The sequence below is a fragment of the Patagioenas fasciata genome, chromosome 2, assembly GCF_037038585.1.
Source record: "Patagioenas fasciata isolate bPatFas1 chromosome 2, bPatFas1.hap1, whole genome shotgun sequence".
NCBI classification, from domain to species: domain Eukaryota; kingdom Metazoa; phylum Chordata; class Aves; order Columbiformes; family Columbidae; genus Patagioenas; species Patagioenas fasciata.
This window is the reverse complement of record NC_092521.1, coordinates 50,270,898-50,380,706: the sequence shown is the minus strand read 5'-3', so window position 1 is coordinate 50,380,706 and position 109,809 is coordinate 50,270,898. Positions and strand designations below refer to the sequence as shown.

The following is a 109,809-nucleotide window of genomic DNA, read 5'->3' as shown; positions in this document are numbered from 1 at the left end:
CACAGTACTGTTTTCCAGGTAAACATTACATAAACAATTGAGGTGTAACAGGTGCCAGATAATGTATGAAGTATTTAATTTTGTATTTGTAGTGAGTCATGGGATGAGGATCAAATTAATTTGTTCACTTATATTTTTTCCCCCTTCCCTTGCTTACTTCCTTAGATAAAAGCAAACATTGCCTCTGAATAAACATTTTATTCTAGTCAGCAAGAGATGCAGTGGCAACACAATAATCAGGATAATTAGAATAACGCTCTAAAATAAGCTCATGTAACCTTATAAGAGCTTGTCTTCTACCGATTCTCGTGGAAGGATTATGAAATGAAGTACCGAAAATACCTCAAGAAGTAATTTAATAAACTCAGTACGGCAAACTCTGATTGAAAGAATTTTGACAGTCACCTACTAACGGGTGGAAAGAAAAGGTCAGTTTGCCAGTGCCAGTACCCTGTGGAGAGAGGGGCAAAGCCTTCCTGGAGAGCTTGCATACAAGTGGACACACAGTCCGTGTAAAACTCGCCAAAAAAGAGTCGGTTTGTCGGTGTCAGTGATGTCATCACGGTGGTTTTTCTGTCAGCACAGCTCCCCGGCGGCCCGGCTGCCCCCGCCCGGGCACCTGGCGCTGCCCCCAGCTGCCGGCCCCCCCACCCCGCCGCCTCAGCCCCCGGGCGGCCCCGAGGCGCTCCGGACTCCACCAGGGACCCCACGGCCGCTCCGGTGACATCACCGGAAAGGCGGGCGAAGCCCCGAGCCGGTCGGCCAATGAGGAGCCTGACGGCAAGTGACGGTAAAAGAGAGAAGAGGGGAGAACCCGGAAGGTTTCGCATTCCGAGCGTCGCTGCCCTGAGCGAAGTCCCTGCTGTCGCCGCGCTGACCGCCCGCCCGCCCTTGCATGCACAGATGGATTCGGTAGAAGTCGCCGCCGCTCCCGACGCCGGGCCGGGCGCCGCCTGGCAGAGCAAGGTGAGCGCGGCCCGGGCGCGGCGGCGGCTGGGCGCTGCCAGGCCGCAGCCGCGGCCCGCGGGGCTGTGCCCGGCTGCCCACGGCTCCCCATGGTACTTCCACCCTCCGGGGCCGTGGAGGCGCGGCCGGTGCTGGCCTGGCTCCTTGGGGTTGGGGGATAACGGGGCTGCCGGGGCTCGGGCGCCGCCTCTGGCCCAGCTCCGCTCGGGGCAGGGGGCAGGCCGGGAGGTAGCGCCGCTAGGCGCCTGCTCTACTCCCGCTCCCGGGAGGCTGGGGCTTCCAGAGGCCGCGGTGAAGTTGTGTCAGCTCAGCGAGGGGTCACGCTGATTTGGCAAACCGAGCACTTGGCTCCGCTGCTGAAGTGGGCAGCGAGCTGTGCCGGGACGGTGGGATTCGCTGCTGCTCGCAGTTATCTTGGTGGAGAGCTGCTGTCAGACACCGATAAAGGAGCCGCTTGTCTCCAGGCTCAGTGGGTGAGCAGGGAATTGGATCCAAGTCAGTGTGGTTATCAAGGCAGTAGGCAGTGAGTCACAACTGGGTTGGATTCATCATTCCCCAACCCCCACCTTTCCACACAAAGTGTGTGTGTGTGTGTGTCCTGTGTTTTTGAAGGGGTGTTTATGACGGCTGTCCTTTCAGGGCTCTAAAAGTGGGGGAGAAAGCTGTGCCTAAGCCATTAGTGTTGTGTTGTACTGAGAAGTATTACACAGATTCTGCATAAACTTGTGAGTGAGTTTACTGGGAAGGCTTTGCCCCTCTCTTCAGAGGGTACTGGCACTGATAAAGTGACTCTTTTTCTCCCCAGTAGTAAGTAACCATCAACATCCTTTCAATCACAGGTCTCTTATTGAGTTTATGAAACTACTCCTTGAGGTATTTTGAGTACTTTAGTTCATCATCTTTCCCTAAGTATCTGTAGAAAACAAGCTCTTGTAAGATTACATGAGCTTATTTTAGAGCCAATTATCCTAATTATCCTGATTATTGTGTTGTTACTGCATTTCTTGCTGACTTGAATGAAACATTTATTTACAGTGTCCATGGGGAGCCCATAACGCAACATCAATGTCATGTTCCCTTGCTGATGTGATGAGCGAACAGCTGGCAAAAGAGCTACAGCTAGAAGAAGAAAATGCTGCTTTTCCTGAAGTGGTTGCGTAAGTTTAAATCCTGGATTAGTGATCTTCATAGATATGAAGCCATCTTTTGTGTATTTTCTTACAGTGTACTTAATGCGTAGTCACGTAGTAAATGCTTTGCCTATTTTCTCCTGACTCTTCTTCTTCAGGTCTTTTTCAGTGAAGATGGCTTTGCCAGTTAAAACTCTTCCTTAGTAAGGGTGACAGAGAAGATAGTCTTCTTTCTTGATATTTTCTGCATATTGTTTTGGGTGCTTTAAGCAAGTCAGTAGACGATCTTTTGAGAAACATCACAAATATGTTTTTTCTTCCCTTTTAGAGATTCTTGTTAGCAGTGTAAAATGTTGTTTTGAGAACTGTCACGTGTGTCAGCCATATCCTCCTAACACTTGGAAGCTCTAAACATAGGCCAAGAGCTCACTAGTTCAAAACTCATACAAATTTTGCTTGTTGTCTTCTCTATTCACTGTTTTTGATTTTATTGTTATTTCTTTTTTAAAAAAAATTGGTTTTATTTAGTTATAAAAAGATATAAACATAAATATACATACTTTTAAGATACTCTTTCGTGAAGAGTATCTTAAAAATAGAGCCTAATGCCTCTTACAGAATAGTAAACAAGTAAAAGTTTAAGTAATATTTGCATTGCAAAGAACTGGCAAAGAGAAATAAAGTCATGCTCTATTAATATTTAGTGTTGGCTTGGAGGGGGGTCAGACAGTTGAGATCCATTAGTTTCTATGCTGCTCTGCATGATGTCTTTTGTATAGAGTGAAATGTTTAATTTTTTAAATTTCTGGTTTCATTTTACATAGTGTTGCTGAAGGACCATTTATTACAGGAGAAAATGTTGACACTTCTAGTGACCTAATGCTAGCTCAGATGCTGCAGATGGAATTTGACAGGGAGTATGATGCACAGCTTCGGCGTGAAGAGAAGAAGATCAATGGAGATAGCAAAGGTACCCTCATCAGAAGAGATATTTTTGCTTTGGAGATATCCTTGGCACTCTGTTTAAGTTGAGAGAGTTGTGCGGAGGTAGCAAATCCCTGGTAATCAGACATGCTTGTTTGTTTTGTTTCTCAAGTCTCCATATCCTTTGAAAATTATCGGAAGGTACATCCCTATGACAGTGACAGCTCAGAGGATGAGGTTGATTGGCAGGATACCCGTCATGATCCTTATAGAGCAGGTATGTGGCTGTTTTAAACAATACAATTTCTTCAGATGATAGACCTAAGAATGACATTAGTTTTTCTTAAACGTAAGGAGACCTACCGGTTGTATGTAAAATCAGGTCACGTAATTGGGAGGTGTTATGAAGGAAGTTGGGCGGGTAACTTCAGGTTTCTGTCTGTCGGTGTATTTGCCTCAGTGGCTTAATCTGGTAAAATAACTACTGTACATTGAAAGTATTGTGGGATATGCCTGTCTGTCATGCTAGGAGCATCTGCATGTTACATTGAATATTTCTGTTTTTAAAATGTCAGAAGTGTGTCTGACACATCAGAGAAGACAAAGAATTAAGTCATAACATAGCAAAAGAAGTTGTCATGTTTAGGATAAAAGAAGACTGCACCATACAATTGAAGTGTTTTGTTTTGTTTAATAAGTGAAATTATGTTTGTGGGCATTGTGGAACCTTTATGAGCATTACTTAGGTTTGTTTAGATGTGAAGTTGATTTATTTTTCTCACTGTTGGCAGATAAACCTACTACTACACCAAGAAAGGGCTTCATAGGAAAAGGAAAAGACATCACTACTAAACATGATGAAGTGGTATGTGGAAGAAAGAACACTGCTCGCATGGAAAATGTAAGTGAAAACTTGTTTTGTGTGTAAAACTGAAATGCTGTAACTCAACCAAAGAAATAATGTTTGTCCATCTGTGCTGTGGTATCTAGTGCAGATTTTTTTTCAGTTGGATGAAAGCAACGCAGTGTCTGGATTAGTTACTCAAATTGGCTGTTTGAGTTGTGCAGGTTTTTTGTTTAATAATAGTTCGTTAATGGCTGTGATTCAAGAATTTGCACAGAGCTGTTTTGGCAAAACAAAGCTATCAGCAAGTTTGGTACACAGGCAAATGAAAAAAACAAGGCTATTTTTGAAAAGCATAACTGTCATGTAACCTACTTTTTTAAATTAATTTTGCCTGATGAGCCAAGTAACTTATTTTCAGTCAATTGTTTGACTTTCTGCTTTTCAGTCTATTTATCCATACTACATACCTACTGCTTACTTTAATGTAATGGGTGCAACTTCTGCAAATAAGGAAATACTGCAAGCGCTATTTTACAGGATATTAGGTAATCTCAGATCAATTTGGGCAGAACTTAGAGTTCTCAGCTTAGAGCAATATGTTTTTTAACGTAATAGCAACATTACACAAAGTGAGTTTCACATAGGTCCTGCTCTACACTAGGTTTTTACAAATCAGAAAGAGAAATTTCTGTTTGTGCCAACTTTTGGTGTCTGCTAGTAACAATGCTTAAACTTCTGTTATTTCTACTTGTAGTTTGCACCTGAATTCCAAGTTGGGGATGGAATTGGAATGGACTTAAAGCTGTCAAATCAAGTCTTCAATGCCTTAAAGCAGCATGCATACTCTGAGGAACGTCGAAGTGCAAGGCTTCATGAAAAGAAGGAGCACTCCACTGCTGTATGTTTTTAATAGAGTCTCTCTATATACTTTTTATCTTGTGTAACAGCTGAACAGTGTTTTGGTAATTCCTTGAAACATTTGATCCTTAGTAAAACAGTTAAATGACATTATGTTCATGTTGCTGAAGGAGATGGTACCAGCCAACTCCTACGAGAAAAAGGCAGTCTTTATTTGAGCTGCATTATTGTGAGTGCTATATAAAAATCAGAGCAAGCAGCTTCAATTTTTTTCTCTTTGTCTTTCTAAACTTCTCTTAATCAGCTACAATGAATAAACTACGCAGAAGTTACTTATTAGAAACAATCCAGAGGACTAATCCTCTGCAGCTGAATCATGTGACTGCAAATATCTGTCTTCATAGCAAGTTTCAGGAAGGTTATGTGACCAAGTAAACCTCTGACTAATAGTTTAGGAAGTCAGTTGATATGCTTTGTGGGTGAGTTTAGAGCAGGGCCTCTGGTAATTCCTGCTATGGACTTCTACAAATTTGGGTGTTCCATTTTTTTTATTTTACTGTTACTGATATAAAAGAGATGTAATATTTGGGATATTTTTATTCAAGATTTGCAAAGACTTCTTGAAGACACTATAGGAAGTACTCTTGTACTTCATGCGGAACTGGTAAAATATTATGTCTGCTACATAGCTGATAAGGTACTTGAGAGTATGAAATCTTAAGACGGTAGCACGGGAGTAGTTTGGCTTTGCTTCATTTGTTTGTTTTTCTGTTTTGTTTTTTCTCTACCAGTTGAGAGAATGATCTTCATACATGAGTCTTTCCACTTAAGTGAACACTTACAGTATATAAATACTCTAAATTCACTGTAAATCAAAGAATTATTTTAATGAATTGAGTGTTCATTTCTTGCTTGTAGGAGAAAGCAGTGGATCCTAAAACACGTTTACTTATGTACAAAATGGTCAATTCTGGGATGCTGGAGACCATCACAGGCTGTATCAGCACAGGAAAAGAATCTGTTGTTTTTCATGCATATGGGGGAAAGTAAGTATATTGTTTGTTACTGACAGTAGCTTTAAGTATTATACCAGACATAGTTTAAAAAGCAGAAACCACAGAAATATTTAAACTAGATGGTACCAACCGTCAAGTTAAAAATTCCCCACTTTCCTCCTTGGAGACGGTTTAATGAACAGGGACAAATCCACTGTAGCTTTCTGTGGAAAAGCGTATTCCTTTTACAAAAAAAAAAAAAAGAAGACTTGAGATTTTGAGGAGCTCTTTCCACTGACCTGTCTTACGCTGCAGATCTGTCATGGTTACCTTAGGCTACCTGAAAATTGTCTTTCCATACATATCACTGTATTATTGGCTCCATCTGTGCAGCTCCGTGGAGGTGCTGTTAATTTTGGGTTACCCTGACAATAGTGTAGCAACGCTGTTCACTTTGCAAGTCTTGCAAGAGTCCAATTTTAAACACTCTCACGCTAGAAGGATTGTACTGTTAGTAGTGATTGTAGTGCATTGAAACACCACTAGTTTAAAGCAAGTTAAGAAAGAACTAATAAAATCCAAATCCAGATAATCTATTTAGAGATGTCAAGAGGGACCTCCCTAAGTTGTTGGGGTTTTTTGTTTTAAATCTTTGCTTGAATGATGTTCAGGAGTGTTCTTTTGCTTAGTATTGTTCAGTGGGCAGTATTTTTGTGGTGCTTAACAAAACATGAAACTACCATTATTCTAATGTAAGCCCTTTTTTCAGTTGTAATTTCTTAAACCAAGTACCAACTGTTAGCTATGATATTTAAGTAAAACATTAACAAACTGGGAGATGGAACCTATTTGAGAAGCAACATATAATCAAAAGGCCAAAATCCAATCACTCATATATAAGCTTAATCATTGACCTTGTATAAATTTAACTTGAATTGGCTTCCAAATTTGATAGAAAATCAGATCTTCTCTTATAGAAACAAATCACTATATCTTGCAATATTTTAAAAGAAATTAAAAACCAAGCCCATGCTTTTGCTTGTAAATATGTGAATAGTTAACTTTGTTATGCATTTGATTTTTTTCCACAATAAGTGCAACCGAAGATAAAGTTATACCTCCAGAATGTGCCATCAAAGTGTTTAAAACAACTCTTAATGAATTCAAGAACCGTGACAAATACATTAAGGATGACTACAGATTTAAAGACCGCTTCAGTAAATTGAATCCACGAAAGATTATTCGTATGTGGGCTGAGAAAGAAATGCATAACTTAACAAGGTAAAGACAAAAATACCTGCTGTTCTTACCAAATGCCTGTTGGTTTCCTATTCTTCATTTAAGGAAGATACACTACTTCTGCATAGAAGTTTAGATTTGGTTTTTAAGCTAAGTAATATACAGCCAGGCAGAGATTGAATAAGCGTCTGGTTTTGTACAGGTTAGTGAGTTGTCTGCATCTTCAGTGATGTAGCAGCAGAATTTATAAGCCCATTAAGTTAACAGGCTTTAGCTGTAAAAGTGTTCAGTTTTTAGTGAGCATTTTTAGACCCACGTCTGACTTTAAGATCTGAATTTTCCAACGTGAAATACTGTGAAATATGTATATTCAGTTTTCAATTTGGTCTATTTAAAAAACTTTTTGATTCAGGATCAAGTTTCTCACACACAGACTGGAAATGAGCAAGAAGGAACTAGAACTGTAGGGTTTGGGGGATTTTGTTCTGTTTTTCTTAATCAGTATCTGTTTTTTGATCCACAGAATGCAAAATGCAGGAATACCTTGTCCTCAAGTGGTTATCCTTAAGAAACATGTCTTGGTTATGTCTTTCATTGGCCAGGATCAGGTCCCAGCTCCTAAACTAAAGGATGTAACGCTTAGTAGTGAAGATATGAAAAAGGCTTACTATCAGGTTCTTAATGTAAGACAACGCTGATTTCTCTTCCAGTTCTGGGTTGTGTTTTCTTTTAGGGGAATACCTTAAAGGAAAAATCAGCATTTATTTACTTGTCAGGATGCTTGCGTCACTTTTGAGATATGGAGTCCAAAGGCTTCTTTTCCTGCTGTTTAATGTGTGACTTAGAATAAATAAGAAATTATGCACAAAAAAAAATCAAATCTTAATCTGAGCGGAAGACATGCTGGAACTTCATGACAAACAGCAAATTAGCAGCTGTTTGTCATGAAGGAGTTATGAGCATGCAGTTGCCCTTTTATAGAAGCATATGTCCTTTAGAAAGTTCTCTGAAGTCTTCTGTGCTTCCTGAATAATTAATTTACAATGTTGAAGCAGTCTCCAGTGCATGACCCCCTCCTCAGCCCCCTCTCTTTTTACCCTATTTAGAAATCAGAGAATGAATTAGAATATTGCATGGTGGATACATTACTTCCCTATTATCTGCCGTAATTGGTTCAAATGTGTACCTGTTGTCTACTGACTGTGACGTTATAGACATTAAAACCAACCAACCCAGCAGCTTGATAATATGAATTGTCTGTGCCTCAAATCTTGAGACCAGTGGAGCGACACAAGTGTGTTTTAAGTGAACTTGCATACTAGTTGGGGTTCAGTACCTAAAACTGTGCAACTTCTGTCCTATGTGACAGGGATGAGAATGACAAGTATATTTAGAGAACGTGTTTATCTGTCTCCTGCACTTGGACTGGTTGGCAGAGCTGGCATGAGTTTGCGTGACTGATTCTTCTGACTTGCCAAAGCTAAGCTCAGTGATAAAATCGTAGTTTGCTGACAGTTTACCAGAAGTGTGATTCCCTGTATTAAACTTTATTGAAGACTTGGGAAAAAATGGTGTAAATTGGTTGGGTGATTGGGAAAAGGCTTTGTTTTGTTATAGTCATGGAAACAATATTTATTTGGAGTATAGCAGACTTCATTGATTCATTCATCTGGTTCCTTGCAGATGATGCAGCAGTTGTATAAGGAGTGCAACCTGGTCCATGCAGATCTGAGTGAATACAACATGCTTTGGCATGATGGGAAGGTGAGCATGTTCTTAATGTGGAAAGGAAAGGCTTCATCTAATGTGAAACATTAAAACAAAGTAAATCGTCATCTCTGTGACTACAGGTTTGGCTTATTGATGTCAGTCAGTCTGTGGAGCCAACCCATCCTCATGGACTTGAGTTTTTGTTCAGAGACTGTAGGAATGTTGCACAGGTAAGACCTCTTCATCTGACAGTCTTTTGTTATACTGAGGGTTCTCAAAAATAAAATTAAGAGCTAACTAAAAATCAACCAATACAACTCCGTAACAAAACCATCACCACCACATGTATATATGTATATGATTACTCTTGCATATTGTCTCTACTGATGGTGTTCTCCAAAAGCAAAAAAAAATGTGGAAGAATGAAACAGTACCACAGAAACTTAAATCTTCTTTCAGTTATTTTTATCTGTAGGTCAACAAAAGCAAAAAATTTCATTTTAACTAAATATTGTAATTGTAATTTGGGGAAGGAAACAGAATATTTTGGTTTGTGTAGTAGTGTTTAATGTGTACTTTTTATATTGACTAGTTCTTCCAGAAGGCGGGTGTGGCAGAAGCACTTAATGAGCGTGAACTCTTCAATGCTGTCTCAGGTTTAAATATTACAGCTGACAATGAAGTAGACTTCCAAGCAGAGGTATATCTTTGTGTCTAACATTTTAATTTGGTTAGCTGTTTTTAATTTAGTAGCTGTTGTAATACCTTAACTGTGCATGTGTAGCTTGTACAATTAGTGTGTGTGTTTCAGCAATCATTCTGCATGTCTCTTTCAAAGCTTGATTATTTCAACCTAGTAAAAACATCTTCAAAAAGTCGGATTGACAGACCTCTCCACCACCTTTCCTGCTCCCAAGTATAAAAGGCTTCATGTTGCATGTAATTGCTTCTTTCACCCTTAAGGAAAGTTTAGTGATCTGTTTTAGTTTAAAAGCTAATCTTTGTCGTCTTTCCTTACATATGTTAAAAGGTTGTGCAGGGAAAGGAAAGCTAGGTTAAAAATTGTTCTACAGCTTATTTTTCATGTTTTAGATTTTAAGGTTCTTGAACTGAAAGTTTTAGCTCGCATTTTCAATTCTCAAGCCTAAAATCATGCTAGTGTAAATATGGACTAGGAATCTTTGGTCACCTTTGACTTTTAATTTTCAAATTTTGGCTATAACTCCTCAAGGCATACATCCTGATATCAGATATATATAATCCATATTTACTAATTAAAGTAAGGGCAACATGGCAATTCTAGCTACTCAGTTCCTAATGACAGTGTAGGTTTATGCTTGTCCAGCATGTAGCTTGTGGGAGCTTGAAACTAGTTACCTCTCGATGTAGGTCCTCAAAGTGAGGAAGAGATAAAAGGGAACACAATGTCACTGTTCCATGATCCTTATGTATCAGTTAATCAAGCAAAAAACAATTCCCTCACTGACTGTGTTGTGAGTGTTCAGGTAGGGAGTGGAGGGTTCTGTTTTACATCGTCCTTTGTGCTTATAAGTTTTATGGGAAAGACTTGCACTGCTGTTTACATTGAAGTGAATTTGAGCAGCCCATCCTTAAACTTTGGGCTTTGACTTTAGTTGCTAGTAACTAAAATTATCTCCCCGGAGTACCAGAGGAAGTAATCTAAACGTAACAATCTGAAGATCAAAATAAGCTACTGTACTGTGTTCTTTTGATTGCACAAAACACTGAAGTATAACTGTCTTCAACTTTCACCATTAAAAATGGTTGCATTGGGTTTGTGGTTTTAATATTACTTGGAATTTCTCCAATGCTGATGGATTGGCTGAGTTACAGTAGCGGTGTTCAGAGTTGGAGAGATATCTCTGTACTTTGGAGAATACAGCTGAAGTCTTAAGGATCATCCAGTCCTGCCTGCAAGTTGTGCATTTCTGTTATGTAGCATGAAACTATAAATGAGCGCTTCTCATTCTACTAATTTGCTGAGATGTTTCAAGCTGTACTTCCAAAGTGTATTGCCCCATACATGTGACTGAATCACTGAAATATTGATATTGTATATACCTATCAGTCATCTGTAGCTACCTCTTAACACCATGTAGAAACATTCTGGTGCCAGTGTGGTTTTATGATTTCAGCATGGATTTATTTTTGGCTCTCTAGATTGAAGCTTTGGAGAAGATGAATGAAGATCACGTGCAGAATCATGGAAAGAAACTGTCAGTGTTTTCAGGTGATGGAGACCCACCTATATATGATGAATAGCACTGAATGTATAGCTGCTAACAAAATGAAACACAGATTTACTGCTTCTAACTATGTTGGTGCAGTGGTAAATGTCAACTGCCAATATCAAGAGAAAGTGGTTGGCTGCGAACATCAAAATGGAAAACACAGTGAGCATACGGTGATGCCTCAGTGTTTTGTTTTATTTTTTTTAAACTTAGCCCACATGTCAGGCTGGCACTGTGAGAATGGACTGTCACTACCTCTTTGGATGGTCTGACAACTTCACCAATTGCCCAGTTACATTAGACTAATGTAGCTGAGACGGTCATATTTTGCATGATTCAGAGCTTTTATGTTTTAGTTTAAAAAACCAAAAAATTATCTAGATCATCTGAAGTATTTAGTGGGAAACCATACTAGGAGAGTCTCCTTTTTGTTTTTTTTCCCCCCTATTGCTTCTTGAAAAAAACAATTAAAAATTGTGTATAGACACAATGTCAGTGAACCTTTCGTCCTTCTCCACCAAGAGCAAAATGAAAAGCCAAACTATGTGCTGCAGTCATATGAAACTGTAAACAAACCAATGTCTTTATATATGCAAAAGTCTGGACCTTTTCATTTCAAGCACATGGAATGTGGCTTTAACTATCTCTGTAAATACAGTTGGATATTACATGAGAAACAGATTTGAATCCAACCAGCAGAGGACTTCTTGGTGACATGCCAGGAATTTCTGAGAGCTGCATCCAGGCTGCATAACAAAGAGTAAGTTCAGTTAGCTTCATGCTTAATAAACAAGTGGTTCTAAGAACTAGGTGCTAACAAACAAAAAATTATAATAACTGAAATTCTGAGTAAAGCATGGAACATTAGTACTCTGAAGATAATCACAGACCATGAAAACTAATTATTGATCATCATTACTTTTAAATTAAGCTTTTGCTTGCAAGAGCAAAAAGAATACTCAAATTTTTGGGTTTTTTCCTCATGCTTTTATTCTTAATGTTAGTCTTTTTATTTTAGGAAGTTCTAAAAATCCAGCAGTGTTTCTCTCCAAAACAACACATTAAAAGGTGCACTGATGTAGTGGGATGGTTTGGAATTCAGAAATTCTGATCAGCTTATTTTTAACTGATTGCTGTTTCTGATGCTGCTCTTTATCAAGCAGAATATAGTGTTGCTACATGTGACATTCTCACAGTGTGCTGTGAAAGTGATTGCTTTTTTTTTTTAATTGGAAAACTGGTGGTGAAGTAAATGCTTAAGAGCTGGTGGGATTCTTGTGTGGTTCTTTGCTTTGTACTGGCCTTCATCAATTCTCAGTAGTGCACTAAGGCAGTGTTAAGGTAGGACTACCCTAGTTCACTGTAACAATAAAAAAATTACTATTTTGGTGGGTACTATGTAAACAGTAAACAAACTCGATGTTTTTGCCAGTTTTATTCCAGTATTTGGATCCTCTTCCATTTTCTAAATGGGACAATTATCTTGCATTTACATCTTGCTTTTGAAATAAAGGAACTGACATCTTTTGGATACTTAAGTCTATTCCTAATTGCTTGGTGAAACAGTTGTCCAAAATAATGATATTGGGGAAAGCACAGACTTAGGTACTGAGAGGGAGGTGCTACAGTTATCTAACCCCTTCAGGAAGAGTGAAAGCAAATACAACTCTATCTTCGTCGAAGTGTTTAGAGGAGAAGGCTTTTAAAAAGAAAAACATAGTCCTATTCCAGACTTTTTACAAGTTTTGATACTTTACCATTTCTTAGAGGAAAAATCTCAAAGCAGTTGCTAATGCCTCACAATGTGCTTGTCTAGGAAAGATGTTGATTGTTAAAGATATTTGCATCAAGTGAGGGGAAGAGAGAGGAGAAAGAAGGGGAAGTGGGGGTGGGTTTTGAGCCATCCTCTGAAACAGAGGAGCCTGTTTTTGTCATTGTGCTTGAATGGAAGCTTGAGTTGTTACTGTTATTTGTAATTTCTTTCTAAAATATGCCTAGCACAGATTTAAAAAACACACAAAAACCCCCAACAACCAATGGGCCTCAGGTCTGTGATATAAAGCTACTGGGCCTGATTATATTGCCTAAACATTTTTCCACTTCCAGCAGTAAAACTGGCTCAGGAATTTGTTTTGAGATTTTAAAACATCTAGGAACTTCATCAAGTAGTTGAAAACATGGAAAAAGTTGCTAATGTTAGTGTGTTCTTGGACTTTGAAATAAAAGGTTCTAGGATTACTATTAACCAAATAGAATGATTGAAAGTAAATACAGTTTTTTCATTGTTAACTAAGCCATTAACTTTTCTGACATTATGGTTATTCTAATGGCCAATTCTAAAACTATCACAATAGCAAAATATATGAAGACACAGCTTGAAACTGATTCCCCGACCCCCTCCCCTCATACCTTCGTTTTCTACTATCTCAATATTCCTTTTGCAATTACAAAAAGTACTTGCTGTCCTGTAGGGAAGTCATAGAAGGTTAAACATAACATCAGTAGAATTTCTTAAATTTTTACCTTGGATTAATTAAACTTTTGGCTAACATACCATTAACTTTTTATTTTGTAAAAAATTACAAACTTTAAGGTACTCTAATCGCTCTGGAAACACTTGCTCTTTCTAGCTAACATAGAATTGTTTGGTCACACAGGGGGGTCAGTTCTGCAGAACAAATAGCTTGCTGCAGTTCCTAGTTGTGACTTGAGTTTCTCTAGTCTGATGTGAAATTATTATAGTTGGACTGAGTCACAAGTCAGCAAGCAGATGTTTGTGTGATACCATGTTAGTACCTAGTAATTAAATTTGTCTTTCTCCTGTACTAAGTTGTGCCACTCTGGTCTAATCTGAAGACTTGTAATTTGGTATCACTTCCCCCTTCCTTCCCGCTCCCATATTTTTTTTATTTCTTCTATTTCCCTTTCTGAACCTGATAGCAAATAAGCAAATACGTAATTGATCATGTTCTCACACAATTTCCAAATTATACTGTAGGTTTTGCAACTAGTGAACTCAGGCGTTAGCCAGTGCATCATCAACAAAAAAACCCCATAACTTTGCTAGTTTATTGCTTGAACTAAAACACAAATCAGAAGCATAAGCTGAGAAGCAACCCAGACTTTAACTTCAATAATGCTTTATTAATATTGTTACTGAAATAAGGACTATTTGCAGAGTATGAGTTTAATTTCCCTTTCCAATCTATTTTATAACCACAGCCACTAAAAAGCAGCTTCATGCATAAAACCAGTATCAGTAATCAATAGCAGCTGCCTTTCAGTCCTGATGCAGCAAAGAGCAAGTTAAGGCAGAGCAGTGAAACAGTTGCTTTCTCCACCCACTTAAAATTTTTTGCGTGTTTTTGGTTTTTTATTGAGAAAACACTATAAAAGGTTGGGCCAAGCGTATTTACCTCCTGTATGGCATGTCCCACTGTAAGTATTTTCTGTTCTACCAAATCCACCGGCTGTCCCTGAGGCCCTTCCGAGGTACGGGGAGGGATTTCAGCGTGGCATTGCGCTGCAGGGCGGTATCGAACCCGTGGCTCCAGACTGCGACTGGAAGCAGCGCCGCCCTGCGGGCAAGGGCCGGGCGGCTGCACAGGCCCCGCGCTGCCGTCCCGGCCTCATTAAGAACTTCCTTCTCCCTCCGGGCGAGATCTGGCTCCCGACACCGGCCCGCAACAAGCCCGATGCCGCAGCCCGACACACCGGGCAGCCGCAGGACGCGGAAGTAGCGCTTCCCACGCAGGCGGACCTGAGCCTCTAAGACACCGGCGGAGTGGGCGGGGCCCCGGAGTGCCCCGCCTCCGCGCGCCCGAGGGCGGGGCGGGGCTCCGTCAGCCCTGAGCCGCCGGCCGCCGATTGCCGGCCGCCGCTCTCCCCCTGCGCGCTCCCTGCAGCCGGTGCCGCCGCGTCCTGCGCCTTTAAGGCAGGGCTGGCCCCGCGTCACGCGCGGGGGGAGTGTAAACAGGAAGCGGCCGGTCGGCGAGGAGGCTTCGGTGGGGACCGTTTAGCGCCGGGTGACTCGAGCCGCCGCCATGAGCCGCGAGCCGCCGGCGGGGGAGGAAGAAGCGGCGGGAGGAGCAGAAGGAGGAGACGGGCGGGCGAGACCCGCGGAGGGCGGCTGCTACCTGGCGCTGTGCTCGCGGCCCGTGCACTTCGAGAAGGCCAACGCCGTCAACTGCGTCTTCTTCGACGAGGCCAATAAGCAGGTGGGCGCGGAGGCGGCAGCGGGCGCTCCCCGCGTGGGAGGCGGGAGGCCGCGCTACCCGTTCTGACAGGCTGCCCGGGGGGTGCTCGTCGACACACGGGGTTGTCACAGAATGTCAGGGATTGGAAGGGACCTCAGAAGATCATCTAGTCCAATCCCCCCCGCCGGAGCAGGAACACCTAGATGAGGTTACACAGGAAGGCGTCCAGGCGGGTTTTGAGTAGCTCCAGAGAAGGAGACTCCACAACCCCCCTGGGCAGCCTGTTCCAGTGCTCTGTCACCCTCACTGAGAAGAAATTTCTTTCTTCACCTCCTGTATTCCAGTTTATACCCATTGCCCCTTGTCCTATCATTGGTTGTCACCGAGAAGAGCCTGACTCCATCCTCGTGACACTCACCCTTTATATATTTATAAACATTCATGAGGTCACCCCTCATTCTCGCCAAGCTAAAGAGACCCAGCTCCCTCAGCCGCCGCCTCCCCATCTCGAGTCCCCACCCTCCCCCCTGCTCTCTCTACCGGGGCCGGGTGAGGACAGAGCGCTGCCCTGTGCCGGTGCCGAGCCCCCAGCCGGCCGGGATGAAGGAGCGGCCGGCGGCTCCTGGGCACCCCCTCCGGGCTGGAGTGGCGGCTTCGGGCCTGTTGCCTCAGCCCTTTCCGGCTGCTGCTCGGCTCACTCTCCGAGCAGAGGGGCCTGGAGATTCTCATGCCGGGGGCTGGTTTCCTCCCCTTTCCTCGGCTGCTGAGATGAGGCTGGTTCCACTTCTGTGGAACTGCTGTGGTGCGAGGTCGTGCTGCTGGTTGCTGGCTCAGAACCTGTCATCTTGCTAGAGACGGTGGTAACTTTTTTTTTCTTAAATACATCAACATAGATTTATTAGGTTGAATTTCACTAGCCTTTATTTTCACTGCTGTCTTTCTGTAACTCTACAGAGTCAGCACTCTTTCTTTCTGTTCCAAATGTCCCAACATTACTGACAGACTATGTCACTATAGTGTGTCACTTCATTTCTCTGATTTTTTTCCTTTTTAAATTCTTAAAGTTCAGTATATTCATAAAAATTAATACTTGAAGCTTTACTTGTGGCTCAGACCTGAGTTGATGCTTTGCTTTTTGTTTCTTGGCTTTAGTTCTTTTAAATGTGTTTCACCTTAAATATCTCTGTGGGCTTCTGAGTATTCAACTCAGTATAATTTGAAGATCCACAGTCTCTCATGAGGCTTGTGTAGATGTGGATGCGTTCCGCTGTCTGATTTCTGTAACCATTCTCTGATCTCAGCATTCACAGAATTGAAAAATTCAAGCTTTATTACCCATATAAATGTCATGATTTGCCATGTGAAGTGTGGACATGATCAGGGGTCTATTTGGAGGTGGCCAAGTATTTCTGGGATGTGTTTCTTGCTGTTGCACTCTGTTCAGAATTAGTGGTGTCCTTTCTCTTTATAAATCATAATCCTTTACTTAGGTTTTGAGGGCAAGTTGAAATAAGATTACTTAAACATGCCTGTCAGGAGACACTATATCATAGTGTGAATGTGACATAACTACACAGAAACTAGTGGTTAAGAGTTCACTTGAAATAAACTTATTTTCAACTAAAGTTGACATTTAATTCTTTGTGGTTTTTTGCTACTCTAAAATTGTTCCATTTCTGGTGCGTCTCTAAACCATTTTGAACCAGTATTTCAATGACAGTTTCCCAGATGAACATCCTTCTGAGAGATCTGTCCTTGGTGTCTTCTCACCTTGCAGAGATTAAGACAGTTTTGCCTTCATTTTCTATCTACATCAATATTAGAAGTAGTTAAATTAAGTATTTGTCATTCTAGTAAGGCTGTGGACTTGTTTGCATTTTATAGTCTTGACACCTGTATTTCTGCATGAGCATGCTGCACCAATAGCATACCTAATGTAATAAAACCATATATCTGTTATTCTGGGAGCAGATCTGTGTGTCTAGTGCTTCTACACGTACAACGAGTATAAATAAGGCATCTGCCTGACTTTCTTTTTCTAAGCCAGTTAAAGTTTGTAAGAGCATAACTTTTTTTTTAATGTTACCTTATTCCAGCTCAACAAGCCATATAGCTCTCACAGGTTTTATACATATGTGTGTGCAGTTGTGCTAAAGGAATTCTTTAAGTTGTTAGTGCAAGTTGGCTGAAACTTCTCAGGTACAGATAAAACTGCAGATTATTATTAAACTATTCCTACCTAAGAACATGTTCTGACAAGATAAAGCTTCTGGATCACTGAGTTATGCTGCTTCCCAGTCCACGAGCTGATTTTGTTTTAAACAATGCCCGTTTGTCTCAGATACTTGTGCCAGTACCTGACTTAGGAAAATAAGAATCTATTAAAAAAAAAAAAAAAAAGGAAAGCTTATACAGACTTTCTTTTTTAACTTGCCCAGTAGTTCAGAATATGCCTACAAGACTGCAGTACCATTGTAAACCTATGAACTCCAAACTCCAATTAAACTTGGAGCTCCAGAGAAAGGGATTGGTTACTTACTGAATGTCATTATGAACGGGCATATCTGTACAAGAGCAAAAATGGTGTCTAGTAAAAAAATTAAAGGCGTGGCTTATAGAAAAGAAAGCATTTTAAGGGGTTATGATTTTTAATAAGCTACAGATGTGTTCAAAACACCTTTTTTTTTTTTTTTAAATAGGTTTTTGCTGTTCGATCTGGAGGAGCTACGGGAGTTGTTGTTAAAGGTCTGGAGGATAAAAATCCCATTTCCTTCAGGTAAGGCACTGTCATCTTTGTCTTGGGCTGGAATTCTGCAGTCTTAAAATTATGTGGTACTTAATACTGATATACTACAGTTCATGCATAAAACTTACAAGAAGTTGTGATAATATTTTGATTTTTTTTCTTAGACAGAATCTTGTAATTAAGATGGCATGCTTTGCCCTCATGAATTTATAATCTTCCGGGGGAAGAAGTTATTAGGCTGTGGCCTTTTTTTTTTTTTTTTTTTTTGTCTTGATTAACAGCAATGCTTTATTAAAACATGCTATGTATGTAGTAGAGTGTGGAGATTCAACCTGGTGATTCCTACAACAGCAATAACTTTTTCAAGGATGCTATTTAGCAAGTTAAACAAAATGAAGTAAACTTAAATTTATAGAGAACTGTAATTTCTGAATTTTATGCCTATGATTCAAACACAATGTTTCCTACATTTCTTGCATGATTTCTTGTTTAATCTAAATTGTCTTTTATATCGTCCATTTTTTTTGTTGAAATGTGGGGGTTTTTTTGCAGAATCGGACAACAGTAATTCCAATGAAACTTTGTCTTTAGAAAACTATTTTATATATGTTTCTGTAAAGAGCAATGGCTCTTTGTACTCTGCTGTCCATATATAAGGAAATATTCTTTTGCTCGAAGGTGGCTTCAATCCACATATGGATAAAGCAATTTGCAGTCAAAGTGTGTTTACTGTGATCTGTCAGGTATTACATAGGGTCTATCCTGAAAGTTGCTGGTTTTATTTGACTTTTTTATTGGACTACCCTTGTCACAAATCCTGAGAGAACACTCAGTGAACTTCAGCAGGTTCCACAATTTTTCTGCCTATCTATTTCTCTCTTTGTCTGGACTTAATAATGCATACTGGAAGTAGTTCTACTTTATTCATGCCAATTGTACTGATGCTTGCTTGGTAAGAATACATTTCTTATTCTTTCAAATGGTGTGAAAATAGCCTCGCTCCTCCTTTGACATCAGAAATTCTTCTAAAGTATGTCTCCTAATGGAGAGGTGAGTGGGCTTGTGTCAATTAGCAGTAGTTCTGGAAGTAAAGGAGCTGATTGCAGGATGTTGGTGAGTGTCACAGAGCTTCAGGCTCACTGAGACAGAACGGAGAACACAGGTTTGAATAGTCCCAGTCTTCCAATTCCACATCACAGGCCAGCAGAGCTGAGCATTTGTAATAACTTCAGGTGCTAATTTGTGCAGCCTTAGCTGTGTTTCTGTAACAGATGTGTGCAGGACTTCTGAAGAATGAACTGCCTTTATTTTCCAGTCTGAATTTTGAATCCTGTAATTGGCCAGCAACACTTGTGTTATATTCAAAAGCATTTGCATTATGCTTTCAATTCCGTCATTCTCTTTTTGAGGGTGTATTAGAGTTCTGGAGGAAACTATTTTAGATGATACTTCCATAACTCCTTTTTCTTTCTGTATAGGATGGAAGACAAAGGAGAAGTGAAGTGCATCAAGTTTTCCTTGGGGAACAAGATACTGGCTGTACAGAGAACTTTGAAGAGTGTGGTAAGAAACCTATACCCTGCAGATAAGACAGGGAACTGGAGCTGGAAATCTTATAAATACTGACAGTACCAGAGTAAAAGCCTGAGACAAATGTTCAAGAGGACTGATGGCTAACAGCTGTAGTGAAAATTCCACTATCATGCTGAGAGGCTGAACAGGCAACATTGTTGTTTTGCTAGTGTCATCATTTAAGAAAAAGTGGGGGGGAGCCAACTCCTGTAAAGAATTCCCTGGCAGGGGTGAAGTGGAATATAGTAAGTTTTTCTTCTATATATTTCAACCAAAACAACTTGATAAACTAATATCTATTCTCTCGTGTCTCTGTATGTATCTTGTTTGTGCTTCATAATTGCTGACATACTCCATGGGCATTTTTGCAGGATTTTTTGAATTTTATTCCGGATAGCCCTCAGCTAGAGTATACACAGGAATGTAAGGTAAGTTAAATGTCCAAAGCTTGTATGCTTAGTGAAACTAATGTTAGTTACACTGGTGGCCTCTACTCTACAAGAGAACTCATTGAGATACCTTGCGAAACACTAACATGAAGGAAATGAGATATGTAATTACTACTATCTATCTGAATTGAGGTAAACAAACAAGTACGAACAATACCATTAAAAACTTCCTGGTCCAGTCACTTTAAGTCTTTCCTAGAAAGGACTGGAAATGCTGTGGAGGCAACAAAAGTCAAGGTTGTAGAAGGAGAGGAGAGACTAAGTACTGATGATACAAAAACAGTGGCAGTAATGATACACATGTTAATGTGGAGGTTTTACCTTAATTTCACTGATCAGTGATAGTAAGATATTACTAGTTTGCAGACTATGTTTGGTATTTTTAAACAACCCTTCTGGTTTTTTGACAATTTTTTTAATGAGAAACAAGTACCATTATTACTGTTTGGTATTTTCCAACTAAGATAAATTATATTTTGGGGTAATAGAATGCTGAAGTAAATTGTTAAAAATCTGATTTGCACAGATTCTTTTATTCCTGTAGACTTGAAAGCTGAAGCACTCTCTGCTTTGTTATTCAGGATTGTGTGTTTGAGTAAACCATTCTAGCAAAGCATTAATGGTAGTGTTCTGAGTGAAGTCACTGTAAATACGTCCGCTTAGTTCTTGATTTCTGTCCACAGAAGGAACCATCTTTTCATGTCAGGAATGGGTTGAATTGGCAGCATGATTTGGACCAGAAGAACTTGGCTGTATAAATAAAATCTGACTGTGTAATTAACTTGTAAATCTTACACGCTGCCCAAAATCCTACAGTAGTTGTATTAGTACATAGTTTTGTGAGTCTTAACAAAAGTAGCTGATGCATGCTGGGTGGCCAAAAGCGTTAACTCCAGTGTTTGGATAACTGAATTGCCCTTGATCCCACGTTCTTCATTTAGTAATATTAGCTTATCTGAATAGTTCATTTTTTCCAAGTAAAAGAGTGTTTGTTTACTTGTTTGTTAAAAGACAAAGAATGCCAATATTTTAGGATTCTGCTGGACAAGCTCTACAGAAATTGTCTTCATCACAGATCAAGGAATTGAATTATACCAGGTAAGACAAATTACTCCTGTAGAACATATTTAGAGATTTGAAAATGTAAATTTGTGACAGTATTTTTGAATTCCTTTCTTCTAACTGTCCAATTGAGAAAGTGCACTGCTAAAACCAGAAAGATAAATTCTGCTGTTTTGTTTGTAGATTACGGTTATTTTCTTTGAGATAAATACATTTTTGGGCAGAGGGAATTCATCATTAACAGGTTATTTATCACAGCTAACAAAGACCCTGTGTAAAGGAGTACTGAATTAAGGCTCGATAACTCTAGATTAGTAAATGCTTTTGGCTTGTATGGAAATGAGTATCTAAATCTAATGTGAAATATCACTTAATGCAAAACAAATTGGCATTGAGGAGGATATGCGCATGCTTAAAATGCAGCAAAGAACAAAGAATTTACTAGATAGTGACATCCTTCTGCAAATTGGCAGCTTGCTCTTGTGTTAGTCTCATTGTCTGAGTTCCTCTGTGTTTGTCTAATTACTTTAGCACATGCTTTTAAGAAATCTCGTGAATAAATAGCCCTTTCTGACATTCATGATGAGGGATATTATGAACTTCCTCCAAAGTTGTGCACTTCCCAATAGTTCTGGTCCTGGAGCTAAGACATGGTGTTTCACGTAATTACTCTTACTGATAACTATTACTAAAGGAAGTAACTGAAAAAGCAGCATTATTTCCTGCTATTTGAGGGGAAAAATACGTTTGGCACCTAAAAGGATCATGAATGTCAACCCTGCAGGTAAAAGGATCAAATCAAATAAGTATATTTTTGAAGAGAATTATTTAAGCCCTCTAAATGAAGATAATCAATTTATGTACTATCTTAGTTCTTAAAAGAAAATATTAAGGAAGCTGGGGAGTGAAGGCAGCAAAGATCTTGCAATAACTTTCATAAAAATTTGACTAGTTGCGTAAAGCTAGTTGTTTTCTTTGTTATGGACAGAACTTATACCCAGACCTGAATGAGGGGCAAGGCGCAGCACCTTTCTGCTCATTAGCATTTGAGGACAATTCGATGCACATGTCCTTGGCTACAGTAAATTAGGACCTAAGCTGTAATTGTCACGTTTCTGATTTTTAATTCTCACGCTGCAAATGCGCTGACAGTTAACTGTTTCTCACTTAACAGTCCTAGCTACTGTGTAGAACTGTTGATGCTGTGGAATCCTAATGGCACTATAATGCTAATATCCCTCGTTTCCAGGTATTACCAGAGAAACGAAGTTTAAAACTTCTGAAGAATCAGAGTATTAATGTCAACTGGTACATGTATTGTCCAGAGAGCTCTGTTATTCTTCTGTCGACCACTGTTCTTGGTAATGTCCTGCAGCCTTTCTATTTCAAGGTAAAGAGATGTGTCCCACACTTGTCGTTTTGTGTGCTTCTGGGTTTTTAGGCTGCTTCTTTGTTCAAATATTCTGTTGCTTTTCCTGGATTTCTTCCAAGAGGTGCATGTGTTCACATCCTTATACAGCAATAAGCAAAGCACAAAGCAAAAATATATAACACAGTTCCTAGGTGATGGCTTAAAATTAAGTAATTTGCTCTTTCTTATGTCTTCTTTGGAAAGAGGTGTGTCCAGTTGGACAGTTGACTTTGAGAAAGGAGAAAAAAATTAGTGACACAGTATTTGACAGCTTAAATATCTTTCAAGAGATCTTTTTTTTTTTTTCTTTCCCTTAAAGAAGTATATATTATTTAATTTTACTATGGGCATTTGCACTCTGTAGCATGGCAATAAAGAAAAATTAAGGGCCTTTTACTTGTGGTTATAACAACCACCTTCCAAATGTGAGTGGATGAATTTGAAAGAAAGAAAAAACGTAGTGCTTAAACAGCTGTTGTCCCAAGCATGAGAGGACTTTTTTGTAGTATTTATTTCTCATAATGTTCTTCCCTGTGGATAACACTTAAGGTTACTGGGAAATGATGTTCTCTTAGGTGGCGAGGTGGGACTTACTAGACTCTCACAGCTTTATTTTTAAGGACCTAGGTCATGCTTCCCTCTCCTTAATGTTTTGTGTCAAGTTGTAGCTTGAAGCTAAGTATTTTTTATTTTGTGTTCAGAAAGTAATCTTTAAAGATTTAATGAAAAGGGTACTGTACTAAAATAATCTTTGAAAACAGAGCTCTAGCAAAGGACAGACTTCTGTAGTGTTTACACTTCACACTCAAGAATGAGTTAATGAGAATGGGAAGTGAATTGCAGAAGTTTTGGAAACTCTGAAAACTTGCTTAAATGTAAATTCTTTAGGAAAAGAGGAAGAGGAGAGAGGAAACCTTGGGTGGGAGCAGGAATATGCTGAGTGTAATGCAGATTCTGGAGTTAGCAGGAACAACAGGAGACACTGACTGGCAGGAGGTACTGATGTTTTCCCCTTGCCAGTAAGCACTTATTTAAAAATTGGAGCATATGTTTTGATAAAGGAAGTTAAGAGAACTGCAGTTTGAGATCAACTGTAAATGGGATCTGCATACAAATTTATCTTGACTTAATTAAAATGGAAATGTTTTGCTAGCTGAAGCTGATGTTATAAAATCAAGATGATAAAGCTGCTAAAATTAGAATACTGGAAGGATGTATTTAGCATCACGGTAGGATAAAAGTGTCAAACCCTTTTTTTCTTTTCAGCTATCATCACCATCCTTCACCTCATGGGGGTGCTATTGATGGAGCCTTTGGTTAAAGGTTACTTGAGAGCTTTCTGTTTCAAGTCTTAACAATTAATTTCTTTCGATTTTTTTTCTGTTTAACAGAGTGGAACAATGTCAAAACTATCAAAATTTGAAATTGAGTTACCAGCAGCACCGAAATCCTCCAAGCTCAGCCTTTCTGAAAGAGACATTGCGGTGGCTACAATGTATGTATCTAACCAGTCAAGCCTTTCATGGAGCAGTGTGACAGTTTTGGGGATACTGAGAAAAGACAAGAACATTACCATGGTTGCACTTGCTTCTTGTGTTAGCTGTACTACTGTTTTAAAGTGTTTCAGTTACTGCCTTGAACAAAACAACTCTCTTGGGGCAAGGTGGGGAGGGGAAGCTAGCTGAGAAGTCTCACATGAAATTGTTCTTGATTAGTACAGAAGTTTTGAGAATGCTTCATTTTTGAACTGAAGCATTGGTAGAGTTCTTAGAAGTCTAACTTGCATGAGTAGGCATTGTGATGTATCAAGTGCTGGTTTAGTCTTTCACCTTTAATTAATTGATCACTTGACTTAGGTAATTCCACATCTGTTCTTTTAGGATTGAATGTATAGCTCTAACAGACTGGTAGAGCTCTTACTTGAAACTAATGCTTTAATCCTGTTGTCTCATTAGATATGGGCAGCTTTATGTTCTCTATTTGAGGCATCACTCAAGGACTTCCAATAGTACAGGAGCAGAAGTGGTCCTCTATCACTTACCAAGGTAAGAGCAAAATGAAGAAGATTAGTGGCAATTCACAGGTGTGTAAGAGACATCTGCTTTTCTAGTTTAAACAGGCTTACTGACCTGTTCTTCTCATCTCTGTTTCCATAGAGAGGGCTCTTGTAGGAAGACACATATTTTAAAGCTGAACAGAACTGGAAAGTTTGCACTGAATGTTGTGGATAACTTGGTGGTAGTCCATCATCAGGACACTGAGGTGTGGTTTATTTATATTATGTTGTATTTTAACTTCTAAAAGCTATGGGCAGATTTTAATAATGATGGCTGTTAGCTTTAGAAAGTATTTTTGCATGTGCTTAGCTTTTCCAAAAGCCAGAGTATTTGCAGGAATAAATCCATGAAGGCATAAGAGATACAGACTTATCCTTTTACCTTGTTGGGCTAACATTTTAGCAGGGTTTTTGCCACTGCCTGCTTTTTCATGCACTTCTTTTTTCTTGTTAGTTTCCTATGATACTCTGATGCTGCACTGTGTAGACTTTTAAGACATTATATGAAGAGGTAGAATTAAATCAGATACTAAATTGTTGAAGGCCCAGTTCTGCAAGAACTTCTATGAATACAAATGATCTTATGCATGCAGTAGCACAGGTAAAACTTGCTAGCTCACTACTCAATAGCAAAGCCTGATCAGTGGTAAGGCTCAAATGGTACTTTTCTCTTAACTTGTGGAAAAGCTTTGGCTTCTTTTATTTTCTCTTGGACAACTTCAAGAACCAGAGCACATTATCTCATTTGGGTGGTTAGTTGATGTTTCAGCTATAATTCATGTTAATTCTACACTCAAGCATTTAACCCAGAGCACATATTCTCCAGCATTTTGGTCAAGCTATAAACATGACTGTGTGAATACAGAAAACAAAATCAGACCAAATAAGGTAATGATTGAATAATTGAAGTCATGTTTCACTAGCGTTAGAAGTGAAACTGATTTCCACTGTGCAAGGATGAGAACATTGTCCATACTGGGTAGAAGCATTAGTGACCCAAGTTGAACAAGAGTGAATGGTAGAGTGAAAAGTAGTCTGAATGCATGTAAATGTGTGGTAATTCACATCTGTGAATCCTAATTTCCTCTTCTGAATTGCAGACTTCAGTTATATTTGATATCAAGCTAAAAGGAGAATTTGATGGGTCTACTACAATCCATCAGTTTGTACTTCCACCTCGATCAATACAACCCTATCAAATACCTGTAGCAGGTAAAACTACTATATAATAAATATCCTAACACTGTTACCAAGATTATCTAAATATAGCAGCTGGCATACAAGAGTGTTTCAATTTTTAAGGTGCTGGTTACTAACATTTCTATTATACATACTTAGGAGAGGGTGAGAAAGAAGGTAATAAGGTATTGAGTGTAAATTTGTGTTCCAAACAGAATAATAAGAGTTGCTATTTAAGACACATACTTCCCCAGTGCTTTGCCTTTATACTTCAAAGTTGTTTGGTTGGTTTGTGGTATGTGTGTTGGTTTGGTGTGTGGTGTTTGTTTTTTTTTTTTTTTCCCCACCTATAAAAGCGTGTGTGTGTACTCAAAAGCACTCCATACTTTTCTGGCTTAAATCATGGCTACATAGCCATTCCTAAATAACAGAAAGAGGCTGGAAGATAATCTAAGCTAGAATCAAGTTTAGAAGCAACTCTCAAATCAATATTAGGACTTAACCACTTAGATTCTTCATGGATTATCTTTCTGTTTTCATGTCCTAGAAGTGTAGCAGATAATTACCCTCAAGCTGGAAGTAGCTAGAAATAGTCTGAGTGTAGTTCCAGTAACATAGGGCAAAGCCATGTGGTTCTCTTTACAGAAGAGAAAGATGCTTCTATAGGAACAATTGCACCATAAAACCTCTCTAACATCTGAATTGTGAAGTCACTAACAGCAAGTATGACTGAAATCTGCAGGTGGAAGTTTGTATTAAACAAAGAAAGTACAAACCAGTCTTGCTTTTTTTTTAAAACTAATGTGAGTACATATAAATACTATAATTCTACATAGATTCCATTTGCTGTACTAGAAATGGAATACTTCTGCACCCATGGTTTAGCTTAGCTAAAAAACAAGAGTCAGGTGTTGAAGAATTTGTTTGTCTTCCCAGTGTCAGATTTTTTCTGTAGATTATCTGTCTCCACAAATGGATATATCTTTTTTGCCTGTGTGTTTTAACATGACTGTTAGACATTACAATCTATACTTGCCTTTTCAGTGTAAGATTGTAGTTTGTATTTTGTTCACGTAGGAGAACTGCAAGACTAGTACTGTTCTTCACATGATGTTAATTTTTCTGCAGGTCCAGCCTCTGTGACAAGTCCATCTCCTGTTCCATGTAAACTCTGTATCCTTTCAATACTTCAAAAGTGTAAGAGTCTTGGTAAAGCCTCATTCTATGTACCAAGCATAGAAGTAGCTGGCATTTCTTACCTTGACCAATTAAGTCCAGCTTTAGCTGATTATGCATATTTACTTTAAGACAAAAGAACATGCTTCCCAAAAGACCGTAATGCTTTCATTGAGTTGTAAATATGGAAATCTAATATAATGCAATACCATGTTTCTTGGTCATTTGAGATGCACATATGAAAGGACTGAATAGGTACACTATGGAATTGAAGTTCTATTTCCAAGAATATTGTTCAAGACCTTTTACAAGAAAAGGTGACAGTAAAGTTAAGTGACACTAATGGGATCTGCTTCAGTACAGAAATGAGAATTTAGTAACAGTTTAGAATCAATGTTAACTATGGATGTTAGAACTTTAACATTTAGATTCTTCTTCTTGGATTGTCTTTCAACCTGATATAATCATCAGTGCAAGTGAAGGTAAGCGGCAACCTTTTCTACGAATGAAGCAGAAAAGTTCAAAGGTTCACAGCTTGCAGAAGTTCTGCTGAGCAAATTTACTTATGCTGAGTAAACTCTATATAAGCCATTTCTAAACAACTTCTCTAGGAGGCAATATACCAAATAATTCAGTAAGCTAAGGCAAGTCTACTCCCTAACAATACTTAGTGTCAAAAAGAGGCTAGTTTATACCCACAGTGCACAAACCAGCTTAAAATCAATGACTAAGCAGATGTACCTAGTAAGATGACTACTCTCAGTAGTGATAACTGAGGATGACCATATTTTTACTACAACTTTTCTGGGGTAATGCTGCTCTAAAACATAGGTGAAGGCAAATAAATCATGATTGAGATGTAAAATGGAAAAGTATAGCCTAGGCATCCAACTGTGTAAGGAAATTCACTTCTGTTTTATTCTTTCAAATCAAGGTTACCTCTGGAGTCTTCAAGTGAAACTTGAACCTGTAGTTAACCTCTTGCTAGATAAAGGAAAACTAATGGATTTCCTTCTCCAAAGGAAAGAATGCAAAATGGTTATCCTATCTGTATGTTCTCAAAGTAAGTTCAGATGTTTTATCTGTATCTTGAAAGTACAACACTGCTTTTTCATAAGCGCTCACACAAGTTAGCCAGGTATGTTCTTAGATTTGAGATCACCTCTGAAACCACCTTGGTCCTGTAAGATGTCATTTACCTAGACTACCCTCAGTCACCATTCTTAAAGGAATTATGTAACCACATGAAAGAATTAAATCCCTTCTCCCCCACTCCTTTGGTTAAGTAAATCTGACCTGATTGAAAGTGTTTATTTAGAATAAACCTTAAAGATCACCTTTTGAAAAAGGCAACATTAAGCTCCTGGTTGTTTTTCCTCATAGCTATTTTTTTCTTTTTATCTTTTCAGTGCTTAGTGAGCCAGAAAGGGGATCACTGTCTGTGATTGCAACTGTTTTTGACAAACTGAATAATGAATATAAGAAGTACTTGGAAGCTGAGCAAAGCTATACAATGGTAAACGATGTTAGATACAGCAGCTTACAAAGACAGGCCAATGCTATTTGCATTTCAGGTTGCATCACAGTGAAGGCAAAATATCTGCTCTTCCCTGTCTGCCTCAGTCTCGCAGCAGAAGGTCCACTATGCAAGATGCACCAAGACCCCCACTCAGTGCTCTGCTGTGGCAGATGCTGCATAGCTCATCTCCAGCATGACAAGTAACATATTGCAGTGCTTGAAAGCAGGAAGAGGGTAGAAGCTTAAAAAGCAACTTGGAACCCGTAACTATCAAAATTTCCAAACCACTGATTTCATGGCACACTGTACCACTGCACAATAGATGAAGCCCTTAATTCTGCTAAAACTCTCATAGTGCAGCCACATGCTAAAAATCCTTCTAAAGCAGCATGCCTGTGTCAACATAGTAAGATTGATTCACCTCCTGGCTTTAAGACTTATAATAGGAGCTTCATTTTATATAACTTGTAAAAGCAGTTCTAATGTGAAAGCCCACACTGAATAGAATGCATCTAGTATTACCTGACCACAGATGTGAATCTGCTCAGTAACAAAACATGTTTATAATTATGTTCCCCATGGAAAAAAAACAGTCTGAGACTAAAACTGTACTACACCACTAGTTTTCTTTTAAAAAGGCTTTTTTCTTCTAGGTGGTAGAAGCAGGCCTGAGTAGAAGTAATCCACTCCTGAAACGTCCAGTCCGCACTCAAGCGGTCATTGATCAGTCTGACATGTACACACATGTTTTATCTGTATTTACAGAGAAGAAGGTAAGTTAACTTTAAGTGCTAGCAAACTTGACTGCTTGAAATAGCCTGGGGAAGGGTTTATTATCAGGATTAGGGTATTTTGATGCCCATTCTCATGGGGTTGTCAATAACAAGGGGAGCTGTGCAAGTTCCACGTAACACTTGTTTCTTGTCCAGGAAGCACCTCATAAGTTCACTATAGCAGTCTTGATGGAGTACATTCGCTCTCTTAACCAGTTCCAGATTGCAGTTCAGGTAAAGGACTTTCATACATGAAATACCAAGTACATCACCTCCATGAAATTACACAGAGTTTCAAACCAGTCTCAGTCATGTGTTTAAGTCCTATACAACACTACCTTCTAGACTGTAAAGACTGGTATTGAGACCTACCTTTGATGGTCTTCTTCCTGCATTCACAGCACTACTTGTATGAGCTGGTCATCAAAACCCTAGTTCAACACAACTTGTTCTACATGCTCCATCAGTTTCTGCAGTACCATGTGCTCAGTGACTCCAAGCCTTTGGTATGTAAGACAAGGTGCTTCAATAAGCTAGTGGTGGAGGTGGGAAGTCTTCAGAAGTTCAAGGTTATTTCTTTCTTTTGCCCTAGGCTTGTCTGTTACTGTCCCTGGAAAGCATTTACCCTCCCGCACATCAGCTCTCTCTGGACATGCTAAAAGTAAGCATTTCAGACTATAGTAACTCCATGTCACATGTGGGTTAGACTTGTCAAACAGCTTACCTGACCAAGCTTGAAGTGACTAACTAGCATCTCAATCATTTGTTAGAAGTCTTACAGCTGTAATTGACTTCACAGAGACTTTCTACAGCAAATGATGAAATAGTGGAAGTTCTGTTGTCCAAACATCAAGTTTTGGCTGCCTTGAGATTCATCAGGGGCATTGGAGGACATGACAGCATTTCAGCCCGCAAATTCCTTGATGCAGCAAAACAAGCAGAAGATGACATGCTTTTCTATACAATATTCAGATTCTTTGAACAAAGGAATCAGCGGTTACGAGGAAACCCTAGTTTCACACCAGGTAAGCAACAAGCAGACCGAGATACTCATAGTGCAAGCAGAACTAAGACTTGTTTCAATTCTGCTCCAGCTGAGTCCGTATTACAAGATAAAATCCTTGGTGCATTTTAGTCTGTATTTTAGGCTTAGTTTTAGGCATAGTTCCAAATTTGTCTTACTCCTTTGTATACTGCACCCAGGAGTGAAGAGGCTGAGCCAAAGAAGAACTTGCAGAATAAGCTAACCTGTTTGGCTTGCAGTTGCTTGCACTGCTTAGTTTAGCAAAGCCATTATCTCTAATTAGTGCTTTCTCCTAAAGCCAGGAACTGGATCAAGAAACCTTTTAGTTCAGTTGTCTTTCCACAGATTACAAAAATTCAAGGCCTGTTTTATACAAGAGTTCCTTTCATTCTAAAAAAAAAAAAAATTAAACTGCTAGTACCAACAGCATGTTCTTAGTCACCAGATAGCCTATAGGCACAGAATGCCACTCCAACATCTCGCATCTTGACAGTAAAGAACTCTCATGGATATAAATCCACTGGTTAGATACAGGAACTATATCAGACATCTGCTCCATTACAAGAATACTTGTTAAAGGACTAGAGACACTCCAGTATTCCCTTGCTTTAAAATTGTTCAACTCCTTTACTCAAAAGCATTAAGTAATTAGTACTTTAAACTGAGGTTAAGCAAAACTACAGCGTTGCTTCTCAGTTTGAGTTTTGAAGTTAACTTATTTTCCACCCTCCCCTTTAGGTGAGCACTGTGAAGAACATGTCACTTTCTTCAAACAAGTTTTTGGAGAAGAAGCTCTTATGAAGCCCACAACATTCTGAAAGACACTTCAACTGATATGTATAAACTTAATTTATTGCATTTAAGTAGATTTTTGAACTACAAAATTGCTATTTTATAATAAAGTATATACAAGACATTTTGGCAAAGAGTACTAAAAATATTACAACTTGTGTTGGCTTCCCCCTAAAAATAGAGACAAAAATTGCATTGACTTGCATTTAAAATTAGTGTCAGTGGTTTAGCAGTCCATTCTCCTACACTTCACCTCAGTTTCATTGACAAGAACAGCTATTCAACTTGCAATACAGCTGGTTTAGGTTTCTAGAAGAAAAAAACACAACCTCTTGAAAACAGAAGTGTTTCAGTAATCTTGTTAACACACCTAAGTTTTAGTAATACTGTTATGTGAGCCACACCTAGCATTTCCTGAGTTTAAAGCTACGTCCAAAGCTGCAGCTGGTATCTTCTAGTTGAATCTGTGCATGAGTCAAGTCAGTGATGGTTACAGTGTGATGTCATAAAACATTGCTGCACTTTGGTTCTTAAGAGAGTTGGGCCTAAGCCAGAGTTCATTGAGTCCACTGAACACTGTTAAAAACTAGAAGAGGAGTCGCTCCTGTTCTGTACCTCTGGTCCTCTCTTGTGTAGCACGAGTTTTAGCTTTATTTACTGATGGGCCTGAGTGAGAGAAAACAGTTACAGCAAAGTCTCAACATTACAGCATATCAGTCAGTCATCAAGCAGCACACACAAGGCTAGGTCCAGCTTTATGTTAATGCTACTTCAGAAACATGCTTCTGCTCAGCTGTTAATAGCTGTCAGCAGCAGCAGGTGAATCCACAGTCTTAACCTCCTTAAGTAAGGCTTAAAGTCTGCTTTTAAGAACTACACCATAGGCATGAATTCCCAAATTCAAGAGGACAGTGTTTGGACCATCCTTACTAAAAAGTGAGATCACTCCTGCAAATGCAGGAACACTGTCCAACAGCAGGTTTGTTGCTTCCACCCACCATCCTGTCCCCAGGTTAAGAGACATTACCATGCTGCTGTCAGTTGGGCCACAGCAGCAGCTTCATTGCAGAACAGCACAGTGCAATCACACAAGGCCAGCGGTGGTTGCTTCAGTTCAGTGAGCTTCCACTGCCACCAGTCAACCCTTGCTTTCCAACAGACCCGCTACTTGACCAAAGGCACATTTAAGTGCTGCTTTTTATCTCTGTTATCTTATCCATTTAATGGAGAGAAAGTGTCCTCAGGTAGCTAGCTATTGCCATTTGAAGTGTTTTAGAGCAGATTGCCACATCTTACCTATGTAACTAAGCAGAACTGGAAGAAATATTAGTCCATGTGTTGCTCCCAGCAGAACCATAGCTAGATACATCCTGAAGTAGAATATCTTGAAGATCTGAGATTTGGAAAAAGCCAGTACTACAATTCCTCCAAATTTGGTCAGTGTGATACCACTGAAAACCTGTCAATTAAAAAGAAGTATTTTAAAGTTATAAGTAGGGCTTTATGTAATCCATTTGCTTTAAGTATTTAACATTTGCTAAAATTCTTACATAATTTGAGGCTCCTATGTGCAGCATACTTCCTTGACTGTTAGTCCTTTGAATCAGATCAAAGGACTACTTGGGAGAAGAGTTCAACTTCTTTTCCCCACTAGAACCTGACACCACAGGACAGGCTCAGTATGATTAAAAAGTCACTCTAATCTGTACAGCCACTTAACGTTTACTTCAGGCAGATAAAAACTACTACTGAAGTAACTCATATTGCAATGAAGTGCCTTACCTGGGTGCAGTACATGCACCACCAGAACAGTCTATTCCAACCCCATCCAGGTCACTTATCTTAGTCTAAGTGACATGAGAGTACCACCTAAACACTGCACCCTGCTTGCATTCCCAAAGTTCCAATTGCATACCTTTTTCAGAAGAATCTTTCCTAGTCACCTCTGAGTATGTGCAAGAGAGAAGCACTTCAACAGGACAATTCAAAATTAATCAAAACTACTAGTTCAGCTAAGGCTTTTAGCTCTGTTCTCTAGAATTAGGTAGTAGTATTATCAGACTAAAAACTGAGTCTTGAGCATCTCTATTACTGGTAGGAGCCTAGGTTGACCTTTAAGAGTTTTAATCAAATATTCTGAAAAGAAAATGCAAGGCCATCCTTACAACTTCAGGATATCACCATAGTCTAAAGTTGTAACTTAGCTACTCATTCCCACCCTCCCCTCAATACAGTGGATACTTACTGAACTGCCCATGTGAGACAGAGCTGCTTCTGCACGCTCTACTCTACTGCCCTTAGTACTAACAGTGAACGCTCTTGTCACATGACTGCAGAATTCCACAGCAATACCACAACTCTAGAGTGAAAAGAAACATATGTGAAAATACCATTTAAATGAGCACTTTGATGGTAAGGTCTCAGACCTCTAGATAAGCAAGAAAGGCTCTAGCAGGGTTAGAATGTCATTGGAAGTTACAGTATTACTTGGTTATTAGAGGCTGTTGTATGGCATATTACCACCAGTTATTACTAATGAACAACTAATCTGATTAAACAGGAATCAGAGCATGAAATCATTTTGGAGAACAAAAGTTTGTTGGTGTTGAAAAAAGCCGGCTTCGATACAGTGCCTGCAGTGAACACTGAGCACTAAGATCAGTTTACAGATATTAGCTGCAATAACATTGCTTTAGGATAACACTGAATATACATGCTGATTTGATACCATAAGAGTTCAGCTATTTAAATAGCCATTTAGAACACTAAATTAACAGTTGGCAAATCTCATCTTATCTAGACTTACCTAGCAGGTGACTTACATGAACGTATGTCTGGTTGTAATACAGGGCAATAGTTTACTCTCTCATAACTGTGTCAGATCTGCTAGAAATATCTCCAGAGAAAGGTAAACCAGAGCTCCAGCACTCAGCAATTAGTTACCAAGTTCTGGAGCATTTCACTAAGGCACTCTCTGCCCAAGTGGTTTCACCCATTTATGCAAGAACCAGGCTGATGCTAGCACACAGATCTGCTCTGTAGAATGTGAACACAGCAGAAGCCTTAACACTAACCTATGTATTCTTACCTTAAGTATCAACAACCTCTGATGTGCAACAGCACCTGGCCTATACAGTAGCAATACAACTGGTGCTGCAGAACAGAAGAGACCACCACTAGATACAGCAACTGAACTGTCAGCTATGCACCATCTTATCAGTACTAGGACTAGTCATCAGAATAAACCTGTTTTCTACCCACCATCTAGATGTATTAAGATAGTTCCACTACTGTTCAAATGCCTGTCAAAGCTTAGTGCAAAATACTATTCAGCATCAGGAATATAAATATGTAAGACACAGAACTGCTCAAGACTTGGAAACAGAAACAGAGGGATGCCTTGTTAACTTACCATGACAAGATTCACTAATGAAACCGCATTCAAGCTGATGCCCCAGAGCCACATCACTCCAAACATGTTGACAATTATCATAGCAATAGTTATTGAAACTACAACAGCAGCCCATACTTCAAAACCAAGCAGCACCGTTGTCACCAAAAATATCGATCCCAAGGAGATGCAGAGGTTAAAGATGGTATCATGCACAATTGTCAAGTATTGTTCATAGAAAACATAAAACACACTGTGGAAAGAAGAGAAGTTGCAGTTAGTCATCTTCCTATTATATGCCAAAATCAGATTAGCTTCTGTGCCAAGGATAAAGTAGTTCCCTCCTTACAGAAGTCAGCAACAGGAACTGGCTTCCTACCATCAGTGGAACAGCTCCTACAGGACACTGGCTGTTATACAACCTTTATTTGAGGAGTTAATGAAGAGCTGGTGTATCTGGAAGCCAGGGTAACTCCCACAGTTCTATACATGCAGCTACAGTAGTTCCCAGAGTGTAGTTCCTCAGATCACTTGTGGTACCTGTAGGAACTACTGCAGAGGGTCTGAACTGATTCCTTATGCAGTGAGACCATAAGGATGGATAGAATTCTTTGAAGCTAAGAAATCAGTATTTCAGCTGTACAGATATCAATTCCAACTCAATTTCATTGTGGTACTCTTATAGAGTCTTCAGTATGTTAATCATGCAACCATTAGACAGGTACTACCCACCACTGCTGCCTTCACTTTAGGTTTAAACTTAAAGTCAATACATTCACATTATAGCTTGCAACAATCCAGGTCAACATACCTGCTTAAGCTACAACTATTAAACCCTACTATGAAAGCTAGGAAGTGCCTAAGCTGAAGCCTTTGTATTGAAAGACAGGTTTCTTGATTTTAGCTAGCTAACAACCACAATAAAGAGAATTTAGTGCTACGGATATAAGTTGTGCTTTTGTGGTTTTACTAGAAATTCTAGAGTTGCTATATTATATCATGTTAGACAAAACTCAAGTCTCTACATCTTATTAACCAGTACGTTTTCTCAGTTCCTCAAGCTGAATATTTGTCACTAAGGCAAGAAACATCTAAGCATACCTGTAAGGAAACACTCTGTAGTTCTTCTCTTTGATGCCCATGGTTTCTGTAATGTTATCTGCTATGGCCCGAGCTTTCTTCATGGCATCAATAAAATCAGATGATGTTTTCAGTACAGTATGGTAAGTCATAAAATAAGTAGCTCCAACATCAGATTTGTTGTTTATAAAGTCGACAGCAGAGTAATATGCAGCATGACCTCTATATGAACATAACATTTTTATGTCAATATCAGCACCATTCAAATTTATTAGCTTTTATAACTCCATCTTGTTTCTAACAGTTTCCAAAACTGCTAAAAGCTTCAGAGCTCAACACATTTCAAGATTTCACAAGATATACTGGGACAGACTGACTATTAAAGTTGTTTCTCTTTGTACAGAGGAAAGCTGCTGTTCCATTTGGTTGATGATGCATTTGTTTTCCAAGTTTTGTTTCAGAAAATACTATAGAACAGGTGCCATGTCAGTGTTTGTATTACTTGTAGAAGGACATTAGATTTCCAGCACTGCAAACATAAACAAGTCATGCTTCCAGAGCAAGACATGCTGGTCTAAACAAGATGTACAGAATATGGCTCTTACCCTTTGCCACATTTAGGATTAGGGTTGTCTGACAGGAACATTGGCAAAAATGTCATGAAGTCTTTGCCCTGGGGTCTCTGCTTGCCTTCTTGAGTCAGTGGTCGACAACGAGTGCAGGATGGATCAGTGACTAAAAACATACAGGAGGAAGGTCAGTTAGAGGACCAAGTATTCTTTGTTGTAACACTAGTAACTTCTGACTTGCAACACTACAGGATATAATTCCATAAAAAGCATTTTCACTGATGAAATAACTGATCAGCTCTGAAATTCATATAAAATTTGTAGTCCTTTTATTTATTACTACTAAGGCAAGGGCTACCAGAGAACTCAGTTACTTGGGTACTATCTACATTTGACCAGATAGGAACTATACCAAACTGAAGGATCTGAACAAAAAAAAAAAAACCAACTAATTTCATGTGCTCTAATGAAACCAGCAGAAGGATCAACATTTTTATAATATGTTATTTTTGTAATAGTCATGAGACTGGCTGTCTAGGTTGACCATCTTTAACCTGCAGCATTCCAGTAGAATGTTTAAGTTCAAACAGCAACTCAAATAATCAGAGGGCAACTCAAGAGGTGCCAGCTCACTCTAAGGAAAGCTGTTCGCCTGACTCATACCATGATAAATTGTTTTGTCTGCGCAACTCAAACCAAGATAGTTCCCTAGCAACAAGATGGGTGTCAATACCTGATGCATTGCAAAACTGTCCAGTGGTATTGTAGACTCTGCAACAGGACGACTGTGGCTTCACCCAGTCAAAGTAGTCATCAATCCAGGATGATGGGGCATAGCCTATCCTTGTGCTAATAAAATAACACAACCATCATCAATAAATTTTGTGTTTTGTTCCAGAACACATTCCTTCATCTGTCCAGTTCTGACTTACTCCACAGCCACTCATTCTGGTCGAAGCTAGTTAGCTCTCCTGATAGTCCCCCTGCCCCAGTACACCAGCCAAAAACCAGTCTTGCTTGTAACACCACAGCCAGAGAACAGCAGGAGCTTCTCCCCTGCCAAGCTCAGTTTTCCATCCCCTGTCCACTCTATGCCCCATCCTGTTCCACATATTGTTGCCTCAGTTAATAAGCAAGGTACCTCCTTCACTTAGGCTGAAATAAAAACACTGAACTGCACTCAAAGGAATGGGGAAGATACTTCCTTCAGTTGTTAGCTACTGAACTCCAGATACAATTCCTGCTTAGCCTTGCTAGGCTAGTTTATCCATCAAGCTTAGAAGCTGAGCATGCAAGTCATTTTCCAGAAGAGCTTAACCATACTGAAAGGTCTTCACAAGTTTTTCTTCCTACCATTCCCAGATTCCTTGAATGATCAAGCCCCTTTTCCAAACTCAAATACATCAATATATCCCAACAGTCCATATGGTTTTATCCTCATTCTAGCAAACTGCCACAGCTTCTTCCGTTCCCCTTCCCTCCCCAAATCACAGTATAAAGCAAATACAAAGTGTCAGTTGTACAATCAACAGCTGAGCCTGAACTAAATTAAAAGGACACACTGGCCAACTACATCTTTTCCATGTGACTATGCAGAGAAAAGCATGAAAGACTTACTAGCTACCAATTTCTGCAGCATTGAAGACTTGCTGGACAAGTGAATCATTATTACATCCCATTCCACCACACACCATGTTCTGTCCTTCCAAAGAGGTGTAGTTGTGCCCTTCTTCTAGGACAAAGTAGACAGGAGGACCTGCATGCAGGTACCTGCTGAGCTGGCTCAAGTAATCCATTACATAGGAGTCCTTAAAGGGAAAAGTTTTTAGTTACTATGACATAATGTTGAAGTAGCACAATAAGATATCAAATCTCTTTAGCCACAAATTGCTGATATTAAGACTTACATCTGGCATTGAGAGAGACTGATCCAGTCCAATCTCTACATTGTGTAGAACTGCTGTACTGAATGACAGAACACCCACAAACACTGCTATCTGCAAAAAAGCAAATTCACAGAAGTGAAAACTGCATGGAAACAAGAAGCAATAATTTATTAAGCTAATAGCAACCAAGCAAAGAATTATGCTACCCCAAATTAGTAAACTAGTTGCAGTAAAACCTAGGTACTCAGAGTTCGCTTGAGAGCCATAAAGGAAAATTTATACTTGAAAGGCAGGAGTGAAAGATATGCCAAACACCTTCTGTAAATAAGCACAGTAACATCAAACTGAATCACAGATTCAGCAACAACACTCTAGATTAATGCAGTGTAGGAGCCAACATGTGGTGATTTTTGGCATATGCCTGAATTGATTTGACTGTCAGTAATGCAGTTCTTAAATCTGGGCCTTGGACAATCCAAGGTCAAGCCTCTTGTTTACTAGAAATACTCTTGCAGCTACAAAAGTTTATTCCAATACTAAGGCTGAAAGCAAAAAAATCCCAGAAGCTTCATTTGTTTCGTAGTGCTGAAGATTCTTCTTCAGTATGTGACCTTCAGGCTCACTACACTTTCGCTCAAGTTTAGATGACTGTTTACTGTAAACAGAGTGTACATACTACTATTGGTCTCATCCAGTCCTTCAGAAGATATGGAGAATAAAGATTTTTGAAGAACAGAAATAAGATGCTCTCAGAATGCTGGACTCCACTCATTTCTTCATTGCTTTTGATGCAACACAGAATATCCAGTCTATTACTCTGAAAATTAAGTGCCAGATTTAGTACAGTTCTGCAGAAGATACCATCTGTATTACACTGCAGTTACGGGTGCATTTATACTCACCTCTTGACGCTTGATATCCAAGCCCAGGAGACTTACAAAGCAAGTGACTTGAAGAATAAAGTCTATGAGCACAGCCATTCCAGCAAAAAGGGAGAATGTGCGAACCGCTGGCATCGTAGACAGTGTCCCTGAAGGAAGCAACTCAGTTTGTTAAACAAGCAAGTTCCCTGCTCTCAGAAACACATGAGCATTTTCTAGACAGATATCCAAAATAAACATCAGCAGGACAAAGCCATTCTCTTCAGAGTAAAAAGAGCTGATATGAGCCTGGCTGCAGCTGCTGTTTTTGACCTGTTTGACAGCATTTAAACTGTGCAAAGAGGTGAGCAGCTTTGAGACATTTCTGAGTTCAAGTCACTAGTCTTAGTACAGGTTGCGTAAGAGGGTAGTTAAGGAGTGCTGTCAAGCAAGATCTTGCCTCAACACTGAGCCACTCAATGCAAATCGAACAAATGGTAAATTATAGTCTAAATAAAAAAGTTCATCATGAAAGAAGGCAAATTTATACCTGAAGGGTACCAACAAAAGATATACTTCTGACATATACTGTAAGAGTGAATCTCAAACAATCTGTCATGAGACACCTTTCTAAGCAGTAGCCAGATGACCAAACAATGTAGGAGCTAGTACACCCTGATATTTGATGTATTACTAAGGTCAAACTTAGATTTGTCAGTCACTACAAATTAGTAAAAGGCTCTTGCCTTTCAAGCTGAAGAGCTTGACAGATGTAGAATTACATCTTCTTAACTGTACCAGTCTCATAAAGTACCACAATGCCTATTCTCAGAGGCCAAGTTGAACTTGATTACAGCAATGAACAACTAAGCTAAACTTCCTCTAAAAAAAAAATCTTGTTTAGTTTTTATTTTTAGTTTTGCATTTTTTCCTGCAACATATAAACACTTATCTTCAAATATTAAAGAAGTCTTACCAAGAAAGAATGCCACAGTCTCCGAAAAAGATGAGAGAAACATACTGGGTGCCACATCTCCCAAGACTCTGCCAATCTGTTTATCCAGAGTTTCACCCTGAAGGCGCTCATCTCTCTATTTTAAGGCAATTTATTATAATTAGGAATCACACAATTTAGAAAGTGCTTTCATAGGAAATAAAATCCACACACTTTCAAACACCCAAACTATCTCTTATCATTAAGTTTGTTAATGTGAGATCAACAAACAGAGGTTCTCCAATACAAAAGCAGCATGAATATCACTGTTGCCTTGCTTCAAACTTCACCTAATACAGTAGTAAAGGCCAGTACTTCAGACAAAACCACACACTTGCCAGAGGCATTGTCAGTTTTAGTGGGTTATTGTGCCTGTCAAATTAGAAAGCTGATTGCCCACTAAAATTGTGTCAGAAGTCTCTGATCTGGAGCATGTAGTTTAGTCAATGATTACTGCTCACAATACACTAAAGTTACAAGCTATCAAAATAGTAGTTGAGTTATACAACTACCAGAGAAGGATGTTAGAAATAATATTCATTTGTACATCATTAGAATGTGGATCAGAAATTATGTTAAATGAGATTAATATCAACCAGCAGTAAGCAAGAATGTACATATAATCTTGTCTCTCTCTTTCCAAGACCAGTAGATATTCTGTGAGGGTCCAGAGCTGCTCTGACTGGACTGCACACTGGAATGCAGAAGACTTTCTGCTCCAAGTTAACAGCCTTCCAATACAGGCGTATTGAGAACAGTCTCTATGAACATACACATACCTGAAGTGCCTGGACTATAATGAAAATGTTGTCCACCCCAATAGCCAAGACCAAGAAGGGAATTACTTCTATCACAATCAGTGTCAGTGGAACTCCAAAGTAGCTGAAAATGCCTATAGAACATGCCACCGAGCTCAGTACAATCAGGATGCCTGCAATGCCCAGGGAGATCTTTGAATCCATCTAAAAAAAAATTCATGACTGTCAACCAAACAAGCATCAAACAGAACAGATTACAGCAAAGGTAAAAACCATGTTCTTACATATTTAGTGTAGTTAGTAGAATACTTTTCTAATTCTTTTGAAGATATGGATATTTTAAAAATAAACTGGATGCCTCAAGTGAAAACAGACTTTGTTGAAGCTATGAAGCAGGCAAATTGTCAAGTATGACAAGGACAGTGCTCCCCATAGTTCCTGCCCAAGGAGTACTCAATGCTTTGATTTTATTAAAAGACTGAATATGAGCAGTTTGCAAAAATATTTCAGTCACTTAAAGCTAAGAAAAACTAATCGGCAAGTTGTAGCTTCAGTGTTTATAGCTATGAGAAGTATACACATACCAGTACTCTTCTACAGCTCTGGATATGTCCCAAAGCTATGGAGATGTACACAAACATTACAATATAGCTTATCACCACAGTGCTAATATCACTGTTGCTTTCACGATCTATTTCATCTTCAATACTCCGTTCCGCAGAAAATGATATGGTCAAGTTTGGATTATCATAGTTCTTCAAAAACTTAATAAACCTAAAAGGAAAAAAAGAAAAAGATCAGTCACACTTTAAAGGATAAAGTATTTTGTATTGAAAATATTTGGAAGTCAGCTGAAGGCAAATTTAAATAATCTGTGTGGTACAAGAGTCCACTGTGGCCAGAAACTACTTTGAAGGACATTGCTCATTTTTAAAAGAGGGCCGCTTGCTACACATCCCTAGAACTCTACTTCAAGCACTAGAAATACACTATGCTGAAATATCTTCCATGTTCTCTCCAGAATTTGAGGACAACCAGATATCTTGCATAAGCATAAATCATTTCAAAGCAAAAATGCAGTTTTCCTCAAAGCTAGACATGTGAAATGACTGCAGCTTGCTTACAGTACTTGAGCAATTTATTATCCTTTATTTCAGTTCCCTAATGGAAGAGAGGTGCTTGTGACGCAGGTAGACTCTAGTTATACTTTTAATAAGTCTCAGACTTTCTAGTGCAGTAGCTTTCATCTGGACCATTAGCCAGAACAGTTGGCCGGTGTAAGCCAACATCAGGTCTTCAAGATGGTGAAGGGAATGAAAGCTTTATAACCTCATCTGGAAGACTTTTGTAAAAATGACAGTTTAAGAATTACAGGATAATGCTGGACCTTTCCACTAGCGATAACGGTCCAGTAAACTGGAGAGTCTACCTGTGTAAGTCCAGCTGAAGTGAAATATATGAAATCCTTTCTAAAGTTACTTATCAGCAAGTACTACTGGACTAGTTTGTCACTAACAAGACTAGAACTTATCTCCTCAAAGCAAACAAAGTATGTTAGATAAAGTAAAAGTCTTATGACCAGCACATTCTGTCCTTGATGGGTTTCGCTGCTTCTCAAAACACCCCTGTAGTTACACTGAGAAACTGTTAATGCAGTACAGGTGTTTTTCATGTATCTACATTTAAAAGTTGCTCTAAGTAATTTATGCATTTCACAATACAGGAAGCCTACTTACTCTTTTTCCCATGCCAAAGCTTTCATTAGCTTTCTTGAGTCATTGTAGTAGTTGTTGACAGGAAAAGTAATAACAAGAGCTGTAGCATTATTATAGTTCTCCTCTATAGAATAGGAAAGAAAAATTATCAGGCATTAGAAAATGCAGCCTACATTCCAGTACAGGCAGCTACAATCAAGTTTAAAATTAGTATTGTCCAAAGCAATTCCATTCCCACAGCTCCATTAAATGCAATCTATTTAACAACATCAAGTCCTCAAAACCACTACTGAAATAAGAATAGAAATTACTGCAGTGAGAATGGAGGTTAATAAGCATTACAGACTGCATTCAAAAGTAATCATTCATTGTTTACCATGTTCATGGCACCCCAACATTAAGTCATTGCCTTGTTAGACAAGGGGCTACTATATAACCAGTGCTTATGAGTTTCTATCTTGTGAGATAACAGGATTTGGTTTCTTAAACATGATGCCTCTTGCATACTTGGGTTTTATTCAAAGGAAGTACAAAAGCCTACAGTTTAATCAAGTGCTTGGCTTCAAAGGCTGTTTTAGGACATTTGTGTTTGATACATCTATCAAGTTAGGTTTAATTGGATATATTGCTTTAAGAAAATTCTCGTTTCAGAATAATTATGAAATGGTTTCCTTTGTGAACATCTTAACCTATTCTTAACTGCTTTGTCAGATCAGTAACAAAACTTCACTTTACTCAGAAGCAAAATAGACACATCCCAGCATTTCAACTTGAGACACTTCATATCTTTATCTAGTCTCTAAAAACTGAAGATCCTTTAGTAGGCCCAAAGTATACTAAACACTTGCTTGTCAACAAGACAAGTATGTTCTAGTAAAGACTACTCTAGAAATGCCTAGTCTGCCTCCAATCTCAGCACTGATCCACTGAAAATTTAAAATATTCTTACTTAAAGCTGAACAAAACTCCAGTTTCTCTGGAGTGCATTTAAGCGTCTGTTGAACAAGAATGCACCTTTAGTGCCAAATGCAGCATACAAGACTTTCAAGACAAACTGCAACACTGTTCTGCCACTTACCATCATATCCTCCCAACACCAGCCATGGAAATACAGGTCCACCAAATGTTCCCAAGCAGGGATCGTGAAGCAAGCTTGTGTCATTCAGTGATGCTGGAGCCCTAGAGAGATCAGCAGCAACAAGTGTTGGCTTCTGCTCAACAACTAAGGCACAGCACCACAGAACAAAAAACTAAAAAGCTGTTGTGTTATAACTGACTTTCAAGAGAAATGAGATAAAGACTCCTTGTAATACAGTGTCCTTGTGCTATGTTTGCTTTGAATTTAAATACAGTTTTAAAGGTGTCTTCCTTATAGTTTGTAGGAAAAGGAGTGGCTTCTGCCTGCTGAACTGTGAACAGAAGTGAAAGCTTAGAAACTGTCTTCTATATCAGAATTCTACTTCTCAGAAGTATATGAAACACGTTTAAGGTAAAACAGAGCCACTGTCTGCACCAAACCAAGTGTAACCTGAAACCTGATTAAAACACAACTCCTATTAAAGTACTAAGAAAGAGAAGCAATCTATACTAACCTGCTGTTCCACACTGTATTGTGAGTTTAAAAAGAGGTGAGAAATGGTTCAAGGGAGCAGCAAGAATGAGCTAGTTTTGTTTGCCAGCAAGACAAATACCTAGCTAGCCTACAGTTCAGAAAAAGCACATCATCCTGCTTACCGAACACAGTATAGAAAGTGAGTGTGGTAGTCAGCATAGACAAAGAACTCATCTCCAACAGAGTGATCTAGTACGGAATGACTGTTCTGAAAGTAGTTGAGTACACTCAGTATAGTGCAGTTGTTGTTGTAGGGAGCAAGAGGAGCCAAGCAAATGTCTTTCAGCATTACAGTTTCATTGTCAAAAGAAGCAGCTATGTTGACAATAGCATCCTGCAAATCCAGTACCTTGGAAAAAAACAAACACAAAACCACACACGTCACAGTTTTAAGAACAGCACAAGAAAGCATTTCCCTTGCAAGACAAGACTTCAGCGCATGCTGCATTCCTCTAAGTTTCCAAAGGCGGTGGTACACACCAAGAGAAGCACACGACTAAGTCTCATTATTTCTGTGTTCACAGCAAGAGTACTTACTGGCACTTAGCTTGCAGGTCTACCTCCAATACAAGAGGTCAGAAAACAAGGTTTTCAGCAAAAAGCTTTTATAGTAATACTTGGATTTTTAATATGACTATCTAGTGATTGTTTTGATGGACACATGGCACCATAGACAGAAGCCAACTCCATATGGTTATATCTGTTAGGTATGTTTAGGTCTTTGCTCGTGGGAAGTCCCAGTTACCTGGTGGAGAATCTCTTTGGTAAGTGGAGGCCCGAAAGGTACATCTGCTCCTGATGGGTAAGGTGAATAGGTGTCTGGATGGCTGTTTGGTGCTTGAATAATAAGTTGTTCAGTACGAAAGAAAGGCCCGAAGTGTGTGTCAAAGTACTCCTTCTCCTTGCGAGCTTGGCTGTTTGGGGCTGACCAGAGATCTACAGGGTTTGTGGTTGCTTTAATATATACAAAGCCTGAGCAGCACATTACAATGAAGACCACAGAGAAGAGGATAACAGGACGTGGATTTCTGACGCAGAAAGCCCCCCATGATGTGAATGTCATCCTTAGGCCATTCTCAAACCTTTCACCAAGCCTTTCACCACAGGTAATTTTCCCTGTAAGAGCAAGTAGTAAACAGTAAATGTTTGTGAAGTCCATTAAGCAGCACTTTCTTGAAGTCCACTAGGAAAGATGAAATTTTATTTTAGTTCTGCTTGTAGTAAGCACCAGAAGCTATGTCTACATTGACAGTCAGACCCAGCAACCAATCCTTGAATAAGGTCAAGAGGGCAGAAACCAGCCTGTATCTGACACTGCCCCTTTTAATACAAAATTGTCTTTTACAGCAATAAGTACAGCAAATAAAAGCAAGAAGCAGCTAGAAGATACATATGCATTAAAGTGAGCTACCACAGCTGCTACACAAATTAAACTACATTAAACTGCAGTTCTTTCATGGCATGCTTTGAATAGATGCGTGGATAGGTCAGAACATGATCAAAATGATTTTAACATCACGCTGTCCCTTTCACTGCCAGCTACAAAGCACTCCAGAAATTCCTATTAGAATAGCTAGACCCATAAACTGCAACCAGGGCTTCCAGCATCCAACAAAACAGGGTTAAGTACCACTTTAAAAGAGAGGTATTGGCCAAAAGACTGAAATAAAGCCCTCTAAGAATGAAATATGGCCTAACAGAGCTAAAATTCCAGAGCCCATCCACAGAAAGAAGAAGCACTTAAGATGAGTTTCTAATAAATATATTACCCTTATCCAAGACATACCATTGTCAAGATGGGAATTCACAGAAAAGGCTACATTGCTGTCAATTGGTGTGTATTCTGAGACAAAGTGCCGCCTCCTGCAAGACAAAAAGCTATGTTACCCTGCTTCCTCAAAAGGTGTCTTTTGGAGTTTCTACAGTAATATAGTCCAATGCCAGTAATAAAATTGATATTTGACTCCTCTCATCTTAATAAGCTTCTCAAGCTTGGATCAAGTACACATTCTTTATGTCTACTTAGAAGATCAGCAGCATTAAGAGCACAGGGAATCTCTTTAGATTGATCGTAACTTAGTGATAACACATGGAAAAGTTTTCTACATTAGAAATATTTGACCTCATTAGTCAAACTGCTCAAGTTACACCTACTTAGCCTGAAGAAACGGGGAAGTGAGGAAATAGCAAAGTAAGGTACTTTCTTCCTGTCCTGAAGACAGGCAAGTTATACCCCAGAACACTTATGCTAGACCTGTATTGCTTATACCTATTCCTGATACCCAGAGCAGGAGATAAGTTCAATAGCCTCCTCAGGGTAAGCTGTAATAATCAGACCTCCAGTTATGGTAGGATGGTTTGGGCTATGAACCAGACATCTCAGACACCCTTACCACTTCCTGTAGTTACTACATATTGCCCAGTAAGATAAGGCTGCTGAGCACATCATAAGCTTGTTGTACCCACTGCCCCTCTCCACATAGATGCAACTCTCATTATACAGCAATTTCAGATTCCTGGTCATAACTGAACAATATTAAAGCTGCACTAAAAAGTACTACCATACTTAAAGATATTAGATAATGGAAGCCTCCAGAAAATGCTATTACAAAATATTAACAGGATGTCACTGCTCTGAATTGTTAGCACACCCACACCAAAGCATTTACATTTATGTGTACACTTCACTACTGAGTATCACATAGTACAGAGAAGCTGGCTTGCTGGCCCTTACTTCACACAATGCTATGATTACTGGAGGATCAGCTTTTGTTTAGTTTTTTCAGAACAGGAGACTAAGAAAAAGTATAAATGACTTAATTTGCAATAGGGTAGTGATAGTTTTCCTGCAAACTAATGCTTGTAACAAAACAATGTTATGATTGCATGTGGCTGCCCATAATAGATCTTGCTCTCTCCCACTGATCCCAAATTGAGTTCTTACAATCCCATTATCCTGAAGTCAAACTTTCAGTGATTCTTCCCATATCAGCCACATCTACTGACAAAGTATGGTACATTAAACACTTTGTTGCACATGTAACAACAGCCAGAAGTAATAGCGGCTTTAATGAAACACTGCATGTGGTAAACAGGCCTTTCCATCACTGGAGTTTCAGTTCATTCCAACTACAACTTACAGAACAAGTTATTTGAGGAAGAAAACAGAACCACATTTTTACTTAGTCACATGTTTTCTCCAAGCTATTAGTTTATTAGTGTACTGACCTAGTCTTAAGCTCTCAGAGAAGTCTGACATTTGAGCACAAAGGCAGTTCTCTGCTCCTGAAAGGTGGTGCTCTGGTATCTTATCTTATCTTATCCACACAAGGACACAGTCAAACTGAGACTTTACTCTTTATCATAAAGGTTTAATGTAAATCTGACAAAGTAGATATGTGCATTTCCCCAGACTTTTACATACTTTCAAGTTCCTGCTTATGAAAGTTGTAGATTGGCATATTTGATCCTGTAGCTACAGATGCTAGAAGAGTTGCACATCAACTAAACCAACTTCTGCACTCACTTTCTACCATGTGTTTTTAGGTACTAGAACACTCCCCGTAAGTATAAGCATCTGTCACAGAACATGACTTTTGCCTAGGTGAAAGAAGTAAGGACATAAGCATTCTGTCCTGGGCAAATGAAGCTTTCAGAAAAAAAAGGCAAGTGACTTTCAGAGCCGAGCAGTTTGAATACTTTACCTGTAACACCAGATTCCAAAAACCAGTGCAAAAAAGACAAGCAGAAATCCCATGTAGGAGATCCACATGATGACACACACAGCATCCAAACCAAACAAAAGCCACGGAGCAGGCAATGGAGGGGGTTGAGGTTTTGGACCACAAACAATTGAACAGTCCTGACAGCTGCATGGTCCTGTCGAATCATCCAGAGACTCATTACAACCTTTGGTAGCATTGTTCATAGGATTCATTCCATGGACAGGAACATCTATGACAAGTCACAAGTTACAGAACCAGATTACTACCAGGTAAAAATTCAGACCTTCAACACAAGCTTCCCAGTTAATTGAGTTAACCCTTTACAGACGAGGCCCTATCCTCTATAGAGTAGCTTCCTTGGTCTTCCAGCTGACAAAGCCACTGCCTTTTCCACAGCAGGTACCAACTGTTCACAGTTGGCTACTAACTAAATGACTGGTCATGTTTTAGAACAACTCAGTTTGTAAAGCAGTAAGCACATACTTCTATCATTCCAGCAATGATTTGTCACCCCCATAATCTGTCCAGATTGTGCAATGTGTTAGTTTCCTTGCAAAGAAATCCTAAAGGATCAGGGTACTGCCCTAGTTTCCCAAGGAATACCAGTGATCCAGTTGCCTAAGCCCAGCCCATCCCTTAATGAGTTTTAGGTATCTACACAACAGGAAGCTGCATACAAAGCAAGTGCAAAGTATGACTTCCCCGTAGAAATCAAGAGATAATCAGCTTATCTTGCATTGCTTTGAAAGCCTCTGACTGCAGACATTCATCATTGGGCAGCTGTTTAACAAATCAGTAAACTAGCTGCAGCACATAGCCTTTGACAGCAGCTTCAAAGGCAAGGAATACTCAGCTTCTTACCTGAAAAGATAGGAATAATGCTGAAAGGAGTTTGTCCATTGTCCTTACTAAACATGTACTCAATCCAGTTCGTGGCATTGCAGTCCTTGGCATCCTTCCCACACAGTAGCCCCAGTGCTTTAACATTACTTGACGGAGCCTCCACATCTTTGCAGGCATTATACATGGCTAGGAAGAGTGCATTAAGACAGAAGAGTCATTAAACCAATGTTATTATTTGAGTGAGCATTCCAAGTATTTCCAATAATTAGACTCACCAAGTTCAAGAACATGCTTATAGCTTTCAAGATGAAATATCTTAAGATAGTGAAATAATGCTTCCAGTTGTGTTTACAGTATTCAAGGTTGCAACTCGTTATGGCTGTCTCACTCTGAGTATGCCACATGAATCTGCATTGCACTAGAACATACTTTAGTGTTTGAGAAGGAACAGCACTTAATATAAAGTTAATTTCAGGGAAAATTATGACAACTATTTAAGGTATTTTTGATCTGTAGGCCTTATACAACTTTCAAGTGTCTCATAATTTGATTAAAGGTTATCGCACAAAGTATATGACTGAACTGATTCTTCAAGCTTGCTATAAAACCAAAATACAACCCAAACTTTTTTTTTTTTCAAAGAACAAAAATCTGGATTTGGCAAAGGATTAGAACAGTCCATTTCAACAGGAGTGAATGCCTCTTAGAGAACCACTGCAGTACACTGTGTACAAACGTTACTCTCACACTTGCCAGACAGTTTCAATGTCAGCTTGGCTTTGGACATTTAGTATTTGGCAACAACATTGTTTTTTTCCGAAGTTAAAGTCATCAGGGTTATCAGCTATTAACCATTTTGTCAAGCAACGGAACAGGCTGCCGAGGGAAGTGGTGGAGTCACCATCCCTGGAGGGGTTTAAAAGGTGTTTAGACAAGGTTCTTAGGAACATAGTTTAGTGCCAGTTAGGTTAATGGTTGGACTTGATCTTGAGGGTCTCTTCCAACCAAATGATCCTTTGATTTGTACAGATGTTCAGTCTCAGTTGAGTCTTCAAAAATATTTATTAACAGAGTCAGCGTAATGTCTCCTACCCAGGCACAAGTGAGTGTTCCAGAAGTTTCAAGGAGAACCTACTAGTATCTTTTTGATGCCACGAACTTCAAAAGACAAGGAGGTATTTCCTCCTCACAGTTCCTTCTGAGAAGGCATTGGTCTTATTACCTTGAAAAAGCCTAGGTAGATTAACACACTGTTTACTCACCATTCGAAAATTGTTCTCCAATAAAGTACTGCAGCTCTGTAATGCTACTTTTGTTCTCTTTTAAAATTGGATCATAATAAGGTATGGTGCTTGTAACATTCAAAAAGTCAGACTGATTTGGACTGCAAGTCAGTTCACAGAAGAGGTTTATCAAGTTGTAAAAACACGACGGACATCTGGGTAGGAAAGTTAATGAAAAGCAATCAGATTAAGAGGTAAAAGTGCAGGGCATATCTGATTCGACCTACATATCAAGTGTAAACATTCTGCTCAGAGCATCAGAACAAAGTATTTAAATTCTGCAAGTTTTTAATTAGCAATGCAACATTAGCTGGTGCTTAAAAAAAAAAAACATTCCTCACCAGTAGCATCAACAACATTCACTAACAAAACTGCCTACCTCAAATAGCAGATACAAGCAGAATTTGAAGGCAAACTTAACTGCTGCTAGCAGGAAGACTTCTGGTAGAAGACTGAACAGTACTTTGTCACCCTCTTCTGAAGCCTTCATTACAAATACAGTAGCTTGAGACAAACTAAGGTAAGATTTATTCTATCATCTACCTCAATGCAGACTGCAAGTAGCTGTTTCATGAAATTAAAGCTTCCTGATATGAAGGAGCCTTTCCCAAATCTTGCTCCAATAAGCCTTTAAATGGAATTGACACCTTTTCTACAGTCTACATGAACAGAAGAGTCTTAATGTGTTCATTATGTTACAAATATCTAGCTGCTTTGCTGTTCATTAGCATACCTGGAAAGAAACTGCAGAGGCAGCTGCAAGTTGTTTTTCAAAGTCTGAAGCTGACGAACATCACAGCAAGTGCTAACATTGCCAAAGAATAAGCCTGGACAGAGTTCCTTAAATAAAAACAGTATTGAGGTCAGAGGGAAGGAAGGAAGGAAGGAAAAGCATGTTTAAGGCTTCAGAACTCATTAGAGTTAGGGGTTCTGCTTCAGCATATTTCAGAAGACAGTAGCTGTTGCTGTAGTAGATGCATAGAAAAAAAATATCAATCTAATCAATCAGACTCTTTGGGGAGAAGAATCACTTCTTTTATTCAAGGCATCACTTCCTCTGAAAAAAACCCTTCACATGATCTTTAGTCACCAGGGTCTATATATAGAAGGATAATGGTATTTGAGAGTCTATTAGTAAGAGGACAACACACATTTATCCAAGTTGAAAGTATTCTTGCAGCTTATCCTCTACTATACCTTCTGGATAACATTAGATTCTAAAGTCTCAAAAGGCAAGCCACTAACCACAAAAACAGTGGTTACCTGGAAAAGCTATTTCTTGTTCAGTTTATAGAAGAGACAAATGCATTTAATACAAGTATAAATAGTAGTAACATACAAGAACTGTATATTAAATCTTCAGAAACAGTACAACACAGTAGTTAGCTCACCTACATATTTAAGTCACTCCTGCCACCAGTCAAACCATTGTTTAACTCCGTAGCTATTTCACACTTCAAAGCTTTGCACTACCATCTGCCAAGAAGGCAAGCCTGGCAGTATCATTCTATATTTTACATCAAATCCACAAACTCTATTTTGACTTTTGTTTTGTTCACTTTGACAGCTAAAGCCCAGATAAGGAAATACGGTCTCACATTAGCCACAGCTAAGGAGACTAAATGTCCAAGTTTGCTCCCTTCAACTGAGTGTCAGATGTCCTACGTAAGGAAGAGATCAACAACGATAATTTGATGGAAAGCAGTCTAGTCTTGTCCTTTAGAGATCAGAAGGGCATAATCACAGAATTATAGTTTTGAAGAGTCCTAAAAACATCAGTCTGACTAAAGACTGCTCAAACCAGTGAGGAAAATATGCAGAAAAGCAAACCAATCCTATATTTAAGGTTATGTTTGTAAAAGCCTGCAATGACATGTCTCAGAGACTTCTCATACTTCTGAGGTATATAACCTTCACACAGTCAGGGCTACAATCTATACCTGAGAAATCAGAGATAACCTGTTCACTCTCTCAACAAATTAGGATGAGAAAGCCAATGTCATCGTGCAGGTCCAAAAGAATCCAATACAGAACTCTACAGTGTAGAAGAATTATTTTTTAGCAGCAGACCTCCAAAAGAAGCTCACCTGCATTAAGTCATAGCCATCTTCTGGTAGTGCTATTGGTGGTCCATCATATGCACAGTTGTATCTCTTGTCTCCAGAAGCAACTCCACATTCTCCATACCAGACACAGAACTGTGAAAGTACCTAATCAACATGAGATAACTGGTTAACTGCTAGAAATAGTTGCCAAATGTCTCGGCTGCTATAGAGTTTGGGTGCCACCATTCCAAAAGTCCTTTACAATCCAGATTAGACAACTTCTTGCTAAACATCACCACGTCCTACATAAAGCAGCCATTAGCAACAGCGCCTGTTTTTGACAGGGTGCACATCACCACTGATCTGCAGCTCAGCTCCCCATCCTTCCTTACCAAGTCTAGAAACAGGAAGCACACTGTCTATAGTTAAGACTAAGTGCAAGTTACTTAAGAAAAAAATACTTAAAAAGCATTTCCAAATATAAGGTAATGTAGCAAATAATTTGTTAACACAAAATAATGCACATGATTAGTGGGTTAAACCTGTCACTTTAGAGCACATGATTCAGTGTACATGGAGAGAAGTGTACTGTTTATATGCAATATTTCAGTTCCTTCTACCACCTTTTAATCTTTCTTGCAAACTCAGTCACTTATAGCAACAGATTGAGGAAGTAGCAGGATAAAGCAGATTCTGAAACAGAACTTTACAGCTCTGCACTCACCAAAGAATGCCATGTACTGCCACAACCTCAAAGGATGCTCTCCATCACCCCTTTTAAGCCTAAGCATGTAACATTTAAAAGGGTTTACAGTGCAAAGTAAAAAAAAAAAAAGCTTCAAGGCTCATTTTAAAGATGTTTCAATTAGAAGGACTACTGAAAAATTCAGAAATTGGCTCTTCACTATGTGCATAAAGGAAATTGAAAAGGGGACAGCACTACCTTGCAAACCTGTTGTTTTTTTTTTTTTTTGTTCAGCGGTACTAACAGGAGACATTGACATGCTAAAGCAAAATATTCTGAAAATTAAAACATTTAATGCAATAACAAGTTATTTACAGAAAAAGCTCCAATGCCTGTGCACCTGGGCTGAAAGCAGAAAGCAGGCTGCACAAACATTTACTGCATTTCTGTCGGCTCTTGGTCAGAAGTTTGCAGGCTACAGTTTGAGAGACAACTGACCTATTTTTATCTCCTGAACAACCTTGACCTAGCATTTGCAGAAACACCATATGCTTATGCTGCAAGGACAGACTGCTGTGCTTTGTGCTTGACCATGAATAATATTGTTTACTGACCAGAGAGGCCCCTGAAAGGCTGCATTCATAACACCCAAGAGCTACCCAGAATTACAAGGCCTCCAAAACATCAATTTTTGTGCTAAGCAACACTGACGGTCCTTCAAAGAGTAAATAAATAATTGTATATTTTTTTTTTAATTGGGGACAATAATCATCACAAATTTACCTGACCCTGTTAGAGTTGTTTTCCCTTCAACTCAAACTATGCAACATGGCCCAATTCAAAGTCACTCACTATAAGTCAAGTCCAAAAGTCAATTTAAGTACCACTCATCCAGATCACTATTTCATTTGTCTACTCTAGCATTTCTTCTAAACATGTAATCAGCTGCTCGGCATCACCATATTCCTACACTGCAGCTGGAAAGAACCCCTTTAAAATTGCACTTGTAAACACTGAATGTTTAACACCAGCATAAGCCATAAAGTTAAATTCCCATAACTTGGAGATTATTTACAGAAACTACATTGTAAATCTGTTAATGCATCAAATTAATCCAAGAAGTCAACACTTCTTTGATGCAAATTTAGAAGTCACTATCTTCACCTGTTTCCTCACACCTATGCACCCAAGTTTTAAGAGCAAACAATCTAGAAGCAGGGAAAGAAGATGGTTTAGTGTTTGTATGCATCAGTGTCAGTAGTGAATTAATCATCTATTCAGGAGGAAGCACAGATTCACTGCTATTCTTGCAAAAGGACAATGAAATGTGAGATGCTTAGTACTGCCCATGAGAACAGGCTGGGTTAAATGTTTAGTCTAGAATGGTTCATAATCGTACTTTTTAAGAAACTGTTCATAGAAAAAATACCACAACACTTTCTCTGATTCATTAAATCTTGTTATCTAACACTTCTTGATTTTTAAAACCCACAAAATTATCAACCTACTCTTTTCAGAAAGATTTAACTTCTTACAGAGTGGAAAGTGTGGTAAAACTGGTAGTGCAGTCACCAGTTACCAAAAAATCCTCAAACTTCTCAGGGCACTTCTTACACAGAAAAACTTGGAGGTAAATTTCAGCTCCCACACCAGGCTGACTGATAATTCTACTGCTTTTAAAATGTTATCTGTATTTCAAGGTTCCTTGGTTATTACTACACAAATAAAATAAAATACAAGCTGTATTATGTCTACAAATTTACCTACAAGGCTTTTAGCCATCATTTTCAGGACACAACATAAAGCAACTCACTTGCACATGACACTTGGTCATGCACCATAAAGTATTCAGCTAAACACACAAGAAGAAAAAAAAGGGTATTCTGGCCTAGTGTTTACACTTGTAATTGGAATACAGAATTTAAAACCATAATACTTAAGTTCCACATCGATAAAACTTACAATGGAAAAACCAACATATTCATCACTCAAACTTTCAGCCTGTTTGAAAAAGCTGAACAGACTGGTTACTTTTAATGACTGAAGAGCTGCAAGTTTGCATACTCTATTTCAGTATTAACACCAAGAATTCAATTTCAGAGACAACCCAAGATCAGATATTTATGCCATGACCTAGCAGGATCTCACTAATAAAAGTCTGAATTTGTTCCCTGAACCAGTAAACTTCGGTGATCCTTGATTTACAGTGGTTGAACCAAGTCAGTAAGTCTACAAAAACCCACATAATCAAAGTCAGCAGCCTAAAGCCATCACCAGAGCTCTCCAACATCAACAAGTCAATAGCAGACTCATCACTGAGTCAGCCACAAAATATGAGAAAGGGCTGGTCTCTCCTGGTTCAGACAGTATTCAGGGTTACTATAAGTAACTAAGTAACTACATCATTACCACTGATAAGATATAGCTGGAAGTTCTTCCCTCTCAAAAACCCTCTAGTAAAAGCCAGATTAAGTTACAGAATAAGACAGGTACTTTGCTTTTGCCATTCTTTCAGAAGAACATTCCTACACTGGTGGGAAGACACAGGGATGAGTAAGCGTGGTTGAAAATAAGCCATGGTTACAGGTACTGCTTGCAAAGTCAGATGTCCAAGTCACTTAAGATGTGGGTGAACAATCAACTTCCTTAAATCGGAGAAAACCCTCTCAACTCCAAAATTAACAGAGAAATGCTGTGTTGAGCCAAACTGCCTTCTAAACAATGCGAGATACTCCATAAAACTAAATAAGGTTGGGATTTTGGATGGTTGTGGGGATTTTGTATGGTGTTTTTTTGTGTGTGTGGTGGGTTTGTTGTTGTTGTTTTATTTTAAAACAGATCACATTACTAAGTGTTCTATATTTAAAGTAAGACTTTCCTAGTTACTTTAGGAAGCAATAGCAACATAACCTTCTGCCATCTGGCAATATGCTAACACTAGTCTTCAGTACGTTCTCAGAGTTCAGAAAGTGTATTTCTACTTCTAGAAGATGTATTCTCTGAAAAAATTCACCTCAAGTCAGAGCTCCAGGAGCCCTAATAAAGAACTTGCACATGAACAAGCATGGGCATTTAATGACTATTAATATTCTACAAAGGTTCTGTTACAGTTTTCTTGTTTCAGGCATTATCATTGGTTTGTAATAAAACTAGTGTTTCAACAGATCATAAACACATTTACTTCAGTCCAAATTGCTTCAACTGCATGTTGAAACAAACCAATAATCTTCAATGCTTCCAGCAACATTGGCCATAACCAACAATGAATATGTAGCTGTTAAGCAGACAAAGAACAATGATGATTTTGTATACCAAAACAGCAACTACTTGTTGTCTTGCAAATACCAGATGACAAGTGAACATTGTTTGGCTCTCCAAATTGAGATTACTAATGTATGGAAAAGGCAACAGCATCAGATACAGCTGTTTCCCCTTCCTTCTTCTAGGATGGTACATCTGGGATCTTGCAAAGCAAGAAGAAAGATCCCAGGACTTGCAGGGCAAGAGGAAAGATTCTAGGAAACAGCATACTCTTCCCCGCTCACTCCCTCAATATCTAGCCCACATCACACTTAGTAGTTGACATTGCCCACTAGGTTGAGAAATTGAGTTCTAGGGAAACACAATATCACATTACCCTTAATAAATGGCAAGACTAGTTTCTGGAAACAAGTGGTCAGGTCTGCCCCAGAAGTTGCACATTACCTCACAGCTCTCCCCACAAGAGGCAGGAGGTCCATGGACTAAAGTAAACTTTACAGGTTTAACTCTGACTTTGTCTCTTTCAGTAACAGAGCCAATTCAGAGACAACCTTAATCTGCCAAGCTTTTCTTGTTCCCTTCGCCCAGAGGTAAAGGACTGCTCACTTTTAGACAGAAAAATCATCAGCTACACCTGGTCAGGCAAAACAAGCCCCAGTTCTGGAGTTATCCAAGCACACTTCACATGTCAGAAAAAATTCAGGGTCAAGTAGAAAGAGAAAGTTGCAATAAGGGTAATAGTTTGGTATCTGTCAGAGTAACCTGGTGTTAACTGACAATGATTAGGAAAATACACACTTACTGCATGCATGACCAGAAAGTACAGGTCCCCTAACTAGCAGTGGTCTGCAACTAAGGACATCTGTCCCACAACACACTCTGATGCCCTCCAGGGGTATAGTAATACTGCACCACAAAGTACTGTCTACCACCCAGCAAAGCATGACTCAGTTCTACCAGTCATTCCCTTCAGTGATCTCTCCCCTTCTAAGAAGGCTTCCTCACTTTCCATCCAGAAAGACTACAAACAAGTCACTCCTGATTTTCCAGGGAGTAATTTAAGTGATTACTTTCTTGTTGTGAAGCTGCATTGCCATCCCTGCCAAACAAGCTGCTCCACACAGGCATTCTGGAACCTCATGCGCAGGGTCACGTAACACTGCACTGTGGGCCACTTGGTAAGTTTGAGGCAGAACAGCACCTTCCATTAACATCATCCCACAGGATTTCAGAAACTCAAACCCTACAGGTTGGGATCCCAGTTGCTGATCGAAAATCTGTGTCCAACCTTGTGTAGCCACTAATTCGACAGCTGTTGTTTTAGCATAATTATATGAATATCAACTGAAACAGCTGCCATTAAGCACACAAGATATCATCTAGCACATTAAGATGTCCAAAAGAAAACAATAACAGTTTCAAGACATCACCCTCCTGTAAATCCACATTCAGAAAAGAAACTAAGGGAGCCAAGATTTTCATTGCAGTTCTTAGACGGACAGTTAACTACCAACTAGTATCAGGTTAGCTGGCACAAGTCTTGAACCATGCACTGCTCAGAGTGAAAGATACATCCTACACATGCTGAAGACTTCAAGTTCATTGTGAAAGTGTACCTAACAGAAGGACCACAAACTGAAATGCCATTCTAATTCACTGACTTCTTTAAAAATAAGAAACATAACATATGACATTTTAGTTTATAGACACCACAACCAAAAACATGAAAACATGACACTTCCAGTATACTTGAAGGAGAGAACAGGTTTACTTGCACAATACTCCCCTTCTGCAAGAATCTAACACAATATAGGCTCAGTCTACCTGAAAGACAAGCTTCTGTTTGAAATGTACCAAGGTGCACTTTGTGGATTGTTAGGCTGGAAATAACAGTTAGTGGCAAAAAAAAAAAAAAAAAAAAAAATTACATTCTTACATTACAAAACTGAAATCTGCTCCCCTAAGTCTTGTTGTTCCAAGCTTCCCTAGTTCAGTACCCATCTGCCACCTAAAGGAAAGCATCTTGTCATTCCCTTACCAGCCCAGGAAAATTACTCATTTCCACAAGATGGTATCTCCCTTCAAAGACATTAAATAAAATAGTGTCAGTAAGGTGCGAGTCCATTACCTACCCACCTGGAGATCATTAGTCACTACTAAACAATCAGCTTCTCCAGTGGTAACAGAAGAATTAATTCCTAGTTTTATGTTTAAACTCTTTAAAAGTTGTTTGAAGAGGATACAACAACAGGAGAACCTCAGCGCACACACAGGATGTCAAACTTGTGAGTTTATAAAGTGTTAAGCACAAAACTTGACCTAGAAAGTATGTTTCCAAGTTGCTTAGTGAGAAAAAAAAAATAACACTGCACTAAGGCTTACAAGACACTCCTTGTTCCTCCAGAGGAATGTGGGGTATCTCACTCCTATCTTGGAGTACTGCATAAACAAAACATGACTGAGAGGAGTGAATGTTCTCCAGTGTTTTTCCTAAAGTATCAATAAGTCAAACTTATTCCAGTCCTAAATTTTATGGAAACATGCAGTCTTAATACTACCACATTAACACATAGCAGACTACTACTTCCCCGAAGCTGTCACCTAGCATAAGACACACTCCGTACAAACCGAACCGGACACCGAGGACAAGTCTCCGCACAGACATGTGACCGCACGGCCACTCACATGCGGAGGGCATTGCATAACCGGGGCTCACACGGTACGGCTGCAGCCGGGGGCTGGGTGCAGCCCCAGGGTGCTCGGACCGGGCAGACGCTGAAGTGTGCGAAGCCCGAGCACACCGCCCGCTCTCCCGCCAACAGGTGCTCCCGGGCCGGCCTGCTGTGTCACCGGGCTGCCCCGCACTCCCGCCTCACTCTGGCACCGAGTCCTGGAGGGAGGGAAAGGGGAGAGAGAGCCCCAACGGGGACAAAGAAGGGATCCCCCCCCCGCTTCGCTTCGCCCCGATCCCAAGCGGCCTCACCACACCTGGCGGCTGACGGCTCAGCCGGCTCTCCCACCCAGCTTCCCCCTGGGGAGACCCCCACTAACGGGAAGCCCCCACGGCTCCCCCCGCCTTGAAGCAACACCCAGGGGTATCCCGCTCCCCAGGGAGGGCACCGCCGCCCTCTCTGCTCCCGACGGTATCAGGAGGCCCGATCCCCCTGCCGCAGGCACGGCTGCCCCGCCGCGCTCTCCCCGGGAGGGACTTACCCGCGCGGGCGACAGAAGCAGGAGGAGGATGAGGAGGCCAAGGCCACCCCGCCCGGGGCTGCTTTGCAGGCTCCCCATAGCAGCGCAGGCAGGGGCGCAGTGGGCTGGCAGGACTCTCCGCCGCAACACCGGGAGGCGGCGGGAGTAGGAGGAGGAAGGTGGGCCGTCAGGCAGCCGCGCCCGCGCAGGTCCGGAAGGGCCGCTCTCGCCAGCCCGGGCGGTGCTCCAGGCCCCGCCGCCAGCCCCTTCGAGAAGCAGAAGCGGGGGGACCCTTCCCGCGCGCCACCGCCAACGGCCGCCGCCGCCCCACCCCCGGGCCCCGCCCCTCCGGCAGCGGGCGGGGCCGCGCCTCACGCCACGGGCGGGACGCGCAGCGGGGGCTGGGGCGGGGCGGGGCGGGGCGGAGCGGGGCTGTTCCGCTCCGCCACGGTGCGGTGGGGAGCTCGGCCGGTTTCAGCGGGAAGCTGCGCCGCGCCGGAACGGAAAATCGCGCCTTGGCTGCGGCAGCAGCCGGTCAGTGGCTTCGTGAGGGCGCAGAAGTGTTATTTCAGCTTGGAGGAGGCTCCGGGGAGACCTTGTTGCGGCCTTTCTGTACTTAAAAGGGGCCGATAAGAAAGATGGGGACGGACGCTTAGCAATAGGACAAGGGGTGATGTTTTTAAGCTAAAGGACGGGAGATTCGGGCCAGACATGAGGGTGGTGAAACACTGGCACAGGTTGCCCAGAGAGGTGGTAGATGCCCTACAGAATCACAGAATGTTGGGGATTGGAAGGAACCTTGAAAGATCATCTAGTCCAATCCACCTGCTGGAGCAGGAACATCTGGATGAGGTTACACAGGAATGTGTCCAAGTGGGTTTTGAATGTCTCCAGAGAAGAACCCACAACCCCCCTGGGCAGCCTGTTCCAGTGTTCTGTCACCCTCAATGTGAAGAAGTTTCTTCTCAAGTTTAAGTGGAACCACCTGTGTCCCAGTTTGCACTCACTGCCCCTTGTCCTATCATTGGTTGTCACTGAGAAGAGCCTGGCTCCATCCTCATGACACTCACCCTTTACATATTTATAAACATTCATGAGGTCGCCCCTCAGTCTCCTCTTCTTCGAGCTAGAGAGACCCAGCGCCCTCAGCCTTTCCTCATAAGGGAGATGCTCCACTCCCTGGAAACATTCCAGGCCAGGCTGAACGGGGCTCTGAGCAACCTCATCTGGTTGAAGATGTCCCTGCCCATTGCAGGGAGTTGGACTAGACGGCTTTCGAAGGTCCCTCCCAACCCAAACTATCCTATGATTCTATAATCATGTGGTCTACAAATATCAAAGTCACTTTAAAAATCCTGGGTTTGTCAAAAGCATCATCACTGGTTCATTATTTCCAAGCATTAGCCTCACTATCCCGTGTACTATTACTCTGCAGCTTCAATAAATATAACTCCCAAGCAAACCACTTTCCTGGAGCTTGTTTGACTGGGGGTGAATCTAGCTGTCATAGCTGCGTGTGCTTCACATGACCGGCTGTGAGCCGGGGGCATGACTGATGCCACAGTCAGCAGTTTTTGGAGTGCTGATTGCACTCCGCCCCTCTGGGATCTGTTTGTTTGGGGTCAGTTTGGGATCTGTCTGGGAGGAGGCTCACTAAAAGCAGGGTGCGGTGCATTCCCATGCGGCCTCTCTGTGGTTTCTCCACCGCTTTATTGCCTTCACTGCTCAGCAGCACACATTGCGCTGCTGGAATAAAATACGTAATTTAGCAGATATTGCCATCTGCTGACAAAAATGCAGATTAGCCTTGGTGTCATAGCTTCACGGTGTAACATGTTTTCCTGGGACCTCTAGAGGGTCATGTACTCCAACTTTCTACTGAAAGCACACTCCAGTTAGGTCAGGTGGCTCAGGGACTTGTCCAGTTGTCCAGAGGCAGAGATTTCACAGCCTCCTTGGACAAACTGTTCCACTCTTCAACCACACTTTGGGGCTGTTGTTCAGGTTTTTTGTTGTTGTTCATTCGTTTGTTTGTTTCCCATATCTAAAGAGATTTTCCTATGTTCCAGCTTGAGCATGTTGCCTCTTGCACTGTCACTGTGTCTGCCTGAGAAGAACCTGGTTCCCCCTTGTCTGCATCCTCCCCTTTGGTAGCTGTGGAGCACAGGAAGATGTCCCCAGAGCCAGCTGTCTGCTTAGAGCTGAGCAAACACAGCTCATGTGCTCCAGCAGCCACAGCTATCATGGTGGTAGTACCCTGGACTTGCTCCAGTATGTCCGTGTCTTTTTTTTTAATTCTGGGGAGCTAGAGACTGGACACAGTACTCCAGATGTGCTCTTACAAGTTTCAGAGAGAGAGGAATAACCCAAACACTTGACCTACTGGCTACCCCTTTGCTGATACAGCCTGCTGACTCATGTTCACCCTGTTCCTTTCTGCAAAATTGGTTCCGTCCACCCAGCTTGTACTTTTCCAGGGAGTTATGCCATCCCAGGTGTGGGACTTGGCATCTGGCAACTGCTAAATAAAACTAGAGTAGCTACAGTTATATCGGGTTTTAATTTTGATGTCATAAATTAAAAAAATTCAACTCTATGCAGTGTGATCCTAAAAGCAAGGAACTAAGTTGACACATTTTCTGGGCACTGGACATAAGCAGAGGATGCAGTGGGCATAGCTTACATAGGTGAAGGATGGCAAAACTGACTAAACAGAAAGGGCATTTCCTTTCTGAATGAATTACACTGAGTGATTTAAGAATCATAGGTGGGAGAGAACCAATTTTTAAGGTTGCAAAACAAGATATAGGGAGTGACAACTTCCACCATAAACTAAGTGTGTAATATCACGTCTGTCACCTAGAGTGTAAACAGGGAGAAGAGATAGTATTTCAATATTTATCTAAATATTTCTCTAAATCTCTGATGCATGTCTTTATTTAGATGGCTGTCTAAATTCACACTGTTATTCCAGTGCAGTCCCTTAGGAAGTGCTGCCTTTTTGCACTCAGAAGCTACAGTGAAATGTTGATGTTGAAGACTGATGAACAAATACTAATCAGACTAAGCCTGTCTTTGCTCATGGAGACTTCTGAAATCTTGCGTAAAGTCAGGTACAGAAGCCCAAACATATCATAGTCTGTTTTGATGTCGCCTCTGTACGCTGGCAGCCAGCAAACCAGGGCTGGGTCCAGATTCCATCAGTCCCGCTGCAGCCTTCAGCCTTCATTGCAGCTGTGAGCCATATTCAGGGGGTGAGGATGCAGAGGTCCCAGGCATTTACGTGTAGTTGCATGAGTGTTATTGATGATAAAGTTGGCACCGTTGATTGTGTCACCTGAAAGTTCTCTCTTTCCTTCTAGGAAGGGAAAAAGTAGCCCTGAAGGGTTAACCTGGATCAATGCTGCCAACATTGCCTGTGCCTGTGGTACACAAGGCTCAAGGGAGACCATCCCCACTCCCGGCTGCTCTTGTTGAAGGACATTTGTCAAGTTTTGTCTCATAAGGTTCCTTTTTAAAGCCAGGATTTTGCATAGTTATTAGGGACTGTCCTCTTGGAAGGCTAACGGGGAATACTTGTTCTGCTTGTCAGCAGCATAAACAAAACTAAATTTTTCTGCCCGGAAGAAGAGGCCAATATTAATTTATTGTGTAGTGTGTCACTTGGTGCCTCCATCGCACCAAACAAGTCTTTAATTTTTCATTCTTTCCCTCACTGGGTACCCTGAATGGTGGAAAGGTGTGTGCTGGGAAGCTTGTGTAAAACAGCTGCCTGCTTTGTTCTCTTCTATGTCTTTGCTGGAAAGCCCTGAGCATTGCCTTCATAGATGTAGACCTTACTGTGTATCCATTGCTTTACTCAATGCAGAAGTGAAAACCATGTTGCCACTTTGAGTAGAAACTCAAGCACCTAGTGGTAATGACCTTCCGATTTTTAGATGGCAATCTGTCTGAAGAATTACTCACGCATGCAAATGGAAACACAATACGTGATCGCTTTGCAGCAAAATCAATTAAAACGTCCATTGCTGTTTATTCTCCATAATTTATTACGAGCCTTTATTATTTCTATTGCGCTAATACCCAGAGGCACTTTCAAGAAGTGGGAGCTACGTTAAGCAATACGCTGCACAAGCACATGGGAGAGCACAATATTCTCCTTGGACATCTTGCAAGCTGTGTGAAGACAAGCTGCAACAGGTGGGTGAGAAGTTTCACCCAGTTTCTCACTCTTCCACTTTTTTGTCGAGCCAGTCCGAACCACAGTAGCTTGTTCCGAGATGGTTTTTCCAGCTAAACCGGAATAAGACTTGTACTAAACAAAGATGGTGTTTCTTATTTGGTCTTGTAGAGCAAATCATATTCTTTTAATCAGCTCTCATTTGTCAGCCCTCCTTACCTGTGGAGGCCTAATCACCTTTTAATTATAACCACCTCAATGTACCTGTTACTTTGGTCAGGTACTCTGTGCTTCAAAATTCCCATGTGGAATCAAATCAGACGGAGGGGGCTGATACTCATTTAAATATACTCGCTTAAATATACATGTAGTGTGTCAGGTGATGCTGAATCGTGTCTTTTTATCTTTTCATCTTTGTTTCTGCCTTGATGTCCTTTTGATGGCTGCTCTACCAACCTGCACTAGTGTCCCTACCTTATCTCAGAAAGTGACTCCTTAAGATTACATGCTTTCCGCATTTATCATTGAAGTCATTGAAATTTGTTCATTTTTATTACAATCAGGCAAAGTCATTTATTACCTAGTAGCAAAAGCTTGGGACTTGAAGTCAAATGACTCAAAGCTTTTTCCAGTTTTGCTACAATTTTTGCTGGATGATCTGGGCAGGTTCCCACCTTTGCAGTGCAATTTTGTCTTCTGTAAAGAGGTGCCAATTACATGGCAACATGTGGCCCAAGAGCTCCAAAACTAGGTGTCAACCAGTGAGCTGTTGAAAGAAAATGCTGTATAAATGCTGCTTAATTATTGCAGCAGTCTGCAGACACGCCACACTTACTGCTGTGAGCAAAGAGGTACGGTGTGTACTCACGCCAGATACTGTGTGTAAGCACTGATATGCTAACAAATTAGAGATTAGACCTATTAATGGGTTTATATGGCTTCTGGTTTGCATTAGTGTAATTTACTGAGTCCCTGTGAACACCACACTGCCACTTGGTAACTCAGGATTTGCTGTTGAAATGGAGAATATGGTAAGGCTTATAACAGTTTGCCCGCTGAGTAGAGCATGACCAGGGGAGCATCTGCAGAGCCTGCTATTGGAGTCTTCAGAAAGTGGTATGTTTCTTCTACCTCTTCATGCAATGTAGTCTGGATAAGCAGACTGCAAGGTTCTGATGTTACTTTTCCAGGGAGACTGGAGGAACCTCAACCCATATGCTGGATAAAGAGTATATTTGCATATGTGTATATAAAATCACAGTAGTCCATTTCAGGTCCGTGTTGTGTCATGCTCCATTTGTGTGTTCAAGCCAGTGAAACATCTGCCATAGCAAAAAGTGGCATCCCTTGTTCCTTTCTGACTTTGCTGTGTACCCCACCAGTGTGCCCGAGGTTGCTCTGCTGATCCCTTCTCCCTGGCAAGGTGCAGCACTACACAGCCCTTGTGCCAGCTTTGAACAACCGACTCAACATTAAAAACAGGACATTAAAGTATTCATCCCATTAAAATGCTATGTCAACATTGGGAGAGCAAAACAGATTATTTAGAGACAATTTAGGTACGCATCTCACGTTGCATTTTGCCATGCAACTACAGCCATGGTTGCTAGGCATATGGTCATCTCATTGATCTCATGAGGGTTAGCATCTCTTTAAATCACTGAGGAGTCAAAGTAAAAAATTTATTGATTCATATATTTTAAGGTCAAGGAGACTATTATGATCACATAGTATTACTTCCTGCATCTCACATAATTTCATGCAGTAATTCCTGAATCAAACACAAAATGTTTCAAGTGAAACGCATCTTTCAGAATGAAAAGTACTCTGGTTTGGTTGTGGAATTTTGTGTTTTGGGTTTGGTTTTTGGTTGGTTTGTTTGGTTGGTTTGTTTTGGTGGGGTTTTTTTGGATCTCAGCTTTTTTTTTGCTTTTTTTTTCCCCCAATAGACAATGATCTTCACTCATTTCAACCACTTGACACTGTTTGGCTATGCTTTAGTGTGCAAAATTAAGAAGCTTTCCGCTACCAGAATTCATCCTAGTAGTAATTCAGGCCATCAACAAGTCACAGCACTTTCTCCTGGTATTTTCTGACTGATGGAGATGCTTTACTGAGTTGTGGCTGTAGGAATTTTTGATGATGATTTAAAATGTAGCTCACCACAACAGAAAATTGTAGAAATGAGGCAAAAAGCCAGGGATGTCAAACACAAGGTCAAAAATACGGTTTTCAGTGTAGACTCTTTTCCCCTCTCATAGTGTTCATAATCTACTGTGTACCATAAGAAGCGTATCAGCAGGTTGTAGCCTTTTTTTAAAAAAAAACAACCCAAAGCTGAAGTATGTCAGATCAGTGTAAGGACCAGTTTTACATCTAGGAATAATAACAGAACCACCGAGACATGTTTGGCTAACTGAATAAAAATGTAGTCTTATTCCTTTGGTTCCTAAGTTGCTTTTTATAATCTTCCCATCAGATCAGACCTAAGGGATGTTAATATCAAGGGGAGTCTGTCACTCGTGTCTGGATCTTTGAAAGAAACCTTGTTATGTCCTGCTTAATCAAATTTTCCTGTTTCTCAAGCCAAGGCATTGGCTTTATTTGCTTTGTGAATGCTATCTCATCTGTAAAGACCTGGAAAATAGTAAAAATCTAATCAATCAGGTGGAGTAGAATAAAGTGGTCTTTATGTAAACAGGAAATTAATTCTGGCATTCTACAAAGAGAAAGAGTAGAATAGGGAGGAAAGAAATATTGAAGTATGCAGACAAGATAATCCAAGTAGTATATTAATTTTTATTGAAACAATGGTATGGAAAACCGTGTTTTAGCAAAGTAACATTCCTGTTGCAGAATATTAGTCTTACATGGAATTGGGTAAATTTATATAGCTTTTATCAAATGCAGAAAAGGGCAGGTCAAAAGAAAGTGGAATTCAGAAAAGTATGAAACTATTGTGACATTTCCAAGGACCAAATGCAGAACCACTCTGAGAAGGCACAACTCCATTTAGACCCATTTGTGCAGTATAATACTCCATTGCTGGAAAAAAGAGCCACATGTATAATCTTTGGTTGGACTCACAGCAAATGTTAATGTTTTAACACACTGACTCAAGGGTTCCAGACAAAGGCAGTTTTTTATATCTGCTCAGTGTTCATATTAAGTGAAGTACAAATGGGAAGAGGTTTGTGCTACCTCATTTTCTGTACAATAGTTCTGAAATTTGAGACAATATAAGATTTGGTTTACTTATGGATTTCCCAATAGTCACTATGACCAGCTGAATAAAGATGCATGAATTATTCTTGCAATTAGGCCCTGACTCTGAGGCAAATAACCATTGTTGTTAAAGTGCATTAAGCATGACCTGCAGCTGTTTGATCTGCTGCTCTAACTCTCTCAGCTTTTCTAAACTAAACAAAGGTGGGTGGATGAGTAGTGAGATGTTTTCACTCCAAGGGAAGAACAGCATGTGCAAGTTAGGAGGTACAACATTGTCTTTTTAATCATTACTAAATACATGTCCCTCAACACTGCACTGCAGTGATCCTCTTAAATGATGAGCTCCATGAATCTGAGACCTCTGAGGCAACACCAATACCTTGTTACTGATCAGATGCCACTTCTCTCTATACCACATGGGCCTTTCCTTGTGCTCATCCCCATTCTCCAATGGTTCGATACTAGTGAAATTAAAAAAAAAAAAAAGATGCTCTACTTCTCATTGACTAATTTGTGTAGCCTGTTCTCGGTCTCACATCCTTTATGCTCACTTGCAGCTGATGGGAAGTCATCATATTATAGCACCTGCATAAATCCCAGGTAGAGAGGCCAGCAGGCTGGGCCCCTGGATCTGAATGTGCAGAGAGGCAAGCCAAAAAGCAGTGTGCTAGTAGAGGTCATTTTTGGGGGGTGTAAGATATATATATGGCACTTTGCGGGGAAAAGAAACCCCAAAACCTCACCCAAAAACCAATCTGGCCTGTTATTCTGTCCCAGATTATTTCACATCATTATATAGTACCCACCTTCACCCTGCCAACTGTGAAATGGATTTGGTGCCCTTGAATTTCTAGTCTAAATTTACTCTTGTCTATTGACATGAACTGATGAACAGCTGCTGCGTTTCACTGGTGAGTGAATGAAATAATCTATTTCCCTGCCTCCCCCAGCAATGCATTTTGGAACACACAAAGATAGTAGTGTCTGCAGACCACTTGGAAAGCCTTGCATAAAAGGCACGACAACTATGCAAAGAGCTACTGTCAATATTAATGAATCACTTCAGCTACTAAGGGAAAGCAGGTTTCCGTTTCAGAACAACAAACAAACCACAGCAGTATTTACTGAGCACTTTAAAGAGAACAGCAGCTCAATAAATACTAAGAACTCACTGCATGGTGAGAAATGGTATTGCAAATTTCAAACCCATCTACAGGCAGAATAAGCACCTTTTGGTTACAGGGAACCCAAAACTAAAACCAGCCCTCTCTCCAAAGGCTCCCACACGAAACAGATGCTCCCAACAGGAATGTTTCCATGGCTAAAAATCCCATGTTGGCTGAATAGTGTCTTTGCTGAAGGTAGATTCAACTTCAGCTTGAACAGGACAGAGAAAGACTTCACTGCCTGTTCTCCACCGTGGAGACCCACACAGCCTGCATGCCATGTCAGTGAACACTCATAAGACTGAGGAGGGAGCTACAAAGCCTTTCCCTTCAACCTGTTCTAGCCTCACATTTCAAATTCTGTTTAGAAATAAGAAAAGCCAGTTATAGCTCAACACTGCTCAAAACAACCAAGGAGCTGGTAACTGCATCCTCTCAGAAGAAGGACGATAGATGCGCTCTACGGGATGCAGCATTCCAGATATTCTTTGCTTGTTGTGTGAGAGCCCCAGCTGTGGTGGCCAGTCATGGAGACAGCTGGACACACAACCTGGGAATTCCTTCTCTAAATGGCGAGGAGCAAAAAACCATCTTCCCATGGACAGGTATAGTTCAAGAAGCAGCTCTTTGCTGAGTAGTTGCTCCCTTTGGGGTCAGACCTCTCACAAGAAAATATGCCTGGCAGAGAGGCCACTTGCAGATACTGGCAACCTGCATGTTGTTGTCTCAGCTTACTTATTTCAGCTGTCATGGAACGGCTGTTGGCTTGCCCTGTCCTTTCTCTTATGCTCTATCATCAGAGAAAAATAGAACACCCTCCCCAACAGTAGAGGCTTCCACATTTTTTAGGAAGATTGATTGATCACTACAGTCTATTTGATATTAAGAGTATTTATTACTCACCCAGCATGACTGCTGAAGACCTTCTAATGATTATCCTTCTCCTTTACAACTGTGAAAGGGCTTTTAATCTTAAGAGTGTGGTTGTTTCCAGCTGTTGATTTGAAGAAACTTATGGGATAAAGATCAATATTGAGGCCAGACTGCCTGGAGTCCCTCTGGTATTCTCCAAAATAGTATGTTCACTTCAGCCCACTGGGGGCTCCAAATAAACCTATCCTCTCCAGCATTGATTTTTAAACAAGTTAGAGTCCAGTCTCACAATATGCTGTGCAACTTGAAGTCCCAATAAGGCTCTTGAGATTTCTGCATGCTCAGTACTTTTTAGTCTTTTGCATAATTGAACCCTGGATGCAATCATCCTCTAAGCATCTTGCATAATTCTTTGGTACTGTACCAGTTTGTCTGCAAGTTTCTGTTAGGCACAACATTATTTTAATTTTAAAATACAGCAGCATGAATTACCTAAACAAACAGATTTTTCTGGTGTCTTCTTATTTTGTTGGAAAACTTAAAGTTTTCCTTTCTAATGCTGAATAGAAACTGAATAGCAATTCCAGCTCCCAAGCAAAGGTTTGCCCACTTCTGTTCTCTTCACTAGAACTTCTTACCTAAGTTACTCATAAAAAGAATAGCATTATGATTTGGTAATATATATGGCTAATTTGCACTAAGTAAACTACATTCATTTGTGGAGCTCACTACATTCATTTGTGCTAGCTCACTAAAAGCTTTTTTTTTTCCTTTTTTTTTTTTTTTCTTTTTTTTAACTAACTGAAGCAAAAGTGCAAGAATTCAGTTGAGTCCCAGGCAGACATTGTTTAAATGGGGAACATTTTGCTTCTCTACAATCTTCTCTGTCTTCAACTTTTAACGCAATTTTTCAGTAAATTGCTAAGGTTTGAAGGCAGGTAAAGTGCCTGGATTTATGCACTGAACTAACGCTATACCTCAACTCACTACAAAATAATCTCTAATGTTTTTTGTGGCTAACAGGACTTAGTATATACTGTTTATACAGCAAAAATAACTGAGTTTTAATGGGGTGTCTTACAGCAATATGGTTAAAACATAGCTCTTCACAAACCATCTACAATTAGCACTGCCTTCCCCACACAGGCACTAGTAGCATGTCTAAGCGTCTCAACCACAACAAAGGCCAAAATTGCTGTTAGGCCTTCACTTTCCATGCCCACATTAATTAGTGGGCCTGTTCAAGTGCAGCTACATGTAGCCCTCTCACCAGCTGTTGAAACACCTGTACACTGCACACTTCTCCCTTAACTCCCGTCACAGTCCTGAGGAACAAGTGCATTGCATAGTAGCTGTGGGTTCTAAACCATAGTGTCACATTTATGCGTGTGCAGAACACATGTATACTACTTATCTCACATCTATGCTGTTGTACCCAACAGCTAATTTTCTGTGTACTTGCATCAGTGAATGATACGTCCTGGTTGGTTTGCTCAGTAACTGGTCCTCCCCTACCCACCGAAATGCACATATGTAGACTGTAGGCTTGGGGATGGACCCCCAAAGCACTGCAAATGCATCACAAAATGCTGCCAACTGCTCTGCTGTGTTTCTGTTGCTGGACAGATTGACAGATCAGGATGCTACGACTGAGGAGGACATCTCCTTGCTTATTGTTTGGTTGATAGCTTTTGGCATAATTTGTAATGCTCTGGAGCATTTCTGTGGAGCTTCAAGTAGTAGCCAAAACGTTACCAAAGCCCTGGGCTGGCAGGAGATGTTTCCCTTTGAGATGTTGCAGGTGAGATTTCACCTCTAGCCCCACGCAGCACTTGGAGGTAGAGAGGAATGTTCTGAACCAGCTCTGCCAGCAAAGGGAGGGCAGCAGCACCATGGGGCTCCCCCAGGACCGACTGCATCCAAACAGCTGGGAGATCTGGACGTCCTTTTGGCACAAGGGCTGAGTCCTCCTGACCCACAAGAGCACCCTGAAGTATCCATTATGGGTGTGTAGCCATACCAGTACAGGAACATGTGTCTGAAACGGTGGGAGTGCTTGTGTGTGTGGGGATGCGTACGCTGCAGACGCAGAAGAGCAAACGTGGGTGCTGGGACTGGTGGGATGCTGGAGTACAGGTGGTGTAAACGCAGCTCCCAGGCCAAACCCTGCTCCCACTGCAGTCTTTCTGTGCTCAGCAATGCCAGGCGGAGGCCCCAGCCCGTGGTGACCCCATGGCAAGGGCCTTGTGTGTTCAGGGAGCATGTGCTGGAGAGGCTGATCAGTTCTGCAAACTGTTCCAACAAGCCCTTTTCGGGCAACTGTCAGGGTTTACTGTCATGCGACTGCGGTCAGGGCACATCTCTGTCAAACCAGTTTGCTAGAGGGCTGCATTAGCTTTTCCTTTGCTTTTCCTTCATGCGGAGAAGTCGGAGGATGCGTTCATTTTTTGTTAGTTCTGCTGGCAATTCATTTGCCTGGAACAAGAAAACATTGAGGTTAGCAGAAATGAATATTTCCAAAACATGGTTTAAAAGCCTTATGCTCTAAAGAAGATGGCACTAGGCATTATAATGATGTGTTAATTCCGTTGTTGTCTATGGCACTGTTGGAGATATCTTAAGAAATCACCTTTCAGTGTGCAAGTCTAACTTAAGTCTTCAAAATAATCCCAACATGGGATTTGAGTGGTCAGCTTATTCTGTGCTGACAGTCCAGGCTAAATGGTGTATCCCTTGGGCTGCCTATGCTTCTGCCCCAGAAGTAAGAGAGAGCATAGCAGCTGATTTTTAGGGGAGATGAGGCAAGTCTTTAAGTGCCGAGGTCCATGAAAATCCAAACTTTAATTGCTATGAACTAGTCAGTACTATTCTGTAGGACTGGCAATAGAACATCAGAGTTTGGTCTTCTGCATTGATTGTACACAATTTTGGTATCATGAAGTATTTATAATGAACCTACTTCTGAAAATCAGTAATTTTGTCCTGCAAATGTACTCTTGTTCCAAACTGCATGTGTTTATAAAAAAAAAAAAAAATCAGTAGAAGAAGTTACAGCCATAGACTTTCTTATATTGCATGCCCTTCTGCTGTAAATCACCATTAGTAGCAGAAGAATCTTGCACATTTTTTGGGTTAATATCAAAACAAAATGCCTATAAATGCGAATTACTGTATGAGTGGCATTAACTCTGCTGCCATCAAGTGGAATGATACATAAATAACAGGCACAGGTCTTGTATTAAAGGACTGAAACATTTAGAAGGTTCCTGCTGCATTACTTGTGTTACAGACTTTCATCCACCCAGTCATAAACCAGAAGTAAACACCAAACCACCCATTCACAGCTTAACAAACCCAGACAGATGTCAAATACTAGTGGCAAATAGTTCATAAACACAATTCAGAGGAAGACATTTTCATGGAAATCATCAAATATGTACTGTTAAAACAATTTACAGAATAAAACCAGGACAAGTTTTCTGCACAAAAGTTTCTGTTATAAAAATAATGTGAATCTAGTTCAAGAAACTAACATATTTACAGTAAGATATTGGAAAGATGCATGTAATTTGGGATTTTTTTTGTAGCAGCAATATGCTGAATTCTAGCCAAGTTTTCTTATCAGAGGCACCCAGATAACACATTTTGCCCACTTACCCATCTATATGGAGTTATTAGTATAAATTATGATTTATCAAAACAGTAACAGATTATTGTTTCCCTAAAATACAACCTAGCTAACCCGTGACTAGTGGACAATTTAATCTGTGACTCTTGAGTGAGTGAGTGGTTTAGTTATTCTCAGACTGATGTAATTTGGCAAGAACCAGCATCAGCAGTGGCACTGCCTCGCACCCTTATAGATGGCTGTATACAGAAACACATGGGCCAAGCGGTGGTGCTTCAGGAGAGGATCAAGAGGCAACCACAGACCAGCATAGAAATGTGGGCTGCCACCGCCTCTCTGGCACACAGAGCTCCATCGCTCGGTTCTTCCTAGCTGCTCCGCACCAGGGACGGTGTTCCAGGATGTACCTTGTTCCTCAGGCACGGGTCAGCTCCAGCTTCAAGAAGCAGTGCCACTGTCCTCGCGTTGCCGCTCAGGACGGCTGCGTGGAGAGCAGAGGTCCCATTCTAGAAAATACCATGGGAGACATTTGTAGCATGCATGGGAAGAAATCAAAAAGGCACTGAAACACAAATGTTTGCAAAGAGCAAACCTATGAACCAGAAAGAAGTAACATGGCAGAGGTTAGGTCATCAAAGGTATAGGGTCTGATTTAGACAGGGCGCTGGCAGGTGAGTGGGCTGTGAAGGAGGTGATTTTAAATGCTTTAATAAAAATGAGAGTCAAGTTCACTTCACCACAGCAATATTTCCTTTTAAAAATTACCCTTGTCCATAGATTAGAGGTGAAATGAACACAGCACTTGCTTCTGCCTGGCAAAATCAGCCATTAGCAAGTGAAACAGAAGTACAAGCAGTAATGGAAACCATCTGTGCATTTTATCTTCTTTCTCTGATGATTAATGGTCTCAATGTCAGACAGCTGAATGGTGATATTTTATGGCTGGCTTTTTGTTTGTGGCTGCAAACTGACAGTTCAAATAGGCGTGGAAGCTATTTCATACTTGCAATTATCAAGTAAGTTAATGCCACCTGGATTTTCAAGTACATAAAAATGCCAATTAGTTGCACGCACAGAGGCTAAGTGTGTGATTTATAGGCACATAAAATTAGATCAGCTTGTAAAAAGCACCCTCCAAATATCTGTTACTTTTCAAGTCATTTTTTGAATTAAAAAGAAAACAAAATCACATAGAGACTCTGCTCAGAACAGTTCTCTTAGAATACTATTTTGCTGGCTAAATAAAATATTGAACTGGGTAGAATTCTAGAAGCTGAACCATTGACAGCAGTCCATTTACAGTAGAAATAAAATCAGATGACGAAAAGCAGGAGTTTTTTTATGACACAGTGTGCTTTCCCCTTCCACAAATCAAATGCACAATTTTGTTTGAAAAGATTAGTTTGTGTGTGGCATTAAAGGCTAAATAAGATAATTTCATTTTTCTGTTGACTTTTTTTGCGCTCAAGCTCCTTATTGTCTTCCACTGGTACAGCCATAAATGCCAGATCTTTCATCAGACGCTTTGCCTTCTGGAGTTGCTGCTTAAAATCTGTGTGTTTCACTACTAACCTTCAGCAGGCCAAGCGTGGGAGAGAATTTCAGCAACTCCTCTATCACATTGTTGTACCCTTTAATGGCAGCCTTCAGTAAAGCAGTTGTACCATCCTTTAAAAGAGAGAGGAAGGTCAGTTCAGGTGTTACCAATGCTTTACCTGTATTCCCCTTGGCTGGAAGGAAACGCCAGCTCTCCCCCACACCTCTGAGAGGAAAGCATCCTCTGTTCATCATCTTTGAGGAGGCACCTCCACAACTTATACTGCTGCTTTGAGGGCATCTGGAGGATTGTTACTCTGACAGGTGAAAACTTCAGAGTGAAATGAAGCAGTGACACCATATAGCACTTTTGCCTCTCATTTATATGGACATTTCCACTCCCTTATTCCAGGAGATCCTTCTAGGAAGCTGTCCCAGACACAAAAGGAAAAAGGGACCCCATGGTGGGACTTTATAGCCTGGAAAACCGGGCAGACTCTGAGGACACTGGGCATCCATTCAGGCAGACTTGCAGCCTAAAAAAAAAAAAAGCTAGGAAGTGTTAAGCTGCAGACAGAGTGCAGGATGAGGTGCTACTCACATCCCGTGCAGCGTCTCGCTCAGCTCCCCGGAGCAGCATTACTCGCACCACTTCACTGTGACCCATCTGCGATGCAATCCACAGGGGAGCCGTACCATCCTGCAAACAAAATGAGACTGCTAATGAGACTGCCACACTGAGATCCTGTGCTCCATGGCATTTTACTGCTCAAGTCTGCCTACTGGAATGGATGTATTTCAATTCCTCAATTAAATCCCACATCACAGATAGACATACACAGTTTTTGCTGCCATGGAGCTCAGTGTATCAAGTCAGAACCACTTCAGCTGTGGAGCAGAACCACTCTTAGTTGATTTCTCTTGATTAGTAATGCCCATTTCAGGTCAACTATGTGAACACTTAAAGACCTCCTTGGCTTACCAGTTGTGCCTAAAATACGTTAGGAAATCTGAAATGTTAAGGCTAAAGTTATCCTGCGTAGTCTGAACTCCAGGTAGCTAGATGTGACAGAAGATACAGGCAAATCTCAGCACGCATGGACAAATTCTGCAAGTGGGTCTCTGTATATATGGAGTGGAAGTTGTTTGCAGAAGCTAAGGAAAAATGCAAGATGATAAGCAACTTTCAATGGTTGGTTACATCATCCACCCTAGGGAAATCCAGTAAAAATGTCCTGTGTTACAGTGATGGTAATCCACAAATTTTATCTTCAAGAATTCCTCTAGAAAACAAGGCAATTATCAAAGAATCCAGAGTCAAGCCATCTGGTTTGGAAAAATTGTCCTGTGCAATCATTATCTGAGCAGAAAACCCCAGATAATAAAATGCACATTCTGAATAAGCTAAACTTTGTGATGGCTTTCCATTCTGACGCAAAGGGGAATTGAAGCACTAGAAGTATTTCCCACTGCAATTAGAATTTAGACTTGTGTCTCTTCCTCTTTTTGCTTTTAAATGGTCTGATTCTCCAGACTACAGGAGGACTCCAGCGGTTATGTGGTGCCAAACTGAGTCTTGTGGGCCTTTAACAAAGGGCTTTGCTTGTAGGGACTTTAACATAAAAGTGAGGCCTCACGTAGCGGGGTGCCGGTTTCTGCCTTCAGCACTTGCCAGTTCCCCTCACCACCCCCAGCAGCCTGAAGACTTGTCAGAAAAAAGGAAGACAAAATATACTGGGGCTTTCAAAAGAGCCTTAATGAGAAGTTTCAGAAGAAAACAACTTTTTGCTTTAAATATTTCCACCCTGATCAAAGAAGAAATCTCTCTCCTCAGTGCCAACTGAAGATTCATATGACTTGCTCATGCAATCCAAAAAAACATTGTTGAAACAGTTCTCTGCGTTCTGTCGGCTAGTGACTTAATCCCGTGGAAGAAACAGAAAAGTTATTTCTTCTTTTGATATAACATTCTGGGCTTCCCTTTTTCTGATTCTGAGAAAGAACAAATGCACATCCTGAACTCATCAGGCTTCTCAAATGGTGAGGAACAGGATCTTTGCCCACTCTTCTTATTTCTCTATAAATTAACTCATTGAATAAGTGGCTGACCTCATTCTAGTATATATCCTGTTAATACAGTGAATGTTCTCTGTGGTTCCAAAATAACAAAGGCTCTCTTGTATACAGTGTATGTGATGTTAGCCTCATGGCAAAAAAAAAACGTTCCTTTCCAGTTTATCGTGTTTTCCCTATCAGTAAGTTCACACTTCATATTTTTTCTATTTTCCCCCCACCAGAGGGCTCTAGAAAATAGCAATAGGGATGCTGAAAAAGCCTATAAAACTTGGAAAATATCCAAGAGCTGCTTACACAATTTAATCTGCATGAAAATACAATGCTGTGTAAATCCACGCTTCTATTTACACAAGAAGTGCATGCACAAACACAGCATGGGGAACATAGCGGCTTTCTTTTACTCACAGCGAAGTTTATGAGAACAACTCTTATTTTCAGGTATAAATGGAAAGGAGCAGAAGAAAATACACGTGTTGGCTAACGTCACTATTACCATTAACTGTCCTTAGTGATATTACTGTTAGACATCATCTTCAGTATATCATTTATAGGCTAGAGGCAAAAAGACATTGTGAGAAAGAGTGAGTGTCTTGGAGGACTTAGTCTGAAGAGAAGAAAGGTGATGAAATTGATAGTAGGCTCACATTGACTATTGTCAGCTTCTCTCATGCAAACAGCACCCAACAGGCAGGTTTATGCCAACAAGTATAAAATTCATATGGTGTAGGTGAGATTTCTGTCCATTTTTTGTTGGTGTTGGGTTCAAAAGAGACATTACATTGTACTAAGAGGCCACATGAGAATTCCGGTGTAAACAGATATTAGATGAGTCAGGAAGAAAGTGAGAACAGGAAAAGAAGCAATTCAGAAACTACTTTATTATTTTTGTCCTCCTGCCCACCCAACACACTGTAGACCACTACATCCCGAGAACAATGTTAAATATGTTTTTAAGCTGTGCTTGTTTCCTTATTGATTGCAGGCTAATAAATGTGATTTATATCTTATTTTGTCCAGCAGTTCCAAACATACTTTGACCAAAATTTCTGATGCTGTTTCTCTCACTCATTAACTAAAACTTCACTTTTCAGCTTTGAATCTCAATATTTGCTGGTGGCTTGGAGTGTTGTAAAGGGCCAGATTAGGTTGGGAAGTGAGATACCCCTTGAATTCCCAGTAAGGACTTCCAGGGACAGGGAGCCCCTAGTTTCAGGCTACTCAATGTCATCTCCTTCACTGTTCTGCCCATGAGTCCACACGCATCGCTACACTAGCTGAATTCTTGCTAATAAGAAATTCCTTGCTTGTCTGAAGTCTATACTCTATAGATGTTTACTGGCTTACAGATATGTGTGACTGCATAGCGTGCGTTAAGAAAAAAACATTAGTTTTCAGAGTATTTTGAATCCGCTTAGCCAGTTACACTAAAGCCTGCTGGGACACAGGCTGCCAAAACAGAGTGTAAAACTCTGGCAAATAACCTTCTTGCTTTGTTTTTGAGTTGGAGAAGCAAAGAATCGTCTCCTGCACCAGGCTTCAGACTCTGTCTAGACGAAAAGATGACAAAAGAATTCCTGCCTGGCTCCACAATGTCAGAAAGAACAGAAGGCGTCTAAAAACCAAGAGAAATGACATTGCCAGGGAAGAAACTTTCCAGGAAGCTCTGCTGTTCAGTCTTGTGAGAGCTGAGGGGCCTGCATACGGGCAGGCAGCACCATCTGAGATGCTCTGTGGTGACAGGAGCATCCCAGTGGGACCAGGAGATGGGGCACAAGACCGAAAGGGAACTGGTACCCACTGCAGCAACAGCGGGAGACCCACAAGACAGAAGTACATGCTCAGGCACACGAACTAAGACCCCAAATTCACAAGACAGAGAGGAAAACCTGGATACCATGAGGAAGGAGAAGCAGGAACTCACACCTGGCACTCTGCAGCCCTGTATTTGATGTTACATTGCTTAGAAAAGTTGCCCACAGCAGTGAGAGCAGTGTGTTTTGTGACTGACAGTAAGATTCATCTGGCATCGAAACTGCCCCATCTACAGCTACATTCCTCATGACCAATATGCCACCTTCGAACAAAGTACAAATCTGTTTGTCAGCAAGAAAGAGACTGAAGTCCACCCAACCATTACTTTACTAATTAAACAGTAAAAACGTTCCGTTTGTTAAGGAAATGTTTCAGGTTACAGTGGGCCCAAATACAAATGCCACGGACTTATCCAGGCATAATCTTAGCAGGGATCAGAGGTACCCTAAAGCAAAGTAAGCCTATACTGCCAGAGACGAAACAGAGCCAGGAGGAACAGTCACACAGAGTCAAGTCTTCGACTCAACTAAGATTTAAAAATGCTTCATGAAACATTGTGTTGTAGAGATTGGATTAGAGAGCTAAAAAAATATTGTCAGAAAGAATTAGATGGGGTATTACATTTGTGGTTAGCAGAATGCATTTTTTATGGCAACATGGTGAAGCTAAATCTAAGGCTCCCCAACTTTATTTTGACCCGTTCAAAAGGCATTAATGCATACCTTGGTCTATCCTTCTACATTTATCTTTTAGACTGTGTTAATTAACAGCTTTCAACAGCATTTCTTAATTTTGATGTTGGGAGACAGTGTGGAGGCAGCATAGGAGCAGCTCAAGCATAGTCCAGGGAGTAGCTGCCAGCACAACTTTGGTGCTGGAGAGGTAGGGAAAGAGGCAGCAGGAAAATTACTTTACTTTGGGCACATAAAATGCTAATCCAGTTCTACGCAGACCTATAGATGCAGCAGAAGTCATATAGATCAATCACTGCTGCCAGGCTATGACTTTTCAGGCTTTTTGGTGTAAATGATAGGAAACACTGAAAATACCTGGCAAAGCTTGTCACATGCCACATCGTCCACTGTTGTAATTCACATTCATTTGCTCTTGCTTGATGATTTTTTACTTGCTGCAGTAAGTGATCACAGCCACCTGGCAGACATCCCTGACTGATTGCAAGGACAAGACCTTGTCCCATCAATTTAAAATGTGCAGTGAAGAGGCAAGACAGGTACCTTGCCTGCAGGGTTTCAGCAGACCACAGGGGAGGCTCTCCCAAAGCAGCCAAAGATTCCTGGGAAGCTTTGTCTCTAACCAGATGTTTCTAAGTGCTGAGAGCAAAGGTAGCTTTGCAGCTCCCACATCTAGTTACTCAAGGCAGCATCTAAGTGTGCTATTTAACTGCTGATTTTAGAGTCAGGAAACTGCTAACCAGTTAAGAAATCCTTTTTAGGAAACCATGAGAGCTTTTATATACGTACATGATGCATGCTTACATATCCCTCAGTTAGTTTAACACCTAGGAAATCTCTCTCATCCAGTGTCAATTTTTCATAACTGTAAAATTTAGTAATTAGACCCCGGCTCTTCCCTGAAGTGTTGTTAAGCTTACCTGCCGTGGCTGGTTAACCTTTGCTCCTGATGAAAGCAGCAGTCGGATGACATCCAGATAGCCTCCTTGTGCTGCCAGGAAAATTGCAGAAGCTCCATCCTAAGAACAAATACATCTAGCTTACACTGGTTTGCAATTATGTCATTTTTTCCGTACAGAACCAAACCAAACTGAATCAAGTTCCCCTTTTTAAGCCATCATGCAGTGTAACAGCACATATATAGCCAAGGTCAAGAAATAATTACCAAAATCCAAACTCTAGTTCATAACAAACTATGGCAACATTTTCATTCAGCATGAACAAGTACTTTCTCCCATTATATACCAAACCGAGCACTGAATCCTGGATCTGGAATACTAAGAGTCTAGTTCATCAAAGCATTGAGCTACATAACAAGAAATCCACTCCTACAGAGAAAAATATATTTATTTTGGTTAATTTAGCTCTTACATGTTCATGCAAAATTGTACTGCTACATAAACATACATGGTGAAAACATGTTTTGCACAACCAGAGACTCCAGCAGACTTCAGAGACCAGACTTCAGCCCTTTAGGCTGAAGGAGTAAGTACTGTGCAACACTACTGTGCCACTCCAGCAACTACTGTGTCACTCTGGCACATCCTGTAGAAGAGACTTCACCTGTAATATAATCATGTAAAAGTAGAACATGAGAGACAGAGTCCTATCAGAAACCAGCATTTTCCTGCAAAAGGCTTGAGAAAGAAATGAGCAACAATAGGATTTTTTTTCTCAACATGTCTTTCATGTGCAGATGTTCTCAGCATTTGACTTCACATAAGCTTTTTCCTTAGGTAAAATATTTAAAAATCATATTTCATTATTTTTTTTTTGGATGAACAAATTTCAAATAGCACTTGAATCTGTCCAACCAACTGGAAGTGGAAACCTGCACTGAGAGTGGGACAGGTGTTTACCCATCCTATATCCACAGTGCTCAGCACAGAGCATGTTAGGGCAAGTTTTCCTAGGACGGAAGGCTCTTTTAATTTAAATAGAGACTTAAATGAACCCCTTCATCACGCCTCAGGTGTATAAGTACACATCTTCCAACCAATTTATGCATAATGCTTATTGCAAAATACAGAGCATGTTAGTGGAAGCCTAATGTTGTTGACATATTGCTATGTTGGGACTGAATGCTGTTGTCTACCTAGAGATACTGCTGTGCTACTCTTCTTCCTGCAAAACTCAGCACAGGCCTAGTGAAGCATGAGCTGAATCTAGTGCCCCAGGGACCCAATTTAAAATGTTTGACCTTGGTTTCAAGACAAATGTCCTGGTAAACTTGAGAGGTGTTTACTAGCACTACAAATGCATACCCCTGGGCCCTCTGAGGGACTGCTTTCTTTGGCTGCTATATGAGTACATGAAATAGTGTGATGGTATAAGGACCTTTGCAGGCTTCCTCCAGAGACAGGGGTGGTGAGAACACTTCCATTTAGAAAGTAAACAAGGCTGTGTAATAATAAAGAAGCTCTTCATTGTAGCATCAATCAAGATGGAGAACCTTGGGCTCCCTAACATTTAAAAAAATAACTATCAGTTTTTTGTACTTGATTTGAATTGATACTGTAATGAGAAAGCTATTTTGAAGATATTTCTGCAAGAAACACAGTTTAGTTAGGGTATTCTGTGTTCTTCTCTTCTACCCCTCACATGAGTCAATTTAAGATTAAAACATCTATCTTGATGGTTTTGGGATGACTACGCAAATGCATGCTCAAAATCCTGCTATCCTGCTCATTTGGCCACTTGCCAGTGCAACTGCCAGCCAGATACTGCTTTGCAAAAAAGCAGCTCGGTGATGTCTCACAAAAGGAGCCAGGTGAACACCTGTTTTCAAAAGATTGTATACTTATTAAACAGCTGTTTCTGACTAGGTTTGTCCAATGTCTGTGAGCAATAAAAATATATCTCAAAATCCAATTGCAAATATTTCTGATTTCCAGGAGATACAATAAGGAAGCTATTTTACTGCCTTCACTTCTAGGCAATTGTCTGCAGGTGTGGCAGTGTGGCTATTTTTAAATGGAGTGGTAAGCCTTGGGATTACCATGCAGAGGTATGAATCACTGCCCTCAGATTAGAAAGGCAATCACTATTTGTGCAGCAGTGAGGGTGGGACACCCTTCTTTATAAATACAGGGTGAGGGCAGCACAAAAGAGGGGACTCCCTGTGAAACCAGCCCCTAGCATGCTGGTAGCTTTCGTGGTCACCAGTCCTTGGCTCTCACATACGCTCGTAGGACCTAAGAGTGTGATGGCATCCTTCCAAGCCAAACCTCATGGGAATGGTGGAAAAAAATCATATATCCTCTTTATCAACCCTGAGTGCCCTGGGATAGGAAGGAACAATGGGAAATGAAGGGAAAATTGTTTCTGTTGAAGGCTGAAAAGCTCAACATATTTGTGTTTCTTTTGGAGTAAATTAAATCCAGGGCTTCATTTGCTCAATCTGGCTTTCTGAAAGTCAACTAAACAACATCAATTCAGCCATTTTAACCATTCTTTGCCCAAAGCGCTGACAAGCTAGAGATGCACAAATATCAGATAACATCATTCTAACCAATATTTTAAAATATTTTAAAGATATTTAAAGATTTTAACTTTTACCACTCTTTCTAGTAGAAAACTGATGAACTAATTCTCTAGAACCTGAAGGGCTTTATAGCTAGTAACTCTTCTGTTTGCAATGCAAATTGTGGTAACAGATAGCACAAACCTGATCCAGATTGGGTACATATCCTTCACGCAGATAACGAACCAAGAGGCAGCTAAATCATAGTTTCTGGTTTTGTGCTACTTCTCCCAGAATTACGAAAAGCAGACAGTTAACAAAATTCACATCTTAAAAAAGTAGAGTACTATAAAGCCACATTTGGCAAATGCTTCTCTGTGCTCGAGCCAGAGCATCCACTGTTGTCCAACCAACAGCACATTTGTTCCACCACAAGTGTTGTCAATATTATTTGTATCAAATAACTCACATAAAGTTGATCATGAATGTTGGCGCCGTGCTTCAACAGAGTTTCCACTACTTTTGCATGCCCATATTGACAAGCAGCTAGAAGAGCAGTACCTCCATCCTGCGAAAAAGCAAAGAACGGGCACAGCCAGGTGAGAGGGCAGGTGCTGGACTGAACATCACCATAAAAAAAAGCAAATTTTAAGCACCTTCAGAATTTGGCTCATAGCAGTTCTGTGGTGACTGGCTACTGAATCTTTCATAATTTTAATATCAAGTCTTGCCACGTAAGTCTTTAAACTTGGCCCTGTCACTATGAAAATTTTTCTCCTGAGTATTTTTAGTGAGGGATAGGAAGTAAGAAAATTTAACTTTATGTTCCTTAGCTTCTGCCTTCCCACTAGAACCTTTGTTCCCTTCACAGCTCCAAGCTCCTCCATGTTTCTTCCCTTTACAGCCAAATCTCCCACCCCTACCAAGCTCTTCCACCTACTGAAGGACAGCATGCCTTTCCCCTGCTCAAAAGCCTACGGATCATCTACCCTTCTTTGGGCAGAACCTCACGCCCTCTCACGTCCTGCCTCTTACCATTTGATTGTCGGCCTGAAGATGAGTAGGAAGAATGCATTTTAAAGCATGCTAGCTAACTGTGGAAGTGTGCATCAGACCAGACCCATGACCACCACTGAAGGCCCCGTTACTTCAGCTGAAGAAATGATCACTGCAGGTAGAAGCAATCCCAGGCAGTTAAAGTTGTTACACATCACCACTAAAGGGAGATCTAGGCACATGCATCAAGTACTGGTTGCAGAGCTGCTCCCTTGGGAGCTGCCTCAGAAGGAGAACACCTCAGTGTTGCTGGCAATTGACTCCAAGCCAGCTGAAACAACTAAGATAGCAAATGTGAGTCTTGCCATCTTGTTAAATGCACCATGCCTCACTCAAAAATTACCATAATTTCCAACGCTGATACAGATAGGAAATTCTCATCTTCTGCCTGGGATGGCACCATGCCATCATACAAGGATGACGCACACTGTAAGTCATCCACACCGGAGGTCTTCTCTCTCCTTCCCTGCCTTCTCCCAGTCTCATTCCTGTCCTTTGTGAGATAAGCCATCTAAAGCATTTCAGATAAATGATTTCTAAAGCTGTTTTTAATGTGGGCAAGAGATTGTGTTTTCCCTCAGCCTTGTTCTCTGAAACAGCTCCAAATTTTGTCTGAAATTTTCCACACAGACAGATATCCACTGGAGAAGTTACAGCCTGAAAGCCCAAACTAGTGGTTTATAATGGGAAGTGCCAATCAAATTTATTTATCTGTGGTGCTATCTCATGCCTGTAATAACCTCATGAAAACTCGAGCTCTGACATGACTGAACTAACCCACAGGGACTGTCTATAGCTACTCTGAAAACCTCATATTCATGCTTCCTCTCTGCAACACTGAAAAGCAAACAAGGCTTGAGTGTCAGCAAAGTCACAGATGTGAAGCTGTTATGTGACAATCTACAAATTCCATATTAATTCTGGATTGAGTAAATATAGTGTGCAATCAGGTCAGTAGAGTTAAATTACTTTATAGCTACAATGAGTCATTAGACTTTCCTGTCAAATTAAACTACCCTAATTTAATAGGAACTGCTGTAACAAAACACAAAAGCAAATACAATGGTTTCTGGATTAAAATCCACCTTATACACATTTAAAAGACAATGGCAAAAGCTAATAACTTCGTGAAACGCATTTCCTGTCTCCAGCTGAAAGCCCCTTTTGCTGAGTAGCGCGTTGCCGGATGAAAACTCTACAAACAAAAAACAGAGACATGTTTTAAAGGTTCTTTCCTTGAAGGAAATTGGGAGAGAAAGGTTAGCGAGTTAAGAAGAGAAACTGTGCTATGCAGATTGGAGGTCCTCTACAGAGAGGCAGGGAAGGATCAGCTATAGGAAGCTTAATAATATTGAGGTTCCCTATGTGGAGGGTAAACAGGCATGCTCAGTTATCTGCATATGGGAATAGTTTGCTTATTCCTTTATGGTCTGGTTTTTGTTTTCTAAAATTCTTGTGTTCTCCACAAACCCCTGTTATTTTTAAGATTGTTTGCTTATTAACATAATTTCTGGAGGGAACCAAATGGCAAATCCCAAGTAAAAGGCAGGCCTGCAAAGCCAAGCACAGTTAACATAGCAGAGCTGGTGCCCGGCACTCCGAGTACAGCTGCATGATCCCACCTTGGGAGATGTCACAGCTTGAGGTTTAAGAAGGGAGACACTTCTTACAGGATATATGTCTCAAAATGGGGATCCTGACCAAGTGTACGGTTGAATCCAATGAACAGTTTTAATTGAGACTTTTTTTTTTAAGAAAGACACATTTCCAAAATAAAACATTTAGTTCTTCCAGACTAGAGTGACCAAGTTTCCTAGATCACCCTGATCAGAGCCCAGGGAACAAAAAAAAACACTGGGTAGTTCCCAGTTCCAGCTGCCTACCCTCAATCAAGTATTTACTGGGTCAGAAAGAACTGGCTGACAACTCCTTGGATTAAAGATTTGGTTCCTGATCAGTAAGACGACTTGGCTCTAAGACCTGCTCTACTGTATGTCTCCTGTGAAGTTGAATGCATTCAAAAGAAGAGACTGAAGTTCATTTGAATGCTCTGATAAAGAGATAGGCCTTGCTGTAAGAAAGGGAACTTGGGACAAGAAACCTTTTCCACTGACAAGACTGTGTGGTAAGACAGCACTCCATTAAATTGAGAAATTGTCAAGCAGCGTAAAGGTCCATGGTTTTTATTTGCCCCACTCATGCCTATTGAGCTTCCATCTTGCTTTCTCTTAGACTTTCTTCACTTTTTGCCAGCACAAGAGCCTTTCCTCCAGTCTACTTGTAGATCACAATGTTTTACGTGCTATTGGGAAGGCAGATGAGTTATGGGGAAAAAAAAAAAAAGTAAATGTCAGAATTTAAAAATCCATTTCAGCCATGTCATTCCCTCTTTTCATTGCTTTTTGGCTTCAGCTGAGATGAGTAAAATGCTGAAGCTCTTGGAAATTCTGAGCAGGGCAACAAGTGAGGGCAGGGACATGTACGTGAACAAGCACAGACATGGTGCAAATTTTGGGCTTGCTCTGTGCAGGGACAGGAGCTGGACTCTATGATCTTTGTGGGTCCCTTCCAACTCAGGACGTTCTATGATTTGAGGCCAATGGCCCTTCCCCAGTGGGTGGGATGCCAACGGTGGGGCTGACTGAGGGCATATCCCTTGGATTTATTTCTTGCTCATATCCTGTTCTCCTGACACTATATATAACAGCTTCTACTAATCCTTCACTGCAAACCCTTCCCACACACCAAGAACACATAGAAGCCAGTTCTCTCAGCTACATCTGCAATTCTTCCTTTGAAACCTTTTTTTCTTATCCCCACAGTCTATTCTCCCCACTGACGGCACATACAGCAGCTGCCAATCTCCCATGCGAGCATTTGAAGAGCAGCATCTGATAAGGCCACACTACTTGGTGTAGACTTCTCAGTCTATTTGTCTACCTCTTCCTTCACCTCCATCATCATCGCCTGAATGTAGCTTAGAATTATATGGTGTTTTATCATCTCTGAAATATGCTACAAGGGAGGGGAACTGATCTTCTGCAGTCACTACTTGCTGAAAAACAGCCTTTGACACACCATTTGACCAGCAGCGTTGCTCAGAAAACATGCCACTATGCAAACCCTTTTAAGAACCCACATGTTTAAGTCTAAGGGTAACAAAAGAGAACATGTTTCAACTTATGATGCATACTTTTAGGAATGTCAGACTGTGACAATGCAGAATTATATTATTGAATAATATGTATGTTATAATATATATAAAATAACCTTCAATATTTATTCTCTTTACAACATCAGCAATTATTGCTAATTACTTTATTACACTGTTTTAGAATGTTTGCTTTGCCTGCTGTAGTGGATATCAACTCTAATGATACAGGGGGTAATAAGAACTGAATGCCTATATCAAGATAGTTCTCCACCACTCTCATATATGAGTAACAAATGTAGTAATTACAATTTACAGACAGGTACATGAAAAAAGAAAGTGTTGGCCTTTGCACCTCCTTGCTTTAAAGTCTCTATTTCTTGGGATACATTCAATGTATTTTCTTATATTAATTCCATGCCTTAATTTATAAAATAAAGTTGTTTGTAAATTGATTAAATTTTCAGTGCCCTTTAAAAACAGCTATATCTTTCCCAGCTCTCCTCCCAGCTGAGTGCCTTAATCAGAAAATGCTCTACCTCTGACCTGAAAAGGCACATGTTGTCAACTATGTTGTTTCTGGGGTTTAGGGAGGATAGAGAAGCCTGTTATCTTAGTTGCCTGTTAACAAAGCAATGGTTTGATGGAATAATTTCAAGTTATGAAAACCATATTATTAAATAAAAAACCTGAACTGATACAAAAGCACACTAGATGGCCAGTGGAAGATGAATGCTAATGCAGTACATTCTCAGTGGTGCTTCCTAGTCAGGTACACACTGTGGCACAAAGTACAAGCTGGTTTCCCACCCAGCCAAAGTCTAAAAATGTGGTGGTTTACCAAAGTCCAGTGTGGAAGCTGTAATCATTTGGATTCCTGTGTCTAAATCCTAATTTCAGAAGAAGAGCTGCATTCCCCAGGCAAGGAATGAATGCAAGAATGAATATGGCAGTTTCCAACATTAATGATGAATCTAGCAAAGTCCTCATACTACTATTCGGAAAGAGTATGTCCTTTCAGCAAAGTGTGCAATGGACATGATAACTAGCCTTGACTTTTTAAACCAGTGCCAGATTGATTTTACCCCAACTATCCTTTGTTCAGTTTTTAAGAGCCTTTTCAGGCACTGTAGCTTGTGTCATACTATGAATGCTGAAGTGACTGATACACCTCTTCAAGAGGTAATGAGAAAGAGGGAGTCCTTGAACAAGCACATGCTTGTTGATGCTGCTGGAAAATAGCTACACATCCACATTGCACACCAGTTTGTCATGTTATGTTCTGTGGGAACTGATGCTGTCTTGTGACCAGCTCGACTGGAAGTGACAGAAGACTGTGGCCCAGAGAAGAAGAACAATCTGCAGCTTGAAAGATACTTAGGACGAGCACATGAGCCCAGTCAGGTCTGAATTCAGAAGAAGCAGGCAGGAATATGGGAGCTGGGAATGAAGTTTCAAGGTGGCGAACAGTAGAACCCAATCTTGCATTTGTCCAAGGATGGAAGCTATTAGGAGCAGCTGAATGCAGGAATATTTTCTTATCATTTAGATATTTACTCCCTTTTATCTGCCCTAGTGACTCACATCAACATATTTTGCATGCTTCATAAAAGACCATATATTGTCATGTAGGATCAGACAATTTCAAGCCTGCTGTTCATCTTCTGGGTCAAGTCGCAGTCTTGTTACAGACTCCTAGTTCACAGGCTGTGGAAAGGTTTGGTGAAAATGTAACTGTCCCTCTAGACAAAATAAGGTAGTCAGCCTCTGTCTTCCCTCCTTACCAAGTTTCCTGCATTCACTGCTTTCCCTCCCTCTGCAAAAACACTGCCCAGTTTCAGGCTGAGCTGCAGTGAGTAATCCAGGCTTCTCTTAGGCCTGGGACACCATCATGGATTTATGGCCCTTTTATAGGCCAGATGACTCAGAGGACAGTGTAAATAAGTTCACTCGCCCAATGTAAGATCCTTCTGAATCTTGCTATCTCTCACCTATTCCCTGAAATAAAAAACTGAGAAGCAATCCTCATTTCAATGTGCAGCTTCTCCCAGCAGCTCTGTCCCACATAACATTATCCAGCACTTTAAAATGCAGCCGTTGTATTCAGCACTGCAACCTCCTACATTGCCAAGTTCCACACCTGCACTCCATGTTGTATTAAACAGCCATAATTTCATTTATGTTTTTACATGTTCTGATTGCTGCTGTGGGCAGAGAGTTGCTTACCACTAGCATGGCTCTCTAGGGTACCAGAATCCTATCTTGTGGGCATGTGTGAACTCCAGACACAAAACCTCAGGATTTTTAGTTCCTGGAATATAAGGAGCTGAGTCTCTGATGCTCCATCAATTCCCTTAGTATTTGAAGCCTATATTTCCAGGAACTCAGGAAAGCAGGTATGGGTTGAGCAAGTAATTCAAACCACAGACTAGAACACCTTGAAAATGTGGTTGCTGTGGGGTAAGGAATTATTCATTCTTCTTCAAACACATCACTATGGAGCCCAGAGCCAGTGACTGGCAAGTGTCTTCCCCAAATTATGGGAATGCTCAAAAACGTGGCCCGCATTTAATGAAAATCTGGTGCTTTTGGTTCTGTTTGCTGAAAGCAGAAGTGCTAGTACTGCCTTGAGCAAAGAAACTGAGTTTATGTACTGCTGTCAGCGATGAACTGCTCTTCTTAATGCTGTTAACCCCATGAGGGGTGATGAACCAAACCCAGGCTTTTCTGTCTGTGCTTTTGACTGTTCTAAGAAGAATTTGAGAAAGAACCTGCCTGAACAAAGGAACAGAAGCCCTGAGGTACATTTAATCTTCTTGTCACAGACAGGTAAATGGGAAATTAAGGGAGACTGAAGCCATTATACTCTTACGGTTCCTATGGTTGGAATGCAGAGACATCTCAATGTAGACAAAATTTCAATCTATACAAGTGAAGTACATATACACCTAAACCAGGGTCCTACCTAACACATGCAAAAAGACCCTTTGTTCTTGTATTGGAGGACAGCTAGAGAGGAAAGACTGATATCACTATCAAGGGACTGATGTTTGACGAACTTATGCCATTAAGTCGAGGTAGTAAAAGCTAGTAGTTAATATTTTCACAATATGTTGCATTACTCATATTACTCAGAAAATGTTCAAGTGAGGAACTAATGTTACCATCCTCCTGCTGCCATGTTGTGTTTAAATAGGAAAACCCAGCCCTGTTTGTCAGAATGTATCAGCATGCAAAAATATACCCATCATCTTACTTTATTCTTAAATTCAGTGGAGGCTCCAAATTCGAAGAGAAACTTCACTACATCATTGTGGCCTTGCTGTGCAGCAAAGAACAGAGAAGTTGCACCTGACTGTAAGGAAAAAATGGATTAAAAACCCTCAAACATGTAACACACTTGACTGAAGTATACACATTTCAAATTAAAAAGTACAATCAGTTGAATATCGGCTGAAAAGACATGATGATTTTGAGGACTCCAGAGGACACTAGGTATCTTAGGTCAGTTTTCTTCCCATTGCACCGAGAAATCTGTCCAGCATCATACATTTGAGTAAAACACAAGTTTCACAAAGGGCTTCTGCACAGTTTCTAATATAGACCTCTCAGGATTAACTCACTTCTACACAGTCACCAGATAGAGAAACAAGCCCAGAGTGAGAAAAGTCTTGGCCAACAGAGGAAGAGCCAATTTAAAAACAACCTCTATTCCACCTGCTGCTACAACCTGAGACAAATAGGAGCATGAGATGGATTTGGGTCAGGGTGTAAAAAGACCTGGGAGGTAGTTATTTAGCACAGTAGAGCTCCACCTTGCTGGACTCTCTGCTGACAAAATGTGACTGCTGTTGGCATAAGTCATCCTGGTCTCCTGGAGCAGTAGCTCCCCATCCAGCCAAGCAGCGTTCAAGAAACTATAACCAGCCCTGCAACTTCTTCTTTCCCTTAACTTCACTGAAGAGTGGAAACCCCAAATTTTATACTAGTTGTATAACGTACTGTCATTGACATGTGAGTAAACAAGCACCCAGAAATGAATATGTGAGATTTTAATGGCTGGACAGAAGGAAAAAGGAAGGGAAAGAGAGGGAGGGGGGAAAGAGAGGAGAGGGAGGGGGGAAAGAGAGGAGAGGGAGGGGGGAAAGAGAGATAAGCCAAGCAGGCTTTCCTGGCTTTGGGCTCTCTCATCCCATGTAGTACAGAAGGTGCAGGAGAGAGGAGCCGCATGTGAAATTCACTCCAGTGCCCAAAGCCTTTACAATAGCACAAGGCCCCTTCAGACCATTTCAGAGGCTCCTCTCCCAGACATATTTAGGGGACTCCCACTTCCCCAAGCTTCACAACAACTTCAGAGTACATGAGCACTGGTTTGAGTATGCAGATTTCGTTTCAGAACAGTGTCATTGGTCTTCGGGGCTTAAACTTCATCTGTTTTGCATTCTCTCTGCACCAGAGTGATTCTGGAGGATTTAAATGTTTCTCTTTTTATTGGCTTGCTGAATCAGTATGTTCTGAGCAACACACAAGAGTAGCTCCATAAAACTGTTCTCAACTTTTCCTTTGGTTGCTGCTTTTCAAGCAGTGTTTACCTAAGGGAAGGGACATGTTTAAATACATGTTTTTTTGGAACAAGACCCCACTGAAAGACATTGACAGTCATGGTTAGAGCAAGTTTAGGCCAGTAAGTGCAAAGACATTTATATCATCAAACATAGCATTCACTGACTTAGTAACTTGCAGATGTCAACATGAGATTAGTGCTCTAGTTCCAGGTAACCAAGGAAAGTAAGAAACATTTGCTTGTGTTGCTAAAGTGATGAGCACACTCTTGCCCTGTGCTGCCTGCTGCCATCCGGTGTTACTGCACGCTCTCCTTACACTGCCCTTCTCCCTGGACCAGTACAACTGGCTTGTCCCAGAGCAATCCTGCTCTCTGTGTAGCCAGTACACAGACCAGAGCGGCTGCAGGTACTCCTTACAATCATTTGCGTGAAGTATGGGGGGAAGGCACTTTCCCAAAACTAGCCACTGACGTTGTCTCCTCCACAAGCAAGCATGTCATGGTGTGAGAGATGCCTTGAACACAAAGCAGAGATGCAGGGAAGGGTAAGAGTGATGAAGGTCTGTGATTGTTAGAGGTGACTTGGCTCAGACTAAGAGACAGAAGCTCCAATGCATACCAAGTCAAAATAATCCTCATGCTGGCAATGGCATCTGCTCAATTTTTAAGACCAGACTCTGCAAATCAAAAGGTAAAGGACTTCTCCTTATCATTTATGCCATCCAGAGAGCTACAAATTACTGTGCCAATAAGTAAAGCTGCAGATGTATAAAACATGCAACTCTGGCGGGCTACATCTCAGATGGAACTGCCCCCTCACCAACCAGATGTGCTGGAAATGTTTTATAAATTACTTACAAATGTACCTCTGTCACCTCATTTTCTATTATAAACTCCAGACATCTGATTCCTTGGTGCCCTCAGGAGAACAGACTCCGTTCATACATGCATTGCATAGCAAATGACAAATAAACAATTGGCAAAAAGCAACATGCAACACTTTTTTTATTATTTGTAGTAAATCAACGGTCACTTATTCAGTCCCTGTTTGAATGCACAACTTCTCCTACCTCTCTCTGCAGATTGATATCTGCTCCTTGCAACACCAATTCCCGTACACAATCTATGTGGCCATAGTAAGACGCTACCATCAAAGCTGTTGTGCCAAGCTGGGAGTAAGGAAAAAAAAAGTCAGTATGTTCAACAGACACCTCCAGCAATGAATCAGGCTGTCTGGAAGAGACAGCACATATTCTGAAAAGCTGAAGGAAGCTTATGATCATTGAAAAACTTGCTATCATTTAAAACCTACTGTCAAGAATACTTTGGAAATAAATAGCTAGCAGGTGTTAAAGCAAAAACATTACAGATTTGCCTGCAGTGCTAAGGCCTGACCATTCAACATACGCAATGACTTCATCTTATTGTCCCAAAATAAGTGCAACAAGAATAACAATATTTTTTTGGTTTATACACAGTATTTTTATCAGAAAATCCCAAATATATTTGCATCATTTCCAGAAGAATAACCTTAGACACAGTGACTGAGTGACTCAGCTGAGTCACTTAATTCTGAGTCATAGTCAAGAGTGATTTGAATACTAATTCATTATCCAAACGATGAGAGCAAACTCACTCTGGGATTCTTCACACTATAGGAGAGAACTTTCCATACCAGAACTTCACATTTGAGTTCCCTCAGTACACCATTAGCTCACTGCTCTAGTGAATCAAGTAAGGTTTAGGTTATATGTACATGGTGCATAGACAATGGATGGAAACCACATGCGTAAGGATGAAATTCAGCCTTCTAAAACATTCACACACACCAGTTCAATTTAAAGAAGGAATGTGTGATATTATCAAAAAGAAGCATGCAGCCTTAATTGCATGAAAATATTTTGCTCTAGAGAATGTCTATTTCTGATATAATTAATGTCAGGATATTTTATAGTGCATTGAAAAAATATTTTGAGAAAAAAATGATCAGTAGTGGACCTTATTTCTTCACATCAATCTCTATTCTGTTTACTTCATGCCCCATCTGAACATCCTTCCCTTCCTGTCAGAATGACAGTCACAGATCAGCTCCAGAAGCACTGCAGGTCAAATACTTGCCTACAGGGCAAAAATGGAATGAAAATGAAAAAATAGGTTAAAGTCAACGGGCTTAGAAAATCTCTTGCAGTGAGAGAAGCACTGGGAAACCCATGTTTCACATTGGAAATGGTACTAATACAGTTCAAAACAGGCATGACTCCCAATAAGTCAGTTCCAACACTAAATAAAAGCAATCTAGGAACTTCTCAACCTCAGTTTTGCAATCGCTTAGTACAATCAAGTATCTCTCCATATGTTGGAGGCAGAATAGCAAGACATACCCATTATGTGTGTTTTCAATCCATTTATAATCTCAAAACTAATTTGAATCCATGTCAACTACAGTAAGGAAATTGCCATGAAATCCCAGGCTCCTCTTTGCTTGGCAGTCTCACTGTGCCTTCGTGCTGGTGCCAAGTCCAGGAGATACTGGGGGTGGGAGGAAGAAGTTAGGAGGCCAGCAGTTCTGACAGCACCGCTGGGTGTAGGGCATTGCATACCACACAGGATAGGAATGGAAACTTCTACATTACGTTGTCTACATGGAAACTGTGGTCCAGGGGTTTTTTTGTTTGTTTTTTTTTTTTTTTAATAATTATGAGGAGCTCTGCTAGCTGACAGAATCATTGCTACCTGGGCCTGTTCCAGTCGATTCTTCAATGTGATCTATTACTACAATGACTTTTTCTTGAAAAGAGAAGCCTGAGGTGCTAAAATCTGTGTTTCTAATGTCAGCCCCACAAATAACTGTGTAAGCACATTTTTGAGTGCTGGCAGATTCCTGACCTCTTGCCACCGATGTAAATCATCACACTATTTTATCTTGACTATCAAGCTTGCTTCCTGACAAAAGAAGATTTTAAATCATCCCTAAGTGCCATAAGACTCTCAAAAGTCTCATGTTAGATCCCTGCCACACCCTCGGTGCAGCAGGCTATAGAAAATGATGTAAAATCAGTGCCGTGGGTGTAGGTGCACTGTGCGCATACACTGTCTTTGCAGTCCACATCTACTCGCCCACTGTTCAGCAGCAGCTGGAGAAGAGCCAGGTTTCCTTTTCTTGCAGCCCAAAATGCAGCATTGGCGAGTGGTGTTTCTTTCTGGTGAGGAAAAAAAAAAAAAAGGCAGAAATAGAACACTTTAGAAGATGCTATTGGACACACACACATGCAAATTCTGCATTCAAGCCAGGTAAGTTTCAGCTTAGGGTGCTGTTCTTTCAAAACCAGGGCATGGAAGAGAAGCTAATTTAATTTATTTGTGTAATTAAAGAGACCGGTCTCCCTGTGCCACCTCACGTTGTTTCAGGTGTTCCCTGTGTCCATGGCAGCCTGTGTCTCTCAGCTTGCTCTGTAATGAGAGACGATGACGCTAGTCCAGATCCACAGGGGAACATCACAGGAAGCAACATGCTAACTGGTACTTGTATTATCTGCTTCTGTGGTGGGGCTGGGCACAGTTAGAGAGGCTGAATCATCCTGCTGACGTGTCCTGCTGCAGGACATCCTCCTGGCTTTCAAGTTAAGTCTCTGCCATCTCCTTCTTTTCTACATATAAACTCCCAATACAGCAAAAGTACTGCTTATTCATCTCACATACTGTTTGGTCTGCCTCTTCCCTGGAATTAACATCTTGTAACTGTGGGCATATCTCCTGGGTGATGCTAGGGAAAAAAAAAAAAAAAAGGCTAAAATCTTGCTGTTCAAAGACTTACAGATTCTTTTACTATGTATGCAAGGCGATATACAAGCCAAAATTGGGAAACTCTGAAATCTAGGTAACACAGGCTACTCTTAAATAGTAATCTAATAATCTTTTGAGGCTTTCTTAGTCCTAGAAAAAATGTCGCGGTGTGACTTCTCCTGGATAGGAGCAAATTATCACTGGCCCAGCATAGGAGGAGGACAGTAGAAAAGAACCAAACCATGGACTTTGCTTCTGACCTCCCTGTCTGATCCATGCAGGCAGCTGCCAAAATGCTGCCCTCACCCATAAGTGCTGCGATGGGTGAAGTGCAGAGAAGAAAAAACGCTGTGATGGCAATGATATGTAGCCTAGAGCAGGCTCACATTGCTGATTTTTAATAAGATCCCAAACCACCAACACTTCAGTAAAGCATCCTTTCACTGATAGACATCTTAGACCAAAACAGTGTCAAAAATACCTGGGAGCCTTGCTCTGCAGGGAATCCTGCCTTCGCGATAACACAGAACGAGTGCAGAGTACATTTAACAGTCAACCATTCTGCTTCAGAAAATGTCATACAGACTTCCCCATGTCTAAATGTCAATGCACATGTGTAGTGTGGTAGAGAATCAGGACTGAAAGGTTTTATGGGAATACTTAAAATTAACACATAGAGCAGAGTTTAAATTGCTTCCTTCACTGTCACATGGGGAATAAATCTCACAGAAACCAGCAGATGCAAGACCAATCTTGTGTGAATCTCTCCCAGATCTGTCTCACTGAGCACTTTCCATTGGTTGTTTGTTTAATACGCACAGGTTAGAAAATTGGCAGCTGAGAAAAGAGAATTTTGAACCATTCAGTAAATTATAAGACACTTCCTATAAACTGATAGTGATATTTCTTGTATCAGCGCACACAAGGACAGGAGCCTGAAAAATTTAGCAAGTATGATAGGCTAAATTCTGATCTTTCTGTTATAGCTAATACAATTCCCCTGGTGAATCTGTAGATACTCTTGATCAGAGTAGAGGTAGTAGTTTATACCCTTCTTGCTGGCAACACAGCAGTGTTTTCCTACCTTTTTCCTTACAACCACTAAAATTTTATTTAAAAGCAAACAATTGACCTAAACACACAGAGGCCCATGTTGCCTTTTTTGTTCTGATTTATTAGGCAGATATTTATTTATAGAGCTGGTAGTTAGGAATATTGTCTTATTGTCTTTATTATTATGCTGTTCAGTGGAAAGCTATTCAAAAAAATTATATTTAGACCTTATAGAATGGAAAATCAAATTCCTTACCTTTTATTGTCTCACTCTATCCCTTAAAGTTTTAGGAAGCTTTGGGGTATGGCAAGACATCCATACAGCGCAAGATTTATTTCATGCAGCCTGGTTTTCACTACGAGTAAAAATGTGAATGCATCTTATTATGCCTGCCATACAACAACTCCTTTATCAATTGGGTAGACAGGAACCTGAAACCATATTCAGGAACTCTTTACCTGCTTTCATCAGTTTACATTAGGAGAGAACTAAGTTGCCAGTGTTAACCTACTCTGGAAGTAGAAGTCCAAAGTCTTTAGCCTTTTTGCCCCCTGTAATTCCTACAGCAGCTCTGCAGCAAAGTTGTCCTCATATTTTGGATCAGACCCAAGGAACGGAAGAATTCTCCAGTGCATCAAGGACACCAAGTCAGGTTTTTCCCAGAGGTGCTTTTGACCCAATTTGGAATGACTGCTATCGGTACTTGTACTTCCCCTCATGCCTCCACGTTACTAGGGACTCCTTGTATAAAAGTAGATCATACAGCACACTCAGACCACCAACCATGTAGTGATTAGATAAAAAAAACTAACACAAATCTGAGCTATTTTACCTGCTAAAATGAATGGAATGTGCAAAGTAATTCAGATGATCTGGGCACCCTACAAGGACAGCCTCAAGGAGTACCATGTGGCAATTTCTCCTCTGCTTTCAAAACAAGGATTTATAACACTGTGTTCTTCATTTTCAGGTGGAGCCAGCAATACTGACATTACTGGTAGGTGAAGTATAAGATACTACTTTGGGATTAATAATCTGATTAATTCAATATTTTTTGAGCAATAAATGGGTTTTAAACCACAGCATATGACATAAGGCTTGACTGCTGTTGTTCAGTTAGGAATTCAATCCTGTCTCATCAGATACTTCTTAGGGAGAAGTAATACTGAATTCTAAGAGATTACCTGGATACAATTTTCAAGTCATTCTTATTATAAAGCTAGTCTGATCCTAAAAACTCCTTAAAATAAAAAACTGACCCTCAGCACAGACAGTCAGGGAACAGAATGCAGGAAATGTTCAAGTGATTAGCTAATAGCTTTGGTGAAAATGACACGCTGCATTATGACATTTGCTGTAGCATCAGCAAATTTCAGGATGTAATTTCCTCCATTTCATTAAGAGTTCTGAAGCATTATTTCAAACTCGGGCTGTGCTATTCATTTGAATTGTTTATATGCTCTTACAAGAGCCCAAAGATGAAAAGTTGGCATTATATTAATGCTGTATTGACATCAAGAAAAATACTTATTAAAAAATGGTCTAAAGGAAAATATATCTTATAAATCTGACAAGACCATTTCTGTGCAGGAATAAAGAAAAAAATAAAATGTGATAATGTATCTGTATGTGTAATTTTTGGAATACTAGGGGGGAAAGTATAATATAAACGCTATGACTGGCAGCTCCTGTTCCCTGCCTCACATTTGCTTTGCTGTTTGCAGAGAAGAGGCAGGTCACAGTGGGGTAACGGCTGAGGAGGAAGAGTGTAGTTCTTGAACAGAGATCTTGAAGATTAAAGACAAGAGGCAACAGGCAAAGAAAAAGAAAAGAGAGAAGAAAAAGTACACTGGCCTGGCAGCTGGTCCTTTGTTCTGTCAAAACACAAGAAAGTTCACTTTTCTTTCTCAATTTCCAAACCAGTCCTAATGGAAAGGAGGAACTGAGTAAAAAGTTTTAAGAAGAAGAACTAGAAATTGTGATCAAGCTTGGTACAATGGAAAATGTTAGTGGGACTTTGGAGGATAGTGAGAGGACTTTATTAGATAGCAATACATACTGCACAAACGATCTTGATAAGGTAGCTCAAGATGTAAATGTAAGCTTAGACACACAAAAGCTGGTGGGAGAAGACAGGATATTCATGTGTATAGACAGTGAGAAAGATGAATTCTTCCTCACGGGCAAGTAGGATAATAAGATGGAAAACATGAATAGACAGTGGCAGAGATTATATGAATCCAAGGTTAGTACACAGTCTTCTTAGGGAAAAGAGAAAATACCAAGCAAAAAGACACAGAAAAGAGAGTCAAAGCAGAGGGAGGTGGGGGCTGCATTTCTCCAGAGGGAGAAGGAGTAGGTAGTGAGCTACCTCAACCAGCAGTACCTGAGGGAACAGAAAGTGAGATATAGGGCACAGAAAATGAGCTGATAGGAATGGCACAGAAAAAAAAAGACCTAAAGGACAAGGTAAATAAAACAAGAGGAAAAAAAAAAGCAGAAGAATGCAAGAAGAAGGGGCTGGCACCACCAGGAACATGGGACTAGAATCCATTAGGGTGGATGCTTGTGAGAGATGACAGTGAGAAAAACTTATGGAGGCAGAATGGAGGAACAGGAAAAAAAAAGAAAAGAAAGGAGGTACAAGGCCAATGAAGAACCAAGAAGGAAAGGAACACAGAGATTCTGCCTGATCCCCACCACATCAGTGGCTTTAACTGCAGGTGGAAACCACCTGCTGCACCACCATCAAACCAACACGGTGCCACCACAGCAGCAGCACTCCAGAGTGGAGACATCCACAGGAGTGAGGGGTGAGCACAGGGAATAATTCATCAAACAAAACAATGCAACACAAGCAATATGGCAAAGGACTGGCACAGAGCTGGTGATCAATAAGAGAAGGGCAAGCACAGCATCTAGAAAGTGCACAATAGAGAAGATGTACATCTAGCATAAATATTGTCCATTAGCATCAGCAAATTGCTGCTTGCTCCTGTCTTTGCCAATTGATTTTATTAATCCAGTCCTCAGATTAATAAAAAAAAAAAAAAAAAACAAAAAACTTGGTCTAGGTGATCTTTTGAAAATGACTATTCTTGCGCAGTTTTGCATGGATGAAGCACAAAAAGCGACAGGAATCACAGACAGGGAAGGAACCAGCCTGTTTTCGGTGGCCACCACTGCCTGAAATGAAGAGCATGGATAAATGCTGCCTCCTCACTATTACACAACCAGCACTAGCAGAGGTGATGAGAAAAGTGAAGAGGGGCCTCCCGACTGCATCAAAACCCACAGCGCTGAGCCCGACCACCCTAAAGCTGGCGTAAGGATTCAGGAACGGTCCCAGTTTATGTAACATCAACCATTCACCCTTTTGGTCCATCAGCTGCCACCGCAGCACTCCCGGGGCAGCCCATAGCCCGGGAAAGACGCTCCTGTTTTCCTTCCTTCTGCCCTCAAACACCCCCGTTTTTCCTCAATATATATGTATTTAAATACAGAAATCCCTAAATCCAGTAATATGATGGAGCACTTCAGGGGCTGCCGGCACAGCAAGCACAAAGCGGGAGACCAAACTCGTTTCCCCCCGCCCCTCTCCGCGGCTCCCGGCTCACCTTGAACGACATCCTGCACATCTCAGCTCCGCGCCCCTGCGCGCCCTTCCGCGCTGTTCCGCACGCCTCCGCGCCCCGGGGCTGCGCGGGGCCGGGGCGGGGCGCGGGGCCGGCGCCTCCCTCCTGCACGGCTGTGTGCTCATGAGCTTCTGGCTATTATTCCCTTTGCCCCTTTAGAGGTGTGGGTGGTTTGTGTTTGTTTTGTGCGTTGTTGTTGTTTTGTGGTCTTTTATTTTTGGTCTTCCCCTGGAGGGGGTGTAGGAAACGATCATCTTACTAATATATAATAGGCTCAGGCAGGATGTCTCAGCAAAGCATATTTTATTAACAATTTTGCAAAAACGGGTGTTCTACCTAAAGGTAGGCACTTGGAATAGGACTAAAAGCCCCTGCTTTATATTCCTCCCAAAATCACGGCGGCAAATTCCCTTCCCTGTTCGCCATTGGTTGGATACTTCAGGGTTTACGTCTGTAGTCTTACCCAATGCCTGCCTCAGTTTACATATTTCATTCATCTAACAACCCTTTTCCTCTTGTCCATTTATTTAAAATACGGATTCCTGGCTCTTTGTCTACCCTTCCTTCTAGCTTAACTTTTTAAATACAGGAATCAATATGCATTCCAGGATCACTTCGAAGAGACTTTGTTTTATATTAAGGATTCATGGTCTGATGTCTCTCAGTCCTTCCCCTACACTGGGGTCACGTGCCAGATCAGTTGTAAAAACAACATTCCTCCTTCAACAGCTGCTTACAGGGGGTGTTAAAGTTGTTGTTATTATTCTTATTTTTATTGTTATTATTTTTATTACTATTTTAAATCAGTGGCCAAGGCAGCCACCCATACCAGCAGCATCCTCCCAGAAACCAAGACCCCATGGTGGGAACCCGCACTGCTCAGCCACTGGTTCAGACCTACAGGTTGAGCCTCTGCCGCTCAGAAATGGCACCAAAATGGTCTGAAACCACTCCCCCTCCACCCCTAGGTCTCCTCACAGGGCTGATGGCAACTCCATGGCACCTCTGTTTTATTTCACAGCCTTTTCCCTTCATATCTAGGAAAAAACTACCAGAAGAGATGGTTGTGACTGTACCCACACTACACCACACAGGCGTGTGGGGTTGAGCGTTCCCTCACCTTGCCTGTCTTCAGCTATCACCAACACTATCTTCCATGGGTAATGTGCACTCATTAGGAAGACAGTTAAGTTCTTAAGGGCTTAATTTTAAGCCTTGAAAAGGAACAACCATAAAGCCAATGCATGTCCTGTTTTGCCTGGCTGCCGCAGATTTCATTCAAAGTCTGCGTGATATAAAGTAGGCAAAACAGGGCATGCTCTGGTGGGAGATTCCTGAATTTCTTTGCTATTGTTGATTTAAACTGAGCCCTTAGGGATTTTCTTCTTTTGATGTGCACGCATAAATCCCATTCATTGGAAAATTATGCATGTGCATTGAGAGAAAATACTGGCACTGAGATTCAAATAGTTTATTCTACAAATCTGCAAGTAGAGGACCTTCTGCAGATTTTTTTTCCTGGGGCAATATTCATATGTGCATACAGTAAACCGAACTGTAGGCGAGCAGTTGAAAGCTGCTAAAAGCTTAAACTTATCTCAGAATGCATGGTCTGGTGTGAACCTCACCTTAGTTACTGAGATCATACAAACATGCATGATCAGTCTAATTTTTTCTTAAACTTCAAAATACAGAATAAACTCTCAAAGATTACATAGTTAAGAGTCATCCTTGATCTGATCCAGTGATGCTTGCCCACAGAAAGAGGAAAAAATTACTAATCTGTACACACTCCCTGCCTCACCCCTGGAAAATCCCTGTATTAATATTTATTCAAACTATTGTGAATAACATACCATTCTTTTCACATTCATTAGCCAAAATGATAAATTTTCTGACAAAGTAAAAACAAATAATTCTGTGGATGAGTGACAAAAAAGGAGGCTAACACAGTACAGGTTTTGGGGGAGTCTGTATTTATTTTAGATGTCAAGGGACAAATTCTGAAGTGTCTTTCTTAATTTGCCCACAAAATCTGAGGCTGCACCTATTTTCAGTTGCACATGGCCTCCTGTGATTTTGCTGTTTTCATATTCAGGTGCAATAATTTGTCAGAACTGTTGAATAGGGAAATACATATATAAGGAACGTCCTTTTTTGGTGACCCTTTGAAAGTTTATCCCACAAAGCATTTGGTATATCTCTCTGTTGTTACACTCAAAATCTTGTTTATGGGCAAAGAGGAAACACACTCATGCATATAAACCCAAGAATTTGTAGTTAGTATAACTGAATCTGAGCAGTCTAATCCAAGAATCATTGCTAGAGGAGATGCAATTACTGCAGAGAAAGGAAAAAATAAGTCTATGCAGAAAAAAAACCAAAACAGTATTAATAATACTACTAGCTAAAACTCAAAAACACTTCCTAGTTTTTACTCTTTTTCATGAGATTATCCTCACTTTTCCCCTGCTCTGCTGGGTCCTAAAGTTGGTGCTTTCATTTTGGTGGTGATGGTTTGGGATGTTATGTGATCTGTCAGCAGAAGGGAACATCATGTTCATGTTGATGGCTTCTTTTTCCTTCCTTCAGGACCTGCATAGGGTCATTTTTTACATTTGCTAACAAGCTTTACATCTTGTTTTTTCTTCATTGCTCTGCAGCTCCACATTTTAACCAAACTTACTGCACATGGTGTCTTTTATGTTTGTTAGACACTATTTTTTAGTTCTTTTTGTTACCCCTAAATCCAGTTTTGTCCAGCTCCAGGTCTGCATCTCTGTATCTGACTATTGGCGACTAATTTATAGCTGTGGGGTCACCAGTGCCACGCTTGTGTCCCACCTCTTATCACCCCATGCCCACACTCAGGTACCTTGCACCCTGTGTCACCACTTCTCAGTCACTCCAGGTCTGCATTTCCTTATGCCACATTGTTATGTAAGAGTCGTAAAGCCGTAGTAATACTACACATAGATAAACGGAAGTAAAATGAATCCCTCGTAGACACTTGGTCAATTGGAAAAACTGCTGTTAGAGCTAAACCATGTAAAATGAAGTTGAGTGGAGGTCAACAGAGCAAGCCTGACAAGCCTCAGTCTTCAGGCCTTGCAAACTGAGTGCCTGCCACTAGCAATGGAAATACTGTATTTTAGGGCTACATGGTTATGCTACCCTCATCTCCCTTGTTTTTGATACTTGGCAGGATTTTTAGGATTGCAAGATATTTGAACTGATTGGGATTTGTTATCTGTTTGGCAGAATTAATCTGCAGGGCAGCAGGCTGCATACCTATCACTTAATTTTTCATCACAATTATTATTTCAAATATCCTGAGTTGTGTTCTTTTGTAAAAATCTGAAGGCTACCTAAAATGAATTGATGGAACAAATGAAACCATTGCCTTTAAAAGCTGATCCAACTGTTCTGTCTAAGTCACAGATAAATCTCACCTATGACAGAACAGTTCAGGCACAGCTATATACGAAGAATTAAAAGAAGTGGCACAAATTTTGGGTTAGCCAAAATGTTCATTTTGAGATCTTAATCCAAACTTCTACAAGTTTTTATGCAAATGCATACATTCATTTCTATTTGCTTTAAAAAATAACAATCAACAAGCAAATACACCTTTAGAAATGTCAGTGAAGAGCAATATAAATTTGCTTGCTGTGTATGTAAACTGAAAAACATGTTTCAGTAGAGTACGGTGGTTAGTATACATTTTGTAATTTCACTGAGCTCTGACACGGGATTCTGTTCCCATCTCTCAAACTGATGGCTAAATTTGACTGCCACCTTCTAGACGCCAGAACTCTTTACTGTGGGGTGTGTCACACCCTGCATTTGTGTAACTCAGGAGATATTACATTGACAAACATGTTGCTGCACTAACTTTTCTCATTTCCCATATGACTGTGTGTCCCTACTGTTGATGCCTCTGCTACCAATATCACCTGTATAAAGACCATTGATGGGAGCCTCTGACTTTGATCCTCTGCCTGTAACTTTTTTTTTTTCCTAAAGTTTTACAGAAGCTGGAAACCTTACTATAATGTTATTGATTTCAGCTGTATCTGAATTGCCTTCTGTCCTGGGACATTTGTTTCTATGAACATTTAGTTATTTAAATATTCAAAAAATGTAAATAGGTTTGAATGCTTTTCCAGAAATAAATTACTTTATCGAAAGATTAAAAGCAAAAGGCCATTTGAAATGCAAACTAGAGCACTCTTCAGCAGTTTCAGTTAAAAATTTTGAAGCCTAATTTTACTCAGATGATAGTAATGTCCCCAGTTACTGTTAAGAGCAAATTTAATTTCCATTTTATTAATGTATAAATCCTCTTTACTACTCTAATTCTCTCTGTATCGTTTAAAAATTCTTAGTCATTGCTTTTTGGAGGACTGCTGTGGTTTTTTTGCCTGTGATCCCTTGTTTGTGTGGGCTTGGCAAGGCTTTTGTGGCAAAATCTTCAAAAATGAGCTGTCACTTTGGGTTCCTTACATTCTCTTGCCTTGTAACTCAAGATGCAGACACCCAGGACAAACTGCACTTTTCCAAGCATCAGACTAAGGTTTTTACATATCAGTTTTCACCAGTGAGATTCAGTATCAGCACACAATAAGACAGCAGCTCTAAAACTTCTTTCTCTTTCCCTGATCTTTGGACCCTCTATGCTTCTGAAATCACTCTTGATCTTGACTAAAGCCTTCAATGTGCTGTACAGCAAACTGAGCTGGCCAGCTTGGATGCCACCAGCAGTTCTGCTGTGCCAGCATGGACATCTGAGTGGACCAACAAACCCAGCTGCTTGGCTAGCTAAATCAGTTCATGCTGATCTCTCTGGGGATGTCTGTGTTAGTGTTTCAGCCTGGATCAGGAGCATGCTTGTGAAATCAATCTCCCAATCATCTCCCATTATTGTGCTGTTCTCATTGTGATCTTGTACTATGCAAACTGGATATATTTTTAAATTAAACTCTAATTTCTCCAGGAGCAGACTTAGTGGACTGCAGCTGCATATGGGTATTCATGTCCTAGGTCTGAATGACAGCCAATCTGAATTGGAAAAAACAAAACCAAACACCAAACAAACCAACAAACCAAACAACAAACCAAATGAAACCAACAACAAAAAACCCCACCCCAAACCCAAGCAAACAAACAAACAACAAATAAACACATGAAATGGGTACAATGATCCTTCAGGTCCTTGTCACCAACTGCTTGCTATAGAGATCCACTCCTGTTAGTCTGCACTGCTTGCATATGTAGACAGCCTGTGTTGTCCAAAGCAGATTGCTTTGATATCTCCTCACTGCAATGAAGTCTTCAGTGTAGAAAAAAACCCTAATAATAAGCTGGCATAACCACATTGACCCACACTCCTGCCTGAAAGGTAGTCAAAGCCTTGTGCCACTGCTCCTTCTACTCACCCTGTATGTGTTTTCTCATCCAGTGAGAATCTGGGAAGTCTCATTATTTGTCCAGGTCTTATACGTGTCCTGCAGGCTACAAAACATCTGGAAATCTGCCTGCCCACTCTGCTTTGCTGTAGACTTCATGTACACATGCTCCAACAACCCTCCACATGAACCTGACCTTTTCAGGATGCATTATGCATAGGCAAAGTCATGGTACAGATCACACACAAAAAATGTGTTACTTTCCAAGCATGCTGTATCTACTGGGCACAGCTTGTGTCGTCAGCTTGTACCTGTGCAACAAGAAGTGGTACAGCCTGGAATGCCTGGGCATGCCCATCATCTGCTCGGGCATATTAATCATTCCTAATCCAGCATGCTGCATCACCTGGGAGTATTCTTCTGCCCAAAGGGAATCCTCAGCTCTTTCTTGGTTGCAACTTTTAATGCCCTTTTGCTCATTCACAGGCACTTAGGGTTGAATATCTGAGCTTCCTTCTTTAATTAGAGATGCTCATCGTATGTGAAACACTTGAACAATCCAGATAAAAACAGTGGCATGTCTCAGATGGATCATTTTTTGTGTAATTAGTTAACATTTCTTTTCAAAATGCTAGGACATTATGAGGTGAATATTAATTTAAGCACAATATATTATTGTTATTTCAAATGGCTTTCAATATATTTTTAGACAATTACTCTTAAAAAGAGGAATAGGGACAGATTTGAGAGGTGCTTCTAAATTAGTTTGGTGAGCTGTCATTTTACTTTCAGCATTCACTTTTATGTATGAGGAGTTTTAAATCATGGAAGTGCCAGTACACATACATCAATGTGTCACTGTGAAAAAGCATAGGCACACACACACACACGGTGCCTCACAGCCTTGCTGCTGAGGTGGTATGTAATCCCCTAACTACATCATGATTAAAATATATATAGTATAATATAGTATAATATAGTATAATATAGTATAATATAGTATAATATAGTATAATATAGTATAATATAGTATAATATAATATAATATAATATAATATAATATAATATAATATAATATAATATAATATAATATAATATAATATAATATAATATAATATAATATAATATAATATAATATTTATGAATTAAAAATATGCTGTTCATTTCAAGCCAAAACATTATTCTTGCTGGCACTCTACGGACAAATATTTCAATAACATAACTTCAGGAAGATCTGATACTCAAAGAACTGAAATCAGAAAGTCCTATCATACAATGACAACTCCTAGGATTAATTAATAGGATTGCATCTGGTTAGTTCATGCTGTAATGCCTTCCCAATAAATTTGCACCCTCTTTTATGAGGCTTTCAGGCTTTGGGAGACACTTATGTATGATCCTTTAAGAAATCTTACCTGGTTTTGTTGATTTGTTTGTTGTAGAACCTAATTTAATTTGAAAATGGAATACTGCAAAATTCAGATAAAATTAATCTAATAGATTGAGTGATTGTCAAATTTACAATTACCAGAAACTCTATAGTCTTCAACTACACTTGTATACTGAATTTTTCATGTAATTATTTTTTTAGGTCATACTTGTATCTCTGTTATACTGATGGTAATGCCTAGGTAAGGGAAACTGAGCATTTTTTTCCAAGATCAAATAGCAGGCTCTTAGAGGGTTTGGGACTTGATGCTGCCTTTGAAACACAAATATCATCAGCACATATTCCATGTGACATATTGGAATTTTACCTCTCGTTCAGTCCCAATGCCAACCTATAGCTGCACAGTGCTCTCTGCTTGTTGTCTCCACTGAGTATGGCTCAGGCTTCTTAACTACAGTTCTTCTTTGTGCCAGGGAAACAAACAATCTGCTGTATGCATTTCAGAAAGTTGTGTGCTGTAAAGAAACCACAAATTCACTTTATGGCCCTTTTGCAAACATCCATTGTTAAGTCTGTCTCCATAAGTAGACAATACAAGGTCTCTCATGCACCCAGTGTAAGACATACGTTTCATTCCCAGTACTTCATGGAAAAGTGTAACAGCTACAAGTTCCTATCCCTTAAACAGCACTGCCCTTGGAAAAAATATGTGCTATTTCTGCCTTGCTCTGTGAGACGCAGCAGAGGTCTGCTTTGCTTAATAATTGGAGTCTGAGCTGTGTAACATGAACCTCTGTGGGACACAGTAACCCATTTTGACCAGCTTCCATGAGATCCATTCAAAGACAGAGCTTCCCGTGAGAGCTTTTCCTGTGACAGCTGACCACTCTGCCTTCATCACTGTCCTCAACCTGCTTCCACTAAAGTATTTGAAACAGATTTTAGGAATCCAGAAATAGGTTCCTCCCAATGACTGGCCCATGTGATGAATAAATGCTGTCAATTATTCATTTCACATACGTGACAGAGCTTTGGGTTGAAGCTTTATATGTCCATATTGAGTTGAGACTGTGATGAGTGCCTGTGCAGAGAACGATGCTCTGATGAGTGGAAGAAATGAATGGTTGGTCTGTCTTTTCCAGAGTTACTGCAAGTCTTTATATCTTTAAACAGTTTATCTTTATGCATTTATTTCATTATAAAAGAAGCAGAGCAGTCATTTAAGATATGCCTCAGTTTAAATCATGAAAACAATAGGAAGACTGTATCAAGTATTCTTCCAGTTATTGCTGAAATGATAGGATCTTTCCAGTACATTATTACTCTTCTAAAATATTGTGTATCTTTTGCAATGCCTAAAATTGCTACTTTTACTAAGTTGAAAAGTCTTGAAATTTGCATTGTGACTGTACTGGTGAAATTTGTGAAATACCAAAACTTTAAAACAATTTAACTAAAGGTTAGCTTTTCATAGTATAAGATCATAATTAATTTACTTCTCTCATTTCCAAAAAAGGACAGGAATCATAAATGTCCTGCAAATAAATTGTCTTACTATCACGCACTGTTAGTAAATTTAAATTTTTCTTGGTCAAGAAAATGTGTTTAAATCATCAGCAATAACTTTGATAAAGCTGTCTATAAACCAAAATATTTTCCACCTGGCCTATCATTTACATTTGCAGCATAACCAATTCCATGGGCTATTTCTTGATTCTATAATGTTTACAAAAAGTACAGGCCTATTTTACTAAAGTTAGTGTATAAAGAATGTTCTTTAAGTTACTTTTTATTTTGGGAGATACTCTCAGAAATAAACAGTGATAATAAGAGAAATAGTAAAAATTGCTTTAGAAACAAATCCTGCAGGCTTCTCAGGAAAACTGTACCAAATATTTATGTATCCCATAAACCTGTTAAAAATAGAACTGAGAATTTACAAAACTGGACCTGAAAAAGGAAAAGTTTATGTAATAATAGAAATAATCTACCCAACATGTTCATAACTGTATGCATTCATCCTTCTAAGGAGATGTTACCTTGAACCTTTCTTTTCACTCCACGATCCTTTTGCTGAGGCCTCCTACAATATCAAACTTCATATCGAATTTGCTGGTATAAGCTGGTATAAGGACACCCAGCTGCTGGGACCACACAGGTGTTATTAACTTCCTTCATGTGGACCTTCAAACCAATGCCTTGACTTGTGACCCAGGAACCAGAGAAAAGTTAGGATTGCACTTGAGCACATAGTATACAATGACTTCCACAGATTGCCATTTGAGTATTTCAATGAATTTGCTCTTTTGTTCCATCTTTTCCATTTGTTCCTAGCCAATTAATGCTTTTAGCCACTCAGATTAAACAATATGTCAGGAAAGTCAATGAAAGGACTATAGCTACCATCTAAGACTAATTTCCAGTCCAGTGTAAGCACCATCATACCAACTTCACTTCAGTGTGAGTGCCCTTCAGCCTTCAAACAGCTGAAATTAAACACCTGTATGTTAGCATCTGCACAGGTACATTGTGCTTTAAAATTTTTAGCCTTCCCCTCCCAGTCTTGGAATTTTGCCCTCCTGAATTTTTATTGCTTTCAGGCAGCGCGTACAGATTGTGACTGAATATTTTCTTCATCTATCATTTCCTTTTCCTTTACCTGCTTTATCCTTTGTATATGTTGATTTTATGACTCAGTCTGAAGTTAACTGTTTACCTATTTTCCATCTGCTGGGCCAGAGAGAAGCCGGTGAACCTGTATTCAAGTGCTTTGGGTTTACAGGCCTTTTAATTTCATGTGTGCTACTTAACTACTGACTGATACTCACGCAGATAATGAAAATGGCTGAGTCCATGGAAAATCTAAACTTGATGGGCAGTGAGGCTCTTGTAATATAAAGACACACTCAAATTAATTCATATAGTGGCCATTTTTCCTGGGCATTGCTTGTACATTGTTGTATATAACTGTACAGTGGGAGGTGATGCGGGTCTGAGAACATATGTATCGCATGAGTGTGAGAACAATGCATGATACATCCTATATACTACTATGGGTAGGAAAATCTAAAAGGTGACAATTTAGTCTTCATTTCTAGAAAGCACAATGAATAAAAGAAGGGCTTGTTTGGCAAAAGGAAAGAAAAATCACCCAGAAGTCCAACAAAATATTTTAAAATATAGCTATAAATTGAACAAAAAGCACATAATTTTATGAGGAAGGGAACAGGATTGCTTCCTCTCCTTTTCCATCTGACTGGTGAATTTTGTGAATGTTTGCAAAGTTACACTGGGTTTTTTAACTCCAGGAAACCAGATCCAAGAACACGCCATTATTTTACAAAAGGATTAGGTTCTTGCTCAAATAAGCCACGTTTTCTCATGTGACACTTCCCAACAAATTAACTGATACTCCCTGTTTGAGAAAGGATGTCTCTGTCTTTTGTGCTGTGCAACCTACCAGACACCTCACAAGAATCTTCTCTTTAAAGTGAGATTGCAAAGGATCTCCTGAAGCTGGATTCCTTACCTGAACTGCCCACAAAACTATGACAGAAAAACATACCAGATATTACACCACGCAAGTGCAGTTGAAGAGAATTTGGAGTAGATTCTAATAGACACAGGGTTTATTTCTCCATTACAAATTCTAAGTTTAGGCATTTGTTTTCTACACTTTCACCATATATTCTGTGATATTTTTAAAGCTTCATCAAATGTATTAATATCTGAATCACCTGGTTTGTGTTCTGCTTATCCTTATTCTAGTTTTACACTTCTCAGAAAAGCCTTCCCAAGTGTTTATTTTGGAGACCAGGGACAAAGACACAGAAGAATTCAGAACTCAAAACACAGAAGTGCTGCTTATGACCCCCACACATATACAGACAGGGCTCTGTGCACAAACTGTGTCCAAATTAACTAAAGGTCATTTCTTTTACAGTTATTTCACTTTGAATTTTCCATACCAAAAGATGCCTTGTAAAAATCTGCAATCCCAGAACTGGAATCCAATCTGTAGGAGTGTACGGGATAACTGGAGTAAACTCATTTTCCCAAATGTTGTACAAAACAATAAGTTTATTTCTGGTTGAAAAGGAGAAAATATATCATCGCTTGTTGGATATATACAGAAGCAACATCTTTCAGATATTGTTAACTGGATGCCCAGTCTGAAGATAATCTGACTATTCAGGAAGAGATTGTGATGATTTTGTTAGCTTCATAATTGTAATCTCTATTGGTTCCTCTTAATATTGTACTTCGTAATGTATTTTCCTTAAAGTACCTAAATGTTTCTTTTCTACCAGGAACATGCTCTGCTCAGCTTTTATTCAGT

General features: G+C 40.3%; 4 protein-coding genes across 6 annotated transcripts; 2 read left to right on the top strand and 2 right to left on the bottom strand.

The window, feature by feature from the left end:
• The first annotated feature begins 782 nt into the window (after positions 1-782).
• On the top strand, positions 783-12,454 carry RIOK3 (RIO kinase 3). The gene is made up of 13 exons (XM_065832534.2): positions 783-966; positions 2,002-2,123; positions 2,921-3,066; positions 3,193-3,297; positions 3,812-3,921; positions 4,622-4,765; positions 5,644-5,771; positions 6,816-7,001; positions 7,483-7,642; positions 8,643-8,723; positions 8,810-8,899; positions 9,262-9,369; positions 10,851-12,454. Exons 1-13 carry the CDS (start codon positions 904-906, stop codon positions 10,950-10,952), a joined length of 1,545 nt encoding a protein of 514 aa, XP_065688606.1. The 5' UTR covers positions 783-903; the 3' UTR covers positions 10,953-12,454.
• A 2,313-nt stretch (positions 12,455-14,767) lies between these two features.
• On the top strand, positions 14,768-31,002 carry RMC1 (regulator of MON1-CCZ1). Of its 2 annotated transcripts, XM_071804192.1 has the most exons (21): positions 14,768-15,138; positions 17,817-17,893; positions 19,342-19,426; positions 19,807-19,863; positions 20,896-20,982; positions 22,196-22,336; positions 23,246-23,353; positions 23,749-23,852; positions 24,313-24,402; positions 24,514-24,619; positions 25,514-25,625; positions 26,721-26,765; positions 27,197-27,250; positions 27,703-27,831; positions 28,178-28,284; positions 28,941-29,060; positions 29,217-29,294; positions 29,462-29,566; positions 29,653-29,721; positions 29,860-30,085; positions 30,823-31,002. In XM_071804192.1, the coding sequence occupies exons 1-21, from the start codon at positions 14,965-14,967 to the stop codon at positions 30,900-30,902; spliced, it is 2,154 nt and encodes a 717-aa protein (XP_071660293.1). In that variant the 5' UTR covers positions 14,768-14,964; the 3' UTR covers positions 30,903-31,002. The 2 variants fall into 2 exon arrangements, with proteins under 2 accessions (XP_071660293.1, XP_065686341.1); XM_065830269.2 differs by lacking the exon at positions 23,246-23,353.
• On the bottom strand, positions 30,916-59,091 carry NPC1 (NPC intracellular cholesterol transporter 1). Its single transcript, XM_065830268.2, has 25 exons — positions 58,797-59,091; positions 51,680-51,802; positions 50,326-50,432; positions 49,572-49,747; positions 48,328-48,495; positions 47,446-47,695; positions 45,528-45,604; positions 44,487-44,857; positions 43,864-44,090; positions 43,208-43,308; positions 42,151-42,253; positions 40,999-41,188; positions 40,436-40,618; positions 39,639-39,753; positions 38,705-38,832; positions 38,479-38,619; positions 37,824-37,913; positions 37,534-37,724; positions 36,650-36,765; positions 35,953-36,082; positions 35,369-35,569; positions 34,289-34,520; positions 33,122-33,235; positions 32,173-32,335; positions 30,916-31,542 (listed from the first exon to the last, which is right to left on the bottom strand). The coding sequence occupies exons 1-25, from the start codon at positions 58,872-58,874 to the stop codon at positions 31,463-31,465; spliced, it is 3,855 nt and encodes a 1,284-aa protein (XP_065686340.1). The 5' UTR covers positions 58,875-59,091; the 3' UTR covers positions 30,916-31,462.
• A 9,913-nt stretch (positions 59,092-69,004) lies between these two features.
• Positions 69,005-98,760, bottom strand: ANKRD29 (ankyrin repeat domain 29). 2 transcript variants are annotated; one of them, XM_071804191.1, is made up of 11 exons: positions 98,655-98,700; positions 95,293-95,392; positions 93,290-93,400; positions 91,271-91,369; positions 88,893-88,991; positions 81,899-81,997; positions 78,887-78,985; positions 73,988-74,086; positions 73,423-73,518; positions 72,258-72,356; positions 69,005-70,697 (listed from the first exon to the last, which is right to left on the bottom strand). In XM_071804191.1, exons 4-11 carry the CDS (start codon positions 91,349-91,351, stop codon positions 70,614-70,616), a joined length of 756 nt encoding a protein of 251 aa, XP_071660292.1. In that variant the 5' UTR covers positions 91,352-91,369; positions 93,290-93,400; positions 95,293-95,392; positions 98,655-98,700; the 3' UTR covers positions 69,005-70,613. The 2 variants fall into 2 exon arrangements, with proteins under 2 accessions (XP_071660292.1, XP_065688032.1); XM_065831960.2 differs by lacking the exon at positions 95,293-95,392 and having other exon boundaries at positions 98,655-98,760.
• Positions 98,761-109,809: the final 11,049 nt, after the last annotated feature.

Excerpts from the sequence above, each read along its gene's own strand:
- RIOK3 (XM_065832534.2), top strand. The coding sequence starts at position 904 with ATGGATTCGGTAGAAGTCGCCGCCGCTCCCGACGCCGGGCCGGGCGCC. Across the intron at positions 2,124-2,920 it reads GCTTTTCCTGAAGTGGTTGC|TGTTGCTGAAGGACCATTTA; the intron begins GTAAGTTTAAAT and ends CATTTTACATAG. Across the intron at positions 8,900-9,261 it reads ACTGTAGGAATGTTGCACAG|TTCTTCCAGAAGGCGGGTGT; the intron begins GTAAGACCTCTT and ends TATATTGACTAG.
- RMC1 (XM_071804192.1), top strand. The coding sequence starts at position 14,965 with ATGAGCCGCGAGCCGCCGGCGGGGGAGGAAGAAGCGGCGGGAGGAGCA. Across the intron at positions 17,894-19,341 it reads AAAAATCCCATTTCCTTCAG|GATGGAAGACAAAGGAGAAG; the intron begins GTAAGGCACTGT and ends CTTTCTGTATAG. Across the intron at positions 29,567-29,652 it reads TCAGTGACTCCAAGCCTTTG|GCTTGTCTGTTACTGTCCCT; the intron begins GTATGTAAGACA and ends CTTTTGCCCTAG.
- NPC1 (XM_065830268.2), bottom strand. The coding sequence starts at position 58,874 with ATGGGGAGCCTGCAAAGCAGCCCCGGGCGGGGTGGCCTTGGCCTCCTC. Across the intron at positions 36,083-36,649 it reads ACAGTTTTGCAATGCATCAG|TCACTGATCCATCCTGCACT; the intron begins GTATTGACACCC and ends GTATGTTTTTAG. Across the intron at positions 34,521-35,368 it reads TACAGAGTGTTTCCTTACAG|TGTGTTTTATGTTTTCTATG; the intron begins GTATGCTTAGAT and ends TTCTTTCCACAG.
- ANKRD29 (XM_065831960.2), bottom strand. The coding sequence starts at position 98,675 with ATGTGCAGGATGTCGTTCAAG. Across the intron at positions 73,519-73,987 it reads AGCGAGACGCTGCACGGGAT|GATGGTACAACTGCTTTACT; the intron begins GTGAGTAGCACC and ends TCTCTTTTAAAG. Across the intron at positions 70,698-72,257 it reads ACCCGTGCCTGAGGAACAAG|GCAAATGAATTGCCAGCAGA; the intron begins GTACATCCTGGA and ends TTCTTGTTCCAG.